A 144,179-nucleotide genomic window follows, 5' to 3' on the forward strand; every position below is an offset into this window, starting at 1 on the left:
TAGACTTCTTAGGTATTGCTGATTTCTTTTTAAATGCGAACCACTGAGTGTTCTGAGTTTCTACTTGCCTCCATTATATAGGTGGCAGGTCTCACTTCAAATCTCAAGCCACAAGAACAGCTCTAAATGTTCATCCTCGTCAAGCAGATGAAAATGTCAGGATTACACTTTGAGTCTGCATTGCCCTTGCTTGTAAGGCTTAATTGTATGACGTTCTCCCTATACAACATGTTTAGAAGATTTTTGGTTTACACATTAAGGGCCTGATTCATGATATGATATGATATGATGTGGCATTTACACAAGTGTTTCTAGGCGTGACAAGACAAGGAGGGGGAAACAAAGGGAGGACGAAATAATGATCTTACTAGGCCTTGAGTGCTTCAGATCGCACAAATGCGGGGTAGAGGGAAGGGGAGAAGTGCAGGGGGAGGAGAAGGGTGAAGTGCAGTCAACTCACAAGTACAGCCAGAGGGCAGCTCATAAGTGCAGAGAGAAGGGGCTGTAGGGTTGCAGATACAGACCTTAAGTTCTGGGGAGCCCAGAGGCAGTGCAAGTGCAACTGGACATGCAGGGGCCTGGGCCCATGTTCGGGGGGTGACCAGGTGACTACTGCATGGAACAGTCAGGTGCATCAGTAGGGGAGAGGAAGAGAGACAGTGGAAGTGAAAAGGAAGGTCTTGAGTTGCTTCCGGAACCAGAGGTGGTTCTGCTTAAGTTTAAGAGAAGCAGGGAGGCTGTTCCAGAGGGAGGCCCCAGCCAAGGAGATAGATCTGCCCCAACTTTGTGCTTGGAGAAGCATCTGACACTAAGAGAGTTGGAGGTGGATGAGCGGAGAGCTCGAGAAGGAAGATGTTTTGGAAGAGAAAGTTGGAGATAGAGCAGTCCGAGGCCCCAAGAAGCCTTGTGGATGATGCGGAGGGTCTTGAACTTGATCCTTGCTGCAACGGGGAGCAAGTGAAGATATTTCAGAGCTGGAGAGATATGATCCCTGGGCTTGAGGCCAAGGACAGGTCTTGCAGTCCTGTTCTGGTTAAGTTGTAAAGGTGGAAGAGCAGAGGCAGGAAGATTTAGAAAGAGACTGTTGATATAGTCCAGCCTAGAGAGCACCAGAGTTCTGGAGACAGTGAGCTTCTGGGGGAAAGTGAGAAAGGGAAGAATACCTCTGAGGAGGTGCAGCTGGTAGTTTGACTTCTTAGAGACATCAGAGATGTGAGGAGAGAAGGAGAAGGTGGAGTGGAAGATGATACAAAGGTTTTTAGCCTCACTTGAAGGAGCAGGAAGAGGGCCCAGAGTAGGCGGCCATAGATAGAGAGGAAAGGAGCGAGTGGGTGTCCCAGTAAGGAGGATCTCAGTCTTACTAGCATTAAGGCAGAGATCATTGGTGGCACAACATTCCTGAATTGCTGCCTGACAGTCTGGTATGAGAGAAGAAGCAGAGGTGGCTGAGGGGCCCCTGACAGAGAGCTGAGGGTCAGCTGCATAACATTGAAAATTGGAGCAAAATGTATCGATGCAGTGGAATTTATTGCATGGCAAATAGGGACTTTGTGCCCCAAACCGTCAACGAAACCTAGTTGTTTGATTCATGAAATCGACTCTGCGGCAAAAACAGTACTCTTTGGGGCTTTCACTCAGGTCCAGCACGTCCCTGCGTGCACTAGATCGCTTTGCGCGAGACACCTCACAGAGTGTGGGCATGGCCTGGGTATAGACCGGAGTATGGGGCGGAACATGCAGAATGAGGAAGAACAAGGAAAATTGTGGCCATTCCGAGGGATGACCGGCACAAGGCGATTGCACGTCCACAACTGTGCAGGTAAAATCATATTCATGGAACTGACCGTGCAACCTCACGTCATGGAAATGACCATGCAAAGCACTCAATGTAACTGTCACCTGGACGCAGGCGTACAGACACTTGCACATAGGAATCACCACGCAGAGGTAAGATCGCATGTTAGAGTTAGGGGTGCAGTGCAAGCAGTCGGGTTCCAATGGACGTTAGGGTTGCGTGCAAGCAGTGGGGTGCAGGCACGGTTTACGGGGGTTTGCATGCATATTTACCAAAAAATTGAAAAGTTTATGAAGCAATGTACACATGATGTGGGGGTGCTGGAGATAGTTACGAGGGACACTGCGCAATGTCACGAGAGTGCTGGCTTGGTTCTGGGAGACCCCATGCAGGATTACAGGGGTACATGAGTTTGTGCCCAAGGACCGCACACATGTAGATATTGGTGGTTGTTTGGGCTTTGTGGGGGGGCGTGTTGGGGGCATTCCGGACACGACTTGCATATAGGCTTACTTTGCGGGAACAACGAGAACAACTGCAGGAATATGCAGAGCATGCAGGGAAAGGTATGCGTGCAGGCTCACGTACAGTTCTGAGTGCACAGGCTTTGCGAGATGTATGCACACTTTTCCATGAATTGGACCCCAAGAAACTTAGTGTAACGATTGGGTCTGAATGATTAAAAACATGTTAGACATATTACATGAAAAAATCTTTCTATGTATGTCCATTGAACATGATAAGGCTCATTTCTTCTGCATCACAATATTAAAAATGATGCTTGTCGAGGAAACGGATAATTTGATTTTAGACTTGAAAACCATACTGTTCAATGTGCTCATGTACGAAGACAGGAGCGATAACCGTCTATAACATTTTTTTAAAAATTCCCTCTAGTTTGGAATTATTAGAAAAAACAGGGTTAACAGCCACAAGTGTCACTATATTTCTGTAAGAACAACCAGAATGAAATCATGGACATTTTTGTTGGGGTTGGGATATTATTATAATAGTAAGGGGGGGCTGAACCCCCCCCCAGAATAACAAAAAAACAAAAACAGGGTTTCTGGCGATGTAAAATCCGGCGATGAAAAGTACCACGACCAAAAATAGGTCGGTGAAATCACGTAGAACCCATGAATCAGGGTTTGTGCTGGCAGTGCAAAGGCACTTTTCAGCAGTGCAAATTTACTTTGAACCGGGCAATCACTGTGCTCTTCTGGTGATCTGCACATAGACCACCCCATTTCAAACTCTATTGCTTTGCTTCTGAGAGAAACATAAGATGGATTAGTTCAGTGTGTGTGCTTGGGAAGGTACTGCAGCTGGGCATTGCTCAAAATGTGCAAAGGGAAATGTGTATTTTATTTATTTATTTAACATTTCCGTAGACCGCGCCACATGCTCAAAAGCGCCTTCTAGAAGATTGCTCTGGTATGGTGATCATCAGAAAGAAATATCTCAGCTAGGAAATCCTTACCAGGAGAGATAGATCAGAAAATGATAATTTGCAGTGCACTGAAATAAATGCCCCTCCTTATCACCATCCTGCTCCATACTCACTGATCCCAAATGAGAGTACACAGTGCTACAAGCAGAGTGTTAATTGGTTTAATAAAAGTGTGACATTATTATAAGCAAATTATTTTAACTAAGACTGGGATCTTTTAATCGCGCCTTCCAGACAAAATTCCATTTCTAAGAATGGAATTTTAGGGAATAGAAAGATAAAAGAAAACACACAATTTAGGATGAAGATGAAAACCTTGTGCTCATTCACCTTGCAATCTATCTTCAATGTCGATATTTCATAGATTTTGCACATTGCTGTTCACACTTTAAAGAAAGTGGAAATGATAAGCTACGTAGGCTATTTCCCCTGTAATGTATCCTTAACTGCCCGGGCAACAGATTTCATAAAGGAAGGCAAAGTAACATCGTCCTCTCAGATTGCTGCGGAAATTGTTTTTGTTTTGCTGAGGTCTTCGGAGAAGCTGTGAGGAAATGCAATCTGAACATAGAAACGTCTGGGCATCAATGCCATAGCTAATCTTTTCATGCATACATCTTGCCAATATTGTTAACTAGTTTAACGTGCCCTTCATGCCTTTGATTTAGTTGTGTCTTTCTGGCTCTACCATGCATGTACTCTAGCTCGCCGAAATGTTGGTTGCAGTAGGTCATTTTGCGATTTTTCGCAGAATAACTTGCATTTCAAAATATATTTTCATTTTATTGTGTTCCTGTAGCCCTACTCTGCATGAGGGGGCATGGGGGAGAGGGAGAGAGAGAGAGAGAGTATGAGTATGTGTGTGTGTGTGTGTGTGTGTGTCTGTGCGCGCACTGCCAATACTTTTATGTCCTTTGCCAAACATGTTTTATTCTTTTTGTCCAACTGCACCTAGTGTGCATGTGCGGGGAAATTAATATTTTATTTGTTCTTAATAAGTGACTCTCTAGTTTGGCTCATGTGACTATCATGATTTTTACTTCTTGCCCTACTTCAGCATATGGCATAGGTCGTAACCAAAAGCCATGAAACCCAAAGGCGACAACATTAACAAAAAGTCATTGAAATACTGCATTTTTCAGCCTTTGTGAAAATACCCATATAATTCATGTTTTTTTTAGCAATAATTGTAGGCATGAACATGTTTATGAAACTTTGAACAAATTGACCAAATAGGTTGCCTGCAAAATTCAGTGCACTTTCCTGATGAGACTGAAGGTTTAAGAGTACAACTTTGTTGTAGTATATCTAAAATCGTTCACTCCCAATAGAGAAATATTCACCCAGAATAGGTTTTCAGTTACAATCATTTGTTTTCTGGGCTACACATTTTTGTTCAGATAATCCATACATTATTTTCTTTTTGAGGAATTGTAATGTATTTTCTGACTGTAAATATTAACACAGTATGCACAATAACATTTCAGATTCCTCATTTGACACTTGTATTCTGAAATTGTACTACATTCTGTAACTGTCCTTCTGTCTGCAACTGGAACCCTTCTGGGACTTCTGGGATTTTAAGCAAGGAATCAAGCACAACAAATAGGATTGCAAGCAGGGGCTTTCTTGCACTGATGGACTTAATGACATTAGAGTTGACAAAGTACTGTGGAAGATTCTGTTAGCCAAGAAGTATTATGCATGTCCCTCATCTGATTAGCCAAAAAGTGCCAACTTAGAAGTTACAGCCTATGGATTTGGCACTCCCGATGATGAGTTGCAAAGAGACTGGCCGCAAGAAGCGCCTCTAGTGGTTCATTTTTATACGAGAATGCTTGTTAATTTAACAGGGGCTTTTCTGCAAGCAATTTACATCTTGATTTAATGGCATGTGATTCTACCGAGCTGCAGGAACCTTACAGGATACAGTAATCTCCGTCAATGAAAGTCAATGGCTGGTCAAATGATTGCATCACCATTATGGAGTCCTGTGTTACCCCAAAATCTAATTTTGTTTCCTAAATTCTGTTTCTCAAAAAGGGTTCACATGACTCACCTGATCAAAATGTATTGGATTGATTTGAAGAACAGCACTTTCGTGATGGTCCCTTTTCATGCTTGCAGACAAAAGGAAGACAAAATGATTCCACTCTGCATTCCATTAGGCTCAGAACTGTAACAGAGGTTGGTGACTATTGATTTCAATGTCCTGCTGTTTTGAATTCCCAGAAACTTCTGACATCAGTCTTTTCAAACACCATCGCATATAAAATGCGGTACAGCGAGTTCCCAGTTAGCATCGTCCATGGCTCAGGTTTATTTACTGTATGCATTTCTTTACATTTTTCCTTTAAGTTTTTAGTAAAATCAATAGTTCCATGACCCTTACCTTACTTAAGGTGGTCTTTCTTATTTAAAACCCATGCTGTTTTATGATATAGAATTGACAAATCCTTCTGCTTGAATGCAAATCTATTGCATTGTTTATTATAAAGCTCTTGCCAGAAGCCAGCAAGGCCAACACGAAAAGACAATTCAAGGATGAGTGATGAGCATATTTTTCTGTATCCTATTTTATCCAAGTTTAAGGCAGTGCACAGGACACACACAACATGTGCTAATGCATGTAAACTACATTGTGTGAGATCAAATAAGAAAGATTGCTCATTTTGTTTCAAGTACACATGTTGTTCTCATAGGCATCATTTGGCAAACAATGTTAATATGTGTTCATTGTCTTTGTAGCTATAAGTTGAGTATTAAAACATGTTTGACTACAATATAAAGTCCAATAACTTACTAGATCGCTGACAAGTTGGTTTCATACGGCATTAATTTTCCTTTTGGGACGACCTCAAGTTCGTAATGGATGACAATAGCTCATTAGCACTCGTACTCCTCGATATCTCAGTGTCCTTGGACACTGTTGACTACATAACACTCTACAGTGGATTAGATCTTTCATAAGAGATAGACAAAAAACACCTGTCTACACACTTTCAGTTCAAATCCAAGATACATTACCTTTAGTGTTCTGCAATTAAGCTTCTCGTCACTCCTTTTCTACTTCTACATCTCCACTTTGATGAACGTCATCAAACCTTATGGGCTCCCTTGTTACAACTATTCAGATGATATACTATCATATACAAAATGACCACCAATGGAAACTCCAGCACCACCCTCAGAAATTGTCCTCCACGAATAAGCAAATGGATGTGTTCAGAGGCAGAAGAATACATCACCCATAGCTTCTGCCCCTACCCCCGCTCAATGCTGCACAGTTGAGAAACGTTACTCACTAAGACAACCATACTGCCTTATCCCAGGCAGGAACAGCAGTAGATGAACATATTCTAACGCTGAAGATGGCACGAGTAAGACCAAACCAACTTTGTAACAATACATGTGCATGTATTAGACACAAACCAAATGTGCACTCAACAGGAAGAATGTGAATATTAGGTAACACATGCATGTATCCATGAATAATATTAACCTGGCATCCATAAGACCTGAATAATACTTACATAAGCAATGTAGATGAATGAAACATGAATATAGCTCAGTAACATGGAAATCCAACAGTAAAGAGCAGCCATCTTTTCCAAAATGGATGCCACAACACACCTCTAAGTAAACGAAAGGCCTCAAGGGTTCAAGAGAACTCAAAATGCTGAAATAACAAAGAATATATCCAGGCAGAGTTCAGACAATAGCTAGCGACACAAGTCAAGGTTATTGCAAATTAAGGCATGGTCAGAACGTTGGAGATGAAAGCACAAGGTAGCAATTCCCAGGATGCAAGATTGAGACAACCAGCTTTTGCAAGCCACAGGTGCAGGACAATCATAAGCCAAAAAATCGCATGATAGAATAACTCAAGAGTGTCCCCAGTGGTAAAAGAAACCATAACACTCGCACCAATATTAGCTAAAATCCTAATAAATGCAGGGTGAAATAATTCCAAACATGGACTCGTCACATGTGACCCATAATTGGAGAACACTCTCTATTCATTAGCAACAAATGCAGATAAGACACCTGCCTAACTCCCCACACATATTCCTAGACATGAAACGCCACACACGTCCAAATACAAAGGGTCCACCCTGGCTCATGGCCTAGTAATAAGGTATGGTATCTTCATTTCTCCCACTGCTACTTCTTTCTGTCTCATGTCTTAATGACCTGTCAGTTGTGCAAGGTTAGTCAGTAGAGAGCCACTCAATCAAAACCTCTGATGTTAGGTCTTTGCATTTTATGGAAACCATTTACATACGGTAGAGAACATTTCTTTTTACTGTCATTAATTTAGAGGTTGTCTCATGTGGAGCCATCAGATTGTCATAACCCATTGGAATATTTTACACTTATTGAGTACATATGTAGCCAATCCCCTCACCCATACCTAGTCCCCGTAGGTTTTGTACTGAGCGATTATAGTATCATGTCAGCAATGATGACTTTTCAGTACTTAATCCATTGTTTGTATTGAATTAATCAAGAGCGCCAAGATGTTTTATGCGTTTATGCTGTCCCTGCTTTATTTGAATGTTAATAAAGCTTTGTTTTGCCTTTCACTTAATTTCCATTATTGAGTCAGGATTGATCTTGGTCCAGAACCTCTGTGTAATTGGGGACTTCCCAGGCTATTTTAACAGATAGTAGCAGAGGTGACAGTTCATTAGGAATTGCCAGACCATCAGAGGATCCCTCCCCCAGCTCTGAAGGCTGCAGAGGTGACCTGAGGAGAATGGGATTGTGGATAACAGAGAGAGAGGTTGACAGGCGCCCCTTTTGGAGAAAGTCCTGTCTGGTCACCACAGGCCACCCCGTAGGGCGTGAAGGGTCATAAGGCTGATACAGGACACATGTGTCGAAAACCCTCAACAGATCCAAAATGGGGGGATGGAATTGTTTGTATGTTGGGGATTGTGATGAAATAAAGAGATAAGAGATACATGAGATAACTGCTGACAAGGGTCAGGAAAGATCATGTGGTACACCTCTTTATTGGATAATAATAAAAGAGGAATAATTCAGCAGGAGTGGGGAAGATGGCCATAGTGCATTTGTTTGCATAGTACTTGCTGGTGCCAGCCTCATGTTTTAAGATAGCTTAGGCTTTGTGAAAAGTGGACTTTTGTGTATATTGATATAAAATGTGGGGTATGTGAAGTTGTGGTGTGGACAATAGAGTGTGGTCTGTGTGGGAGCAGTGAGGTGGGGCTGCTCAGAGCATGAATGATGGTTGTTACTCAGGAGGTTTGGAGGTAATAGAGAGGCAATAAAGAGGTGGGGCTGTTTGGAGCCTGAGTCGTGTTTGTGGTGCCTGTCTGAAACATTGGGTGACGCAGGAGGCAAGGTTACAGAGATGCATGCGTATTCAGTGCAAGAGAAGTATTTTTGGGAAAGGGTGTGAAAGGGAGGAAAAAAAAGGGTGAGTGAGAATTAAAATAAAATGTTGGCAAGTATTGGTAAGTTAAACTGTGACGTAGTATCATGGGGACATTCCCATTATACACCTGTGCAAAGTAATACCCCGGTATAAGGACAAAGTACTCAAATACCACACTCAGTGGGTAAAAGACAATGCAGGCAAAATGTTTATGCCCTGGCAAAAGGAAGTCTTGCAGTAGAAGGCAGTACTGCAACACATGTGCACATATTTACATGCCACATATAAGGTAAAACAGTTGCAGAATAGACTAGCCTTTCTTGATCTGTGGAAAATGTATGGGGACGAGATAGAGGAGCAATATGGGAAATAACTGATGCTTAATCCACATGAGCTTAGCACGCACATTCCTCCTTCTCCCCAGAGCAGTGAGAAGGAGCATATGGATTATATCCATTACGAGCATTGAAAGCAGCTGCAGGGTACACTAATCCCACATAGGCACCCCCAGCGTAAAGTAGTGAAGGCATTATAAGTGAAGAAATAATAATTAAACAAAGACCAGTGTCCACACATATAGAATATAACGAACACCACAATATACAGGCAAAATTAACACAAACCGAGAAGGAAGTCCAGAGAAAGAGAGAGGAGGCAGGGCAATAAGGATGGATTGGCAATCATACTGAATGAATGAATAAGGGAAAGGGAAGCTATAGGAAGCGAGGAGAAAGAAGAAGAGAAAAGGGAACAGGAGGTGACAGAAAGAGAGCAGCAAAGAAAGGAGAGAAAGAAAGAACGAATGATGAACGAGAGAGAGAGAAAAGTGAGAGGCAGATAGAAAAATGGAGAAGAGATGAGAAGAAAAAAGAGATCCTGAGGAATTTAGATTAGAGATGAAGAAAGATAAAGGCAAAGGTAGCAAGAGAGGGGCAGAGAGAGACAATCAGACGTGGAAAGAAGTAGGGAAAGGCAACAAAAAGAAGTTGATGATATTATTATGGGACATACACTCCTAGACATAGAGATTGACTGGAGACAAGAACAGAGGGAAAGGGAGATGAGTCCAGAAAGATTTTGCAAGGAAGTGGATGAGATTCGAAAAAAAGCATACTCTTCTGGAGGAAGGAAAACAAGGGGCTATACGAAGGAGCACTGGTAATTTGTACAGGGTCAGGAAGTATGGCACCAGCAGTATAAAAGGGCTTAGAGGGGGGTGTCCACAAGATGGATGAGTAATGTTTTGTAGGAGCTGATGAGTGGAAGATATTGAACAAGTCTCCCTGGGGGACTAGATTTTGAAGATAGAAAAGATGATGAAGGTGATGACAGTGATGACACTGTGTAAGAAGATGAAGAGAGAGAAATGAAAGCAGACAGGAGGAGGCCATACAAGCCCCTTCCATAAACATTGGGGCAGGGAAAGAAATAGCATGGTTAGATTCAGAAGAAACAGTGAGGAGGCCAGAACCTGTTAAATATCCCAGATACCCAAATATGTGATCAAACAGTTTAGTAGAGAGAACACAATATGTGAATAGAGTGAGGAATTTACCAGGACATAAGAGAATTTTTATGACAGATGTAGTGACAAGGACAAAGGCTACAGCTGCACTCGGACCCAAGCTCTGGGTTCACACAATTCCCCTTATTGCAGAAAGAGGGAGGACTGCCGCAACAGATCCCGTGGTCACAAATGGACAAACACTATTTCATTTTTAAATTGTCATTGCTTTCATCAGGTGAGGGCAAATGGATCTATGAATTAGAGCGAATAACAGCTCGAATGACATTATTTATTTATTTATTCATTGATGTATTAGATGCCAAGAGCCCACAGGCATTGGGGCGCCATAATATGAACACCAAAGAACAACGAGAAAGACAACAGGACACAAGAGCATCTAAATTAGGCTGGTAGAATTTGTTTGAACAGATGAGTCTTCAGAGATTTCCTGAATGTAGCAAGGAAGGCTTCAGACCGCAGGGCGATAGGATGTGAGTTCCAAAAAGTTACTGAGTTCACAGGGAAAGATCTTCCCAGTCTATTTGCGTGTTTATACTCTGGGCAGATAATCTGCCTTTTGTTAAGAGGACTGAAGGGTTCTAGTTGGACAGTACTGTGGATTAGATATCTTCAATTAGGTGGAAGATTGACCAAAATAGCGTCTGTGCATCAAGGTTTCATTCTTGAAGAGGAGTCTCTCCTTGATGGGGAGCCAGTGAAGATTCTGATGCTGTTTAGAGATATGGGTAATCCTGGAAACATTTTGAATAATGCATACTGCGTCATGTTCCAGAAAATGGCATATTTTGATACTGGTGTTAGCCGCACCAATCTGCAGGGCATTACAATAGTCAAACCAAGCAATGATGGTAGCTCGAGCTATGGTGACACTATTCTCTTCAGAGATGTAAGGGCGATTATTTCTCAGGAGACGAAGATGGTAATTACAGTTTTTGCTTGACATATTGACATGGGCCTCAGAGTTCAAACTGTCCTCCAACTGGACGACCAGAGTCTTTACTATAATTTGAACAGGAATGGTGTAATCACAGATTGAGAAACACTCGAAGGACAGACTTCACTTTGTTCTGGCCTGTCTGGAGCCAAAGATAAGAATCTCAGTTTTGTTGTTGTTCGAACATAGCCAGTTGGTCGACATCCAGAGTTCAATCAGTTGGTAAATATCAATAAGGAAAGTGCTGTCAATTAAATGATCCCCAAAAAACTTGAAAATGAGCTGGGTGTCATCAGCGTAGTTGGTAAAAAACACACCTAAGTCACCCAAAAGAGTACACAGTGACCTTATGTAAAGATTGAACAAAATGGGGGAAAGGCTAGCCCAATGGGGAACACCAGATCAGATAGGTATTGATGAAGAAGCACAGTTTCCCCACTGGATTTTACATTCACCTCCGGATAAGAAGGGGTGGAACCAAACAACCACCCAATCTGGACATAAACCTGGTTGATTTAGCCAGTCCAAGAGATGTTGGTGGTCCACCAAGTTGAATGCTGCAGATATGTCCAAAAGGACCAACAGACCTACTTTACCCCTTTCCATCAAACACAATATATGCAGGCTGCCTTGGTACTATACCGAGATTGAAAGCCTGATTGTCTATCTATCATGTAGAATGTTCTGTTTTTCCACAAATTCTTGAAACTGCACACAAGCCAGTTTGTCAAGGATCTTAAGGAGCAACTGGCAGTTCGTTATGGGTCTACGGTTGCCAGGGTCCTAGAACTAAGTTGTTTTTTTTTTGTTTTTTTTAACAGTGACCTAGGGATCAAGGCATCTCTAAAACAGGCATTGTCAAATCTGGTTAGGAAAGGGGCAAAAAAATCTCTATGTTCTAGAATCAGCTTTGGAGGAAGGATATTTTCAGAACATGAAGTGGGGTGCATAGAGGACAGTAGTTTCTGCATATCTGGAATAGCTGCAAGGGACATAGAAATCCTGCTTGCTGCCATATTAATCAGATGACATTTGGAAATGGGCGGGATATCCTGGGGTGATGGCACAGAATACTAACCATGATGCAGTGCTTTTTTAATAACTGCCAAGCTGACATATGGAGAGCACTTAGCGTTCAGTACCCAGATTCGTCAGACATGAGTGCAATTATGGCTCATAAAATGAGAGCAGAAGAAGATCTGATGGCTTATATTCGTGTATCCAGGAATACATGGCGGTTAGAAATGAGTTAATGACTTAACCATGGGACAAAAACTATTTTTAATCACACTCTATGTCAGGGACTTCCAGAGAAAGTGAAAAGACAATTGAAAAAAGATTGTGGGAATGTAAGTAAAGCCATTGGCAGAGATACAACTGAAGATTGTTCACCATTGTTGGTTAAAACAAGAGAAAGACAGAAAGAAAGTTGAGGACAGGAAGATTGATGAAGCAAGGTTAGTTCAGAAGAAAGTGTTCAAATTGTCAGTGGAATGAGTATTATTGACAAGTGGAGCTGAAGGTTTTAATGTACAAGGAACACAGCAGGTACAGCGAACAGAAATGTTGCAGGAAGGGGAGAGTATAATTATTGCCCACAAGGGCAAGGACTTGCACCCAGAGACACAGAGTTTGGGTTTCAGGCCCCACAAGGAGGAGGGCTTAATGGGGGCAACCTATATTTGGCAGACAGACACAGCAATGTTGGACATGTGCGAGAATTTCACATATGTGCAGAAACAGGGGAGGGATCCAACAGTCCTGGCAAGCAGCAGATCCAAGAGGGTGATATGATATGATATGGCATTTACAACGTGCCTATACACAAGTGTTTCAAGGCACAACGAGGCAAGGGAGAGGGAACAAAGGGAGGGCAGACACAATCCTACTAGGCCAGGTGTAATTCAGATCGTGCAAGTGCATGGGATGGGGGAATGGAAAGTACGGGGGAGGCGGAAGGGCCAGTGCAATACAAGGGAATAAATAATCACAAAGTAAAGTAATGGCCAGCATGTGGCAAGTGCAAGGGTAAGTGCAGAAATCAGGTTTTAAGTGGACAGCATGTCCCCCACAATATAGCGCAGAACCACCAGCTGAATATTATGCCCAAAACCAGACATAGTATCAGGCACAAGCTCCACAAATGCAGCCTATGCAACAAGGGATGTGACCTCCAGCACAACAAGCACTGATGCAAACACAGCAAGCTCTGATGCAGATATGACAAACACAGGCCCTAGCAAAACAGAATGCAGTAGCACAGTTGGACTTGAGCATATTGCCACAGGCAGCAACACCTAGAATAGGGGGTGTGAGTGTTTTGGGAGGGAATCCCTTTACTGACAAAGGACTGAACATGTACCCACAATAGGATAGCCAACAGTCAGACCTGATAGGTTGCATCCTAATGATTACACCAGACCCACAAGAAGAACAGAAGATCGGAGTGCCCATAGGTGACAAAACATTTTCCTTCTTAGTAGAAACGGGGGTAACTCAATCTTGTGATAAAGAGAGAAGATTCCCAATGTCAGGCATTGCCATGAACGCACAAGGATATTTTGGGTGTGACAGCTACTGTCCCTTTTACAGATGCTTTACCTATTGCCATAAGAGAACACACCCTGTCGATGCTGTTATTTTACTGTCGCAAGACACCAGTTAACATATTGGGGAGAGACTTGATGAAAAAATTAAACAAGATAATTTACTGACTAGGGGATAATAATCTTAAGATGATTCAAATTTGAAAGGAGGATACAATCTTTGAAAAACCTTACAAAGGAACATACAGAACATTCCATGCTGATCTACAAATATCTGTAGATTCAAGAAGTGTATTCTTATGAAAAGTGGACACACATTTGTATCCTCAGGCCACATCACCTTCACAGGTATAAGAAACCCAGTCCAAGTGCAGGGGCTAATCGCAAGGCTTCATAAAGCGCATGATGGTGTCACTTGGAATATATATGAAAAATATACAAAATAATTGTTGACTTTGGAGGGAAAAGGCTTGGAAGAAGCAGCCTGGACATTAACACATCATAATACATCAGAAAGTAACAGATTCAACAATTGCTGTCCAATATGCCAACTGGGCTGTCAAAAATGTGCAGAGATTATACTACACACCCTCTTCAATAGCTAACATTGGACTTGTGAGTTTATGAAGAACAAATGTGGAAAGCAGATTGTTCTACAATAGTGACTTTGTCCAGCAATCAATTTATTTTTGTGCTGTGAGCTGGAGAAGACATTTAATAAGTAAACAACAACCATTCATGCCAGAATGTTTTCTTCTGCAGTAATTGTGTGTGCTTGACATGGTTTGTTTGATGACTGAGCTCGTAATTATTACAGCTTGTTTAACGGTTGTCAATCTTATGTTGGCGTCCAAGTGGAATGCTACAACTTCATCATACTGCATTGAAAGGCTAACTGGTTTTAAACATGTGGATACTGTGACAAATCAACTGATTTGTCCCTTCTCCACAAGGGGGAGCCTCCCCTGTGAGGCAAGGGAGGTGAGCCCACTCTGCAAAACCCTCCCTAGGGGTCGAGGCAAGTGAATATAACCGAGAGATACTTCCCGTTTGAGGAAAAGGACTCTCATTCCTGTGAGGAACTCCCTTCACCAGTAGACCTAATGGCATACATGGGATAACCAAATCTTCTCCAATATAAGACTGCACTGAAGAAGATGCTCAAGCATACTGTTCTTCAGGAGAAAAAGAAAATATATCTGTAATGAAAACTGACCAATCTACTGATACAAGTAGACTGAGAGGAAAACACTTGTCATATAAGTGTGTCGGAGGTCGCCTCGTGACTCCCCAATAAAAATTACAAAAGTAGTCAAAAAAGAAGTGTGCGCAGGCAAGAAGTAACGCATGTTTATTCAGGGCCCATGGGCAGCTGGAACAGCTATAGTCGAATAGATTGCGGAACAGAACTGTTTGAAAAGGTGATGTCAAAGAAATGCCCCTAAATCTAAAACTTTTATACAAATCAAGCTAATTAACAATAGTAACTTTGCAACATGAAGAAATCTCCCCACACCACAACAAGGTGATAGGTGTTTGCACATTATACCCTTACAGAAAATAAATGCATTACGTTCTGTAAATGAGTCCACAAACCCACCCACACCACTCTTCATTATAATATGTAACATCACAATCCAACACCCACTTCCCACATTATAATGTCAATTCTTTGAAACATTTCAGAGGACCAATGGAACTTTATTCATCTGTCTGCGTCATCTCATTTAGTTCTCATGAGAAACACACTCTAACATGGCCCTGCCAGAGCCTTGAACCACAATACATACTGCTATACAAATGTTGCATATTAAGAACTCTGCAACCATCTTCCATGGAGAAACGTAATATGGGGCATTTTGAAATTGCTGTGTTTTTTTGATGCCATCTAAAAATCGCGTTTTGCAAATAATTTTTGCTGTCAACCGGACCCATGCGTTCTAAGCTGTGACCTCAAAAAAATAACAACTGTTTTATGCTTCTTACCATATCAGCCTAGGATCGTAGGACCTACGATGTGTTACCAGCTGTGGCTTCGTTGCAGATTAATAAAAAGCAAACAGACCTTTTCTGCAAAAGCATGCTATAAGATCTATTTACTGCATTTCAGCCTACCCCTAAGTTTGGTTATAGATACCTGTGTTCCTGCATTTCTTCTATAAGTGAGTTACTTTTATTTTCAGTTTTATTGAATTTTCATTGTATTATTAATATACTTATTTATTATTTATTAATTTATTTATCCTGCCATAGCCAACTTTTGACTTTTAACACTTCTAAAGACATATCATCAGAATAAAACCTCATACTTTACAAATAAACATACATACTGCACTTTCTACATTAATAACCTAACAATCAACACCAGCAAATCTATAATAATTTTTTTTTAAACTAACAACAGAAAAAGGACAGAAAAAAAGAAGCATCAAAAATCCACTTATTTCTGAAAGACTAAAAATCATTGGTCTCATCAAGACTACGGTCTGCAAGAATTACTTCATTTGAGACAACACTCGATAAACAAAAGTAGAGAACACAGATTCCTCCCACCATAGCTTCAATTAATCTACGCTTCTTTCTCTCCACTTTTGTACTCATTCACTGATCCCGATTAAGTTCCCTCAGAGCTCTAACAAGTTCCATGGAGAGAGTCGACTCTTGACATGAGTATAATCTGCCCTAGAGTTCATTGTATTTAACCATGAGGCATAATGGACAAACCTACCAAATCTTCTTGTCCTCATACACAAGGTACCTGAGCAATTTAATAGTAAGTGTTTAGATGTCTGAATATCTCTATTATCACACTTGACACACCTCAGAGATATTTTCCCTTCACTGTCTCTTGTTGCCAGAATCTCTAAAGTCGGAAGTAGAATTAGACAGAATCTTAAAATAGCTAATGCCAGTGCAAATCCTGTGACTTTTTTAGGTAGGTAGGGAGCATTGATAATCACTTATCAACCTTTGTGAAAGAAGCAGCTCTCTTTGCCCTCCTCATGCTATCTATGGTATCTATCCAATCACTCTGCTTCATCTTTTTTTTTCACCCTATCTGGATTCTTAAGAAGGAGTTCAACTTCACAGTCCGGTTTCGTTAATATTTCTGAGCATCCTTGCTGGAATTTGGACAAAAAAACATTTTTACCCACTTGAAGCGTTAATGCTATTTCCTCAAATAGAGGGTTCTTGGGAGTATCTAAAACCACTCTATGTAAGGATATCCATTTCCATTTCAAGCACTATCTAAGAGAGGCAACACCTAATTCATAACAAAGAGAGACTATAGGGACAGAGTAGAGTAGCCCCAGTGTATGTTTCCATAACTTGGCTTTATTTGTATCCCCTTCAATCTCCATGGCTAGACCATTATAGTCCAGACCAAAAAGAACTATTGGCACCCCCTTGCCTATATAGAATCTTACTAACGGGAGTAAGGAAAATTTGCAAAATTGAGTTTTCATGTTTTTCATTTGCGCTCCCAGCTTTACTATTTTTAAATCAATTCATCGCAACAGTTTGCATTTTGTTGGAAAAGAGCTGATTGATGCTCCCAAATAGGTTAATTCTGAAACTAATGCAATAGGTAATTGGGCCAAGTTCCAGACATAGTGCTCCACTATCCTCCTGGGTTTTTTAAACCTTATATTCTTGGTCTTTGATGGATTATTTTTTCTGGCATAATTTTCTACTGCAGACAAGAGACATTGCAGCCCTACTTGAGAATGATCCAGGACTACAACGTCATCTGCATAAGCCAACCAATTAATGTTTGAGTTTCCAATTACAGGAGATATTAAACCTGTGTCTTTTAACCACCCCCCAAGGTCTACCATAAACAGGATAAACAGAAACGGGGCTAACAGACACCCCTGACAGACCCCTCTCTCCATCCTGATCAGATTTGTCAATAGGCCTGCTCTAATCGGCCTTACCCGCATCGAATTGTTTGAATGCATCTCTCTCAGAATTGATAATAAATTGGGGGGAATACCCCAACCATCCATTTTTTTCCCAAGTAGGTTCCTTTCAACAGTATCAAAAGCTTGGGACACGTCTAGCCATGCCCCAAAAAACAGGGGAGTTCCCCCTTTTCTGAGAGACGACTCTGTCAAACAACTCAAAACCAGACCATTAAGTGAAGTGGAAAGACCCTTTCTAAAACCTGATTGCTGCCTTGATATGATTTCTGGCTTTTTTGCCCATGCTTCCAATTCCCCTAGGATGAGACCAGCAAAAATGTTGCTGTCTGCATCCAACAGGGAAATTGGCCGGTAGTTAGCTGCTAGCAATTTGTCTCCCTTTTTATATATCAGAATGACTATGCAATTTTTCCAAGAGTCCAAACAATTTTTTCCAAACCCTTGCCCACAATGGTGGATCCATTTTTAGGATTGAATTGCTCAGGCCATTCAGTCCCACGGCCCTGGATGCCGAAGATTTCCATATCAACACTTCCAGATCTGAGACAGAAAAGTCCAGAGACCAAATACCCAGATTATTTCTCTCCTTAAGAATATTATTTGGAGAATCATAGACCCCAGAAAAGTGTTCACACCACACCTGTTTTTGGATAACCCCATCCTGCTTTAGCAAGAAACTTAAATTATTCCTTCCTACCATTGTCCAGAAATTTCTTGAATTGCCCCGCGATAGAGCACACAGCATCCTCTCCCCATTTTGCTTGTACACAAGACACCTATGAGCTCTGAGCCAGTTTCTATAGCTGTTATCAAGAACTCTCAGCCACTCCTTGAGCTGTTCCCAATCTGGACAATGTCTCTTTGACCATACTCTTTGTGTTCTAAGTTGCTTCTTCTGAGCCGTTATTTCAGCATCAAAGCTATGTTTGTGAATCCGATGTACTTTTTGTATTTTTACTTCATATGGGGCCATATTCGATAGAAAATGAAAGAAATCACCTGGGTTACAGACATTTGATAATTGGTTGTCATAGAGTTTGTGAGTTAGACTCCTTAATTTAGAGTTTAATACTCCCCCCCCTTTGAAATCTTCCTACAGCATTACCTGCACCATTCATAGACAAGTCTTGGTCATAAAACATTGCTTCAGGGTCCCCCTCAAACCATAAACTTGCAGTTAGAATTACATGATCATCAATATTATCATCCCCCAACTGAAAATCAAAACATGTTTCAAAGATGGATTTTGAGACAAAAAGATAATCAATCGTCGAGAAAGCCTCCCCTCTCCTCCAAGATGGCGCGCTCGGGATAGCCCCCCTGATATTACCATTGAACATTTGTAGACCCCATTCTATTAGGAAATCTACCCAAGTTTCACCGTTCCTGGTCTTCTGACGGGATCTTCCCGATCTCGGGTCTACCGTCATAACACATTGAGTGTTAAGATTGCTTGCAAAGGTAAAGTCATCTTGCGGGAAGTGCTGAGCGCAATCCAATAGACCGTTGGAGAGGTTAAGCAAAAAATTAATTTAAGGGAATGATTTTAGGGTTCCAATATACATTTATAATGATTCAGTAGTATCCCCAATACTCTTTGAGGACTCAAAAATCTCATTACTACAAGCAACCAACAAACCCGCCCCTTGGTCTTCCCCCCTCTGAACGACACGCCAGTTGCTGAAAAATAGCAAAACCTTCAAACCCCACTTGGCATGTTAACTAAGTATCTTGGAACAGTATTAAATCAGTTGTCTTGAAAATTTGAGATTTCCTAGGTTCTTGGGAGGAAGATGTATACCCTCTTGAATTCCACAACAGTACTTTTAATTGAGTCTTCACTAGAGTCTCTGTTGCGACATGCCCATATTAAGGATGACCTGTGAGCTTATCTCCTGAACCATTTCCCACACATTTACTGGGATTGAAAGGCCTCCCTCTTTATTCTTGGGTAAGTTTTGTTGGATACCACTCTGCAGATGTCCTGGGTTGAGAGCTATTTGAGCAGGACAAAACTGAGAGATCCTAAAACCTCTTTGGTCCCACGCCAATGTCTCCCCCAAGATTAAATCCAAGGCCAATCTTGAGTTCAAAGTTTCTTCCACAGTTTGTATCCAGGACAAAAGGGAAACTCACCACCTCTATGTCAGCTGTAGTAAAGTATTTTAGGGCGGGGAGCATACTCATTTCCTGTAGAATTGTGGACCGATATAGTGGCATTTATTTTGCATTGATTAATGTTTTCTTGATAGGAACACTTTACAATCCTTTATTTGATGCTGCTGGTTATGCAGTCTCTGAGACCCTCTTGCCTCGTTGGTATTTACTGGCGTGGTTGCCAAAGGAGTACCTCCAATGACACTCGTTGACATTTCCACAGCCTGTTGCTCTTGGCGATGCCTGCCAGTGTTTATAGTCGTCGGCCCTTTGCTGTCCGAATTTTTCACCTCTCCCGCAGTTCCTGCCCCTAGTCTATTACTCAAATCCGATGCCACACAAACTTGCGACGGCATCGTTTTTTGCCTTTTTCAAAACAATTGGTGCAATTTTTACTGAGAAAATGACCGGTTTTGATTGTCATTTCGCAATCAGAAATATCAGAGCTATTTTCTTGGGGGGCTCAGGTATCTCTGTTTGACTTCCCACCATTAATTTATCCACAGTTTTTCCTTTTTCCACTGAATCATTAAGGACTTCTTTGCTTACTTTAATTGTCTTCATCAGCTTTTTCCCGGGGCCTTTTTAGACGCAATCTCTTTCTGTTTTTTTTCATCCCTTTTCATGCACTCCTTTAACTTTTTCAAGAATTGATTAGAGTCTGCAGACTTGCATTTCTTTTTTTTCTTTCCCTGAAAATTCAACTGGGGTGAAGTTTCACACGTTGCTATTTCCCTTCTTTTTCTCTTCGTTTACATTTTTCCATTCACTTTCTTTCTGCCCGAAACCGCCTGGACAGACTCACCTGAAGATATATTAATTGGACACTCTTTGTCGGCTTGCCAAAGATCATTATCCACCACTAGTGCCATCCTCAGGAATTCTTCCATTACGCAGGCTGATAGCAGAGTATCTTGTGAGAAAGATTCCTTGCTAGTTTTTTGAGGAGAAACTTTCTCTTGATTCTCCGATCTTCTATCATTGAGCTCAGGTTTCTCTGAGATGATAGCTGAACTTTTCACCAGGTCTCCACATAAAGTCGTCAACCGATCCATTTTACCTGATTGCTCCCTGACTTCTTTATGGAGATTTCTCACCGCTTCCCCTAAAGACTCATTGATTGCAGTTTTTAAAGTAACCATAGTTGATTAATGTATCTCCAATTCTTTTGTGACTTCCAGTAATATACCTGTCTGTTGTTGCACTTCCAGCTTTAAGTTCTCACACACTTTGACCAGCGATGTTAGGACAAAGTTTAAAGCCATTATCATGGGGGATACCAGTTCCTGCGATGAGTTTACTGGATAGGAACTTAAGAATGATTTCATCCCTGGAGCAAGATTACTGGATTTTTGTGGGCCCATAGCCTTGACTTCTGTTTACTCTGTTCCTTCAATACAAGAGTCATGCTGACTAGGTCCAGTAACTGGGATATCCATTTCTAATTCCAATAGATCTTCATCTCTCGGGTCACTAAGGTTGGGATGCACCTGACACTGGCGATCTTCATATTCAGTTGGATGCTCTCCTTGAGTGGGCAGACACTCCACACTCCTGTTCGTCTGAGGTTCTGATGCTGTCAGTAAGTGATTCGATTTTTGGGGTAGACTCACTTCCTTTGTGTCTAACACCTACTGAGTCTTGTGTTAAGCCAGATCCCATTGGTGACTGATTGTCCACTGGATAGACACTCTGGGGAGGTTCAAAGATACCCCCCCTGTTTGTAGGGCTTAAAGCAACTTGACGTTAACCCCCCTTTTTCAGTGCACTGTGACTTCTTGGCCATTTCGTAAGTCTTACTCTGTATACTGCCAGAATGTATAGCTCCTTGAGCCGAGTTTAGCAAATCATACATTAACAGAGAAGGATGTATCCGACCTCTACACTTGCATCCAAGACCAAAACTGGCCTGCAGTCACCAAAGATCAAGTACCAACAGAAACAGACACCAAAACCGCTTCTTATACTAGAAGTATTTAAATTTGAGGTGAATTGGGCAAGTCAAGTACCCCAACACTCGGGTCAAAGGCCTAAATGCCCACAGTCCCCCGAAGCTTTAGGGGGTACATTTGAATGAACTTTAAATGTGCTTTCACTTAAAGAGAACATACTGGACTGATTTCACTTCACTTAAGGTCAGTTTTCATACAAAGCTCAGGGCGAACTCTGTGTGTGAGAAATTAATATACTTATAGCCGCATGGCTTTGTATATACACACAACATAGTAAAAACATATCATGACCAAATCTAAAATCATTACATATTCACTCAAGCATCACAACAAAACATTAAAATCTATACAAGACATCTTAAAATCTCCACAATCTTTAGATGAAAAGATACTATAAAAGAAATTAAATTAATATCATCACCTAGCAAAAATGTCCACCATATATCAGCGATCTCTTTCAGATCAATCAAATTATTATACGACTTAAAACACTTATCACGCAGCTTGCTTAAGCTTTCACAGTCAATTATTAGGTGGCGGAGAGACTCAATCACCTCACATCCACACAATCTGCACTGCCCACATAGCTCCCTTTGTCTCTACTGCCTCTGAGTTATTAAATTTCATTAACAAATATGTACGTAATGTGCTGGCACTCGGGTATGCTGTAATATACTCGGGCACTGTGGTCCTTGTTTCCCTTAATTGGCAATATGGTCCACTATATGATTTAGTTGCAAGGTCAATCACATGTTGCTCGTAGCTGTAATATTACAATTTTACTTTTAACTGATACTTCAGTCCCACCTTGCCTATCAAATTGGTGTATCTATCTAACCATTTAACATGAAGTGCCTTACGAATTCCACTGTTCCAATGATTGAACCACCTTCTAGACTCAGAAAGACCTGAACACAGGGAGTGATTATCGTATCGAAAGTCTGGTTACATAGATTATCATAAAACATTACACACTGACTCATATATGTGGGCATTACCCCTTTCAGGTCAAACTCAAGGTACAGATATTGTACCAACACATTCTGACGCAACCCCATGATTCTCTTCAAAGGAGACTAATGTCTTACCATATTTATGTCCCCATATTACAACATAATGTAGCAATAACGCTCTTTTTTTCGCTGTGTATATTGTAAGAATGGCAATTGCAGAGTATCCCCCTTTTCTCCCAATATACACACTTAAGGCATTGACAGATATTAAGCATCGTGATTTTAGTGCCGACCAATGTGCTTCCCATTATAACTTCTCGCCAGTCACTATTCCCAAATATTTGTATGTCGAGACATGTTCTAAAGGCTGGTTGTTTAACTTCCACACACATTTCTTAAGTTTTGTTGTCACAGGGAACACCATTATTTTGCTCTTTTCAATATCTGTACTGGAATATGCAACTAATGTATCTAGCATTTGCTGTACACCTGTAGGTGTATACTCTACAATCAGCAAATCATCTGCATACGCCACCCAGTTTAGCATCAATGTGCTTATTTTTACTGGATTGGCATTAGTATTGGCAAAATCTTCTTGCATGTCGGCCAAATACAGATTGAATAGAATGACTGCCACTATGCATCCTTGTTTCACTCCACTACACTTGGATAACAATGCAGAGAGTTTTCCTGTTGCATTTAGATGCAGGTGGACATGTGTATCGGAATATAATAGCATAAGCATCCTTAATAGGCCTTGTGCTATGTTCCAGGCATTCAATTTCCGCCCCAAACGATTCCTTATCACTATATTGAATGCGGCAGAAAAATCAATGAAGGCACAATATACATTCCGTTTTCTCTTTTTCCAAGCATAGCTGATGTTACCATTATCAAGCTATGAGCAGCCTATTTGATTGGGATGTATGATTTTATTCTAAGCTATCCTGATGTTTAGTTCCTGCAGAAGCACACGTGCAAACATTTTGGACAGAATGTAGCCAACGTACAAACATTTATGGGGTTTTCCCATGAGCCTTTTTTATACACCGTCAATATATGACTTATCTTCCATGAGTTTTGGATGTTCCCTAGCTTTCCTATTTAAGAAAATAAAAGCTGGAGAGCCGCCGCCCATATTTCTGGTCTCATTTGCAGTAATAGATGACATGTGCCATTGGGGCCTGCGGCACGAGAGTTGTTTAAATGCTCTATTATCAAGATGATATCTAATATGGAGGCCTTACATTCCCAGGTATCACCAGGTAGTGGGAAGTAATCTTTGGTTTGCTCCACACGTCCCAGTGTTGCCTGCATGTGTTGACTCCATTTTGACTCTGTGATACAATTAATTGTTAATTTTCATTTTTTCTCACTTTGTAGTAGCTGCCATATTCCTACGGAATTATTGGAGAGTGCCATGTTCGCTATTTTTTTCCATCTATTTATCTCACACTCACTTTTGTGGGTTTTCAGCCAACATCTATAATTCTTTTTGACTGATTTACTAATGCTGTTACTGATTTCCCTATTTCAGCACTATATTATGTGTGGCAATTATTGTTATCTCCCTACGCATGTTCTTTTTTTGCTGCATTAATCATCTTATCATGGCCTTTTCGTAGGGGTATGCTTTTGTTAGATTTTTCTAAGGCAGATTTATAGGTTCTATTTGCTACTACACAAGATTGGATAGTTTGCATCATCGTTGTGAACTTATTCAACATCATTTGATTGGTATTCTCTCCAGTTATGCCTTCAGCTATAAAGCAAGGTACTAACTCAATTGCTGCCCTATTTGCCAAATCTAAATGCTGTGGGTGCCACTGAATTTGATTTTTACCTTCATTTAAATATTTGTTTCCATTACAATCGTGTTCCACCATTTCATGTGTAGTGTTGGGGAATACCAAAAGGGAGCATAGTGGGAGGTGATCACTTTCCTCTCGCCCAACAATACCCATATCTTTGATGTATTCTAGCCCACTTATATTAGAAAAGACATTATCGAGCATAGCTGCTGATTTGCCCTCAATTCTAGTATAGGCAGAGCTATTATCACCTGTTGTTGTAAAGCCATTCAATTTTATCATCTCATGGGCAGCTAGCAATTTATACCAAGCTTGACCTTGTCTATTAGTTCTAGTTCTAATGACCTCTGAGGATGAAATAGTTTGGGTACAATTATCATTTAGTGGCAGTGCTCCAATCTTAGCATTAAAGTCTCCCACCAACCATATGGGGTAACGATGGTTAAACAGCTTTAATGTATGCCCTAGTGCCTTCACATTCTCTTTTGTCTCTGCCGTGTTCGGAGGATCATAGATGTACAACAGTGTAATTACTATTTTTTGGTGCGTGATCTTTGATATAACGACAGTCTGGTTGGACTGGGTGAGCTTCTGTATATTCCATGGCGAATGCACTGTCAGTAACAGGTGTCCTTTTGGTCTACCATTTGGTCCTTGAGTCGCTGCTTGATGTACTGTGCAGCGACCATCAAATAGCACTTCAGCTGTAAGCCATGTTTCTTGTAATGCTACAAACGTCAAACCCTCCAGATACGCTAACAAACCTCTTAAAACAGGTGTGTGTGCCCTCTTGTATTCCATGAATACTTTATTGCGGGCTTACCATGCCATTGCCATACAGCAGAAAAATTGACTTTATAAGCCATGGGCAAGCACTCCCAATACCCATCTGGTGCCACACCTTTACCTTCACATGCTACTCCCGATGTGCCCTCTGCAACCTCTTTGGTTATTACCCTCCCCATGATGTTATCTCTCATAGGTGCATTCCTTACTTTTTTAACTTATACACACTGTTTTGACTGTACTCTGTCAGTCTCAAGATGTGGTATAGTTAATATGCCGATGGCCCTCTTATCTGGCCGACTTTTTATTAGCGGAATATGTACTATGGTAGCAGTGGACCCCAAACGCAGAATTTCTACTTCAAAGCTCATTATATAGTTTAGGGTTGACTCTGACTCAAAGCAAATATGTGTTATATACTGATTTGCAATTTCGACTTGGTCAACGGATCTGATGTATTTTTAAGTAACTGCTCTTAATAAATGATTGACTGCAGTGTACATATTACCGATTTTCGATTAAGAGGGAGTTGAATACACTTCTGGTGTGCCTGCTGTAATTGTAAGGCTTTCATCGCACTCCCAAATTCAAACTCTGTTTGTCTAGACTGGGATATTGTCCTGGTATTTTCTTTGCTGTTAGGACTGACCTATATATCTGCTAGGGTACATTGGGTTTGCTTAGTTGGTATAACATTAGGGGGTTTTCCCCAACCTTGGTGAACATATTGGAGGTTATCTGCTTGGCACTTTCTGCCAATGAAGCCCTTACAATTTGATCGTTGCACTCTGCAACCTGCTGAATTTTCTCTTCAACTTTGGGGGCCTCTGGTATGTATGTAGTAGCAAAACGATCCAATTTATATGGAAATAATTGTTCCAAAGTTTTTCCTGGTCAGTTTTCACACTCTTCAGAATCTGTCCTTTCAGGGCATGCATCACATCATTTATCAGTTTAGGAACATTGACATTATAGATTAGAGGTGTTTGGGCCATTTAGAGATGCAGCCAAAAGACTAGCTAGCCCCCAGTCCCAACAGTTCTGACATCAGCTTAGCCCCCGGGTCTTTTCCTCATCAATGGTGTTACGTACAGGTGTACTTCACTTGAGAAAACATGTTAGTTTCATACTCGAAGCTGACACGAGAGAAAGCTGCACAACACTTTCACAGACTAATGGGATTGGCGTGCTGGTGTGCTGCACTGCGAGCAGCCAACAGCCACTTCCCGAGGCACTTACTCAGAGCTAGTGCGCAGGAGCGCGCGCTCGGCTCTTTTTGATGGCTTCTGGGTAAAGGGGCGGGGCTTCTATTAAAAAATGAAATAGAAGGTTTTGTAAACTCCATAAATGTTAACTAAGCCAGGTAAATATATTAGAGAGCATACCTCTCAACCATTTGTCTCACAAAGGCAGGTGAAATCACCCGATTTTGTTTTTGGCGGGTGAGACGCCCACTGGAATGAATGGGCGTGCAGGAGGCTTGGCGGGTGAGTCAGCCCTTTGCAAGGCGGGTGACACCCGCCAAAAGCGGGTGAGTTGAGAGCTATGAGAGAGTCTATAACAGTACATAAGGTGATTCCAGAACGCGTAAGGCGTACCAAACAGACATTTTCCAGGGACACAAAGGTAGTTCCAGCAGGGTCCTCAGCTGAACAGCCAATTCCTGAGCCACTTACTTGGGCTTAACTTGTATAATGATTAAAATGAGCCCCCTCCCCTTTTACAGTGATACTCTGACAATTGAAACCATGCAGAACTTTCATTTTTATTACATTATCCCACCCTTTTATTGATCTATAAATTACTAACGATGTTTGTGCCTCCTGTTCCCTTTCTGCTACTTTATCTTTGTGATAGTTTTCAAAATCTGCTGGCTGTGTAAAGACCCACCCATCAGCATCTCCTTCTTAATTTTCCCCAATTACTTTATTACCACACTTCCTTTAGGTAGCCTTTCCATCAACACCTAAGGATACCATCAACTGTCCTTTTTTTCTTGTTAGAATATAATCTAAAAATGTTCTTAATGAGGCAGTGATTAGAATGAGCACCAACACGGGGACAGTCACTCGAAACAGTCCAGAAAGCCTGGTGGGAGCCCACGCGAAAATGCTCTCCAACCAGCTTTTTCATTGCACTCCATTAACTTTGATGGTTATCTTTTCATGGAGTGTCCATATCTCTTTTATGGCTGCTTTCAATGTTCCATTTGAAGCCTCTCCATTGGGTATTATTGTGCAACAGCTTCTCTCAAACTTTGCACATACCCATTCCTTGATAGTTGTTAACAGGTCCAGCACGTGTCCTGTTCTGGAGGGCCAGCAGGCCTAGCACACTCATCGCTTTCATAATTGCATTCAGACCCTTTGCTGTTGAATTTGCCAACTGTAGCAGCTCATATCATGTGAACTGCAGCCACGTTGTATTAGTGGCAGCCTAGACACTTGGGAACAATACTGAGGTACCAAAACAAAACATTTTAGCCGTGGAGAAGAGTCTGAATTCATCATGGATAACGGCCAATTATTTTACGCTTTTCTTACAAAAATAATGATTTGCCCGCTTCTTCCTTTTCATTCCTCCTTTTGCTGCACCATTTTCCCTGCCATGAAATCTTAATGGTAGTGCTTTTTCGAGGCACCAGCGGTGCAGGACTGTGCAAAGTGACAAGAGAACAAACACCACTCCAGTCAGGCAGAAGCTTGGCATAAGCCTTTGATCCACAGGCCCACCATACAACCATCACCACTGCAGTCCCCTGCATCAGCGCTGCATTCTGCATTACCTCACTGCATCCCGAGTTAGTGCCCATGAAGATATACCCACTTGACATGAAACACAACAGGAATGGTGTAAAGCTCTTGATATCAACTGGTTGATGTTTTTCAAGTAAGTTAATGCATGTACATATTTTCCCCAAATTGCCCTGCAACTATCATTTACCATGGCAGCCACATTTTGTTCAAAACCTACCAATCCCTCAGCACGCCATTGCATTATTTCCATCTCTGATGTGTCTCCATACCACAATGCTCCCGTTACCCTCATCAATGGCATTGGATGACACCAGTGTATGCTTGTTGATAGTGTCCCGATTGTCCGATTTTAGTTTTTGCCCTCGTCTGCAAGGATATGTATCGAAGGGCTTTTGTAAGTTCTTTGAGATAAGCTTCAAAATCCTCCCCCAGAATGCAAGAAGAAGAATTTGCATCAGAGATTGTACGAAATGGCGGAATAGGAGCATGCATTTTCCACTGTGTGACAATCTCATGAGGGGTCAAGTGATGATCTCCAGGCATATTGGGTAGTGCAAACAAAGCAAAAGGCAAGCAGTGCACCCCGGATTTTCCAAGCTTTTCCGTAAACTTTGCCAACCACATTTTAATCAGTTCATTCATCTTTTCTACCAAACTGGTGGCTTGTGGATTGTAAACTGTGCATAGTTTATGCTTTATACCCAGGAGTGTTGTGATTTCCTTATTTAAATCATTAGAAAAATGCTGACCATTGTCATAACAACTTTTATCTGGAGTACCCCACCTTGGAAACACCTCCCTCATAAGAAATGTGACTGCAGACCAGGAGTCATTATGGGCACAGGGACCAGCCTCATGCTAACATGAGAATGAACACACCACTACAAGCAAGTACCTATAAGAGGTACATCTCTCTTGCATATCAACATTGTCAATATGCAAGTGCCGGTAGGGGCCTTCTGGTCACGGCAATGTTCCCTGCACAACTCTCAATATTTGACATGGCAAGTACTTCTGGCATTTCATACAGTTATTCTCAAACTCTACAACATTCTCATGCAAATGTGGTAAAAAACAGTCTTCACTTATCCCTGCAGCCACATGCCCTTTCAATACGTGGGCAGGCTAGTAAAGCTGTTCCAATGCCATCCGCAACAATTTCATTGGCATGCCCACCTTTCCTGTGCTATCATGCCGTCATACCAAATTAGTTGGGGATACAAACATCCCCTCCTCTTCCACAACTCTTTCTCATCATCTGATGCTTCTCCCTGCAACTCAATTATCTGCATTAGTGGGTTTGCATTAAAGGTTTCTGTTAATGCATCTTTTTCTTTTCTCACTTTTAGCACTGCTAGTAGGGGTATTGTTTCTTTTTCGCCAGGGAACAGCATGTGTTCATTCTTGGAGATATGCTGCTTCTTTTGCTGCTCTGTCTGATCTTTCGTTTGCTAATGAAATAAAATCTTGCCCTCCTTTGTTTGTCTTGCACTTTATTAAAGCTAGTTCTACTGGGAGTGGTAACATTTGTAATAATTTACTCAGTAATCCTGCATGCTGAACAGGTGTACCATCACTTCTTTTAAACCATCTCCTTTCCCATCTTGATAGTCCTGAGTGCACTCTGGAAGTAACATCGGCTGAATCAGAGAAAATATTCACTAACTGCCCCTTTGACATGCTCGGTGCCTCTATCAAGGCCACCAGTTCTGCTGCATGTGCAGAGTAGTGGTCTGGTAGCCGTGTCTGTGAGTACACTATCAACTCCTACCCTTTGCGTTCTCCATGTCTTCACTTATCCCCTGCAGAACCTGAATGCCTCTGTCCTATTGTCTGATCAATACTGGAGCTTCTGTCAATGAAAATCATGCCCCCCCCATCAATCATCTTTTCCTTAACCAGGGGATTACATTTGATCCTCTGTCTGTATGCATACTATGCAGGCATGTATGTAATCTCTGTCCTCTTTTTTTTCTTAAATTAACTCTGATGGAATAATACTCCTGCATCGAACCATTTCTATTGCTGGGTTTGTCTGTATTACATCATACCTTGAATATATCTGTGTTGTCAATGTGTATTTTGTTTTTTTCAGAGAGAATACAACCCGCTAAGGAAGAAAGGCCTGAGTCAATCTTGTAAGGATAACAAGTGTTAATCTCACATGCAAATGAGAGCAACAGCTAAGAACGTTCTGCGAAAAAAAGGTACAAGCAGAACATTTTAAAGATACACAGCATCATAATGACGCAAAAACATACAGTAAAAACCTGCGCAGCTGATTGGATGGACCCTATACATGTTCCACTTCTACCCATAAGGGGTGCCGGTCTATTGGGCCCAACCCAGTCTATCTGTCTTCCATCACGTGGGTGCAGCAGGGTTCATCTTCTTCTTACGTCGAAGGTCAAAAAACAAATTAAAGACAGACACAAAGGAGGTTCTGGGGCACTCTAACCTTCACACACACATTTCACCCACTCCCCTCATTGCCATCCGGCTCCAAGGTCTCCAGCATTGTTTTGAGCTATAATATATCCCTATCAGCACCTCACAATACAAATCACACGATTGTCGCTTCAAAGATATGCCCTGTCCTTCCTCTTTGAACATTTCAGGCCTTGTTACTTTGGGGTTGGTGGTCAAAGGGCACTTGGTGCCATGGAATCCGGGGATCTTAAGTTTTTGTCAGTTATATGGGCTATAACTCGTGGTCACCTGGGAATGCGCCGGGTCATGCTTTGGCCAGTGCGAGATAACATGCACAGCAAGCACATCGCGGCCTTGTAGGGCACATTTCTCTTGCATAAAAAACACATCTTTTCAACACATAGAACAATAAAATAGGCATTGTGGCAGTTGGGGGTGTAGGCTGTCCTCATGGGAGCTCGGGCATTGCTGGGGACTTTTATCGTCTCGCAAATTTGGGCCTAGTGCATACAACGCCAAATTTACTGTGCAGGCCTTCTCGTCTCCCTATGATTACTAATGATTACTAATATCTACGCAAAATAAAATGAGACTATATTTGGTTATATTAAAATAAGGTCCTGTTAGAAGGAAAGGTGGCACTCTCACTATCTCCCCAGGCTCCTGGCCCATCATAGTGCCTCAAATACATCTCGACTCACTTTACAGCACCTGGGGTGTGTGGAACAGGGCTAACCTCTTCCCAACATTCAACCCTTTTGATACTTCTACAGTAACAAACTCTGGGATTCCTTTGCACTCCCCCGTCTCTCCTTCCAAATATGGCTGAATTCCATTCTTTGGCACTTAGGCCCTACACACTGACCGCAAACTCTCCACTCTTCATGCATACTCTTCAGGTGAGTCATATAGATGCATCACCACTCCCCCGCCAGGTCCACCCAAACATCTGTGTAATTCTCTGGCTAAGAGGTAGAGAAATGATAGTGTGGTATAGAGGATCAACTTCTCCATATGGCATGGGGAGTATTTCATACTTAGTGCCACACTGTGGGACATCAATTTGTACTTCAATATTTTTTGTTTCATGAAGTGCTTTTTCAACCCCAATTGATACCATCATGCTTGCGCTATCAGGTGCCACAGTGGCACAGCATTGAAGGACCAGCTGACGAGTGCAGAAAATAACCACGATAAACACAATGGTAAGAATTAACATCTTCTCGGTCGCTCTGAGCCACAACAAGGACCAGTTAAATGCCACAGTCAGCCAATCACTGTCCTGTATCCCTCCCTTCTTCTTCATGCAAACACTTAGGCCATGGACAGCTGCGATGATGTGGGACAATGAGGCATTCTCTGCATTCTCTGGAGGCACAAATGAACAGCAAGAATCGCCAAATTGTTTGCAAACCCCACCTTCCATTGCTGTTAACATGTACAGCAGGTAATAATTTTGCATTGTCATAAGTCGCAATGCACGTAACTCAACCTTCAGCATGTTGAACCCATTCTCTGTGTCGTTCATGAGCTGGACCAATTCCCATCTCACTATTTGCAACCATTTGGCATTTGCTGCGGCCTGCACTCCTTGCAAGAGTAAAGATGTAAAAAAGATTCTGCTGAGTTGAAAAGCCTGTATTCTTCTGGTATTTTGGCAAGTAATGTGGAAGAGTTTTTGGATATGCAATTCGATCTTGTCATCCTTGGCAGTTGTTGTGGCTGTCCTTTTTCTGGCCGGATATCGGGCTCTTCTACCAAGCTCTTATCTTCATTTTTGACTGTGGGGAAATTCGCTGATCTGTCTGCAGGCTAGTGCCCCCCCTCAGGTGTTCTTCTGGGATTACAAATAGCACTGTGTGCAATGTGGCCAGAGAACAACAGCCCCTCCATTATGGTGGGAGGTGCAAGTAAGGATGTCAGCCGCACACCCTGTAGCAATCCATCAGTGCTGTCATTCCTTTCTTCATGTCTGTGATCAAGACAATGTTATTGCAGTGTTTGTTTGAGCCAACAAAGACTGTGCCTTTGCTGCGGAAACAGTGTCGATATTGTTCTGCCTTATGCACTCGCACCAGTTTTTCCATTGCTGCAATCCACGTCAGCTTTGTGATATGCTCTGTCTAGATTTACACACAGAAAGTGTCCACTCATGCTTTCCTTTCCATGCTATATATTACCAGTCCCTCTGCCAAGCAAGGTAGTATGATATCCTGCCAGTTGTTATTGACATGTATCTGCTCTTTCAACCTCAGATAGGGTAACTCCATACAATTGATGTTTTTTGGGTTGTCACTGCACTGTATTTATTTAATTTGTTTATTGCTTATTCCTATAGCGCTTTTACACAGGTGATGTTCTTCAAAGCACATCAAGGCGGGAAGGTAACAAGGGAATACAGTAATCATTCTTAGGCCTTGAAGATTCCAAATGATCTAAACAGAAAGATTTAGCATACTAGGCCTGACAACATTTCGCCCAGTGCAAGTGCATGAAGTTATACAGTTGAGACCAAGCTTGGAATGAGGGGATGGAAAAAATGGTGGGGGGGACAGGACAGACAAACTAACTGGCCCCAGTACAATCAGGTCTTGTATATGTACAGACAGAGGTGCAGAGATGGGGGACGGTGGGGGAACAAAGAGTCAGGTCCAGCAGGACCCTGGGTTAAGTGCAGAGGGTTTGCCCTGCTCAAGGAGCATGAGCTGAAAGTGCAGTATTGTTGAACAAAGTGCAGCAGCCCGGATCCAAGTGAAATAGACTGGCGAGGGGAGCATGGGACCTGTACGCTATGGAGGTGAACCAGCAAAAACTGAACAGAGTTAGGGAGAAGAAGGAGGATGGGGTAAAAAAGAAAGGAGGTTAGCAGGGGATACAGAGAGAGAGAAGGCGGTGAGAAAAGGAAGGTCTTCAGGAGGAAAGGAGAAAAGGGAGGCTGTTCCAGAGTGAAGCACCTGCAGAGGATAAAGATCTACCCCCACATCTCTGTTTGTGAAAGCGGCTCACATGCAGAGAGTTGGAAGAGGACGAGCTGAGGACTCTAAAGGGTAAGTATTTAGGAAGAGAGTGTTGTATATAGTGTGGTCCCTGGCCCCTGAACGCTTTGTGGATAATACAGAGGTCTTGAACTTGATCCTTGCAGCCACGGATAGCCAGTGGAGGATTTCAGCACCAGAGAGATGCGGTCACAAGGCTTGAGGCCAAGGATAAGTCTTGTGGTTCTGTTCTGGATGAGTTGTAGAGAACGGAGAGTAGAAGTAGGAAGACTGAGAAAGAGGCTGTTGCAATAGTCCAGCCTAGAGAGAACCAGAGCTCTTGTGGTTATGAGACTCTGGGGGAAGTGAGAAAAGGTAGAATACCTCTGAGGAGTTGCAGTTGGTAGTTGGGCTTTTTTTGAGATGTCTGAGATATGAGAAGAGAAGGAGAGAGTGTGTTCAAAGGTGACCCCAAGATGTGTTGCCTCATTGGTAGTTAGGGCACAGGGTCAAGGGAGGCAGGCCAGTGAGAAAGTGGGAAAGCTGGAGCAGGGGGTCCCAGTTAGGACGATCTCTGTCTTTACTGGCATTCAAGCAAACAACTTTAGCAGCACACCAAGCCTGAATTGTGGATAGTCAGTGATGAGCGTGGAGGAGGCCGGGTGTAGCCTGAAACAGAGCTGTGTGTCATCCGAATAACACTGCAAGTTAGAGTTAAACATAGAGATCCTGTGTGCCAAGGGGCTCACGTAGATATTTGAGAACCAGGGAGAAAGTTTAGATCCCTGGGGGACACCACAAATAGAGAGTGTGGTAGAGGAGAGAAATTGCCCGAGATCCACCTGGGAGGGTTGTCAGAGAGAAATGCGGCGAGCTAAGCCAGGGTCTGATATGTGATGCCCAGGGTATCATGGAGATGGGTAATTAGGATGTTGTGGTTTACCGTATAGAAAGCAGAAGAGAGGTCGAGGAGAATGAGGACAGAGGGAGTGTTGCAGTCAAGATTTTAGAGCAGGTCTTCACGGGTGTTCAGAAGAGCAGTTTCCATGCCTCTGGATGCTCTAAAGCCAGACTAATGGTCATGGAGACAACCAACAGATTTGGTATGGGGGTAAGTTGAGTGATAGCCAGCTTCTCATGCAGTTTTCCCAGGAAGGGGGTGATGGAGATCGGGCAATAGTTTGCCGGAATGGACGGGTCGGCAAAGGGTTTTTTGAGCAGAGGGTGCACATGAGAGTGCTTAGGAGGAGAGGGGAAAACTCCAATGGTGAAAGAGGTGGTTGCAGAGATCAGCCAAGGCTCCGGCAAGAGTGTCAATATTGTCTTTGATGGTTTTGAAGGGGCAGGTGTCTACCTGTTTGGAGGAGGCATTCATAGACCGGACTTGTCTAGAGACCTCATTGGGTATGACAGGGAAGAGAGACGAGAGAAGAGGGGTCGGGTGGGGATGGCTCAGGGGGGCCCAAGAGATATTGGTGCAGGGGGGAGCAAAAGAGAGAGAGGACAGGATGTCATGTGTTCTGGTGGTGATGTGTGCGGCCAGGGGCGAGCAAAGGGCCTGGGTAGGTGTAGTAGAGGATGCGGCTGCAGTAGGGTTTCAGTTCCTTACAGACTTTAAAGCGTTCTGCTGTATTGTTAGATGCTGTGGAGATGCAGGCTTGAATGTAGTCTCATTTCTTGGAGCGGATGCAGCATCTATATTGCCTTTGGAGAAGGTGACAGGCCAGTTTGTCTGAGGGTACATCTGAAGATGACTGTGATGCTGGAAACGCATCGGAGGGACAGGGCCTCCATATCCTTGTCCTTTACCTCTTTTTATCGTGTGTTCTGTCGTGTTTTCCACGAAGGAGTTCATGTGGGACTCTTGGCGTGCAGCTCTCTCTCTTGGTTTTGGTGAACAGACCCATGGGATACCCTTATGGCACCCATGGGTAGGGGTGCAACTCTTTGCCCCTAGTGTAAGTTTTTGGGCACCTGTGTGTGACCCACAGAGCAGGGTACGGGCTGGTGGCAGCTATGTGCTGAATTGACTGGTCCCCTGAGCGACCTCCATTTTGGGATGCCCAGGCCCTGTCATTGGAATCGGTAGATTCCTGATGGGGACAAAATGGCCTCCATGGCCTCTTGCCTTCCATTGCCTGTTACCTTGATCTTCCCGAAGTCCCGGGAAGCCCTGACTCTGTCCCTTCCCCCTGACTTGCTGTTGGGTGGAAGTTCCATATATGGTAGTGTCAGGAACTGCCGACCAGACTGGCTGGAGCCTTCTCAACGACCGTATGTTGTGGGTACCCCAGTGGGTGGGACCTGGGTGAATGGAGTGTGTGACGAATATGCATTCTATTTTGTGGGTGTCTAGTATCTGGTGGTTGACACAATGACTGAGACAACCCTGCCCGAAACCGGTATGAATGAAGTGTCCCAATACACATAACTTGTTGGGAGTGTCTGGAGAGAAGTGAATGGCCTGAATGCACCGTGTGCCTGATTGGCTGCCTGCCTGCCTGAATGCCCTTCGCCGTGATTGGATGCTTGAGTATGACCCAGCGGAATGAATGGGAGATCAACAGTATATCTGGGGACCTCTCACTGCTAGGAATCGTGTTCAGAAGCTGAAGTCCTCTACGACGAGTAACTGGAGTAACTGAAGCTTGACCTTGAAGCCCTGCTGGACGAGAAGAATTGCTGTTGCTCTCCTTTACAATCTGAAAGCTGCTGTGCCTCCAAGGACTGCCCCAGAGAAGACCTGGTAAGGCACCCTCTTTCCGAGCTATGAGGGACCATCATGCACCAGCAGATCTTTGCCAAAGCTCCCTGGTAGACAGACCTTCGACAGGCTGCTGACCCGAGAAGGGGACAGCAGCGGAATCAAAAGGAGAAGCACTCGGACTGTTGTCCGCCACTGTCGACGACCGCCGTCATCGACTGGAGCTGCCGTGCTCCCGTTTGCCTAAGAACTTCATTTGATCCAAGGACGCTCTGGTCCGCCTCGTCGCCGCTGCATTCTGCTGGAGAAGGCCTGACCGTTGACGCGCTGAGGAGCATCCGCCGGTGGGTTTCCCGCCACCCAAGGACCACAGAGACACCAACGACTTGATGCCCTTGCTGGGCCACAGTTCTTCAAGCTATTTGCGGTCCAGAACTATCGACACCGAGGTGCCCCGCACACCTCTTCCTTGCAGGACATTTACACTTCACCTTCAAAGAGCACCGCTACGAACGACGCTGCCACTTCACCGTCGTAGCTCGACCTGTTCTCCGTCAGATGTTCAATGACCCGTGACTCCCGCCTTAAAGGGAGGGCACTCAAGAAGGGCCGTCGATTCCCCGACGAGGAATGCTACAATGCCAGGTACTTTGGGTTTGCAGAACTATTGGGAACAATATATGGACTGGGCTTGTGATACATCTTTGCTTTACAGGTTGCCCAGGTGGGGGTATCTCCACACAGAACTGTGTCTAGGTATTGGGCTAGTATTCTGCCAATTGTTCCAACCAACTGCTTTCCTCCTATTTTCTATTGTTGGTTTCCTTATTAATTTGATCTGTGTGATATTTAACCTGAGTACGGTTGATGCACTTTAATGAGATCTGCTAATAATTGTGGTACCACTTAGAACTGTATATATTTACCATTGTTGATTTTCGGAGCACAAATTGAGTTATTGTGATAGTGTACATAACCTTGAATATTAATTATATAAAGACTGTGTTTTAACCAATACAGTGTGTGGACATTCCTTCGTGGGGGCTTTGGGACTACACTGTACTTAAGAACCAGCCTGCATCACCTCCTGAGAAGCTAGGCCTTGATTGCTCGACCACGTACCAATAATAGAGAATCTTGGCTGGAGTCCTCTGAGCCCCTCCTCTACCATATAGAAAGCGGAAGTACAGACACCCCCCTCCAGTCTTTACAATCCCCATTTCTGTTCCACTGCTCTGCACTTGAATTTAAGGGCAGCCAGATCAGAGACATACCAAGAGGTTCACTTTTTGGCAGGCTTCAGTCGGACACCCATGACGAGGGCAAGAATGTCAAGAGTGTTGGAGATGGAATGATGAAAGTTGGAGAGGGCTGTGTCAGGGTGGGAGTCAGCCGCAGGAGTAGAACGAGGAGAGTAGGTGGAGGCAAATGCAGCCACCAACTCTCTTTTCATGGGTCAGATGACCTTGAAGGCAAGAGGTGGTGTAGGGTGTGCCATTACTAAAGTGGAAGAGAGTTTCAAGTGAGAAGAGAGAAGAGAATGATCAGTCCATGCGAGTGAGGTAGTGAGAGGAATAGAGAGTGGGATTTCTGTGGAGATGAGAGCATGCAAGTTGTTGCCAGCAGAGAGCATTGAACAAGAGGGTAGAATGGAAAGAGAAAGGAAGTTACATAGGTTGTGGAAAGGTCCTGAGGAGTCTGAAGAGTTGAGATGGATGTTTAGATCCCCCAGCAGGTGGAGTTGTGAAAGAGAGGAGAGAAGAGGCCAGGTCAGACCATTCTGAGATGAAGGGGGTGGACTGGCCAGGCAGCCAATAGAAGATGGCCAGAGTAAGAGAGGTGACAGGGGAGAGAGAGAGCCTGCAAACCAGGCTTTCAAAGGAGGAGTAGATCTAAGTTTGAATAACAGAAACAGGGTTCAACTGTAAGAAATATCAAGGCTACTCCACATCCTGGTCTGTTGGGTCTGGACATGGAGAGGATCTAAACATGTGACAGTGCTGTCCATAAACCATGTCTTAGTAAGAGCAAGAACATCAAGGTGCAATAATTCAAGGAGGTGGCAGATGTCATAGAGTGCTTGACAGCAAAGCAAGAGTATAATGTGGCAACATGGAGCAGGTTGCCACTTTTGAAAGACTTACGGGGGGTGCTGGCGACAGATTCCCCCCTTTAAGCGGTAAAAGTGCCTGAGAGATAGAAGTAGGAGGAGGCAGTGGGTGGCTAGGGAAGCAGGGTGAGAGTAGGCAAGGGAGCCTGTATACCTGAAAGTATCACAGGGGTAGTTGTGAGGGAGTTGCACACTATGTGCCTGGATTGTTCCATTTATTCTGCATATGATATGATATGATATGATATGGCATATGTAACGCGCCTATACAGAGGTGTTTCAAGGCGCGACGAGGGGGGGAGGGGGGAACAAGGGGAAGACAGACAACGATCCTACTAGGCCAGGTGTCATTTAGATCGGCCAAGTGCAGGGGTAGGGGGAAGGGAAAAGTGCAAGGGGAATGGGAGGGGGGAAGTGCAGAACAGGGTAAGTAGAATAAAAAATAAATAAATAGGGCCAGCTGGTGGCAAGTGCAAGGTAAGTGCAGACAAGTGCAGGGGGGGGGGCTGTAGGGATACAGAGACAGTCCCTCAGTGCAGGGGTTGCCAGGGAGGCAGTGCAAGTGGAGAGTGTCTGGGCCAAGGACCGAGGTCGGTGAGAGTGACCCAGGTGCAGGTTCAGTGCAGTTTCAGTGAAGAATTTAGCAGGGGAGAGGGAGAGAGAAAGCAGAAGCAAAGAGGAAGCTTTTGAGGTGCTTCCGGAACCGGAGATGGTTCTCCTCAAGTTTCAGGGAGGCAGGAAGGCTGTCCCAGAGGGAGGCCCCTGCCGCAGAGAGAGATCGACCCCCAGCTCGTTGCTTCGAGAAGTGGCTGACCCTGAGGGAGTTGGAGACAGATCAGCGAAGGGCTCGGGAAGGAAGATATTTAGGAAGAGAGAGTTGAAGGTATTTAGGCCCCAGACCCCAGAAAGCCTTGTGGACAATGCAGAGGGTTTTGAACTTAATCCTCGCAGCCACTGGGAGCCAGTGTAGAGATTTCAGTCCTGGAGAGATACGGTCCCTGGGCTTGAGGCCAAGGACAAGTCTCGCAGTGCTGTTCTGGATGAGTTGCGCAGGGCGGGAGAGTGGAGGCAGGGAGATTAAGATAGAGGCTGTTACAGTAGTCCAGCTTCGAGAGAACCAGGACTCTGGAGACCGTGAGCTTCTGGGGGAAGGAGAGGAAGGGACGAATACCTCTGAGGAGGTGCAGCTGGTAGTGTGACTTCTTAGAGATGTCAGATATATGAGGAGAGAATGAGAGTGTGGAGTTGAAGATGACCCTGAGGTTTTTTGCCTTGCAAGTAGGAGCAGGAAGTGGGCCAAGAGAGGCTGGCCAGAGAGCTGCAGGGAAGGAGCGAGTGGGTGTGCCGATGAGTAGAATCTCAGTCTTACTGGCATTAAGGCAGAGGTCATTGGCGGCACACCATTCCTGGATAGCAGACAGACAGTCGGAGATGAGGGAAGGAGAGGAGGAGGCCGAGGGTAGCCTGAAAATGAGCTGGGTATCGTCCGCATAGCACTGAAAGTTGGGGCAGAGAGTGCCGATGCGGTGGGCAAGGAGTGCCAGATACTAGTTGAACAGCCAGGGAGAGAGATTAGATCCCTGGGGGACACCCCAGGTAGAGAAAAAGATGTCAGAGAGGAAGGACCCCAGCTGGAACTGGGAGGGTCGATTGGAAAGGAAAGAGGTCAGCCACGCCAGAGCCTGACCAGGGATACCCAGGTTATCACGGAGATGGTTGAGCAGCATGGCATGGTTGACAGTGTCAAAGGCAGAAGAGAGATCGAGCAGAATGAGAACACACGGAGTGTTGGAGTCGAGGTTTGAGAGCAGGTCCTCACGGATGTTCACAAGATGAAATAGGTATCAGCCTCTATAATTGGGACTGCTTGTGGTACTAGCACCTTGGGAGCCCCTGACGCATGTGGAATGAGTGAACACACATAACGGCTCCCATTCACAGTGTTTATACCCACACTGCTCATATCAGAGTACCATGAGTTAGTGAACTTGTGATGATGAATATCCTCAATTACATCGAAACACAACCTGTGATACGTGTCACACTTTTGTCATACTTCTCTTCTCATTCATTTATACACATTCTCAAGGATGGCTGCTTTAGTAGTACTATCGGAAATAGCATTATATTGTGTCATAGTGGTAGACAATCCCCTACTTACCAATCCTCTGTTTCCCCCATTGACGTATTGCGCACATTTATTTATGTATTTATTAAATTTGTATAAGGCACAGCAGCCCGCTGTTACTTGCAAAGATCTTAGTTGCAGGGTGGGAGCAGCAGAAGTGGCTATACAATTATACATTAGGGTACATATTTGCATACAATTGTACATTGGTTTGCATACATACATGGTACATTTGTGAGGTTTATCGGATATCTGGTGGTCGTGGTGTCCGTCAAGTGAAGAGCACTGTTTTTATGGCTTTGCGGAAAGCCATCAGAGATGTCTCGCCTCAGAGGGTGGGAGATAGGGCATCCCAGTGTGAGGGTGCGAGGTAAGGGAAGCTGGTGCCACCTGCTTTGGCTCTCCTTACCATGGGCACATTAGAGTCATTACATTAATTTCAATTATTATTGTTAGTGTTCACATTATTGGTAATATATGTAAATCAACTGGCATTATTAACATTTGTATGTATCGTTCCATTTGGATGATATAATATCCTATTTCCCCCATTATTCCCTTTATAGGAACTACCCTTTATTACACCCTCCCCAATACACTCCCAAAAGTACTAGAAATATCAGACTGAGACATGCAGCAATAACTGATCCACAATAATAAAAATAGGTCCACATTCTCTCATTCATGCACCTTCACCTCGAACCCTAATTAACAAGTTATTTATATTGGTCACGTCCATTTTCTTCTTTCCTGAAATAGAAGCACAGACAAGACAACAAAAAGACAGAAACGTACAATACGTACTTTGTACACAAGAGAAGGAGGAATAAGAGAGAGAGAGATAAAGTGAGAGAGAGAGAGAGAGAGAGAGAGAAAAAAAGAGAAGTGCCCCCTAAAAAAAGGAATATACCGAGCTAGCAGCTAAGTTTTGGCCTTCCACTGGAGCGTGCTACCATACAGGTATATCCCCTGGACAGGCCAGTGAGGTAATATGGATACAAGTATTGCTGCCCATCGATTTAAGACAAATGATGCACCAGCGTGTTCTCTGGAGGTGCCCTACGAACCTCAGAGAGTTGTACCCAATAGCGCAATTCCTTGACCTTTACAGAGAGCGGAGTACAAAACACCACCTCATAGGGCCCTTGAAACTGAGGTGTTTTTCCTATTTGTGTATGAAATTGTGGACATTAATGAAGTCCCCAGGCAGCAGTGGTCATGTAGTCATATGCTATGGATCTGTCACAGTAATGGTCTCAGCTTCTGGCATCTCTGTCGTCACAATCCTGGGAGGTGCAATCTGACAGGAGACATATTTAATGGCCCTAGTTAGTGTAGTCAAATACTCCTTGAACTCTTCACCTAGCACTGCTGCAGCCCCATGCACATCTGAAGCCCTTCTTACAGTGGATATGACAGTATGCATAGGCCGGCCAGTGACCACTTTGTGAGGTGACAAATGATGGTCTTTGCTGGGCTACATGCATAAACTGAAGACGGACAGGGGCATCTCTCAGCCACATTCGATCTGGTCGACCATAAAGTCCTCTGTGGACACCTTGATTCTGCTGCCCACTTCTCCCCGGAAGCTATTAACTGGATTACATCCTTCTTGAGCAAGAGAACTATGAGAGTCTTCTGTCCCTCGGCAGCAGCAGACCCCACCCCCATTCTGTGTGGTGTTCCTCAAGGCTCTTGCGTCTCTCCAACTCTATACAATATCTTCACCAAACCCTTGTTTGATGATCTGGACCGTCTGGGTTTTACCTACACTAATTACGCAGAGGATCACAACAAGGACATGGGGCTGGTGAACAAAGTATACCTTATCATCCAAGCATGGATGGTCAATCATGGCCTATGCTTAAACGATGATAAGACAGAGTTGATAATTTTGGGCTCTCAGGCTAACATCAAAAAACTAGGTCAGGATTTTTCCTCATTCAATATTGATGGGAACTCTATCAAATTATCCAAGGAGGTAAAAACCATTGGCTTCTACTTGGACTCCACATTGTCGTTTGATAAACAGATGAAATCTGTGACATCCACCAGAGCCTACACATGCAAGCTACTCAGAGCTGGCAAGCCTTTCCTCTCTGACGACAGCTGCCTGATCCTGGCTAGAGCTCTAATACTCTCCAGAATTGATTACTGTAATGCTCTTTACAGTGGTGCTGATAAAACGACTATCCATAAACTCCAAACCCTACAAAATAATGCCTTAAGGGCAGCCTTAGGCTTAAACAAAAGAACCCACATTTCCCCTATCAGACGCCATCATAAATGGTTATCCACGAACAATAAAATACAATTCAAGACACTTTCATTGACCCACAAAGCTCTTAATAACGTTGCCCCTAGCTATCTTACAGCTGAGTTTCAGATAAAAATCATCCACAGACTAACCAGAGCCGGCAATGCTAATTGTCTGACCATACCTAAACACAAGCTTACCACTATTGGTGGCAATAGCTTCCCTGTAAAGGCCGCTAAATGCTGGAACTCTCTGCCTCAAGATTTGAGAGCTGACCAACCCTACCTACACTTCAGAAAAAAGGTGATAAAACAGATCATCGCTACAGACCCTTAGCCTCTGACCTGATAGATCATGCCCATTGTCCCTGTTCACCTGCGTGCCTTAGTGATACACAGAGGCTCTGACTAAGCATGGCGCATTTCTGCACACTGCTCATGTTTATTCTTGTAACCACAATGGCCACATTATCTCTGTATATATTTGCACATTCTGTATACTCTGTACTTATGTAATTTTTGTGTATATTTTTGTATATTCAATGTATATTTGTAACTATGTAAGCTTCGTATCTTCATACTGCTGCACCCTCTTACCTACGGGTCTGGTGTGCATAACAAATGAATAAACAAACAAACAAACAAACAAACAAACAGTGCACCCAGTGTTTCTTCAACATGGTACACAGTTTAGATAATTTACTCTTGAGGAACCCATTTATTCTCTCCACAATGCCATTTGTCTGTGGGTGATAAATCAAACACATCCGATGCTTGATGCCAAGTAGTGCTGTAACGTGTTGAAATAACACATTGAAGAATTGTGTGCCATTATCTGACCTTTTAACCTCATACACACCCCATCGTGGGAAGACTTCACACACTAAAATCCTTGCAGCACACTTGAATTCCAGGTGCGCACACCGTCCTGCTTACACCTACCTTGAGAAAGGACAGAACAGCACAATGTGGTACCTAGATCCATTACAATGCTCACACATATCAGCGGAATCTATGCGTAATTCACGGAACAAATCAGGAGGGTGGGGCAAAGTGCCCCATAACATCCGTAGTGTCATCAATGTACTGAAACTTTGACACATGGTGCAATCTATGACAATTTCTGTAATGCTTTCCAGGATGTTTGGCATAAACCAATCCTCCCTTATATCTTCTACTATGTGTTGCTTCGAGCTATGAGATGGGTAATGTAACTGTTGAAATGTTACTGCCAATAATTCCTGGTGCTTCACTACCTTCACAGAGATCTCTTGCCTGCATAACAGATCTGTCAGAGATTGCTTACATCCTCTCCGCAACCAGAACTCTTTCTCCCTTTCAGGTGCCCTTCCTTGTAGTTCGATAATATGGGAGATATGCAATGCTGTGTAAGGCACTGGATTCTCACTCTAGGTGAGGCAGTTGCAATGTACTCAGCGGGCATTTCGTTTGGCAGGTCTGCCACCATTTTGGCTGCCATGTCGGCGGCTGCATTCCCCATTGATATTTCATTGGTCCTGTTAGTGTGGGAGGAACACAGGACCACCGCCACAACAGATGGATGTGATAATGGTTCTATCTGCATTTCTAACAGTGCCACATGCTGCAATGGGGATCCATCCACCCACCAAAACCCTCTCTTCTTCCAGTGGGGTAGACCGGCGTGTACCATTGTTGTAACAGAGGCAAAGTGAGAATATATTTTGACATGGCACCCTTGAGACGCTCTTAGTGCTTCGATGATCACCACGAGTTCTGCCGCCAGTGCAGAATAATGCGTAGGCAACCTTTTCATGACCATTGTCTAATACTCACCTTCCTCATGTTGTTCCACTGCTGCCCCCGTCCTTTTCTACCCATCCTCCTGATCAATTACAGAAGACCCATCAACAAAAAGTACCCTACCTTCTATCAATGCACAGTTCCCTGCTTTGTGGATATCGTCCTCCTCTCTCTCGTATGTGGCACAGTCATGCACCACCAAATCTTCTGTAGTAGGCATGTCTGATAAAAAGGTAGCAGGGTTCACTGATCTACACCTAACCACATGTATATGAAGTTTAGAAATAATTATCTTATAGGCCGATGACCTTTGCGTGGTCAGGGTAGACTTTGACCTTTGTAGAATGGCCCACATACAACGTTACTGAATACCCCATTACAATTGTAGAACTTTTTTTCCATTGCAAAGGTAGTAGCTGCCAAAGCTTGTTCGCACGCAAACTTCCCTTGCATCACTGCATCTAAAACACTGCTATAATAGGTCAATGTCGTATGGCCCATAGTGCTTTTCTGCATCAACACCGCTGTCATAAACTGACCATCAGAGTGTGAAAACAAATACAATTCCTGTGTGTAATCTGGGGTAGCCAGTATGGGTGACGAAATAATGACTTCTTTCAAGTGATCAAACTGTCTGTCCATATCAGCCGTCCACTGTGACTTATGATACTTTGTCTTTTGTGCTTCCCTAATGGCCTGTAGAAGTGGTCTTGTGTACGCTGCATAATCTAGGATCCAGGCCCTAAAGTAGTTACACAGGTCTAGAAATGTCTGCATCTCTTTAACTGAGGCGGGTCTGGAGGTGGCACATACTGACACTGCACCCTCTGGTAGTATTCTTTTACCATTCACTGATATGAACTGACGCAAATAGAGCACTTCCTAATGGTAATATTGTAACTTATCCTTGTCAACCTTGTACCCCTTACGGGTCAACAAGTCCTGAATCATTCTACCCTGTCAATGTTTTGACAGGGTAAATTGGTGAATTACATAGGGACATAGATGACACAATGATTCCCTGGTCCAGTAGGACCTGTATTGTCTCACTAATACCTTCCTCTGCCTCCCTCAATAATGGATATTGCCTTACTCTGGACAACAACACACCTGGCTTTAGTGTTACATGCACAGGGGTCACATCTTTCAGTATTCCTACATCATGTGAATTTGTAGTTCACAACTGCGACGGCACATGTTGTAAGTCCTCATCTAAATAGGGGGTGGAGTTAATACTGCCATTAAGGGACACTGCACTCTTTGGTATTGTATCACTATGTCAAAGAAGATACAAATCTCTAGAATTGTTTCCTCCTCTTAGTCATTATCTTTAAGCAATTTACCATCCGTCATTTCCTTCAGCTTTACCGTTGGATCTACACAGAGCACTGTGCACCACTCACATCCATCCCTGTCGATTCCCAAAAAGACAACCCTCTCGTCCGAAACCAACAAACCCTGTATATCCAGCAATAATATCGTTCCTGCCACCACCTCAGGTAACACTGCCGGACAAAAGATAAAGTCAGTGGGCACTCGCCAATACTGTTTGGTAATCTGGGACACCACCTCTCCAAGCACCCTTATAGCATAAATGAACATGTCCGTGTCTACGGGTATCCCATGCACCACCACCTCTCTTGTCATTTATTATAAACATCATCCTTACAGTGCATAACCCAGGTGTGGTAAAAACTACACCATGATCCATAAAGGACATAGTAAAGTTTAACTTGCTGATCAGATCCCTGCCCAGTAAGTTGACAGGAGAACTTTTGGAATATATTAAGGGCGCCCGTACCACCTGCCCAACCACCTTTATGTCTAAGTCCTCAGTGTATGCAACCTTGGAAATAGCCCCAGAGAATCCCTGTGTGTTAACATATTTTCCTGATAGTGGAAAGATTCCTTCCATGTAACATGATTTAGTTGCACCAGAGTCTACCGTGAATATAAACTGTTTATTTCCTATCTCTGCCACCACCAAAGGTAGGTAGTCATCGACAAGTCCGGACACACGACTGCCCTCTGTGGGCTGTCCTAATCAGGATATGTGTTTGTTCCAGGTAAAGAGAAGGGGCTACCTCCTATGACTGCTGCTCTGCTAAAGGGAGTGGTGGCCCCACCTGGCACCCTTTTCACAGGGGCAGCACTGCCCTGCTGCTGTTGTGGCAGGTGCTGCACTTGTGTGTGTGGTGCTTGGGGCTGCTGATTATAAGCTTGGAATTGCCCCAATGGATACTTTTGATTCTGATACCCTTGACCATGTTGCGGGTACCCCAGTCCTTGGTGCCCTTGGCCCTGTTGCTGTGGCCCATAATTATACCCCACTGCAGATCTGCTCCTGCATTCCCTTGCAAAATGTCCCCACCTTATACACTTCCAACATTGAGATGGTCTGAACCCACCCCTTTGGGTGCAAAACCTCCTCCTCTTGCTCCTCGAAATCCCCCTCTTCCTCGCTGAGCGCCCTCCTTGTTACCACTACACCTGTCCTTGACCCCCTTCAGCCATGGTGTCTAGACAGGCACCTGGATAGCAACTTTTGCCATTTTTGTCTCCACCAACTTCGCTTCTTCTCCCTGGCTTCTTTTGGGCTGTTTCCTTTTCCCGCTCCTTTATCCTATTACAGTGATGCACTATTAAATTCTGTATTTCCAGCCACCCCTTCACCTCAATATGTGCAATCTTACCCAACGCCTTCTGCACTTCCTTCAGCATGCACCTCTAAAATAGAAGAATGGTATTGATTGATCTCACGGCCCTCCCGTCTCAGCTCGCCATTTCTCTTGTATTTTAAGAATAAATTTAGCCGGGTCCTCATCATCACCCATAGTATATGGCATCAAGGACTGTAAATCAGGCGTATCTGGGAAGGGCCTCCGTAGTGCACCCATACCAATGCTCTAACTTCATTGAATTTCCATTCTCTTTAGCCTTCTCTCGATACCCCGATACCCCTTACTGATCTTGGGGATGTCTACATCCTTCTCTGTTCTGTTAGTAATCCTGTCAACCTATTCTCAAACTCCATTGAACTATAACCCGCTGATGACGGTGCTTCAGGCAGCTGAGTATACGGAGGTGAAGGAGAGGTAGGCTCTGGTGTTGCTAGCACTGGGGGATCCATACTAAAGCAGAAAGGGTCCCTATCACAGCAGGTACATAGTTTTTGATTAGTGTAACTTTCTGTAGGATGTGTTGTCAAGGGATATAATCCACTACCCTCCTCTGGCAGCCCCCCTTCTCTTTCCCCCTTTCTACACCTCACATCTCTATCTCTCTGCACCTCTACTTCATTCCCTTGATCTTCTGCATCTTCGAACATACGTCAGGGATCTAGAATTTCTTTTCTCTTCTGCAGCTGCTTCCCCTTATATTTTGCCACTAGAAATGTAGACATTTGTTCCAAGATGTTGTGTAAGCCCTGCCCTGGCCTTGGAGTATTCCCCCATCCTCCTGTCTCTGCAATCCACTGCTTATGATGTATTTCCACTCTGTCATCATACAGTGGCAGGGCCTTATGAATATGTTCTATTGGTGTTCCACCCGCTAAACTAGTGATATCTATCTCTTACTAACCCTGCAACGTCCCCCTTCCTTGCGCACACACACACCTCTTCACAGAATAGTCCAACACCACACCGTGGCGCACTCAACTACCATCCCTTCTAGGGACTATTCAGTACCCAAAAAGCGCAAACACAATAGATTAAAATGACACGCTAAACTACCAACCACTACCTGTTCCAGGCCTACTACTTGTATGAGACCACTATTCTTATTTGTATGTTCCTCCTTTAAATAATAATTCTGGTCTTATATATTTTATTTTCATCAAAAAAGTTTGCAATACAATCAGAAATAAACAAGCTTCATAAAAGTACAGACATTGTCACAATATTGAGTCCAAAAGAGAAGAAAAAAAAGAAAAAACCATCTCATGATGCATAACACAACATAAATAAGAAGAAAAGGTAGAACAAGAAAGAAAATTGAAAAGAGACCTGAAAAGGAGATGAGAAAGAAACAGAAGAATATCTAACTGTATAATTTGGTAGTACAATGTATACATAATTACAAAACACATCACCACATAACATGGCATGGTCTTGGCTAACGTACGAGTAAATGAAAATAAATTTCAAGGTAATAGTGAATTTGGACAAAACACACCAGCATATTGAGTCACCATGAGACTTTAACCATACACCTAGAGAAAGACCCCCCATATGTCCATACATTTTCCAGTCTCTCCTTTCAGTTTGCAAATTGCCTTTTCATAGGTAGAGATCGTAAGCAACTCATCCACCCACTCATTGATGCAAAAAAAGAGCTGGACGACTTCCATGCTCTAAGAATCATCTTTTTTTCGCAATCATACAAGCCCTGAGGAACCACATTTTCTTTCTAAAGTCAACATCCTTTAATAATAATTGTGAGGAGGGGCTCCTTGCCTTGCCCTTGCCTTACCTTGAAATGCCTTACCAAAATACCCTATTCAGGGTACAAATGTTAACAACAAATAACCCTGATCTCATCCACGTCACATCAATGACTTTGCTCTCCACATACTCACCCCTTTCACACGTCCCCATGCATCTGTCCCCTACTTCTTATTTCTTACAAGAGTCTACTCACATGTGCATGCTCACCCAAACCCCTCCATCACAGGGTATCAACACCGGCCTGCTCTCTCCTCAGAGCTGTGCCCCAATTCAAAGAGCAGAGACCGGTCACAGAAGGAGAAGTTACCTGTAAGCCTCCGTAGGTACGGGGTGCACTGGGATCACATCAGGGCCCCAATTGAAGGCAAGTCCCTGAACACTCACACCAGAGAGAAGACAACCCACTAAGGAAGAAAGGCCAGAGTCGATCTTGTACGAATAGCAAGTTTTAATCTCACATGCAGATGAAAGAAACAACAAAGAACTCTGCTGCTGAGAAATTTCTGCCAAAAAAAGGTACAAGCATAAACCTTTAAAGATACACAGTGTCATAATGACGAAACAATGTACAGTAAAAATCTGCACAGCTGATTGGATGGACCCTAGACATGTTCCGCCTTTACCCATAAGGTGTGCCGGTCTATTGGTCCCAGTCCAGTCCGTCCATATTCCATCACGTGGGTGCTGTGGGGTTCATCTTCTTCTCACGTCGAAGGTCAGAAAACACATTAATTATACTCCTAATAACAGATATTTTATCACTCATACTGTGCACTTGGCAGGCCTTAAGATGGACACAAAGGAGGTTCTGGGAACTCTAACCTTCACACACACATTCACTCACTCCCCTCTGTGCCATCCAGCTTCATGGTGTCCACCCTTATTTTGAACTTATCCCTCCCTGCTCCTCGCAATACAAATCACATGATTGTTGCTTCAACAATATGCTCTTTCTGTCCTCCTTGAACATTTCAGGACTTGTTACTTTGGGGTTGGTGAGGGCACCTGGTGCCATGGCATTGGGGATCTTAAGGTTTAGTCATTTACATGGGCAATAACTCGTGGTGACCCAGGAATGGTTTGGGTCTTGCTTTGGCCAATGCGAGATAACATGCACACCAGTCGCCGGTCTCTGATCACGGCCTTGTAGAGCACATTCCTCTTGGGTAAAAAACACATCTTTGCAACACTGTTAGAATAATAAAATAGGCATCATGGTGGCAGTGGTTGTGGGCTGTCCTCATGGGACCTCAAGAATGGCCGTGGATTTCTATGGTCTCGCAAATGTTGTTCTAGTGCATGCAATGCCACATTTACTGCACAGGTGTTCCCTTCTCCCTATGATTACTAATATCTATGCAAAATATAATTAGACTATATTTGGTTACATTAAAATAACATCCTGTTAGATGGGCGGGCGTCCCTCTCACTGTCCCCCCTGACCCCTGGCCCATCATTGTGCCTCAAATGCATCTCGCCTCACTTACAAGAGCCTAGGGGGGGTAAGATGGGGCTGACCATTCCCAACAATAGTTATTGTGGAAGCCTAATCAATTGTAAATGGAGCAGCAGTAAGTGCTTGCTCACATTGGAATTGTCCGGGCATCACTGCATCTAGGGATCTGTAATGTATAAGTGGTTTGTGTCCCTGTGCCTTCTTCTGTGTCAGCACAACTGTCATTACCTTTCCATCTGAATGGGAAAACAGGTGAAACTTCTCTTTGTAATTATGTGTAGCCAGAAATTGTGTATGTGCTAACTCATATTTTAGTTCATCAAAGCTCTCACCCCTTTCAGCTGTCCATTTTATGTTTGTTTTGTGTTTCTGAGCTTCTTTTAATGCTTGCAGCAATGGCCTGGTATAAGTGGAGTAATACAAAACCCATGCCCTGCAGTAGTTGCATAGGCCTACGAACTGCTCCATCTCTTTCATTGTTATTGGTCGTAGAGTGTTTTTAATGGCCTCTACTCTTTCTGGTGTTTTTCCCATTGCTGACACAATCTGACCCGGGTACACCACTTCTTTTTGAAAGTACTGCAATTTCTCTTTGTCCACTTTGTATCCTTTGTCAGCTAGCAATGTCAGTAGTGTCACTGAGTCTTCTACACTCCTCTTCTGTTGGGCTGCACACCAATAAGTTGTCAATGTATTGGATCACTGTGCTTGCATCCTGGAAGTTGCTCAAATTCATTTGTGCAACTCTGTTAAAGATGCTACGTCCCTCACATTACCCTTAGTGCATTCTAGCATGTTCAAACCTGTCCTGGGATACATAAACACGGCGAGATACCTGGTCTGGGTGTAGTGCAAATCTACCACAGTGAAATAGTTTGCCTCTGCTGAAACGCTGAAAACATTGATCATAGGATTTGGGACTAATGTTTACTCTGCCTCATTAATATTGTTAAGAGGGTCTAAATACTGTATACAATGCTACACCCCGCGTTTTGCTTTCTTGATCGATAGATAATCGTGTTACAAGGTGATGTGCTCTCCTGTATTATGCCTTGCTGCCATAGGGCATGAAGTGTCTCATAAATGCCTTCATCTGCTTCTCGAGAAGGGGGTACTGCTTTATTCATGGCAATAGTGCTCCTTTTAATTTGATGTGTACTTCCCTGGTCCCTTTTAGTATCCCTACATCATGGGGTCCTGTTGTCCATAAGCTTGTTGGCACTTTTCCCAACCTTCCTGCAAATGTTTTGCATTCTTTTTTGTTATCGGAGTCATCTGGGGAACTGCCCTTTCTTTTATGTGTACTGGACAAGATATGCACAATTCAAACACTATGCCTTCTTCCTCATTGTCTTTTGTTGCAAACAACTCTATGTCACTATTTTTAATGTTAGTGGGGACTCAATACATAATATTGAACGCCATTCCATGTGTTCTTTTTCTGTAACACAACTTCCTCTAGGTACAGCAGTGTGTATGTGCCTCAACTAACAGAGGACGAACAACATTGCCTGAACAAAAATGTGTTGGACAGCCTCAACACCCTTCCTTCAATTCCTATTAACCACCCCAACAACACGTGCATACCTGTACAAAAACACCTCCATGTGTGTGGGTATCCCTCTCATAGTGTTGTGCGCATATTATGACTGAATCAATACTGCCACGCTAGCTGGAAACATTCCAGGTGTGGAGAACACAATCCCTTTATCCTTTAAAATTAGATTGTGGCATTCCATTTGTGAGTAAGACCCTTACCAAAATGTTGATGGGAGTATCTTTGGAATACAATAATGCAATAATGCTGCTATTGTCAAGGGTAAATCTTTTATCAGAGGAACTTTCCAAATTGGCCCCGAAAAGCCTTGTGTGTCAAAACCTTTGCTAGATAATGATATGATATGATATAGAAATCCTTCTTCATTTATGCATGATCTGGTTGCTCCAGTATCTATAAGAAAGGAAACCCCCTCTGTCCTATCTGAACTGCTACCTCTGGTTCCTCCTCGGTGTCCTCAGTTACTGCTTGAACAGGACACACTTTCACTCCCCGTGGGCACCACTATAGAGAAAATGTATTGGCAGAGCATGTAAACGGATTGCCACCCACCATTGCCACTTCGGTGTATTGGGGCATAGTGTTCTGTCCCAGTAATGTTACCCCTTTTTGTACTTGTGTCTGTACTGGTACCTGGCATATGCTTACTGTACCTGGCGTTCCTGCCATCTCCCCACCCTGCATTTGCATTTGTCCCTCAGTGGATATGCCCTGTCATTGTGTGGGCTGTATCTGTAGTTGCTGCTGTGGTATCACCTGTCTTTGTTGGTATTGCCATGTGTGTGTTATTGAAGGACATGCCTATGCAGAGTGACCAAAATGAACACATGCAACGCACTGTCCCCCAAACTATGGCCCCTGTAACTGATTTATCCACCTCTATGCACAACCCCTGGCTGTTGCTGCAGGTTTATAACTGTAGATTGTTGCTGCATCTACAACGTTCCCCACTGCTGATTGGGTGGTACATGCATGCACTCTCCTGGTTGCATTACCATTGCCACATGGATCCCCTCGGCTGTGCTTGTGGAACCACAACTGGCCCTGTGAGCACTGTTCCTTCCATGTTTATTTTAGCAGGTTTTCTCTGAACTAATTTGTTTTCAGCTCTTGTTGCATTGTTATGTGTCTCCTTATCCTTTTCCTGCTTTTGTTTGCAATAATGTACGATGGTTGCCTGTATCTCTGGCCACCCTTTTGCCTGAATTCCTACTATCTTCTTGAGGGATGTCTGCATATCTGTGGGGAGCCCACTCACTAAGATATGGTAAAACAAAGGTATTTTGTTGTCCCAATACTGTTTGTTTTCCTGTGCTTCATTTCTTGTATGGGCCATATATATTCTGCGGGGTCCTCACCAGGTTTCATTTTATGAGCCAATGTTGAACCCATATCTGACATGTCTGGATACAGCTCCCTTAGAGCCTTCCAAACATGTGCAAGATAGTTATTAAAGGGTGCTCATTCATTTATGTTAGAGCTTAATTTTAATCTGGCATATCCAGCTTGCAGCCATAGTTTGTCACGTCTTTCCCCAACCAGCACTTCCAATAAACTCTTTATAACTCCTATGGCTAGTTGTATTCCCACTGTCTCTTTCTCAAAAACATAAATCCATTTTCTCACCCCTGCCATTAATGAAGGTAAACCTTAAAATAAATTGGCCCTAAGCATTCTGCCATTTTATGTAGTGAACCTCACTGCTCGCCTTCTGCAAAAGGGACATCTGTGTGCAAGCTCTGCATTTGTTATCATGGTGTGGTCTTGTTGCAACTCTTAACCTCAATTTTCTACCCTGAAGCCTATTTCCCCAATCACCCAATGACTCATCTCTTTCCTCCACTTCTCTTTCATTTCATCTTCTTCCCCTGCTCATGTCCGTCAAATTGCATGTGTCTAATACGTCATCCCCTTGATCGCTGTCACCACTGTCCTTCCGATCTGATGCGGTGCACACACCGTCTGTTGTGTCATCTTCACTATTATCCAAGTCCTGTCCCCAGTCATCAATTTTAAATTGTATTTGTCCTGCTGTCTTTATTTTTTTATTTAAAGAAAACAATATTTGGCATTTAATTTATTACAAACATGTTAACCAAAATCATACATTTCCTTCTACAAACATGTAAAATACATTGTTTATTACCCAAAGACCTTCCTCTTATTACAATCCTTTTCTCTTGTGGTGATTTCTTGGCACCATGCTTCTTTTAGCTTACGTTTCCCAAAAAACACCTTAAGGAACTTCACCAGGGCATATATTATTCTGGGGCTTTTTCCCCCATATAGGGCCTACCACCACCATTCAGCATTGAATACAAATTTCTCATTCATGAGGTTCCATAAGTGCATTAATCTCAAATTGCTCAATTCTACACAGAACAGAGTAAGATGTTTCAGCGACTCTGAGTGTAAACCACAAAAACAGCACTTGTTGTCGCCTAATTTATCCCCGAATCTCTTTAGGACAAGTGTTGTATGGTGAACATTCAATCGAAATCTTAGGAAAAAGTCCTTCTGTCTGTTTCTTGGGAATCTTCTCCGATACTCTGGGGTGACATTGGAAAGTGCAAATACATTTTTCGAAAGAGTATGTAAGGCGGAGTTTGAACTTTGCTGTTCTGTTTCAGACCAATCATCTGCCCAGAGGATTGTTTTTCATGTACATTGGATTTTTACATAGGGTGTCGATTGGGGTGCCTAGGTTCTGTAGGATAGCTCTACATTGGTTCAGCCACAAGTTCAATACAGGCATTCATGCCTGTGTCTTTTGCCTTGATCACGTCGAACTGCGGTGGGTAGTTTGCCAAATTTACCTTCCTGAAAAGTAGCAGCGCATTCCAATCAACTCTTGCATATAGTGATGACAGGCCGACCTCATGTTGGATGATTGCCATTGGAAGTGATTTGGGTAGGTGCAGTACTCTTTTCCAGAACCATCCTTTGAGGTACTACCAGATCTCCCAACTCAGACCCAGGCAAACCTCTGCCCCGTATGAAAGGAATGGTATCACTTTTTGGGTATAGTAGTTTATGACAGGTATGAGTGAGCATTTGTCAAATCTGCACTCAATCATAAACCCTTGAGTTGTTAATTGTTTTACTTTCCTCTTTAGGCAGTCCATCGATGATGTTTCACCTTTATTTATGTTTATTGTGCAACCAAGATATTTTATCTCGGAAGTCAGCCACAAACGGTTTCCATTCAGTTTTTCTTATGGCCATTTGGTTTCCAAATACCATTATTTCCGGTTTTACTGCATTTATTTTTTCAGAGTTTTGGTCTACATACATTTGCAAAGTGTTTAGTTTCCTTTGCAGACCGATAGGTGTCTGATCCAGGAGCACCAAATCATCTGCGTATAGGAGCCAGCCTATTTCTGTTCCATTTATTTTTGGTGGGAAAGTAGAACCATCAGCAAGCACTTTTTTAATGTCCTCAATGAAGAAGTTCAAAAGGACAGGAGCAAGCGGGCATCCTTGTTTGAGTCAAATAGCCCAAGTGATCAAGTTTTATTTGAATTGAAGTTCCTGAGTATAGATCCCTAATAGCTAGGGGTAAATCCTTTGGACATGATTGATTTTTCATGTTCTGCCAAAGTTGCTCTCGATCAATGCTATCAAAAGCTTGCTCCAGATCTATACATCTATACATGTGAGGTAGATGTTTCTGTCTCCCCTTGATGTTTGCGTTTTTAGGAGACTGATCAGTAATGAATTCATGCTGCATCCTATCTCCTTGACAAAACCAGTTTGGTGGCGATCATAACTCTCTGAACTTAACACCCGTTCATTCGGGTGCATTAGGAGGACCATGGCAAATATTTTCGCCAGGACGTCCAGAAGGGTGAATGCTTCCACATCCCGGTCTTGCCATTCTAATAAGGACTTTGTTAGTTAACGGACTTGATTAAGTAGTAGGCAAAGTCTATTTCTTCCTCCTTCTATCGCTAATGATTCCTTCCAAGTGTCTTTATTTTCTGTTATCATTCTCAGTGCTGCCTTAAAAAAAACATGAAAAAGGCACCTGTAATAGGGCCTTTTCAGAGGTTGTAGTTTTTTTAATGTTGTTTTTAAGGCAATATGGAACACATGTCTTGAGATTGCTTGGGCCCCCCTGGGTGTGGGCCACAGGGCCCCCTGCATTGTGGGGGCTGCGGGTGCCATGGCTATTCCAAAGCCTGGAACAAGAAAGGAGACATCATGGGTCCAGCTCTGCAGGTAATCTGCAGGTAATGTTGTTACTAAAATATGGTCAGGAACCAAGCCTATTTCTTCTTAAAGCACCCTGGATATTAGCTTATGTCTCAATGCCCATATAACCCATAAGCATTTAGCATTAACCTTGCTTGACGGTTCTCTTCACTTGCTCATTCATACGCACACCCAGACACTCGCTCATTCATTTGTGCCACTTATGTTCACCCCACGGTGAGATCCTCTTGCGCTGACCCATATGAATGTTATTGTGTAGCGGGCTCCCCTCACTAGTCCTAAAGGGATTCCTCCCTCTTGGGAAGAAGAGACTGTAACAGTATACCACAGGATGGGGGGTGTTCATACCAACAATGTCACAAGTTAGCAGAGTATTTGGGGCCTATCCAAACCCTTCCCCCTGGCAATAATGGAGTGCTCAGCCATCGGGCAAATAAACCATCTTTATTCTCCAAAAGACCGGGATCAAAGCTCATGAGCCCGCATCACTTAGTTTTGTTTCTTAGTGACATCACAACCACCAACTCATCCCAAAAACCTAAGGGCTGTATGCATTGGGTAGCTTGAGTGATACGACCTATGGAAATCCTATATGCGAGTTATTCAATTGGTCTTCCCATGTCATTAGGGTTCACCTGGGACTCCCCAAAAACTATCTATTACTTTGTTTCAGGGTTGCACAATGACCATTGGCCCCTGCAACATTATACACCACCCCCGGGTTGAAGCATCTGGATTGGCCTGGAGCGGGTCTCCCCAGGCCTGGGACCCTGTTCTGTTCACAGCGTTCGGCATATCTTTTCAAGGTAATGGGAAACACTGTGTGTCCCCATTTTTGCCACTGATAAAGCCACCAAGCCTGGGAGAGAGCCCGCAGGTTGCAATGTTCTGTGGACAACGCATGTATCACTCTTGTCTGCTAAACTGGGAACAGCTCCTCTTCCCACCATGTGTATATGGCCATTGTGTGGCTCGATTGGTTTACGTGGGCAAGGACTACAAAACAAAGTCGTTGGGTCTGAAATCATTGAGGATTTTTTCTACAAATTCCTGCCTTGGAAATCAGGAATTTTCCACCCACCCTTGTCCTTGGCTGTGAACACTGACTCTGTGCTTCGTGCTGCAGAGTCTGCATCACTTCTGCATATTTTGAGACCTATGGCTTCATGTCAATTCACTACAGTCCTTCTATGGTTTCCCTATATGTTCTAGTACTTGCTTTTTAGAGATGAATATTAATTGGGAGTTTTACAAAGGTAGCGGGCGCCCCTCTCTCGCAAGAACAGACATGATAACCTGTTCAGTGGTTATTAACCACTTGAGAGTTCGCAGCCACTGCTTTTACTCACTGTGCCTTTCACAGATGGGAAATATCCATTTGCATATCAGTCTTTGTCCTGCCCAGGGGCAGTCCAGCACCGAAATACAATGGCAATTCCAATCTGAACGAGAGTACCACCAGCAACCCCATACACGTGTTTCACCCTTGTTGGGGATCATCAGTGAGGTGAAGCTGATGCCTCTCTAAGCACAGTGAGAGGGAGACCACGTCTGGTTGCCCCCAGGAGACCTAGGGTTACCAATCCCAGGTTCCTTAAAAAATAGTTTTACAAAGGTAGCGGGCGCCCCTCTCTCGCAAGAACAGACATGATAACCTGTTCAGTGGTTATTAACCACTTGAGAGTTCGCAGCCACTGCTTTTACTCACTGTGTCTTTCACAGATGGGAAATATCCATTTGCATATCAGTCTTTGTCCTGCCCAGGGGCAGTCCAGCACCGAAATACAATGGCAATTCCAATCTGAACGAGAGTACCACCAGCAACCCCATACACGTGTTTCACCCTTGTTGGGGATCATCAGTGAGGTGAAGCTGATGCCTCTCTAAGCACAGTGAGAGGGAGACCACGTCTGGTTGCCCCCAGGAGACCTAGGGTTACCAATCCCAGGTTCCTTAAAAAATAGTTTTACAAAGGTAGCGGGCGCCCCTCTCTCGCAAGAACAGACATGATAACCTGTTCAGTGGTTATTAACCACTTGAGAGTTCGCAGCCACTGCTTTTACTCACTGTGCCTTTCACAGATGGGAAATATCCATTTGCATATCAGTCTTTGTCCTGCCCAGGGGCAGTCCAGCACCGAAATACAATGGCAATTCCAATCTGAACGAGAGTACCACCAGCAACCCCATACACGTGTTTCACCCTTGTTGGGGATCATCAGTGAGGTGATATGCAAATGGATATTTCCCATCTGTGAAGGTACAGTGAGCAAAAAGCAATGGCTGCGAACTCTCAATGTGGTTAATAACCACTGAACAGGTTATCATGCCTTGTTCTTTCGAGAGAGGGGCGCCTGCTACCTTTTTTGTATTTATGAAAGGAACTTGGGGTTGGTCACCCTAGGTTACCTGGGGGCAACCAGACGTGGACTCCCTGCTCACTGTGCTTAGAGAGGCTCAGCTTCACCTCACTGATGATGCCCAACAAGGCTGAAACACGTGTATGGGGTTGCTGATGGTACTCTTGTTCAGAGAGGAATTGCCATAGCATTTCGGTGCTGGACTGCCCTTGTGGGCGGGACAAAGACCGATATGCAAATGGATATTTCCCATCTGTGAAGGTACAGTGAGCAAAAAGCAATGGCTGCGAACTCTCAATGTGGTTAATAACCACTGAACAGGTTATCATGCCTTGTTCTTTCGAGAGAGGGGCGCCTGCTACCTTTTTTGTATTTATGAAAGGAACTTGGGGTTGGTCACCCTAGGTTACCTGGGGGCAACCAGACGTGGACTCCCTGCTCACTGTGCTTAGAGAGGCTCAGCTTCACCTCACTGATGATGCCCAACAAGGCTGAAACACGTGTATGGGGTTGCTGATGGTACTCTTGTTCAGAGAGGAATTGCCATAGCATTTCGGTGCTGGACTGCCCTTGTGGGCGGGACAAAGACCGATATGCAAATGGATATTTCCCATCTGTGAAGGTACAGTGAGCAAAAAGCAATGGCTGCGAACTCTCAATGTGGTTAATAACCACTGAACAGGTTATCATGCCTTGTTCTTTCGAGAGAGGGGCGCCTGCTACCTTTTTTGTATTTATGAAAGGAACTTGGGGTTGGTCACCCTAGGTTACCTGGGGGCAACCAGACGTGGACTCCCTGCTCACTGTGCTTAGAGAGGCTCAGCTTCACCTCACTGATGATGCCCAACAAGGCTGAAACACGTGTATGGGGTTGCTGATGGTACTCTTGTTCAGAGAGGAATTGCCATAGCATTTCGGTGCTGGACTGCCCTTGTGGGCGGGACAAAGACCGATATGCAAATGGATATTTCCCATCTGTGAAGGTACAGTGAGCAAAAAGCAATGGCTGCGAACTCTCAATGTGGTTAATAACCACTGAACAGGTTATCATGCCTTGTTCTTTCGAGAGAGGGGCGCCTGCTACCTTTTTTGTATTTATGAAAGGAACTTGGGGTTGGTCACCCTAGGTTACCTGGGGGCAACCAGACGTGGACTCCCTGCTCACTGTGCTTAGAGAGGCTCAGCTTCACCTCACTGATGATGCCCAACAAGGCTGAAACACGTGTATGGGGTTGCTGATGGTACTCTTGTTCAGAGAGGAATTGCCATAGCATTTCGGTGCTGGACTGCCCTTGTGGGCGGGACAAAGACCGATATGCAAATGGATATTTCCCATCTGTGAAGGTACAGTGAGCAAAAAGCAATGGCTGCGAACTCTCAATGTGGTTAATAACCACTGAACAGGTTATCATGCCTTGTTCTTTCGAGAGAGGGGCGCCTGCTACCTTTTTTGTATTTATGAAAGGAACTTGGGGTTGGTCACCCTAGGTTACCTGGGGACAACCAGACGTGGACTCCCTGCTCACTGTGCTTAGAGAGGCTCAGCTTCACCTCACTGATGATGCCCAACAAGGCTGAAACACGTGTATGGGGTTGCTGATGGTACTCTTGTTCAGAGAGGAATTGCCATAGCATTTCGGTGCTGGACTGCCCTTGTGGGCGGGACAAAGACCGATATGCAAATGGATATTTCCCATCTGTGAAGGTACAGTGAGCAAAAAGCAATGGCTGCGAACTCTCAATGTGGTTAATAACCACTGAACAGGTTATCATGCCTTGTTCTTTCGAGAGAGGGGCGCCTGCTACCTTTTTTGTATTTATGAAAGGAACTTGGGGTTGGTCACCCTAGGTTACCTGGGGGCAACCAGACGTGGACTCCCTGCTCACTGTGCTTAGAGAGGCTCAGCTTCACCTCACTGATGATGCCCAACAAGGCTGAAACACGTGTATGGGGTTGCTGATGGTACTCTTGTTCAGAGAGGAATTGCCATAGCATTTCGGTGCTGGACTGCCCTTGTGGGCGGGACAAAGACCGATATGCAAATGGATATTTCCCATCTGTGAAGGTACAGTGAGCAAAAAGCAATGGCTGCGAACTCTCAATGTGGTTAATAACCACTGAACAGGTTATCATGCCTTGTTCTTTCGAGAGAGGGGCGCCTGCTACCTTTTTTGTATTTATGAAAGGAACTTGGGGTTGGTCACCCTAGGTTACCTGGGGGCAACCAGACGTGGACTCCCTGCTCACTGTGCTTAGAGAGGCTCAGCTTCACCTCACTGATGATGCCCAACAAGGCTGAAACACGTGTATGGGGTTGCTGATGGTACTCTTGTTCAGAGAGGAATTGCCATAGCATTTCGGTGCTGGACTGCCCTTGTGGGCGGGACAAAGACCGATATGCAAATGGATATTTCCCATCTGTGAAGGTACAGTGAGCAAAAAGCAATGGCTGCGAACTCTCAATGTGGTTAATAACCACTGAACAGGTTATCATGCCTTGTTCTTTCGAGAGAGGGGCGCCTGCTACCTTTTTTGTATTTATGAAAGGAACTTGGGGTTGGTCACCCTAGGTTACCTGGGGGCAACCAGACGTGGACTCACTGCTCACTGTGCTTAGAGAGGCTCAGCTTCACCTCACTGATGATGCCCAACAAGGCTGAAACACGTGTATGGGGTTGCTGATGGTACTCTTGTTCAGAGAGGAATTGCCATAGCATTTCGGTGCTGGACTGCCCTTGTGGGCGGGACAAAGACCGATATGCAAATGGATATTTCCCATCTGTGAAGGTACAGTGAGCAAAAAGCAATGGCTGCGAACTCTCAATGTGGTTAATAACCACTGAACAGGTTATCATGCCTTGTTCTTTCGAGAGAGGGGCGCCTGCTACCTTTTTTGTATTTATGAAAGGAACTTGGGGTTGGTCACCCTAGGTTACCTGGGGGCAACCAGACGTGGACTCCCTGCTCACTGTGCTTAGAGAGGCTCAGCTTCACCTCACTGATGATGCCCAACAAGGCTGAAACACGTGTATGGGGTTGCTGATGGTACTCTTGTTCAGAGAGGAATTGCCATAGCATTTCGGTGCTGGACTGCCCTTGTGGGCGGGACAAAGACCGATATGCAAATGGATATTTCCCATCTGTGAAGGTACAGTGAGCAAAAAGCAATGGCTGCGAACTCTCAATGTGGTTAATAACCACTGAACAGGTTATCATGCCTTGTTCTTTCGAGAGAGGGGCGCCTGCTACCTTTTTTGTATTTATGAAAGGAACTTGGGGTTGGTCACCCTAGGTTACCTGGGGGCAACCAGACGTGGACTCCCTGCTCACTGTGCTTAGAGAGGCTCAGCTTCACCTCACTGATGATGCCCAACAAGGCTGAAACACGTGTATGGGGTTGCTGATGGTACTCTTGTTCAGAGAGGAATTGCCATAGCATTTCGGTGCTGGACTGCCCTTGTGGGCGGGACAAAGACCGATATGCAAATGGATATTTCCCATCTGTGAAGGTACAGTGAGCAAAAAGCAATGGCTGCGAACTCTCAATGTGGTTAATAACCACTGAACAGGTTATCATGCCTTGTTCTTTCGAGAGAGGGGCGCCTGCTACCTTTTTTGTATTTATGAAAGGAACTTGGGGTTGGTCACCCTAGGTTACCTGGGGGCAACCAGACGTGGACTCCCTGCTCACTGTGCTTAGAGAGGCTCAGCTTCACCTCACTGATGATGCCCAACAAGGCTGAAACACGTGTATGGGGTTGCTGATGGTACTCTTGTTCAGAGAGGAATTGCCATAGCATTTCGGTGCTGGACTGCCCTTGTGGGCGGGACAAAGACCGATATGCAAATGGATATTTCCCATCTGTGAAGGTACAGTGAGCAAAAAGCAATGGCTGCGAACTCTCAATGTGGTTAATAACCACTGAACAGGTTATCATGCCTTGTTCTTTCGAGAGAGGGGCGCCTGCTACCTTTTTTGTGAATATTAATTGGGCCCTTATGGTTCCTTATATGTCCCTGTAGCTCGTATGGTTAGTTGCGATGAAGCGATTGCAAGGTAGCTCCATGTATGCTTTGCTGTCATGCATTTCTGTATTTGGCTAGTGAAAAGGAAAAGCTTTTGACAGTATGTATAAGTGTCTCCCCTCTATTTATAGAATGACGTAAGCATGCTCTTTGTGTGCGCATGTGTGTCTGCGTAACTTTGTGCAGGCATGCAAATTTACTTTGTAACTAACATTGCACTGTCGGCACAGCTGGTTATTATCAGTGAACATGATCCTGTGATGATTCACCTTTCTCTGTGAAGACATCAGCTGGATAGGGTTTGAATTGTTGTCTAAGAGAATATCTGTTCCCATACGTGCGTAACATTGGTTTACCCAGTGGTAGGCAAACATCGAGTGGCATCTCTCGTTTCTTATCTTTCGTATTGACATGCACATAGGTTTGTCACATTTATTTATCATGTTCCTAAAATGTCCATTGAATCTACTGAGGTTGCATTTATCCGCAGTAGAGTGATACATCTCGATTTATTTCAGAACTATTGTTTATTGTGCTCTTTTCTTTATTTCTTTATTATCTAGGAGTACTTTTATGGGAAAATGGAGATCAAGCGCCATGTTAATCCAGGCTCTAAAACTAAATTCCTTTTTTGAAGGGACCCTAGCATTTTACAGATTTTCAGTAAACTGTGTTTTAGGGCCCGATTCTCATCTTGGCGCAGTGAGCGTGCTAAATAGCACAACTCACTGAGCCATTTCTTGACGCCCAGGCACCACTGCTATTCTCATGTGGGCCTGGGCGTCTTTGCAAAGCACGACAGTGCTTAAGCTGTAATCTGCCTGTTTCTAATGGAAACAGGCGGATTGCAGAAACTCTGCAGCGTTTTTGAAAATGCTGCCGATCCACCAAAGTGAGCAGCTTCAACATTGCAGGATGTTGAAGCTGCTTACTTTGGTGTATAGGAAAGTGTTCATATACACCTGTGTGGTGTATATGAACACTTTCATTTAAAGCGAGAAGCTTCAACTTTGCATCCTGCAACGTTTAAGCTGCTTGCATTGGTTTAAATAAAGGTGTTCCTATACACCCATGCGGTGTATATGAACACTTTCATTAAAAGCTAGAAGCTTCAACGTTGCATCCTGCAACGTTGAAGCTTCTCGCTTTGGTGTAAATGAAAGCGTTCATATACACCCGTGTTGTGTATATGAAGGATGCAGGATGCAACGTTGAAGCAGCTCGCTTTGGTGTAAATGAAAGTGTTTATATACACCCGTGTGTTATATATGAACACTTTCATGTACACCAAAGCAAGCAGCTTCAACGTTGCATCCTGCATCCTTCATATACACAACACGGGTGTATATGGACACTTCCATTTACACCAAACAAGGCTTCTTGTGGCACTCCTCCAGTTTAACAGCACCAAAAGGGTACTGTATATGTGCGCTAGTTTAGCGTACATATTAAACTGGAGGAGTGCCACAAGAATAGGCTTCCAAAAAGCCAGTTTACAAATGTGGTGGTTGCTAGGTTGGTTTCCAACCCATCCTAGCAACCGCCACATGTATTCCCAAAGTGGCGCATTCCTTCCGACTTCGGAAGAATGCACCACCTTCAGAATAGGTCTGAAGTACCGAAAAGGTTGTTAACCCTTTTAACGTCCTTTTCGGTACTTAACACATTGATGAGAATCAGGGCCTTAGTCACAGATGGTGGCGCTGATGGAAAGAGGTGATGGTCAACATCAAGATCAATCAGATCTAACGTCAGCCAAACCAGTAAGGGGACACCGGAATTGTCTGAACATTTCAGGGAACTATAATGTTCTACCATTAGAAATTTGGAGATGACAAACATTAAGTGTAAGACATGTTTTGTAATGTTTATGTAGGACCAGGAGTAAGCTAAGTTAAATGTGAGGGCTGTAGTACAGCTTGTAATATGATCATGTTATTGATGGTCTTCAAAATGAATATTGAATTAACACAGCATTACTGTACTCATTAAACCCAAAGACAACAAAGCTACAAGATCTGCCAGAATCTCCCCTCTCACTGTCTGATTTGAATGTATATGCAGTGAGCATGCCAAACAGCATTCTTCACTGCGCCTTTTCCTGGCGTAGAGGCACTATGCTTATTCTGAAGTGGGCCTGGGCATGAGCACAGAGCACGAAAGTGTGCTGTCTGAAATCCGCCTGTTTTGGGAATGAATGAGCAGATTGCAAGTATCAGCAGCATGTTAGTTAAACTGCATAATAATCAGAATTTAACGAAAATGCTGCAAGAACTCCTCCTTGATGTGGCTCATTAAGTGATCCCAGGTAACATGTAGTCTGCTGTAAAAACTGCATGAGTATTCAGGTTTCTCATTGTTGGAGTTTGATCAAACACCTTTAACAGTCAAAATGGACAGCGCATTTAAATCTCACATGAAGTAGGTTTTATTTTCCATTGAAAATGAACAATATGCAATAAGCTCTCTTCAGAAGCAGTATCAGACTTTTTTTCTCATATTCTTGCACTGTTAAATGAAGCATACATACGTGTGGTCTCATGCATGATGTTGTGGGAATGTCTCAATTTACCAATGCAATCATCTGGTGTCACTCCTCTACAATAGCGATATATATCGGCACCAAAGAGGTACCGTATACGCGTGCCAATTTCAGCCTGTCGCTATTGTGGTGGAGTGTCTTCAGAATTGACATGAAAAGAAATGTTTTCCAAAAATCTCAGTTGCAAGAATGCTTTCCAGCCAATCCTAGCAACCGATGCACAGGTTTCAAAAGAGGCGCTTACTGTTAACTCTCAATAAAATGCGCCTTCTTCAGAATAGGTGTAAATTACCAACAAAATGTTTGAAAGTCTTTCTACCGCATTTTCTGTAATTAACACCTTGTTGAGAATCGGGCCCTAAGTTGCTAATTGATAACAGACACAGTAGTCAGTCAGACTAGGGGGAGCGAAGACAATAAAAGCAAAGATTCACATTAAGAAAAAGGTGTTAAATTCTATAGAGTTAATTATCAGTGCACCAGAGAATATATCTGATAGGACTCTATCCATCTACAGCATAATTAGCTTCAATAATGTATGTTCCATGGAAACCATGTCAACTGTCTTGGAGTGATAGGCCACATTAGCATATTTTTCTGTGAAAATTAACATGGATATATTGTGATTTTAAATTCGGTCCAAAACTGTATTGAAATGCTTTTTAACAGATATTCCAATGTCTAGTGTATTGTAAGGAACCTGATTGGTTGAATAAAGAGTGAGAATAATATTTAATTTAGAAATCATTAAGCTTCATGAGAATTTTCAAAGTGGTCCACACCTCTAGATTTGCATACATCTGGATTGCAGAGGGTAATGATTTTTATTGGTGTGTTGAAATCCTTTGATTCAGAAAGTTGCAACTTCTGATTTCACACCCGCTGGTACACAATCCAACCCCACAAATCTAAGCCAAGAAACATTGTATTAAATCAAAATCAATTCAAAGGTGGTCCTCTCACTTTATGTTGGGGAAATCACCAAAGTATGTTATATAAACATATGTTGCTTGTTTACAGAAGGAAAAGTGGGCCTGCCTGTGAAGATCTCACTAATTCTAGAACACACGCACACATTCATTCACATAAATACAATATACATTTTCCTAAATCTCTAATTTGAATAATGCAATGCAATTTAATCTTATCAATTCTGCTTGTCACACAACATATACATAAGCATGACTTTCTTTTAATGACTGTAAGAAGGTTCAGAATACTTTAGTTTCTCCAATATTACTGACAAGCATTGTTATGAGAGATACGTTGCATAGAAAATCAGCCTTAATATGAATTGCATTTGAATTAATTCCCCTTTGTTTTTATGTGGTGCCGTAGGTTCATGGCATGTGCAAGTAAATGAAATACAAGAGATGGTGTGTTGCATCAAAAAGTACAAACCTGGCATCAGGAAAACTTTGCTATAAATTTGGAACACACAGAATATTGATTTATCTACAAAAGAAAGCTAGGAACATGGTTTTGTGCTTGTTTTGTGATTGTCTAAAAGTATCCTTCCCACTTTACTTTGCATTAGTGTTATAAGTACAGGGTCCTCCTCTTTCTGTGATATGCCATGAGTGATGCTTGAATGCTGATGTACATGTTCATAGTTTTGTAATGGAATTGGAATTTGCCCAGCCAAGCTTCCTTTCTATGGCTTCCAAAGGTCACAATTCATCAATCCATTCTGGAATTGTGAATACATTGTACACCAGTCCACAAATCCAGTATCAGATGAAACCTGTGAAAACATATAGGGTTTCATTTTTTTTCTATAATCTAGAAAATGCTGCCCTCTAAGCACAAGAAAAAATGTTCTGTTCTGCACTGTGGACACCTCACAAATATTCTACTAATTCTAAATAAAATAAAATGCCACTTAGCTTTGAACACAGTAAGAAGGCAAGATACATTTCCCATTTAAATTTGAAAACATTCTATTTGCAGTCAAAACACCTAGTGTTCCTATCAGCTCATCCCACTTCAATGACCTAGCCGGGGAATCGTTGTAGAAGATTTATATCTAATTGCATTGGGGGCTTTTCATACTCACGTTTGGATTAAACTTTACAGCACAGAGCTGGCATCGACCATTTTAGCGTTAGTCATTTGCTGGACAGCTACGCCCCTTTGGACTCTGTTTAGCCATCTCTGGAATTCAGGTCTGGCTCAGCACAAATCTGCTTCTGGCTTCCTTGTGGATACTTCCCATGGTCTCTCTGGATAATATCCCAGCTCACCACCAATTAATTTGGGCAGATATGTCAATTTTTACTTCCTTTAAAATCCTCAAACTCCTTTCCCTTTCATGTGGGGTTCAACTTAAACCTCTTCCTTTCCCCCACAATGTCATGTCGGCCTTACCATTTCCGACTGATGAAATCTTTCCATTGGCATGCTTAGGAGGTTGCCACTCCCAAAGAATGGACCCCTTAATTTCATAGGTCAGAAATATTTTAGCATGTGAAGGGGGTGTATTCTAAACAATGTGGACACATAATCATATTTTCTTCCAGCTTTGTTTAACATGGATGAAATGCAAAATGAGTTTGTGAGATTAATTTTCACAAACATATTAAAATGTTTATAACCTATCAATTATTAATAATATAAATAATATATAACATGCTTAGCTGGATGGAATGTCTAGCGAGTCCACAGTGTGTGACTAGGTGGGCTCTAATTATTGTTCTTGATTGGCTACTGGTTTTTTCAGAGGCTATTATTCAGTTTCCCATCCTAAAGATACAGGTGGGCAAACCCATCCTACACAGTTTGTGCTCTCTGTAGGTACAAAACTTCCAAGGAAATCAGAAGAAAATGCAATGCTGTCAAAAGAAAAAATGTTCCCAGTTGGATTAGCTGCAATGGCTATAAAAGATGGTACTGCAATTCTTACCTTCTTAATTTCCGGTTCATCGTCTGGAGCTGCTAGGTCAAGATAATCTTTTCCTCATCAAACACGTTTTTCAGAGCACATTCTGCAAAACATGTTACCATTTCTGCTATTTTTTCCATGGGACTGTTGGGGGTTTAGGAACAATTCAATATCTTGTATTAACTGGCAAAAGCAACGTTTAATGATAGCTATGGGATCACCTTGAACCTATTCTGATCATTGGTAAATATTGGTAAATATCGTAACAAAATTGGTTAGCTTTGCTTTTTTACTGATGCTGCATATTCCATAAATATGGATTTTTAAAAAATATAGCTACACATAGCACATGGCAAGAATCACATTATCCGTTAATGTACGACAAATCCAAGGTGTTGTGTCAGAATCTGTGAAATATAATGGGCCTGATTTACAAAGTGTTTTTCAATTGGGAAATCCCATTGAAAAATGCTTTGAAATTAGACTCAATACGCATTGTAAAGAGTAACATGGCAACATTCCTGTTTAATTGCTACTCAAACTTGATGACATTGCCCACTCTGTTGATCAAGGGTGTTTGTATCAAATGTAAAATAAAATCCAATCAACAGAGGACTGACAATATGTTAATTTGATGAACGAGAAGAACCAAGTGTACATTTCACAATTTCCTGCCTTTGCTCTAGTTCTTACCATTTGGGGGCATGATTTGGGAATGGTTTGCTATTGGGCTTATCTTCTGAACCCTATGACACAGCATTGTGCTGATTTAGGAGCTCCAAAACCCTATTTTGCATTTCACTTTGTTCTGGATCTATTTCAGGTTCTTGGCAGCCATTCTGTTCTTTTAATCAAAATACTATTCTTTCCAGTGTCCTTTGCCTACTGCCTTATCTCCATCCTCACAGGAAATGGTTGGGTGGTTGATAAGGAACATCTGTGGCTGCAGGTGCTAGGAAACATCACACCTGAGGTGTGTCATCATTAGCTAGCTTTAAAAGCCTCAGTATGCTTCAGTTCAGCGCTGCCCATTTATGCAGTGTTCATGTGTGTGGTCAGCCCTTTCTTCCAGGTTCTTAGGCTTAGTTTATAGTTCTTAACGTGTTGTCCCTGAATCCATGGATTTCAAATTTAAATTTAGTGTGTCTATTAGTATGTTCTGCTTCCAGGAGGTCCCATCTTCCTCTGCATTGCAGTTAGCATTTCCAGTACTTTCCTTTTCATGTGCAGTCCAGTTTGTCTGTGTTCTATATTTTTTTACCTTCCCCTGTTCTGCAGTGTAACCTTGATCCTTTAGACATCCCTCATTCCTAATGCTGTACCCTTTTTACCTTTCCTTCATTTGTTTGGGAGGGTGGAGGTTTTGGGCTTGTAAATTCGTTTTCCCTGCTCCTGTTCCATGACTTCCTCTCGGAGTGTGTTGCTGGTTTTCCCTTGAACTTTTCTCTTGGTTGTCTATGGATTGTTTGGTATGGTGTGCTGCAGTGCCCAGCTCCTGTGTGAATGCCTATGTTTTCTTCATTATCCTGTAAACCCTAGTCCTACTTGTACCTTGTCAGGATCATTATGTATTAAGTTATCCTTCCTTTGCTGTTATAGACTTTCTGGGCCCCTGTTTGATCCAGAGGTTTCTGAACTGCCCTGATATTCCAGGTGGTGTTTCTCGTGTGTGAGTATGTTAAGCTATCGTATATAATACTTACAGGGGTTTCAGCTCACAGATAGTGATGACAGGATGTAACACCAATTGCGGGTTAGGAGCTTCAAGACTTTACTTGTACTTATAAGGAACTTCTAAGTGCTTACAACAGATCCCATTAAGTATATTTGTGGCATGCTCAACTTGCACATCCTCTGTGTTAATCATTCATGTCACTTGGTTCCTGAGAGCATGTTGTTTTACACACATTACTTGTTGTGTGATCTTTTGCACATTACTATAGCAATATCCACTGCCCTTTGTCCTCTCGTGATAGCTAATTATTTTATGATAAATGTAAGAACATTATACAGTCCAATGTAAATGAAATGTATGTTTTGAGGTGTTACATCACGTAATTAAATGTCCCCAAAATTGAATGTATTTGCTTCACGTATTAAATATCCATCATCCTGGTTAGAAGAAAGTAATTGGAAGTGATTTTTGTTTACTTTTAAATTCTTCTTTGCAAGTATAAATAGATCTTAATTTAAATTAATAAAGACATTTCAATAGAGGAAAAAAGCCACACTCTTTCCACTCACCTACACACATTAGGAGAGTTACATGTTTCCAGAGAAACAATCCTGCTCCTTGGATTTATTGTCGGAACCATTTTCGGGAATGAGATAACAGTTGAGCATTTGTTTTTCTACACTATTTTTGAATTTTCGAGCAATAACCAACTTGCTATTTGGTTGATACTAACGTAGAGATAGGAGATTCTGGGTTTGAACTGTGGCTCCTCATCTTGGGTATTTTGGTTGAGTGGCTTTGCCTGGCCTACTTGTGCCAGCATTTTTCATCAAGATTGCCTCTAGCGGGATATGCCAGGGTGATGGTAGAGAAGGTCATGGCCAATGAAAGTTTCTGTCTTAAGAATGCAAAGTATTGCTTTTGTGCTTTAGATTTTCTTGAGGCAGTAGTGGTCTCAGAATTGGAAAGTGTCCATATGCCCATACAACTCAGCTATAAAATGATCCTATAGAATTCTGGATTAAAGCTGTCAGGAGGAAAGAAAAACAGCAATTACCTGCTAGAAAGATGGTAATACGCAAACTTCATTGTTCCTTACAAGCTCAGGGAAAACGCTTTATTGTCTACACAATGCTGCATCCAGCAGAGAATACTGGCCCATGTGGTTGGTAATATCACTTTAAGTGATATCACATCACAGGGTTCATTAAATGGTGCGGGGAAAATTGACAGCTAACATGACTACAACATGAACTACGACCACAATCTGACAGTATTTCTGACTGTCCTTTGGTGGGCTTGTCAGTTTAAAATAGAACACCAGCCACAAATCTTTACTGCAGAGAACATGTACCGCTCAGCAAAGAGCACTGCTGCAGCGACGATTTTACATGGAGTGGAAATGAATCCATGAGAAGTGACAGGATTTGCAGAACCCTTGGAGTCAGAAAACTCTCTGTGATATCCGAAAAGAACTACATTATTTGGAAGAGAGTTTTGCGATGGCAAGGAGAGAAGTACCCACGCCACATCCAGCTTCCCCTCCTCCCTAAATGAAATCACACATACTCAATTACCAGAGAAACAAAGTAATAAACTCAGAGGCAATGCACATGCTACGCAGTGGGCCTCATTACATTATTGATATTGATATCGACATTGATATTTTATTTCTATCGCGCTCATACACAAGTGTTTCAGAGCGCGACAAGGTAAGGGGAGGGGAACAGAGGAGAAACCAAAAACAACAAACTTACTAGGCCCAGTGACACTGAGAATGCGCAAGTGCATGGTAGAGGGGGAGAGGGAGAAGCCATTGAAGGGGGATCAAAAGGAGAGTGCAGAAAGCAAGGAGGAATAAAAAACATAAATAATAATAATTAAATTAATAAATAAAAAGGCAACAAACAGAGGGAGTGCAGCCAGCAAGTGGCAGTGCTGGGTTTAAGCAGCAGGCTGGTTAGGTCTGATAAGTGCAAGAAGAACAAAACAAAGGGGTGGGGGCTGTATGGGTACAGATACAGACCCCAGTACAATGGGTGGCCCGGAGGCAGTACGTGCGGGTGGCAAGAGGAGCAGGTACCTGGGCCCGGAGGAAAGAGGGTGGCCAGGTGCATGGTGCCGATGGAGAGTAGAATCAGCAGGGGAGAGGGGGGGCAAAGGCAGGAGCAAAGAGGAAGGTCTTGAGGTGCTTCCGGAACCAGAGATGCTTCTCCTCAAGTTTTAGAGTGGCAGGGAGGCTGTTCCAGAGGGAGGCCCCAGCCGAAGACAGAGATCTACCCCCAGCTCATTTCTGAGAAACGACTGACCCTGAGCGAGTTAGAGGTAGAGGAGCGGAGTGCTCGAGCTGGGAGGTATTTGCGGAATGATAGCTGAAGGTATGTTGGACCCAGGCCCCAGAAAGCCTTGTGGACAATGCGGAGGGTTTTAAATTTAATCCTTGCATCCACTGGGAGCCAATGGAGAGATTTCAGAGCTGGAGAGATACGATCCCAGGGCTTGAGGCCAAGGAAAATTCTCGCAGTCCTGGATAAGTTGCAAAGGGCAGAGAGTAGAGGTAGGTAGATTAAGAAATAGGCTGTTGCAATAGTCCATCTTAGAGAGAACCAGAGCTTGGGAGACAGTGAGGGTCTGGGGGAATGAGAGGAAAGGAAGAGTACTTCTGAGGAGGTACAATAGGAAGTTTGACTTTTTTGATACATCAGCGATGTGGGCGGAGAAGGAGAGTGTGGACTCAAAGGTGACACCAAGGTTCTTGGCTTCGCAGATGGGGATAGGAGGAGGGCTAGGGAGTCTGGCCAGAGAGCGAGGGGAAAGAAAGGTGATGGTGTGCCGATGAGGAGGATCTCAGTCTTGCTGGCATTCAGAGATTGTTGGCGGCACACAAATCTTGAATGGCAGTTAGGCAATAAGTGATGAGAGAGGTGGAGGAGGTGGCCGAGGGCAGCCTGAAAATGAGCTGAGTGTCATCTGCGTAGCACTGGAAGTTTGAGCAGAAAAAGGCAATACAGCAGGCGAGAGTTCCCAGGTATTGATTGAAAAGCCACGGCGAGCGGTTATACCCCTGGGGAGAACCACAGGTGGAGAGGAAGATAGATGATAGGAATGACCCAAGTTGGACCTGGGAGGGTCGATTAGAGAGAAAAGAGGTCAGCCAGGCCAGGGCCTGATCGGTGATGCCGAGGTTATCACAGAGACGGTTGAGCAGGATGGTATGTTTGACCGTGTCAAAGGCAGAGGAGAGATCTAGTAGGATGAGGACAGAGGGAATGCTAGAGTCAAGGTTGGAAAGTAGATGTTCACGGTTGTTCAGGAGAGCCATTTCTGTGCTTCTGCCGGATCTAAAGCCAGACTGATGGTCATGGAGACAGCCAACAGAGTCAGAATGAAGGATTAGCTGAGAGATGGCCAACTTTTCAAGGAGTTTGCCCAAGAAGGGGGTAATGGAAAGTGGGCGATAGTTGGCCGGACAAGAGGGATCAGCTGTGGGTTTCTTGAGGAGAGGAAGCACAAGGGAGTGCTTAAGAGGGGAGGGGAAGGATCCTGAGGCAAAGAAGTGGTTGCAGAAATCGGCAAAGGCCGGAGCGAGGGTATCAATATGGTCCTTAATAGTTTTAGAGGAACAGGGATGAACCTGTTTTGACAAAGCTTTCATAGATCGAACTTGTCTAGCGACCTCATCATGGGAGAAAAGAGGAAAGGAAGAGAAGGAGGGAGGGGAGATGGCTGGAGGAGGGTCAGTGAGTACAGACAGAGAGGGGAGAGGAGAGGGAGTGGAGGAGAGGGTTTTTGAGATAAAGTGAGAGGCCAGGGCATTGCAAAGAGCCTGAGAGGCAAGTGGAGGGGTAGAGACTGCAGAAGGGATGGCCAGCTCCTTGCATATTTTAAAGAGTTCGGCCAAGCTGTTAGAAGCCGGAGAGACACAGGCTTGAATGTGGACTCTCTTCTTGGTGCAGACAGAGAGACGGTATTGCCTTTGGAGTAGGCGACAGGCCAGTTTGTCAGAGGATGAACAAGAATCCCTCCATTTTCTCTCAGCCGCCCTACACTTACGTTTAAGTGTAGCTATGTCGGAGTCATACCAGGAATTGCACTTGGCTTTGGACCTCAGGCGAATCCTCATGACAGGGGCAGGAACATCAAGAGTATCAGAAATAAAAGAATAGAGAAAAGACAGGGCTGTGTCACGGTGTGAGTCAGCCAGAGGATGTGGGGTGGGAGAGTAGGTGGCAGCAAAAGCCTTGACTGACACACGCTTCATTGGCCAGATATCTAGGAAGGTAGGTGGCAATGTTGGGAAAGGCTTGGCTTGGGGGGAAGAGAGAGAGATAAGAGGAGAGGCGGTAGTGGTCACTCCAAGAGAGGGGAGTGGAGAGAGGGATAGAGAAGGGGAGGCTAGAGGAGATCAAGACATCAAGTGTGTGCCCTGCAGAGTGCATTGGGTCAGAGGGGAGGATTGAGAGGGAGAGGGAATCGCAGAGGTTGCAAAAGAGCAACGTTGAGGGACAGGGAGAATCAAGGTGAATGTTAAGGTCACCAAGGAGGAGGAGTTGAGTGGTTGAGGCCAGAAGAGAGGAAGAGAGGTCAGCCCACTCGGAGAGAAAAGAGGTGATCTGACCAGAGGGGTGGTAGAGAGTAGTAACAGTAAGAGAGTGGCTGAGAGAGATTAAGAGCCTGAAGACGAGGTATTCGAAAGAGGAGTAGCTCTGAGTGGGAATGATAGTGGTAGGAATCCACTCTCGAACGATCAAGGCTACACCCCCTCCGGGCCGAGTGGACCTGGGTGCGGAGAGGATCTTGTAGCCATCAGGGAGGAGAGTGTCAAAGCTTGTGACAGATCTGGCTGTGAACCATGTCTCTGTAAGAGCAAGGACATCAAGTTCAAGTTCTTCAAGGAGGTGGCAGATGTCAGAGGGGTGTTTGACAGCAGAACGAGAGTTGAGAGTGGCAAGATGGAGAAGGTTGCCGGCCTTGAAGACCTTCCAGGGAGGGGTACAAATCAGAGGTACTCCCTGCAGAGTTCTGGAGGTAGCCAGAAGAGGGGCAGAGGAGGGAAGAGTGGGCAAGGAAGCCAAGGAGTGAGAGGAGGGGACAGCCGGAGAAGAAAGGAAGTTGATGAGGCGAGGGAACCGCCTATCAAAGAAGAGGAGATTGGCCTGGGGACCTTGACCATGACAGTGCCATTTACGGAGACGTTAAGGATGACTCTAGAGGAGTCGAAAGAAGCCATGAGGACTTCCCAGCACGTGCCACCATTTATGGGAGAGGAGGAGACAGGACAAAGCACAGAGATCATATGGGGGGTCCATAGATCCGGCGATGGAACAACAAAGAGGATGTCGGTGAGGGTCTGTCTGGAAGAGGCACTGGTATAGGTATCAGCAATAGGGTGACCAGGGTTGGCGGCCAAGATATCCTTTTTAAACTTCTTCTTTCCAGACTTAGGGCCTGATCACGACCTCGGCGGTAACCCTTAAATCTGGCGGTAGCACTATTACCACCGGATTTAAGGGTCTGCCGAATCAGGGCTTTGGCGGATTTTGCCCCAGCTCTTGGCTGGGGGGAAATCTGCCGAACATTCACGCTATTACCGCCGGCGGGAAATCCGCCAGCAGTAAGAGCGCACATTTTCCCCATTGAGCCCAATGGGGAATGGGGCATTCCCGAATGGGCTCAATGGGGAATGGGGACTTCCAAGTCCGCCCAAACTCGTGATCCCGCGCTATTAGCACCAGGGGCTATGGCAGTTGCGCTAATAGCCCCCGCGCTAATAGCATTAGCGTTACCGCCGAGGTCTTGATCAGGCCCTTAGTGAGAAGGGATGGATAGTTGATAGAGAAGCAGTTGGAATAGAGTGGAGAACAGACAGCGCCATGAGTGTGAAGAGAGGAGGTAGAGGGAGGAGTAAGCAAGCACAGTGGTAAAGAACAGTCACTGGGCTAGCAAGTTACAATCACTGGTCAAAAATACACTCAAGTTTGACTTTCAAGCTAAGTGCAAAATACACCCAAGTTTGACTTTCAAATTAAATGCAAAATACACCAAAGCTAAATGCAGTAAACAATTAAGTTTGACTTTCAAGTTAAATGCAAAATGCACCCAAGTTTGACTTTCAAGCTAAATGCAAAATACACCCAGGTTAGACTTTCAAGTTAAATGCAAAATGCACTCAAGTTTGACTTTCAAGCTAAATGCAAAAATACACCCAAGTTTGACTTTCAAGCTAAATGCAAATGTACCGGCACCGTTCATACGGGGTCGCCACATTATGAATTCTGGTCGCGGGTGCCGCTATGCACACCTGGTCACAACAGGCGTGCAGAGCGGCACCCGCGAGCAGAACAGGATGGTAGCAACGGTACCGTTATGAACGGTACTGCTGATACCATCCTCCCCATTCCCATTGAGCCCTATGGGGGCTCAAATGGGAATAGGGATGTACCGGCTCTCGGAGCCGGACATGAGTTGGGGCGTAGTGATGCCAGTATAAACGGCATCGCTACTTCCTACCTCGTAATGAACCCAGTCTTGGATTAAATAAGGCTGCAACCTCATTTATTAGAAACATGGGAGGAATCAGAGGAGAACGTTCCTTTAATAGATTTCCTGGTTACGCCGATGGTGGCCACTTCCAGTGCTGAACGGAATGTGATTTCCAATTGGAGAATCCCCTCCTTAACTCAGCCGACTGTGCGCCAGGCCCTCCTTCAACACAAATGAGTCACACACAGGTGATGATAATTAATGATCTGTCATTTATATAGCACCTACATCTAATAGAACACATATAAATACAATATCACCCAACTGCAGTTGATACTCAGGGTAAACCTCAGGGAAGAGTGGCCTTCTAGACTCTCCCAAGACTGAACTGTAGGGTTCACACTGTGGCCAGATAAGTTGGTGTCACAAGTTGACTCAGCAGGTACATACCCTACTCTACTGGTTCGCGACACTCTGTAGTGATGCAGATTAGGAAAAAGCCACTCTGCTCATGTCTCTCACATGGGGGCAAAAAATCAATGATGGAGCACCCTAATGCAAATACATAATTCCACTGGAACCAGAATCTGCATGGCAGCCCCAGCGCAAGGAAGCATCAGCTGTCTGTCATTCCTCTTTCTACCTCGTTCGAGTCTTACCAACTCCTCCAAGACAAACGTGTTAAAATCTTAACAATATAAAACAGCGCACTGCATTCTGCAAGGCAGCTATAAAACACAATAATGATCCGAGGTCTGGGCAAAGGAAACTACAAGCAACATGCGACCACAGCAAAAGGAAGCTGCCATTGTAGGAGCTCTACCCATGATGGAATATCAGTGGTCAGAGACTCCCACCTAGGAACAGCGGCCCCTGACGTGGACTTGTCCATTGACACATTGTTTGGCTTCTGTGGAAAGGTTAATGCCATCAATGACGATTTGTGTTGCTATATAAGATTGTTTTTTTTTGTAATGCATTGAGAGGATTTGCGCGGAGACGTCTGTTGGTGTCTGTTGTACTCACTGTTTTAGATAATTGATAATAAAACAGTTATTCTTTTTGCAAACTACCCGAGTCGTTTTGACTATTGATGTATGAATAAGGTCTGCATCCCCATCCATCTCCAGGTTATTGCTCCTCATCTTAAAGGGCTGGAGAGCACTCAGTTCACGATGTGTGGTTTGTTTTGTCGTTGCAGTGTAGTGCAGTGCGTGCAGTTTTTTGTGCTGTATAGGTATGGTTGTGCTTTGATTAGAGCTTGAGAGGTGTGAACAGAGGGTGAGTTTTTTAGTGGGTTTTAGTGGGTTGGTTAGTGGTGGAGTTCCATCATACCGCCTCTCCTTTGGCCACCTGTGGAACGTGTCCCTGACAGTGTTGTGCATTGTGGTGTGCCTGGGAGGGAGGGTTTCTTCCTGTTTTGTGTGCAAAGTTGTGAGTTGTCTGCAGGGTTGTTTAGTGGTGATTCTTCCTCCACCCCTCCCCCGTGTTCAGAATACTGCGTTGTCCCCTGGATGAGGATCAAAGAGTTTCTGAAATGAGAGATACAGTGCCACTGCTTACAAGACTGCTTGTGGAATCAGAAAATACAATATTAAGGCTTTTACACCATGCAAAGAGAAATACACCGACACGGGCTTGTAAATATTCCCAGAATCTTTATTGCAATTCTGTACAGTTTACAAAGTACACAAATAGCTATTGGTCGTCAATACATCACAGAGACCACCAGCAGGGTTCAATGTGAACAGTGAACAGGATTTGCTAGCTGGACATCAGCGTATTTATACAGTTTTGTTATAACGATGTCCAGCCTCTTACAAGTTAATCATGTACTGGGCTAGGGTCGTGCCAGGTTCGTTCCTAATTTACATATCTCGTGCATGCGGTTTACTTTTTAATACATTCACTAACAAACACTATTATTCTCTAGGTTTAACTTTACACTCTTTACACATTGCTTTAATACAGGTCAAACAGATGCTTCACATGTCGTGTTTAGTTAGCGTTATTGTTCTTGTATACTTGTAGGTTAACATCACCAATTCAAGTAATCCCCTGATCCCGAGGTCAACAAAGGACAAGGTCTACATGACCCTAACATGTGGCCTGAAGGCAGGTTGGACATTAACTCTCCTACCGAGGTTGAAGAGGTTAAAGCAAGAACAAGAGAACACAGGTCGGCCATTTTAGGTCACAGGGTGACTTTGCACGATAAACTAAAATGGCGGCTTTAACCTAAAATGGAGGCTGATTCACTTAAGGTCACGACCTTGCAATACGGATTTCTTTGCAAAGCGACTGGGCATAGGCCAACATATACAATGAGGACGAAACAATATTATATCAGTTCTAACATGCTGAGCTGAGTTGGGGTCATTATTAACGTTAGACAAAAAAACTGGCTTTATCGCTTTTACAACCTCTTTAGCTCTTGCCCAAACCCCCCCGCGAGGGTCTTGCTTAGTTGGCTCACCTCCGTTATCTCAGTTGGGGTGGCTCCCCCTTGAATAGCCTGGAATTATCATACTGCACGTAACATTAGCAGATGCTATCTGATATAGATGTCCTTGCACAAGCACCTGTAGCGAATTTCTGGTCATTTGTGAATGCCTTTCTTCTCAGTTTGAGCACCGAACGTTACTTAATATAGTGTTCACTGAAATATACACTGTTTAATAAATGCCCCAAGAACTAAATTAGCGTAATCAGCAGAAATGCCTGACATTCCTTTCCACACATTGAAAAGAAGACACGTCTTGATTTTCCAATTGCTGGGACTCATTACGAGGAGGGCGTAAGGGGTTAACGGTTGCGGGTCCCACGAGGGGACAAGCATGCTAACAACGGGCCCGGCATCATCCCCATTTCTATTGAGCCCTATGGGGCTCAAATGGGAATGGGTATACATTTTTACAAGGTCCACGAAATGGGCAATTAACGGGTCTGCCAAGGTCGGCATGACCCGGTAATTGCCCATTCCATGGACCCGGTAAAAATTCATTACTGGCAGCAGCCGTGCCCTTAATAAGGGCACGCCTACCGCCAGGGTCCTAATGAGGCCCTCTGACTTCTCTCTGTGCTATCTGGCTAATACAAGGATACAGGCAGTTTGGATCATGGGATCTGAGGAGCTAATTCCTATGTACAGCATTTAGATGTGTACTAAACAGCTATTGGACACTTTCGGGATATCACTGAGTATTCACTTTCGGGATATCACTGCGTGTGCCATATCAGCTCTGCTTACCACAATGCATATCATCGGTCCATCGGTATCGCACACATAGACGAATAATTGACTTCTGCATACATCACACCAATAGGAAAAGGTCCATATTTAGAAAGCACTTGCAGGAAATGGCAGCTTGCTGTGTAGCTCCTGTTTTCTTGTGAAGAGCTCTTGTGTGTGTTTATGTGGGATGAGACATTGTGGAATGTGGTGTAACACAGATTCTCAAGCAGTGGTGCATGAGTGCAAATCATCCCTGAAGGTAAAGGTAACGAGGATAATGAGGCCGCTGCGTCCATGGGAGCCTTTTCTCCCTCCCAAATACTTTGAACTGGTACGATTTCCAGTAAATGAGCACCACTTTATAACAGTGTTCGCCATTTATACTATCATTAACAAGTGCATTTAACAAGAACGTCCCTGTTCCTTTTGAATGTAAGTGGGTTTGATGGATGTAAGATGTATTTATTTATTTATTTATTTATTTATTTTATCTGAATAGGTTAGATTTTCATCACACACTGCACTGATAGCGATGCACTGTCCCTTTACCTTATGCCTATACCCTTCAATATGGGCGTGGTGAGTCCATGGTCTCTGATCTGGACCGTATATGATCCAGTTTGATACAGTCAGAGACGGCATTCTTCCCTCAAAGGAAGTGAGGAGTGCTGGCAAACACGAATGACACAGTAGGAATGACCTTTGCTCATACAGTGTCAGTTCCCTAGCCTACATCAGTGACATTGCACTCTGAATGACATCACAGGAAGTATCACTATCCCGATTACAGGACAGGAGATGGTGTCACATGGCCATCATTCTTGATGACATGAGAAAGGTAAAACATACTTTAATAATCTTTAACGTTGATACAGTAAAACATAGATAGGCAGGACTCTACACAGAAAAGACCCAACATAGGCCAGGGCGCTATCTGCATACACAAGTAGAGCTGCATACTGTCAGGTCTTGCTATTATATTAGGTATTGACATGCACGTCACATATAGTCACTATGTGCTACATAAGGTCCAGCTCGATATTTACCGGTACAGCCATAGCATGTAAAGTATATCTCAGGCATGTGGGTACTGTCATCTTATGCATGTTGTACAATAATATCTCACGTATAGTCATAACAAGCAAGACACTACATGAGGTATCCAGATGCTGTCATAGTTAGGGGCGGGCCAAGCAGCCGCATTTTTCTCCACTTAAAAAATGATAAACTCTTAGAAACATGTCCCCACTTTTCCCTTTTTGAACAACAAAGTGAAATTGCCAAGTTCAGTAATTGTTCTGTCTGAAATTAATTTTATGAGGCGATTGACATCGCACACGTCAATATTAATGCCAAGTGGGCGTTCACACAATATTATGTTCCCCCTAATTGGCTGAAACATTTGCACTCCTGAAACAAAACTGCCGACAAATTGAAATGTGCCCACAAAGTATTAAAATGTTTACCAAATGTGCCCCGCAGCTGTACAATAACTAAAGGTGAATTTTGCTCATGTTGCTTCTTTGGCAGACATTTTGTGCACCACTGTTCGTCATATACCAAGGCAGGCTCACATATACCACTACTGCCATTTTCCTAACAGTTAATTATTCATGTTCCAGGTGTAATCAGCATATGCAAAGTGTACCCTCACTTGTAGGGGCTATTCTCCCAGACCATATGCAGCTTAAAATGGTCCGATTTGTCATATTACCCCAATTAATTCCAAGTAATGCCGCATAAACCTTGACTGTGTTGTATGAGATAAAGCCTAGCATGCCCAGATGACCACTTCAATTTCTTAAGTAGTGCAATCTAACACCTACCAGTGCTGCTGAGCTTATCCAGGCAGAGGCATTGGGTGGTGTGATGAGACAAATGGGCCGCAGCCAGGGGAGTTGCTAGGTCTGGAAAAGACCCGGGGCTACGCTGATGCCGGAACTGTTGGGACTGGGGGCTAGCTAGCCTTTTGGCTGTAGCTCCTGAGATTCTATCCGGGGCTACAACCAAAAGATCAGGGGCTATAGCCCCCTTAGCCACCCCCTAGCAACGACCCTGGCCGCAGCAATGTGAGTCTCAAGTGTTGGTAGGGAAAAACTTGTAGGAACAAGTGATGCATATTTTAACCAGGCCAACATTTTTAGAGGCTACTCAGACCCCTATTGAAAGTTGCCAGTGTGCACATGATGATGTGTTGCAGCTGGTGTGTCTGGCTTAGCTCTGCTGTGAGAACCCAGTTAAAATCATACAAACCAAAGAAAGTTGCAAGCACAGTATATCTTGAATTGATTGAATAGAGTAGCATAGCATAGTGTGGCATAGCACAGCATTGCAGTGCAGTGTAAAAGGAGCATAGGGAATAACAAAAGTAACAGTACTAATCTCCTATAATACTAATAGTGAATCCCTAATTTACTTAAAATAATTAGAGATCAGAATGGGATTAGCCTAGGGCATAGCCCATGGTGCAAACTGTAGCTGCAAACTGCAATTGCAGACTGTAGATAATGGCTTAGAAAATAAAATGCACAGAATTCAGACCGACCCACAGTGTGGACATGGCGCTCCAAACGCGATGAATTTGCAGAATCATTCTGCTTAAAGCAGCCATTGTTTACAGTTTCCAGTGCAGGAAATTAGATTTAAAGTGTTTCAAATATTTTTCCGGGGCTACCAAGCCCAACCATGTATAAAGTTCATTGTGAAGCAGCAGAGGGTTTTTCTGGAAATGTACTGGGCTGGCTTAGGAGGGGAGATTTGATTGATGCATGACATCACAAAAGGAGAAGTGAACTTGCTGATGAGAACATATGTTTTCTTTATGCAGATATAAGTAAAGGCGAGGGATGCAAAACGGGGTTCAAAAGGCTGAGAAGGAGAAGTGTCAGGGGCGGCTGGCGAGGGAAAGATGGAGAGAGAGGGGGGAAACCAAGAGAAAAGAAATCTGAGGCCATGGGACTGATTGGAGGGTTGGCAGTGTGCACTCTGTCCCTATGTGTTTCTGGAGCTGAACAGTGGAGGAAGGTGGGATGCTGCTGCAGCTGGGTAGACCACTGCAGGTCAGAGTGAGAAGGAGACAGCTTCTGTCATTGAAGGCACTTCCCATGAAAGCTGAGTTTCCTCACTGAATTAGGTGAGCATGTGTTTCAAAGTAATTATAGTAGCAAAGCAATTGACCAGGTTTTCCCTGGCCAAGCCTTGGAGGTTTGAAATTGGGATAAAAATAAACAGGGGGCACACACATATTCATTTTCAATATGTTTTCTCTTCCATGCGAAGGGGCAGATATTGCAGAAAAGCTAAGGTCTGCCAAGTTGTCTGCCAAGGTTATAGATATTCTCCTGCCAGAATTCTGATGTGTAAGTACCTTCGCTGAGAGAGAAAATAAACTTTGTGGGAGTGGGGCTTTAAAGTATGTTTGCACCACTGTTTTCTTTCCAGTGTAAAATGTGAAATGACAACTTGTGGTTTTCTTTTTGCAAGGATTGCAAATGTCACATCCATCTTGATACATTGTGTTTATTCTGTTGCTTGCGAACACTGTACTGATATTAGATTTTCAAACTGTATATAAAAATATATGATAACATAAGCATGTGTGCTGGTACATAATACATTTGGTCTGGTAGATCTACTCTGTTTATTAATCAACCCAATATACCATTTGTAGTAAACTTATTGTGCACTGCCCTGCACTGAGTCTGGTAATTGTATCCATGGAGGACTCGCATAAAGGAGTATGCCAGTGAGCTAATTCCCCATGCATGCTCTAGCAAACAAAAGATAGGCACATTGTTACATGCTGTTTCAAGGGGTAAAGGTAATCAGAGGTATACAATCCTACAGACTCCTCTATCATGTCAAGTACTGGTGCGGATGCCATTAAGCTCATAGAAATTTCCGAGTGTGATGTTCATCCATGATAATTGGAGGCCTTGGTGTGACAAATTGGATTCTGCCTCGCAGGAGTACAAGGATGAGTAGGGATAACATGGCCCACTCAGCCCTCCTGCTTCCTCAAACCAAAACACAATGCAATCATAAAGGTAAAACAGGGACAAACAAGAGATATACCTCCCCTGACCTTCTGTGGTGATGAGGGATGAGGGAAGACTATACTCTTAAGAGGGTGTGAAGGTGAACCAGTAGTGGTCCAACAACACAGTATCACAGTCCAAAATAAGGGAATGCCCATATAAGATGCTCTTAAACAAAATAAACACTTGAATAAAACACCACATGCACGTAGAACGAAAAGAGATTACCATACACACACCCACCCCAAAGGAAAGAACAGAGAAGATGCAACAGACTGGAGAAAGTAGCACTATGAGTGTGGTTCCAGGGGTGGTAGGCAAGGTACTACTACTAGTTGAAATCAGGAGTGATCGTAACTTAACCTAACCAGTCTCTAGGGTCCAACTGGACTGTGGGGGCAATTCATTGTCAACAGTACCTGGATTGAGTTCTTGGTGGGCTGATGCATCAGACCAAGTGTTGAAAGATGATGCAAGGTGATCTCGCTCAGTTCATCCATGTAGGAATGTGGAGGCCTTGGTAGCAAAAGGGCACAACACTGCCACCAGCATGGGGTGCTCATGATCATGCAGTTTAGGTACAGGGGGCATATCTTAAATGTTGCCCCTATGCTGCAGTGACTTTGCTGTCACTGCAGTGATCAAGTAGGTATCTTGTAAACTTTGAACCTGTTCTCGACCACGAGCAGAGCGTGTGCTGGGATTTGGCTACTGATGCAGCAGAGCACAAATGCACTATGCTTTTGGCATTGAGTCACGACAGGAGGGGTATGGCTAGAAGATTACCCCTTTGGAGAAGAAACCACCCGCATCATTTTATGTACTAATAGAAAGCAAATAAAGCCAGGGCTTTGCACCTTTGCCAGGTGACAATTCTTCACAATCAGATTGACATCTAGACACAAGTTATGTCATCAAAGTGAGCACTGAACAAGTCGTATTGATCTGTGTATGATCTTCTGGTTGCAGGTTCGAATCCTGGCAAGGCCAACTCAGCCTTTCATCTTTCCGAGCTCAATAAATGAGTGCCAACTCTGGTTGGGTGATATTGTATTTAAATATGTCAATGTAAGGTGCTTTGGTATAAGCCCTATATAAATAACAGATCATTGACATTAACAAGCACACTAATGATTCTTAATGTGGACCACTTTTCTTGGTTCATGCTAAACTTTGCTTCAGACAAAGCATGAACCCCACCATTCCATTCTGTGTGCAACATTGTTGCTTCCGACACAATCAGGCAGGTCATCCAAAGGGACTGTATACCATGCAATATTCGCCCCTATCTGTATCCTGTATCCCCCCTGTGAGGAAAAGTTACCTTTAGAAGGGTAGCTGAACACCTAAGAACCTGAGAAAGCTGATATCTCTAATTGGAGGCTATAGGCAAGGATTGGTGCAAGTGCTGCACTTGGCCACAAAAAAGGAATAAGCATGTCTGCTGGCCCCGTAGTAAGAGACACACTTCTTATATTCACATACCTGAAAATAAGTTTAGAGGCAGCAGCTTGGATTGTGTTCTACAAGCCACAATTCTGAACCTCCAAAGATTTAGGTAATATAAAATTTGAAGTGTTCTTTGATAACAATGACTTACAGAATCTACTACTCCAGTAGTTGTTGAAAAAATAGTATCAGAGAAGACATATCAACATCATCATTCATCATCATCACCACCATCAATGTATTCAGAAATTATACATTTGTTTACACAATAACAATAAGACAATGTGGCACCAGGGAGTTTGGGTGGTCTAGTGTTGGACCGGGGTGGGAGCGGGGAGCGGCTCAGAAGGGGAAATGACATGGAGAAGGGAAGTTAGTTGTGGAAGGGACGTAAGGACATAAAATGGATAGTGCCACGGCACCTCACGTCTGCGTCTTCCCTGGGGGATGCTGTGTGGGCATAAACACTACCCGGTTGGTCTCCAGGTAGCAGAACGTGGCATTGGCAACACAGTGGCCGAGCACGCATACAGATGGTCTCAGCACAGCCCATGTCGGACTGCTGAGATGAAGTTGGTTCACACCACAGGTGTGGCAGTGACACCACGTTCGTTGCGCTCAGGCAGAAAACTGCAGGCTGCTCAGTGGCCTCAGAGTGTTGGCCTCCGAGAGTTGGCTCTGCGGCAGCAGCTAAAGATCCCTCACCAGCGCATTGCAGCACAGCTGTGCTCGTGCCTGTTTAGGTGGGTCAATTTTGGAGAGGATGGTAGTGAGCAGGTGGCAAGGCCTGATACCTGTGGGCAGGGCTCTATAGCATGTGGGTGGCCTAAGGCCCTGTAGAAGCCCTGAAATTGGCCCAATCTGTCCGCCACTATGATACCCATAGCCACTCATTTAAACTACTTATTCAAGCTACCTACCGGCACAGCTAGGCTTGTTCATCGCCATGTCTGACCAGGACATTCCCGCCAAAATCCCTCTTATGCCCCCAGTGCAGGCACAGCTGAGGGCCCAGTAGTCCCTTGAATTGCAGCTATGGGGGGATATTTGATGTTACAGACCCCAGCAACAATGGACCCAGATGGGCAAGGTGGGCCAGAGGCTTTGACCTATATGTGGGTGCCACGGGGCCAATGATGATCATAGGCAACAATGTCTGCTGAATCTGGCGATTGGACCCGCAACCAGAGACATCTTCGATGTATTGCCCGCTGACTCCATTGATATCATTCCGTGGTTGATGGTTGCTATTGCCACTTATTTCACACCACACACAAATGTGGACTATGAGCGCCATGTATTTCATTCCACCTAACAGCTAAAGGATGATAGTATGGGCACATTGTAATGAGTCTGAAGATCAAGCACATACATTGTGACTTTAATAATTATTCAAACAATGAGGCTTTGCGCTCTCAGATACTGACTGGATGTGAATCACAAAACTTCAGGAGGTAGCTACTACAAATACCCAGGACACTGGAAGAGATCTTAATGCTGGCAAGAGCAGAATTGGCAGTGGAGTCACAGGTAGAGGCCTTGGAAACCTGAAGAGTTCAACACCACACCTGGAGATGGTGCAGAGGTTAGTGGGGGTGTCACCCAAGGGGATCTGTTTTTCTACATATGTTGGTACAAATTTCCACATGAAGGAACGTGCCCGGCCCTAGGGCAGCGGTGGTAGGCATGCAGGGGTACAAATCACTTTACGTCTGTCTCCAGGATGTCCAGTAACCCAGGGAAAGGGGACAGTGAAGAAGGTAGCAGAGCTACGAACAAAGATCATACACCAACTACCACCTCAGCAGCACAGCCACATGGGAAATGCAGAAACGGGAATGGTATGGGAGGACAACTAGGGACAAGAGAAGAAGGTACAGAATTGCAGAGGCTATTGCATCTCAACATCATGGCCAGTAAGAAGTTCAAGACGCCATGTTAGGTACTTGGATGAGCAGTTGCCTTCAGAAACAGAACTCATCTCCTTGGAAAGCGAACAGCGTTGAAAAGAATATCTGTATGTCCTGGGTAACAAACAGGCATCAGAACATAGGCCCACATGGCTCATGCACCTAAATGCACCTAAATTAGAGGCAGCTCTAATTTCTGGAGGACACAGGTGCCAGGGTAAATGCCATCAGTGAAAACATTTACTAAACCCTGAGTTTGTGGAAACAAACACTCAGATTTCACCTGTCAGAGGTTGATATCTACCCGTATGGGTCCAAGTCCCTGCTACCCTGCGTAGGTCAGTTTGAGGCGAGATGTTGGTACAACACTAAAGAAAGGAGAATTCCAGTGCACATGATATCGGCGGCAACCAAGTGTGGTTGCATTCTGACTTTTAAAACTCCAGTCAACATGGGTCTAATACATGTACCATATATATTAATTGTCAACAAGTATATATACAAAGTAGACAAGATAGACCTACTGTTGCCAACACTTTTCAAAGGCATTGGGAAATTGAAAAATAGAGCTGAAGCTCCACATTGACATAGAAGTCCTACCAGTAGCGCAGCATTACAGAGGAGTCTCCGTCAACATACAGCGACAAGTAGAGGAAGAGCTTCACAAATTGTTGAAGCAGGACATAATAGAGCGAATACTAGGACCCGCTCCATTGGTGTTGGCCATCGTGCTGGTGCCACAGAATGGTTCAGATGCCATCCATCTGTGCGTGGACATGAGGTGAACAAACCAAGCCATCAAGAGGAAACGTCATTTGGCCCCCTGCATCACTGACATGATACCCTTATTGAATGGTGCCATGGTATTCTCTATGCTGGACCTCAACAATGGCTATCATCAGCTGGCCTTAAGCCCACAAAGCCGCTACATCAAAACATTTGTGATGCACTTTAGCCTGTACAAGTAAAAATAAATGACTTTTGGTTTCTATTCAGCAGCGGATATATTTCAGGCAGAGTTACATAATGTGATAAAACACATTCCTTGCATCAATTATAGCAATGACATTCTGGTATTTGGCACTATCGTAGAGAGACATGATGATACATTCTTGAGCATATGCATGGAGCTGGAGGCAGCAAACCTCACCCTCAACAGGGAAAAGTGTGAATTTAGAAAGGACACACTACGTTTCCTTGGAAACATCTTCTCAGAAAGGGGAATGACACCAGATCCTGAGAAGGTGGCAGCACTCAATGAGACACCTCCTCCGACAAATGTATCAGAGCTTTGGTCATTCTTGGGGCTGGGAAGTTATTGCACAAGATACATCAATGATTTACCCACCATTAGTGAGCTGTTGAGGCCACTGAGAAAGCAACATGTGCCATTTCACTGGTAACACTGTGCAGGACTGCATTCACTTCCATTCATGATCAAATTGCTGAGGCCGAAAATATGGCTATTTTGATGTCATGAGAGATATGGAACTGACCGGGGACACAAGTCCATCGGGCCTCAGGGCCATCTTGGCACAAAAGGCAAAAGTCAAATTTCAGCACACACCGACACATCTCCTATGCCAGTAGAAGCCAGTTGAAGAGAGAACAAGCATACTTGAAGGCTGAGAAATAGAGCCTAGCAGTTGCCTGGGCATGTGAGCATTTTAATTTGTTTCTGTACTGGAAGCCCTTTACAATCATCACAGACCACCAGGCATTACTGTTCCTCTGTGGCAACCCCCAAGTGAAAAATGCCATCTAGCGTAGCTCATTGGGGCCTGTGGTTGCAGGACTATGCATTCAACATCATACATTGGCCAGGGAAAGAGGAAAATCTGAGTGATTTTCTGTCACGTCACCCGAAGAAAGATGATTCACCAGAAACTCAGTGGCTAATAGGTACATCAGATACATTGTGCAGCAAGTGTTACTGAAAGGGGTGGATCCTGGGAACATTGTACAAGAAGCTGAAATGCATTTGGCCATACAAATCATCATTGATTGCTGCAGTCAGGGAGGTGAGGGAGAGCGAAAGAGAGAGGTTGTCCCGAGTCAAAGGAGGTGAAGCAGGATGTGGACAACCTCCTACTGGTAAAGGATGAGCTGGCCATGTAGGATAAGATTCTTCTTCTCAAAGGAAAGACACTGTTTGTTCTGCATCCTTGAGGCGGCAGATGATGGTGCTGGCACATGAGGGACTCTGAGGAACTGTGTCAACCTGACATAAGGTGTGGTTTCCGAGACTAGACATGTTGGTTGAGGAACTACTTAAGAAGGTTCCCACATGCTGACTTATCGCCCCAGTGAGACATCCAGAACGAGTCAAAATGACAGAACTGCCAGAAGAGGTGTGGGATGAAGTGACTGTTTACTTCTTTGGACCCATTTCCTGGACCCATCAAAGGGGGAAAATATGTATTAGCCGCAATGGACGAATAGTCACAGTTCCCGGAAGCACAGATGGTGGCTTCCACAGATGCGCATTATGTGATACCGGTTTTGGACAGGCTATTCACCACATACAGCATTCCCAAAATGGTGAAGTCTGACAATGGGTCTCCATTTACAAGCCAAGACATCAAGACATTTCCGGAGTACATGGGATTCAGTCACAGAAAGGTAACCTTCTTATGGCCACAGGCGAATGGGACAATTGAACTATTCATGGCCCACTTGAATGCCACCCCCCCCCCCAGGTATCTCATTTGATGGGACAAGAGTATGAGCAGGTGCTGCATCAGTTGTTTCAGGACTTCAGCAGCACCCTCCCATAGCTCCACAGGAATATGTCCTGCAAAAGTGATGCTTGGTAGAAGCATTTGCACGTGGTTACTACACCACCCTAGAGAGTGAGAGAGATACGCGGATGATGACACCATGAGGGCTTCTGCTGGGGCTGTGAAAGAGAAAATGAAATGGAACGCCCATATCATGTGGGGTGCAAAAGAGTTGTTGTTGGTCCTAGGAGATGTGGTGGTAGTGAAGCAACCTCGAAACAGCAAGCACAATGCTACCTTTCATGAGGATCCTTTTGTTATAACTGGGAAGTAAGGTTCCATGATCACTGCAGAAGGGTATCAACATCAAGTGACTAGAAACTCCTCACATTTCAAGAGAGTGCCGACTGCTGGCTGGAAACACAGGAGCACCAGTCGTGAAAAGGAGACCCTGTATTCAACTGAGTTTTTTCAAGGTGATGGAGAAGACTGGGATTGAGGCGACCAAGCTGCTCCTGAACCCATGCCCAGGTCTGAGCAGTCAGGGGTGAGGCATGAACGACCTAAAAGGGCCAAGGAGACCTGTTGTAAAAATGGGGTGAAGTGAAAAACTTAGTATTTAAATGGGGGGGTGGCATCAGGGAGCTTGGGTTGTCTAGTAGTGTTGAGCAGGGGCAGGAAAGAGAGGCAACGTGGGGAAGGGAAATTATTTTCGGGGGAGACTCGAGGAAATAAAGTGGCTATTGTCAGAGCACCTTGAGTCTGCATCTTCCTTGGGGAACACAGTGCGGCCTCAACACTACCCCAGGTGATCCCAGAAAGCAGAACACGGCAGCCACTATCATGATGGTAAAAATAATGATAAATACAATCGTCAATATCAACATATCATTTACTGAACCTAGCTAGATGCCTCCCCCACTTTCATTTTGAACAACCTGCAGGACCAAGTAGTTTGAACGTCTGCATTGAGCAATATACAAAGATCATGCACTGCTCTTCATCACCCCCTTTACTTTCCTATTGTCATGGTGACACTTGAGTAAAGCGCAGATTCAATCATAGCTGCATTGCATGATTTAAAATGTAAACAATGCCTCCTACTGCTCCGGCACACTAACTTTGAAATTCGTACCTGGAGTCAGTAATTAACAGCTAGCCCTAACAGATGAGGTAGATGGAATTAGTCATTGACAGCTATCCTGGCCAGATGAGCTACCTTTAGTCGGTTATGGATAGCTAGTATTGAAGGATAAGATACCCGGAGTCAGTAATGCTAGCATTGTCAGATGATGTTACTGGAGTCAGTAATGTATATCTAACTATATAACTATTGCTTATCTCAGCAATTGAACTTCCAACATTACCCTACTGTACACTTCTGTATTTTAAGCTTGTATACTTATCTTTACTATGTATTTGTGCTACGCAACTGATTCTGTACATACCTATAAAATGAATGACTGTAACTTGTAACTTTGTATTTTCTGTTAGTCTACTGCCTATGTACATACTTGTATATAAATGGCGGTAACTTGTAACCATAAGTAACCTGCAATGCGGCAAGATACCTGCGGGTTTGGAGCGCTATACAAATAAATAGGGGCCTGGAACCACTGGAAGATGAGGAAATTGTGTAAGTGTAGCACAATTGTAGCTTACAACCCCTGCCCAATCCTACCTTTGAAATGGAATAGAAAAACCGAAGTAAACATGCATTGGCGAAGCAAATACTTGTGGCCTTTGCCTAAAGAAACTCTGGACTATGTTTACATTTTAGGGAAAGAGACAGAGGAGCTGATGCATTCTTCCAACATCAACAGGTTAAATTACTCACATGTCTAAACATGCACACACAATAGAGATTAGCCCCATGACATTTGCACATCACACGACGTTGCTGCATAGTAGAACTGCATTTGATCACCCAGGCGCAATAGCAGTGCGTCTGGCGAAGCCAAAGATGGCAGAGTCAAGAACAACCTTCGCACGAGCAAAGGGGTTCAGATTGCTCTTCACGCTTCAGACGCCCTGCTTCCTCTTCAAATATTCACTGTTATTTATTCTAAATCATCCCGCTGCCATTATTTTCAAGACCTGCCTTTAGAGGAGAAAAGGCAATAACACAGAGCAGTCACCGAGCATTAGCAAGGTGCACGATCTACCGTTTGAATTATTAGCCTCTCAGAAGAATTTCCATTCAGCAATAATTCTCGCCTAAGTGAACAGAACTCGGTTCAGAAAGAAATTACCAGATGCAGCATACACCATTTACAATGATAGAGAGTGCATTGAGATACACATATTATCTGAGCCCAAGCCCTGCTCTGCCCATGGGGATTCCTGTTTTATGAATACACATAGCATTGCTCGCAAAGCAGACAAGGCTTGCATTCAGCACACGTCTGAACAGATGTGATTTTATAACCTGTTCTCATGACAACGCTGCTACGCTTAGGAGTACATGCACTTTAGTCGCATACTTGCTTATGTTACTTGTACAGAACTTTATGGACATGCCCGAGATTGAAAATCCCTTAAAACGGGCACGTCATGAATAGAGTTAGGCAGCCATATAAGAAATCGTGATCTCTATGTAATCTGAGGTGAAAGCAACTGTGGGAGTTCCTTTGTCAATAGTGCCACAAGACATGGACACGCGAAGAAGGAACATGTGGAGTTACTGGGAGTATACAGAACTTCAAAGGAAATATCTGAGATGGATCTATCCATGATTGCCAATTATCCATTTAATGTTTGCGACCAATCCTCGGATTTGTCACTTCTCCCATAGGGGGAGCGCCTTCCCATGAGGCCAGCGAGGTGGGGCTGCTACCGATCGGCCCCCTGAGGTGGTAATCAGTGGATCGATCTAATGGGGAGGGAAGCCACATATGGGATTAGTGATGACCTGGGGAGAATGCAGTATGCCCCTGGCCCAACTTACCTTAACCCACCTTCCTCACCAACCCCCTACAACACCATCCCTAGGGTTCCTATCTGTTTCTTTAAAACCAGTAAAGAAAGAAGTACTACAATGAGGAAGAGTGTGGACTACTGAAAGGGACCTATATCCCTTATGTACTGAGACGAGGGAGAGAACAACTGACTCACTGGGAGTCCTCAAGATCAGTACTGGGACGAGGAAGAATTGCAGAAGTATAGAGCACACTAATGACAATCTGAGTGAATGGTCTAGTCTAGTCTTTTCCAACCTCTTAGAAGAGGGAAACGATGGCTGTGTGAGAGATCCTCCTTCGAGGAATCAGGCAATTCGGAGTCAGTCGAAGAGCGAGAGTTGGTCAGAAAGCAGCAAGGAAGGGTCCACCAAGCAGGGACCAACAGAGCCACAGAAGAAGAAGGAATCTGGCTGAGCAAGAGAGGTGGTACGCACAGCCTGATGGACTGCAAGCTGCAGAAAGAGAAACACTGTGGAGATGCTGCAACAAGATGATAAGCCACAGGAGAAGTGGATGAAAAGAAAGGAAAGTATGCAACCGACCAGAGATTACCAGCAAGCCTCTAACATGTATCTGGGCAGCCAGGGTGGTTGCTGAGTTCCACGATGATCCGAGAAGCCAGAGTCAGTGGGTCAGAGACCCATACACAATAACGAGCAGCATCCCCAGGCATCTTCACAGTCACAGTACCTGGTGGGTTGCTCAGTTGGGTCTATCCAAGTACACAGTGAAGGAACTACGGTTCTGGGATGCTAGAGAAAGAATCAAATACCTAGGGGTTTGGGACCCACGAGAAAGAAACAAATACCATGTGACCTGGGGCCCGAGAGAAAAGAAACTAATACAAAGGGGTCCAGGACCCGACAACGAGAATACCTGGCAGTATAGTGAACCAGTTATATACATTTGGAACCGTGAAGAGTCAAGAGGGTCGGGTGTCCACACCCAATAATGATCTGCTTCTAAAATCACTTTCATAGTCACAGTACCTGGCGGGGTAGTGAACCAGGTGAGCTGTGAACACTGTGAACATTGTGAGCACTGTGAGCATTGTGACAAAGGTCAGGCAATGGGAGAGAAACATGAGAAAGGTTATGGAAAGGGAGTCACCCCCCTAACACTAGGAAGCTATGAGACTTTCTTTATATGTTCCTTGCTGGAACACGAATCCAAGGAACCTTTTGAGACTTTTGATTTGTACCCTTTGAGAAGAATTATTTGTTTGCATCATCCAGAAGTGTTCTTTGGGCTGTCATCTAGCAGGAGGGAACCATTCTTCTGGACCCCAAGAAGACCACCCCCTTGCCCTTAGTCTAATTTATAGTGTAAGGGTGGAAAATAGTTTTGGACATAGGACAGTGGACTCTTTTGCTTTCGACCGACATCCGGACAGACTCCTGGCATTTACTTGAGACAGAGAAACCCCTCTTAGAATTAGTGTCAGATAGTGGTTTCTCTTTCATCTTCTCACTAATAAAAGTCTATAGCCAAAAGCATGCCACATGTGCGTCGGTCTCCTACGTCTACACCATTACAGGTTACATGATATCATCAATTTATCACCGAAAAGTAAAGGTTTCATTGTGTCCTTAATCTCCATTATTATTATTTGTTTATTTGTTTATGGTTATAGACATACCCTTTACAAAAAGATAAAAAACATAATACAAAAAGAAAAATAGATAAAATAAAATCATTAAATAAATTAGATGAATAACTTATACATAGTTCCCAAATCTAAACAAACACAGACGAGAACCAGAAGGCAATAAAACAAAATACAGTGAACACACAATTTAACATGCTTATTCACTTATCTCATATTCATTACTGAACCTAACTACCTTAACTATCGCAAGCTGTAATGATTTACTTTTTCCATGAAGCATTTTCCACCAAAGTAAGTCTAAGTTGACGACCCCTGTACCGCTAACAAATTTCCCAAAATACTGTATTCTTGCATTCCTAAGAGTGACACAGTCCACCATTAGATGTTCTAGATTTTCAATTGCATCCAGATAATTACAAAATCTACAAATCAGTGGAAACTCATCCCCCACATGACGCATATGTAAAATTTCACAAGTTGGAAGGACATTAAATTTGAAGCGCATATATTTCTGTCGAGCGCCCTTATCAGGGAACAGAATTAAGTTGGATTCAATTGTGCCCAGTTGTTTAAAATAACACACAAGATGTTTGTATAAGACTGCTGCAGATACATTTCTGACAGTGACACTCCAATCCCACCATTAGAATCTCTTTTTCACTTACTGGGGGTTAAATATAAGAAGATCTAAGGAGATGCCAAGATGGATAAAATATTCTACGCAATCCATTTTCAATCTTGACAAATAATCAGATGCAGTTTTATCAAATCGAAAACCTCAACCCAAAAGATCATACAAAGTGTCCTTAGGAGAAGTCATTAGTTTCCTAAACAACATCATCTTTCTCCATATAATCACATTTACAATGGAGGTGAGCCCCAATTCATAACGAATGGGTTCCACAGGTACACATTTCGGTAGACAGTTGACAGATGCTCCTAGTAAGCGAGCTTCAAATTTGGGAAATTCAGCGAGCATCCATTTTGGGAACACCTCGAGGCCATAGCACAGATGGGGTAAAATCTTCAATTTATAGTAGCGAAGCGCAGGCACAATAGAGAACCTTCTGAATTTACTGTCCACTTTTTGTAGTTCTATAATCAGAGGCGTTACCTTAATCTCCAAGAAGTCCCTATATTGAGATTTCTGAAGACACCCAAAATTGGGTAACCCAGGTATCTCAAACGAGGACGCACCACTAGCTTTATGTGATCCAGAAACCACGAAAACTGTTTAATATAAGGTCTAGGATGCAGCCGTATGATTACTGTCTTTTTTTCCATTTATAGTGAGACTGCTGGCCACAGTGTAATCCCTAAATCTACAGAGTAAGCGCTGTAAGCCAATTGGGGTGTGGTTCACGAGTTAAAAGTTGCCGCATAAGCAGTCCAACTAATTTTGACTCCTTCCACAGTGGGAGGGACAAAAGATTTTTCTTCCAATTTATTTTTGGCATCAGAAACATAGAGGTTGAAAATGGTGGGAGCAAAAATGCACCCTTTCCGGAGGCCGTTGGAGGCAATTATACAGGAGGTTAAGTGACGCAGATTGTTCAGCCGGACCTGGAGCTTTGATCCCTCATGGAGATGTATTAATATAGAAAGGAGATCCAAAGGCATCGCTAATCGATGTAACTTTCCCCAAAGCACTGACCTATTGTTTGTGCCCTCCCCGTCTTACACATGCAAAGAATAAAACAGACACACCCCGGACGGGGAATGAGGCAAAGAGAGCAGGCTGCGAGAGTTCAAGGCAAGGTTTATATAAGTAAATGGCATTCAAAGATCTCTGTTGCCTCTGAGAACGCTCTGACAAAAATTAACATTACAATACATTTTATAGGGCAAATGATGCAACTAACATAGGATACTACGTTGGTCCCAGATTGGTCAGTCCATGCGGTGCCTTAGGTGTGGGTGGCATCTCTTCCTCCGGGTTGGTTGCTTGATTGGCGGGAGGATGGACGTCAGACATCTGTGCTCCGAATGGGTGAAGGTCAGGTCGCTGTTAAGCATGATGGTCACTAACTAAGCTAACATAATATAATCTCAAGAATGTATGCACTAAATAACAATTGTTCGAAGTCTTTCAGTAACTTATCATGTCTCTATAAAAGTCAAACGCATATCTATACTATCAATTACATTGGATTATACAGGCCTTAGGTTAAGGGTCTTGAGCCACTCAGTATCTCGCACAGCAACCGGAAGTAAACATTTTACCTGGGAAGATTTATACAGCTCACCAAAACGGCCAACCCATTGTGCTTCTGATATAGAGCAAGAGAGGGCCTCACTATTCCTAGCTATTTGATTATTCATCAAAGCACAGAGTGTTTTTGCAGTGTTATCTTTCATAGAAGCAAGAATAGTTTCCCCATCTTCCTGATAAAACGCGAGCCTTGATCTTGTATTTCCATTTGTTATTAATATTTTTCCTTAGTTGCATTTTTTTGGAAGATGGAAAGCTAGTTTTAGATAGGGTACGCAATTCCCTAGCTCCATTATTCTTAAGGGTTCTAACCACCAGATCATATGTGTGCAAGTGAATTTTCCGAGGACTACATTTTGCATTTTGGCCCATAGTTTGGCTAATTACATTCCCCACATAGTCACCAAAAGACTCATTAGTATACAATAAATGTTTTTCCCATAGCTAAAGCTGTTAAAGTCAGACAGGAAAAAGGCATTCAATTTTACAACATTAACTTTATGCCAAATAACTCTTGTTTTAGTAACATTGACCTGTGGATTGGCACCACAAAAATAGTTGCAAACACTGTCCCCCTCCACCGCAAATTTAAACTTCAGAATCTTATGATCACTACAAGTGGTAGTAAGTAGCTTGAAGTCTGTTACCAAATTCATCATTGAAGCAGAAAAAAAGACATGATCAATTACCGTGGAGAATACACCTCTAAACCAAGTAGAATGGTTTAAATCATTCTTCAGAAAATCTCTAGCATTCTGAAGTCCCCATGCTTCTAAGAAAAGTCCCCATAAGAGACCCTGTTGTGTTTTGTCCGTCCTCTGGGATGGGCTTATTCCCCCTCCATTGTGCACAAAAGTATTAAATCTGTGAATTTCCACATTAAAATCTCCTACAATCAGAATCATCATATTAGGACACATTTCCAGACCCTCCATCATGATATGTTCCAGCTGTTTTAGGGCTGATTGAATTTCCAACTTCAGGCTCCAGTAGATATTGATCAACAAAAGATCACACTACCACAAAAGAGTCTACTGTTAGACTGAATCAGTAGCGCCATACACCAGTCATGGATCCTATGGATCTCAATGATGCTAGGCCCAATATTCACATTGACAGCCATGAGCAAACCTCCCGACGGGCGCCCGACCGTTCCTTTATGGGCCAATGTAGCATGCACAATGAATCCATCTAACACACACTGCTCGGTAAACCAGGTCTCCTGTAGACAGACAAATGAGCACTCCTTCAGTTGGGAGCAGATCTCAGCACAATTTCTGAGAAAACAATTGCCCCTGGAGTTCCAACTAACCAGGGTCAATGTAATCATATTGTTAACTGTTAGGCTTCAAGCCTTGGAGATGTGAGATGGAGTCCCGCAATGTGAGAGCCAGCCATCTAAGGCTGGAATCTCCATCAGTCCTCTCCACACGGTACTTATTATTCATACTTGCAACATTCTTTATGTGGGGGTCCCTAGACGCCCCCGAATTATGCCCCCTCTCTATTGCTGCTTTCTCCAAATTATAGCCAAATTTGTGGATAGCATCCTGTTCTTTTAATACCATATCCATCACTGTCTCTGAATAAAAAAAACACTCAAACAAAGTCGTACCTAAAAGGATGGACAAAGTCGAATAGCTTTATGTCTCCAGAGGTTATTAGTGACAGACTAGGAATTTCCCCAAACATAGCCAAAATCTTCGGGTGGTTTAATGAAGCCCGTCCATCATGAGAGAATAAGTACTGAATAATAATGCTGGGATTTTCAGGGTTGCATGGGGGACGTAAAGCGACAGTGTCTGCCATATTTGTGTGGGGGGCAATAGCATTACTCTTCCATGGATGATCGTCCATTTGAGATACCAATTGCACAGAGCTCCCCCCTACATGCGTACTGGGGGGTCCACCAGCAGGGGGTTCTGAATGTTCAGCCAGCACCACAGTATCAACAGCAAGAGTACCCCAGGGTAACCTTGTGTCCTTTAAGGGCTCTTTCACAACAGCCCTAGAGGAAAAGCTATCATTAGGGCATTGGAGGGGTTCAGGTACAGATTGCGCATTCACATGTTCATATAACATCAGCTTGATAACTTTTCTAACAACACGTTCCATTACCAAGCCTCCCCCCACATCTTTTTCCAATCTGGCCTCCATAGGCCCTACCCTAATTAGTGAATCAAACCCTAAAATCTCTTTGCACCCCCCAGAGGCTGGATTATTCAGATGCTATTTTCGCCCCGGCCATTAAATTGCATAAAGTCTCCTTTACCTGTATTACCAGACGTTTGCTCGTCTAAAGGGTTCATCCAAGGCAGTTGGTTAATGGTATGTTCCGGTCCTCCCGACCCTATTGCTACTACAGTAGCCTGAGACAGCCCCCCCTCTCTTCATTCAATTTTCGAGGCAGTGGGGGGATATTCTGTATATTTGGTGTAGTTGATTCTTTGTGACTGTCTCTCTCCTAGGACAACCTTAGCCAGAGAGGAGTCCCCAGTGAAAGACACTTTTTTGTTAAGCCCTTTGGGGAAAAAAATCTAATAAGCTTCCCTTGACCTGAGGCATGGGACCAGCTATTTTGATGCCCTTGTTATGCCGCCGGACCTTATTTTTCAGATATTCCTGGATAGTGTCAGGGGCCACAGAATAGCGTCATCCCTTTCTCTCACCTTCTTCTCACCTGATTGCGCCAGTTATTCTTGGCTGCCTTCCTATGTGTATGCTTTTTCCCCAAAACATTTTGTTTCAGCCCAGACCTCTTTTTTTTTTCTTTTTTTATTGGTTTTATCAGTCAATATCATCTGATTCTGTGGTTCCCCTGAAACCATTTCTTTCAATATCAAAGTTCAGTTTCCGGAATTCGCTGTGCCCGATTTATCACCTGCAGATGCTGTGAGCAGAACCTACTCCAGACCACCACCCTCCTCTGATTGGTTCACAGGGGTCCCATGATAAGCCTTCAAACAATTATTATTTTCCACAGCACTAATAAGATTCCTCAAAAGAAGCGTGCGCAAAGAAAGTGTGTCTAAGATTTTTACAATGAAGTTATCATCTTGGGAGCATTCCCCAAGATTTCCTAAAGGAATTGGCTGAGCCGAGGACAGTTCCCATTCAGCTTCTTTGCCCAGTGGATATTGCGACAATGCTAAAAGGGAACTGTCTATGTCTGTTGGCAGTGGGAGTCCTCAAGAACCACAGGCTGCTGCAAGCTTAACGCCCCCCCCACACCTTCAGCAATATTATCACCTTCACCGGATTCAATCAATAAGATCAAATCATCCCCCATTCCCTCTCCGTCATTCAGATTCTGCATGACTAGATTCATTGAAGACGGAGGGGAAGGGGGCAAGGGCATATCCATAGCCATTCTCATAGTTCCCTTAAGGGGGTAAAGAGCAATGGAGCAGACAAAATATCATCAAAAGACCGTACCTCGGCCATTGTCTCTCGCCTAGTTAGGGGAACTGTCCTCTGATATGTATATGGTTCACGCTTTCCTTTCTTCATTGCACGAACCATTAACTTACAGGATAATGTGTTGACAGTCCTAAATCTAAGATTTAGGGTAATACCGGCCAAACACAATATGTAACATATGCTTAATACAGACTTCTGATAATTTCGTTAGCACACAGTGTAAACATTTTTTCAAAGAAAGCAATCTGTTTAACACAGAATAAGGAAAATCTTGACAACCATATTTATGTACCTAACCAGCCTCCTGCTGCTCCGTGCGACCACTCTGAATGGCTCAAAGGCAGAATGCCCGCAGTCGCCATCCAGCAATGCCCTCACACAGAAGTTTGTTTGGTTCAAATAAGAGAGATGTCCATGTCTCACAGGATATCAGTTCAATAGCAATTCAAGCTGTACCTGCATCAGTCGCTTCACTACTGCATCCAAAGAACAAGACAATGTAAAGAAAATGTAACTTTTGCTAGTTCAAGAAGACAGTGAGGCTCAAAGGCTCTAGTCCGCAGTCCCCTCACGTCAAAATAAGAAAGACTTTGCAAACCACTCTATCAGAATCCACTGTTTTTGCCAGGATGGCTCAAAGGCACAATGCGCAATGACCGCAGACACCACCCAGCAGTACCCTCACACAGAGGTGGATTAGTTCAAAGAGGAAAAATGACAAGTTCACACAGAATCACAGTTTGCGCGATGACTGCAGAAGTCACTTCACTACAGGTTCCACAATGCAATGCAAGTGCAGATTTCACTACATCAAAAAAAGAAAAAAAAACTATGAGGCTCAAAGGCTCTAGGCCAGCAGTTACCTCACGTTAGGATATGAAGCTTCAGAAAACCAGCCACAAGTAAGTTTACTAAAGCCCCCACTGCATAGGGAAGTGTTCAGTCTCTAGTAATCAGTAGTCAGATACACATCGAATGATGTCTCCAACCCAAGGGTCCACAATCGACGTAACGTTAATAGACAATAAATCCAGGCAAATGGAAACACCCCACAGCCACAGTAAGCACTGCGTACACCGTGCTCCATATGCACCTCTATGCCCCTGCCTCTCACAAGAGTTCCGTACAGGAGAGTCAGATAAGTATGAAAGTAGGTGGAATATTTGCCCTCGAGGCAGTCCTGCTCCCGCGAGGAGGTGAAGAGTTTACCTTAAAGGGTACCAACGACAGGCAGCCCCTTCACAGTTTTTTTCCATTTCCACCGCTGCTCAGTACAATGAATCTTCCTCCTCAGTTCAGTTCCAAAAAAAACACATAGTGTGCCACAGAGTGCACTCGCTCACCGCACTCCCCGTAATGAGCTTTGCACTGTGTAAAGCTTACGAAGCAGTGTTGCAGTGTAAGTGTTGCAATGAAAGCTGTCCTCAGTACAACCGTTATATGCAATAGAGGGAACAAAATCAGTGAAATCACCAGGCGGGGATATGTTAGTGGAGCGCTTACGATCCAAATGGTTCAGAGCTCAAACAGAATCTTTTCTGCTACTACTGACTCGCGAGCCCCCAAACACCGAACACAATGCAGTGCACCGCTGCGCTCCGCTTCCAGTGGAGTTTTTGTAGCTAGTGCTGTCTCTGCCTCCACTAGCAGAGACAGAAAGAGGACTTCCAGGGAGTTTGCAGCAAAAACGAAAATGCTCCACAGCAAAACGACAGGAATGGCAGAAAGAAACACACAGCAGCACTTCCAGTGGAGTTTTTTAGCTGGTGCTGTCTCTGCCTCCACTAGCAGAGACATAAAGAGGACTTCCAGGGAGTTTGCAACAAAAACGAAAATGTTCCACAGCAAAACAAAAGGAAAGGCAGAAAGAAACACACAGCAGCACTTCCAGTGGAGTTTTTTTAGCTGGTGCTGTCTCTGCCTCCACTAGCAGAGACAGAAAGTGGACTTCCAGGGAGTTTGCAGCAAAAACGAAAATGTTCCACAGCAAAACGACAGGAATGGCAGAAAGAAACACCTTAATCTCCAGTAGTTTTGCACCAGTTCAGTTTGCTGTATTCTTTTCACTTACCATGAAAACAAGTTGTTCTCAAATTCCCTTCATACTCTATTCATCCCTGCATCATTGTTGTTTTGCGGGGTACTCAGAACATATGGCCTGATTCACATACGTTTTTTATAATGGTGCAATCCCATAGGATAACACTCTCTGAATCAGGCCCATAGTGTTCAATTAACTGGTAGCAAGGTTAGGTCTGCTGTGATATTATGTTTTGTTAGTAGACTTTTATAATGTGCCAAATCACTGCTGTAGTAGTTTCAGAGTGGCTAGGCTTGTCCGTGGAGTGCCATACTTTGCCCCTGCCTGGGGTGTACAGACCGTAGTCTTCTATAGGAAAGAAAATGAAGAGGACAGGATTCTTAAAAAAAATACTGATTGATTATAAAAAAGGCTCCGTGTTTTCCGTTTTTAATGGTTTTTACACATACATACAGAAAGGAATAAATATGCTTTCTGTGTTTGTTTATAAAAATGGAGAAAAAACCCCAGAAAGGCCAGCCTTTCTGTTTGGTTGTCTATGGTGTGATTCATGAATTGCAGGCAAATTACATTGCAGACTAGCTGCATGGAGAGGAACGGTTGCATGAAAAATAGTACTAAAGCGCTTCAAATTGCTGGCAACATATATCTTAGATTAACAGAAAACACAGGAGCATCATTGCGGTATTGTGGGAAAAATGCATCTGACATTGTTGCAATATAACCCAGTTGCATGAGGGTCCTTAGTGGTTGCGTGTGTGTTTTGATCAATGCATTTTTTCATTTGAATACATGCAGAAATATAATAACTGCATGCTATATTTTTATATGGTAAATAATAAATGGGAATACATACAGAAAAAAGGGCCAACAAAACAATATGGATAAATACAGATGGAAATGATGGAAAAATAGATACCATAAACCCAGAAGCCTTAATTATAAATTACGCATGGCCAAACTTATTAGGTCACACTCCTTTCTGTATATGCCAACAATGTGTTTTTTTTTGGTAACCTTCCTTTCAGTATATGCCAAGGTCACCCTACTTTCAGTATGTGCCAAGGGGGTGGGGATATTTGGTAACCTTCATGTTGAGTTGACTACTTAAAATTAGCAAAGCCACATTGCAATCGAGATATTTGGCCATTGGTTGTATTCTGCAGAGACACCTCTCTCCTGGCTGTGCAGGGGGTATTTAATTATTTCCATGGGAAATCAGTGATTGCTGCATAACACCTCCAAGAAAGATTGGTACAGCTGCATTTTACCGACTGTGACACCAGACAAACATGCAGCTGAATATATGTTTTTTAGTACTCCCTAAGTTCTGATTTGCACCCTCACCAACATTTGTGTAATTGATGGATCCATGTTCCTCTTTACGTAAGTAACATGGTCCTGGTAAAAGCATTTTTCAGGACAATGCAATGCAAAACTTTACCACACTGCACATGTGACAATTTGAGAAGAAAAAAAACATACGTTTTCCGGTAGCTATTTTTCAGTTCTATGCTACACCAGCACATTTTGTTTTGCTTGAAAGTACAAAGGTCGACTTTTTTTATGTTACTGAATTTTTTACTGCAAAATGTGGGAGTAGACCCCTTGCAGAGTGCTAAATAAAACCCTTAAAACATACTTAAACCCAACTTACTGTATACTTTTTTGCAGTAAAAAAAAGTGGTAAAACATTTAGTAAGTATAAATTCGACCATTTTAATGTCAAACAAAAAGGTGAATACATATCTTCCTCAGTGCTGATAATGAGTTAAATGAAAAAGTCATTTTGATGATTGACAGACTTGGGCATATTATTTTTTGTACATGCTTAAACTGCATGGATGTGGGCATATTTACAGTAGGTATTACCCACATTGTTCATTTACAATTGTTCGAATGAACAATTGACCGAATTTAAAGGGTCACAATTGACCTTTTCACAATTGACCGTATATATATATATATATATATATATATATATATATATATATATATATATATATATATATATATATATATATATATATCGCTTTGGTAATATAATATATATCGCTTTGGTTTTATATATATATATATATGGGTTTTGGGTGGGTTTGGGTTGGGTGGGGTTTGCGGGGGGTTTCCCCCCGCTGACCTGCACAATTCGGTCAATTGTGAAAAGGTCAATTGTCATTCGAACAGTTGTAATACGAACAATTCGTATACAACCTTATAGTATGCACTATGCTGATTCGAAATTCTGTTTGTTTGTCCACATTGACCTCTCCAAGCTGCATGTACAGAGTACCTACCCACGGCACTAACTGTTTCTCAATTTCTCTGCTTCAATATATTGTTGAGCAGTTGGTGTTGCAGTATAGAACAAAGACCTCATGAGGAGAGCAAAAGAGAACAATCTAAAACATGTTTCACCAGCAGACATTAAACAGGATATTAACATCAAAAACAGCATCATACGGTTCCATCTGACTCCTGCTTGTTTTCTCTATTAGTACCCGGCAGAGGGAACTGGGGTAGTCGGTGGCCTCCCAGTCAATAAGGAGGCTCAGAACGGGGGCATTACCACATGATAAAGTCCCCACTGTGAGATTGCTCAGAAGCGGGAGGCTGCCATCTTCCCAGCCAGTACTTAAGTAACTGTACCTCCTGTGCCCCCTTCCCCTTCTTCCCCCAACACCAACCCCAATTTCCACACTTTCAACCCACCCTCACGCCCTCCCCACTTACCTCGTACTCCTTCATCCCTTGGTAGTACCAACACTCTATGTTCCCGGCGTAGCTCCGTTGCAGCAATAACTGTAATGGAAAGGGAGAAGGGACTGCATGTAGTTCTCTTCTCCCTGATCCATGTCAGCGATCTTGTTTTATAGTTTTTTCCAAGTTGAGAAAACGAAAATCCAACCATTTCTCAAATTGAAAAATAAACTATTTTATATCTCACATCTGATATATGATATGATATGATAATTTATTTATATCACGCTCGCACACAAAGTGTTTCAGAGCGCGACAAGGCAAGGGAGGGAAATAGGGGAGAACAAAACAATCTTACCAGGCCCAGTGACATTGAGAACGTGCAAGTGCATGGGAAAGGGAAAGGGGAAAAGTGCATCTACCCTTTGATGTTACTACTTTCTCTATGATTGTAATACTCATTCCTCCAACCTACTACTGCCCCTTCACCCTCATCCTCCCACCACCACACTCAAACTCCCTCCTCCACTCTGACTCTCTTCTCCCCACTACTACTCCGTCTTTTGCACTACAATTTCCTCTTCCCCTCTATGACTCCACCTTCCCTCACTACTCAAACAAACTCCTTTCGCTCAGACAAACAGTTCACGTTCACTCACTACACTTCCTCTCCAAAACTCAAATGACCCATTTTCACACACACTTGCATTGCTGTACCACTTCTAGTCACTAATCAATGCCTCACCGGATCATAAAATTGCCTCTACAATACACTCCACCATCATTCCTCTGTGAGCCTTGTGGTCTGCCACCTCCAGCTCCTCTGACCTCACCCAAACAACCCACAACTTCCTGTTTCTTACTGCCTGTCTTAACCCGCTCCTTACCCACGGATTTGTTCACTGACACTAGCCAATATCGTCGTCCCCTTCCAGCAGGGACCAGAGCTGCAGAATGATTTAAATACCTATCTGGACTTTGTGATCTTTCTTTCTCCACTTACCTTTACCTAAACAGCTTTGAACCAAGATTGTGTCCATGCTAGTCTGTCTTCTCTGCCGTACTTAATCCTCCATACAAGCATTTCTGTGCCTCTTGTGCAAATTCAATTCTCTGTGAGATTTTTTTAACATCTCTGCACCCCTGTTTGCACTGCATTCTGTGTTTCGGATGTAATTTGAATCCTGGTTTATTTTCTAACATCTATGCAAAATGTTCTGCTCTGCATTCTGTGTTTGTGGTGTAATTTGAATCGTGTTGTGTTTTTTAACATCTCTGCACCCATCTGTGGTACTAAAGTGTTGTCAGTGGAACTGTTGTCCTGCTTCCCTTGGCTACTAGACTGCCTGGTAAGCGTGTGCTCGTATTGTGCTGTGCAGCCCCTTCTCTTTCTTCCTCCTATCTTCCACCACCCATATGACACTCACCATCTGCCCTCTCTCTTTTCTAATTGCTATAATATCAACTATCCTACTTCTCTCACTAAGTCTTAAAAAAGGCAACCTGACCACTATCCATAGCCTACCTATTGCAGACACCAATGTCAGAGCAACCTCCAGACATATCTTCACAGATATCCCCTTGTCTGTCCCCTGTCCAGATCTATAGACTCCCCTCTCACATATTCACCCATTAATGGTGGCACACTGCCATTATCTTGGTTCAGGATCCTCAACCCAACCTCCTCCACTGTGACCGGCGCCTGATCATCAACTTCCTTCCCACACCTGCTACTCCCTCTCTGTGCCCCCCTCTGAATGGTGTGCCACTGCCCTATACCCACCCTCGGAAAACCTTCAACAGTGGTGACCTCTTGCACCTAGTTACGCTTAATGCTCTTTCTGGCATTAAACACTCTGCCGACATCTGTCTCCTCCTTGAAGATCTTGACCTCGATATTCTTGCTCTTATTGGGACAAGGTTCAAGGCCAGCTCAGTCACTGCTTTTGACTGCCTTCTCCCTGATGGCTATAAGATCATCTCCAAGCCTCGCCCTAAGTGGGTCCCTTCTTCCCTCATACCCACCAAGCCTTAGTGTTCCTTCGAGAGGCTGGTTCACAAGCTGTTCATCTCTCCCACCTCCTCTCTGCCCACTGTCACTATCTACATGCCACATGGCTCTACCACACTGTTCCTCTCAGAATGGTCTAATTTCTCCTCCTCTCTCCTCACAACCACCTCTAAACATCTTCTCCTGGGTGACATCAACATTCACCTTGATTTCTCAATCACGGAATCCACCCTCTTCCCAAACCTCTTGTCACAGTTGATGGGCAAATTCACTGCTCCCTACGCAAGCAGTGCTTTCCCATGCTTTCTGGCCGATGCTCCTGCCGGTTGCCATGGCGCCTCCACCGACGGCATGAGCTCACGTCCAAAAACAAGAGGGGTTCTGGGAGTTTCTCTACTACTGGCCTATATCCCGGGTTAGAGTCTCAACCAGAGACTTTAGCTCACCATCCTTTTACAGAGAGAAATTTCCACTACATATCAGTCTTTGTCCTGCCCAAGGGAAGCCCAGCACCGAAATGCCTGGCAATTCTCTTCTGAACAAGAGTACCAACAGCAACCCCAGACACGTGTTTTGGCCTGGTTGGGCCTCTTCAGTGAGGTGGACCTGTGCCTCTTTAAGAACAGTGAGAAAGGGTTTCACGTCCTGCATCAAGAGTCAGCGCCGGAAGTCAACCCCTGTTGCCATGATTACTTGGTGCACAGCAGTAAGTCAGAACGTACTGTTAACATCACGGAAGTATAAAGAAACAAACCTCCATGAGGCCGGTGGCACGTCCAGGTAAGTCCCCCTCGTGTTCCTTTTTTTGTAGTTTTCTGATCACTGTTGTTGACCACTGATTCTGCTTACCTCACGACTCTTTGAACTGTGTTTTTTTGGAACTTCATTTCTGGCTTGCTTGAACAAATATTTCTTCTGTTTAAATGATTACATTTTGGTATCCCCTGAACTGTTTCAGGCTATTGATTACTTGATGTGGGGTACTTGGGATTGTGGAGGATTGCCATTATCCTTGCCAACATTGTGAACAGAACTTTGGACGCTATGCAGCATTACTCGTGTGCACTCTGTTTGCCATTAGTGCGTCCTGGTCCTGCCTAGTAGGTAGGTCCATACTAACATTACTAATTTCCCTTCCTGAGGCATCTAGTCCTTTCCCAGATCCTTTCCCTTGCTATTTTGATTCTCCTTAGTCTGGAATCACTGGGCCCGAATGTATTTTGCCACCAGCTGAAATTTGTTCTTACTCTTTGGGTCAACGTCTAGAGCTATTCCGGTTAGTGTCATCTCGAAATCTGTTGAATTTAATCCTATATACTCAGATACTAAAACACACTCCTATTTCCTCATGGCCTGGCATATACCTGGTGGTATTTTTTGCTCTTTCATCTGAACCACAGCCCTATCTTTATAGTTTAACAAACAGGGCAGTGCTTCATAAGAAAGGTTACTCTCTCTGAGGAGGTTGGGCCAGCCGGAAGCAACTTTGACAGCTTCTTCTCCTCTCATGGCCAACTCACTGTTATTCAGATTGCCTACGCATTGCACACGTGAATACTGACACCTCTGCACCTCACTCTCCCTCTCCATTCTCCCTTCTGGTCCTATCCACTCGGCTGGACACATTCTTGATGCCTTCATCCACACTGATCTTTCACTCTCCCCCCCACTGATCACCCCAATCTCCTGGTCAGACCATTCTCTCTTCTCCTCTAACCTGAGTCCTCTCTGTCCTCTGACCACACCTCCCCCAGCGCTGCCAACCTCATTCACAAACATTTGTCCGATTAAACTATTGTCATCTGCTGCCTTCATATCTACCTTCATCCCCCCTCTCTCACGACTACATACTCGACCGCTGACTCTGCTCTCAGCAACCTCCATCTTTCCATCACCAATACCCTTGACATGCCTGCCCCAGTCATGAGTTCTGCCTGAAACCTGCCTCCAAGTGCAACACCTGGTAAGACTTTGAACTTGCAGCCCTGAAACTCAAGTGCAGAGCTGCAGAATGGTGACCTCAAGCTCACCCTCTGACAAACTGGCCTTTCGTCTGCTCGAAAGGCAATACCAACTCTCCATTCGCTCTGAGAAAAGGGCCCACATCCAGGCTTGCATCTCTGGTGCATCCAACAACAGCGCTGAACTCTAAAATCTGCAAGGAAGTAGCCAACACTTCTGCAGTCTCCTTCTCACCTCTTCCTTCCCAGGCCCTCTGCAAAGCACTGGCCACACACTTCACTGCAAAAACTCAGCACATCTTGAGCACCCTTGTGTTCCCCCTGATCCCCTGTGCCTTTCTCTCCTCCTTCTCTCCTATCAGACCTGATGAGGTCACCAGAGTTATCTGCTCCATGAAAGTCTCCTCCAAACAGGTCTCCCCCTATTCCTCCAAAACCATGAAAGACAATATTGGTTCTCTTGCTCCTGTACTTGCAGATTTCTGCAACCCTTCCTGTGCTTCTGAATATATCCACTCCTCCGTCAAACACTCCCTGGTGAGCCCCTCTTGAAAAAAAACCCTGCAGACCCATCTTGTCCAGCCAACTACCATCCCATATCTATCACCTGGTTCCTTCGGAAACTCTTGGAGAAGCTGGTCTTCCCCCAACTGACACAGCACGCTGAACTTGTTGGCCGTCTGCAGGACCATCAACCTGGATTCTGAGCATCCAGAGGCATGGAAACTGCTCTTATGAACACCTGTGAGGAACTGCTTGCATCTCTTCACTCCAACTCTCCAGCTGTCCTCATTCTACATGATCTCGCCTCTGCATTTGATACAGTCAACCACTCCATCCTCATAAAACGGCTCCACGACACCTTCGGTATCTCAAAGCCAGCACTGGGCTCTTTCTCCTCACCCATCTCTATCTTCACCTGCGGTGTCCCCTAAGGCTCCAACATTTCTCCCTGGCTCTTTAACACCTATCTTGTTCTGCTTGCACTCCTCATTTCCACCTTCTCCCAAACGTCCTTTGTTATGCAGATGACACACAACTCTTCTTCAAAATTCCCTCTGGTCCTCTCCTTACATCCCCCATCATTCATGTCTGCCTATCTGCTATCCAGACCTGGTGTACTTCCGATGATCTCTACCTCAATGCCAGCAAGACTGAGATCCTTCCTATTGGGACTCCTGCTCCCTCTTTCTTCCCCTCCCTCTAGCCAGCTTCTATGGACTGTGCCCCTTCTCCTTCATCTGAAGCCAGAAACCTTGGAGTGATCTTTGACTCCTCTCTTTCCTTCCTCCTTCACATTCAGGATCTTGCCAAGAAGGCCCACTTTCAACTCCACGTCTTTAAAGGAATTCTTCCTTTCCTCACTTTCACCCAGAAGCTCAATGTCTCTAGAGCTCTGGTTCTCTCTAGGCTAGATTACTGCATTAGCTTTTTCTTAATCTACCCTCTTCCTCTCTACGCTCCCTCCAGCTAATCCAGAATAGGACTGTGAGACTTATCCTAAGTCTCAAGCCCAGGGACCTCATCTCTCCAGCCCTATAATCTCTCCAATGGCTCCCGGTTGCTGCAAGGATCACATTCAAATCCCTCTGCATCATCCATAAGGCTGTCTGGGGCTGAGGGCCACACTATCTACAAAAGGCTCTCACTAAATACTCTCCTTCCAGATCTTTGAGTTCCTCCGGTATCAACTCTCTGTGTGTCAAGTGCTTTGTGAAACAGTGAGCTTGTGGCTGATCTCTTTCCTTGGCAGGCTCCCTCCTATGGAACAGCATCCCCCTTCCTCTTTGTCTTGAGCCTGATCACCTCAAATTCCAAAGATCCTCAAGACGTTCCTTTTCTCCTCCTCCTCCACTTCCTCCCTCCTCTGCTAAACCCCACAGTTGCTGAGTTTAGTGACCATGGCCCAGGTGTGTCCTCCTGGCTCCTGGCCTACCACACCCTATCGCATTCAGCCTCCACCCACTCCCAGCACTTGCCTTGGCACCCACTGTCCTATGCCACCATGGGCCTGCACTTAATTATTCATTGACAGCTGACCACTCCCACCAAGTCACTTAACAGCTGTCTACTCCCTAGCACTGCCCTCTTTGGTACACTTAGCACTTGCCCAAACTCCCTCATCCCTTCTCTGTCTCTGCACTTACACGTTTTGAATGCTCAAAAGGCCTAGTAGCCTCTATCTTTCATTTTCATATTTGCTTTCTTTCCGATGTTTGCTCCCTGTTGCCTTGTGGGTGCTTTGAAACACAATTTACTAGATGTATAAGCGCCTTACAAATGCACAATAAATAAATAAATTGCCTTCCAAAGCACTGTTCTCATACCGCTCATGTGGGATTCTTGATTGGGAAACCGTGTCTCTAACTCTATACAAATTGGCCTTCTTTCTGTGCCAGCTTGTTGAGGGGTTTCCGTGTTGGGGCTGGCTGAATTTATTGCCTCATTGGAGTTCTCCTTCCGGATTTGTTGTTTGTCTGAAATGAGAAGAGAAAACTCATCCAGCATTTAGGTCCATAGGCATGGGGTGTTCCAATTTGGTATTACACATGAACACGTTGGCACATGGAGAGGAGACAGGGATTGTGGCCCTCCCAATGGCCCCTCTACACCTATGGAGTAGGACTGGCTCTGGATTCCTCCCAGATAAGCCTTGCACCCCAGACTCAGAGTGTGGTCCTTGACAAGATTAGGGTAGCATAAGACAGAGTGAAGATGACCTGAATTGTCACAACAAAACCCAGGAAATTCGACAGTTGTGGAAAACAGGAAATTCGGTGGGTGTGGGAAGTGATGAACATCTTCACTCCGAATCTCCAGTGGATGTCCACCATGATATCATTTTTTCTATCATTGTTAATCACTGCTGTAATCTCTTGCATGTGCTTGTGCTAATGGGCTGAGCAACAAGAGGGGGACTCTGAGTTAAGATGTTTTGGGTGTTGTTGCGATGAATCACCTTACACTGCCTACTGCTGACCACACTACTTGTTTTTGATCCTGTGTCCAGCACTTGCCCTTCCTCTCCTTCCCCTGGCACTTTTCCCCTCTCCTCCCCCTGCATTTGCGCAATCTCAATGTCACTAGGCCTAGTAAGATTGTTGTCTTTGTCCTCCTTTTGGATCCTCTCCCTTACCTCATCGCGCCTTGAAACACTTGTGCATAGGTGCGTTATTAATGTCATATCATATCAATCAGATAATATTAACTTGTCGCAACTTAGTTTTTTCACTGAATCTCAAACACCATATATGTCATTGAAAAAAAAACATTTGTAAGGGGATAATGAGTAGACAGCAGCAGTTCTTTGTTTTTCAAGTTATTCCCACAAGAACCCTATCTCAAATCTAGTCCTCTGCTAAATGGGTTAAGTCTTATTTTGTGCATGAGGGAACAAGAATAGCAGAGCACTGGCTTGATATATCCAGGAGCTATCAAAAAAAAGACAAAGGTTCAACACTTCCTATAACTCAAACTCTTTATGCCATTCCATGCGCATGGAATACCAACGAAATTGTGTGTGTTGTGTAAATAGCTTCTACAGGTCCAGGCAAGAAACCATTAAGAAGTGGAATAACATGTCTGCATTACTCTTAAAAAAAAATGTTCGGCTTCAGCCTGACACAGACATAAAACTGTCAAAACAATACCAAACATGTGAACACCTTTCTCCTTCATGTTCACTCCTTTCCTTCTTTCAACTGTAGAACGAATGCAACTGTTTTAAAAAATAAAGTGCTGTTGCTATAAAGCATATATTGTTTACGAGTGATGTTAAATTTAGTGAAGGGTGCTACAAAATAAATTGAAAGGCTGAGACTTTAAAGGTGTTTTGATGCTATAAAACGTAGCCTGTCTAAAACTGGTAGGAAATACAAAATCTTACAAGCAAGAGCTGCTTTGCTATTTTAAGTATCATGGGTGATTTGTGGTTAGAATTGTTCAACACTGGAATTGTCTTTTTTTTGGTGCACAAGGTTTTTCAAATCTTTTCTATGGTGAACATGGGGAATGTTCTCCATCTTTTCCACTGATTTGCTGTATAGGATGGGTTGATTGTTCTATTCATAATTGGGAAGGACCCTGTTTGTCGAAAGTTGGTATAATATAATAGTCAAGTCACTCATGAGTTTACACGCAATACTGTGCGATGCTTTAGAGCACTGTTATCATTTTGACTCCAATGTAAGGTTCTTTGTGTTAATTGGTACTTAACTAATGTCAAACACATGACATTCGTTTTCCAATAGCAACACTTTCACCCTCTCCAGGTAGAATAATCGTCAATATATCTTGCACTACATAAATGGCAGCGACAAACAAAACCCATTCTGACCTGCCAGAGAAAGATAATAACAGAAGGGTTCATCAAAACACATGATGCCAAGACATCTCCAGGCCTGGAATCAACACAGCTCTCCAGATGTTTTGGACTGTAACTCCCACTCTCCCAACCAGCATAGTCAATGGTGTGGGATCATGGATGTTGCAGCCTGCAGGCCTCTGCCATACCAACTTATATTACGAAGGGCCCATCTCTTGACAATTCAGCAAGGTCTGAAAGTGGTGTTCTTTGAGCAGATCCATGTCAATTCCTGACCTACATCTCCCTTATTGAAATCCACACATCATTCCTCCCCTCATGCATAGGTAGTGACCCTTCCATCTTGTTCATTATCCAGCTATTTATCCTCTGAAAGTACCTTCCTCCTAATCTTATCAGTGCCTCTTTCTAGCCAGCTTGCTTTGTGATACATAACTCCACATGCATTCATTTAGATTATAAACATAGTCACCATAAATAAAAATATATATACATATATTTCTGAGGCTTGTGGATTCTGCTTAGATCACATGCTGTGCAAAGGCTGACATCTAGTGGAAGCTGCAGAGTATTACAGTTGTTCTTTTTTTTCAAAACTCGAAAAAGGACGTTGTCAGGGAGTGCCAGTGATACTATCCCTAGTGTGACATCCACTGTACCTATGATCCCTCACGCGTCAAGGTCCCTCAGATTGTTTTTTTCTGCCATTCTAAATGGACGCATATAGCGGAGCTCATTTCGGCGTAAAGCCATCGATTATTTCCATTATTAATAGTATTTCTTTCTTTTCTCACACTGACCTCCGAAACATCACGCTGGTAAAGACAAGATAACTGTCCGTCGAAGGACAACTGCGACAGATTGTTTGGCCTTGGAAGGCCGCCCCGGGCCTCGGCCCAAACAGTAGGGAGAGAGGGCGGAGGTCATTTTAGGATGTAAATACCCCCCTTCCTACACTTTTTCTGCCCAACTGCCATAACCTGTAATTATGGAAAATACCCCTTTTAAATCCTGCCCCAAGTGTAATCGTAAAATTCCTGAGGGTAGACAAACATTTAGTTTGTAATTTGTGTCTCCCAAGAGACCACGTCGAAACATCTTGTCGAGCGTGCAGGCTCTTCAAGACAAAGACGTTAAAGAACCGCTCCACAAAGCGCTGGGTCCACTCCGCCAGACAGCTCGAGGCCATGGAGGTAGAAGGCGCCTTTAGCGATGGCAGCGACGCCGACCTTTCGGAAGGCGAGGGCGACGGAGTAGCTCCAGATACTTAAGAGCAGGCCCCCGACCCTGTAGGACAGGCTGGCGGCCATGTTGGGGGACTACACCTGGCGGCGGAAGTGCTACAAAAACACACGCCACTAAGCACATAAGCCAAAGTCGAGACTCGACACATGGGTCGAGTGATCGCCAATGTTCTACACCTAGGGAAAGGTCCGCTGATGCCCGGTCCTCTGGGCAATCTCGCTCGCGATTGCCACACGAAAGGGCCCACCTCTGAACGTCGATCGTCCGCGGATGATGCCTCGGCCCTACCCTCATCTAAAATTCGACACTCAGCATCAGATAAGGTAGGGTAGCAGGCCCCAAAAAGTCAGTTACACACTCCTCTGGGCAACAGGGAGGGGGGACACATCACAAGAAAACCTCAAAAACTCCTCATAGGGACAAAAAGCCCTCTTAGGGATAAGACCCTTCGGAAGGAAAAACCTAGTGAATCCAGGCCCATAGAAAAACATAGAGAATCTAGGCCTATATCTCACAAGGAAAAACCTAAAGTAGTACCTCCTACAGATGAGGACATAGGGCTTTCCCCTCATCCTGTGGTTATGCCAAGTTCCAAAGAATGGTCTTCTCAAGACATGGACAGAGTGATGAGAAGAATGACCTTTATGGCCAATTTTTACGAGGAAAAACCCAGATTACTTTTTGAGTTTCCACTCCACTCCCCCCACCTCAGCTCCCTCTGGTTCACAAGCCTCTGCTCTACCTACTCAACCCCCTTCTAAAAGGTCTTGTACTAATGCTCCTTTAAAGAGTACAGTCATAGATCTCTATGACCCAGTCAGACCATGAAGATCTCTCTTTTATTAGAGACAGCTGACCCTCAATTTGATGATGAGGATACAGCAGATCCTTATTATGCGGATGATGAGGACCAAGAGCCGGACCAGGAAGCCAATATGTACTCTATAGACTCCCCATTTAACCAAGACACTCTGGTTGTCGATTCTCCTATTGATAATCAACCCCTCCTCAATGAGTTACTAGCCAAGGTGGCTGAGCACTTTCAGATTGACACCCAGGAGGTACAGGAGGATAAGGACTTTGCAGAACAAATCCATGGGGACAAAAAGACAGAGGCCCAGTTTATCCCGCTACTGAAGACAGTGCAGCGCAGAATACAACCATCTTTACAGGCCCCTAATCTCACACGGGCTGTAAACCCATGTGTACAGACATTTTTTAAACCTGCACCTTCAGACCCATTATATATTAGAGGGCAACTGAAGCCAGACACCTTAGTTGTGACTACAACAAGAAAAAGAGCGGGAACACCCCTTGCTTCCTCTGAGGCTCCACCAGATAAGGAGAGCAAAAGATTTATGCAATGGGTAGAAAGGTCGCCTCCTCTGTGGCTTATCAAACCAGAATAGCGAACAATGCAACACTTTTGGCCAGTTACAACTGCCACAAGTGGGAAGAAATGTCGGCTTTACTTTCCTCTGCCCCAGAGCCACTAAAGTCCCAGCTAACACAGGTGGCTGCAGATGGGAGGGCAGTGTCTAGCTGTTTCTGAAGACCAACTTTGAAGCCGAAGGAGTCATTGTGCACGGGAGGGTTATTAAAAGGTAGGTATGGCTGCGCCAGTCAGGTTTTAGACCAGAAACGCAGGCCACCCTAATAAACATGCCTGTTGAACCTAACATGCTCTTTGTAAAGGCCGTCGAAGATGCCCTTACGACATCAAAGGTTGAGTATGACACTCTTAAATCTTTAGGTCAACTCACCAACAAGCCTGCTGGACCAAGGGTAATGTCAATTTTCACTGTTTTTGAGGCCATAACTCTCGACGAGGATCCAGCTAAAGCCAAGGTCAGGGTTCCTCCTGGGGAAATAACCAAGGCCAATCCTCCCAGGGCTATCCGAGAGGACAACAGATAGGTCATGGTCAGGGCAGAGGCCCTGCTCGAGGTGGCACACCACCTCAAAGGCAGTGACATTCCGCATCAGGTGCCCTCCCAGGCTTCCCCAGTAGGAAGATGCATTTCCAGCTTCACCCACGCATGGGAGGGAATCACCTCAGACAGATGGGTGCTGTCCACAGTAGCATGCAGAAACTGTATAGAACTACTCCAACGTCTCCACGACCACCCCCCAAAACAGAAGATCCACTCAGAAGAACACCAGCATATCCTTCTCGAAGAGATAGCCACACTTCTATTAAAGTACTGCATCGAAGTCATCCCGGCCAACCATGTAAACATGGGTATTTATTCAACATACTTCATTGTGCCAAAGAAAGATCTAACAATGCGCCCAGTATTAGATTTGCACCCTGCAAACAAGTATGTCAAGCCACAAATGTTCTGCATGACTACGCTACAAGAGGTAATCCCTCTACTAAAAAGGGGGGATTACATGGCAACACTGGATATGAAAGATGTCCATTTTCATATTTCAATGTTCGCAGCGCACAGAAGATTCTAGTGTTTCAAGATAGCGAACCAGAACTACCAATTCAAAGTGCTGCTCTTCAGAATAGCCTCGGCTCCAAGGGTATTCACAAAGGTACTGGCGGTGGTGGCAGCGCACCTGCACAGGGAGGCAATCCCAGTGTACCCTTACCTGGAGGACTGGCTCATTACAGGGGAATCACCCATGATTTGCAGGCAAAACATTCAGAGAACAATCAACCTCCTCTTTCAATTGGGCTTCTCCATCAACGAGAAAAAAGTCAAACCTAGTGCCAAGCACTTCAAAACAGTTTGTAAGAGCTCTCTTAAACACAGAGGAGTGGTTTGTCTTTAAATCAGAGGAACGAGTACAATATTTGTTACTGCAAATACCACATTATCAGGCCGGCCGCCAGATAAGGGTGTGCAAAGTTATGCGTTTAATATGCATTATGGCATGTTGCATTTACCTGGTTCCTCACGCACGCCTTTGCATGCAACCCATGCAGGAGTGGTTGGCGAAACAGTGGTCTCAGGCAAGTGGTCAGTGGGACGATCTAGTGGTCGATTCGCAAACACTTGTACAAAATCTTTGCTGGTGGACAAGAGAAAATCTAACAAAAGGGAAAGCCTTCTTAAATCCAGAGGTACAGGCGGTTGTCATGATGGACGCCTCACTGGCGGGGTGGGGGCCTCACTACCTTCACGACACAGCTCAGGGTCTGTGGTTTCGCACTGTAGCTCAGAACAACATCAATCTGCTGGAGCTTCTGGCAGTATTCAAAGCCCTCCAGGCATTTGAACCCCATTTAATAAACCTATCTGTGCAGATCCTAACAGACAGCACTACAGCAATGTTTTATATCTACAAACAGAGGGGTACACGTCCTCCAAATCTGTCCAGACTTGCGCAGCAAATTTGGAAATGGGCACTCAAACGGAAGATGTTCCTGTCATCACAACATGTTCCAGGGGAACTCAACTCTCTAGCAGACCCATTTAGTAGCGATCTCCTACTGGAGGAACACGAGCAGCGTCTACATGAAGGAGTCGTAGAACACCTCTTCTCTCAATGGGGTTTCCCCACTATAGACTTATTCACCACAAGCGAAAACAGTCAATGCCCAGACTTGGCGTCCAGGATCCCCCAGCCAGGCCCCAATGGGAACGCCCTATGGATGAACTGGGAAGGGACATTTTCTTACGCTTTTCCCCTAACACCTCTCATGAGGAAGGTGGGGAACAAGATACACAAGGAACCAATGACGCTTATCCTAGGTGCTCCTATGTGGGCAAGACAACCATGGTATCCACATCTGCACAAACTGGCGATGTGCGATCCCATCAAACTCCTGTGCCAGTACAACCTACTCACCCAGCACGAGGAACTAACTATGCACCCGCAGCCGAACTCAATGAACTTGGCAGCATGGTTCCAGAAGTCTCAGAGTTTGGAAATCTCAACCTGCCGCAGAGATGCATGGATATCTTGAAAGAATCAAGAAAACCAAACACTAGGCACTGTTACTTTGACAAATGAAGAAGATTTGTAATTTGGTGCCAGAGTTAACAGATCAACCCCATAAAATGTACTCCATCCCACATTCTAATTTATATGCTCCATTTGCTAGATGCGGGGTTAGTATTTAACTCCCTAAAGGTTCACCTTGCGGCTTTGTCAGCCTACACAACCTCTCATAATAAGTTCTCATGGTGGAAGGTACCAGTCATCAAAGCATTTATGGAAGGAGTAAAGAGACTCTACCCTGAAATTTCTACTCCGCTGGTTGGAACCTCTAGACTTTCGAGCCTATGCACAAGTCTAGTCTCAAGCACCTGACTTATAAAACTGCCTTCTTAGTGGCTATTACTTCCATAAGAAGGGTTAGTGAAATCCAAGTATTGTCAGTGCAGGATCCTTTCTTTATTGTACACAAAGACAAGCTGGTTTTACGTACTCAACCTAGGTTCTCACCTAAATTCACCTCCAAATTTCAGGTAAACCAGTCAATTGAGCTACCGGCTTTCTTCCAGGAACTCAACGGCTTAGCTGAGGTAAAACTCCACACAGTAGTTGTGAGGAGAGCGGTCCTCTACTACGTAGACAAGACCAGACCACTAAGATAAACAGATCAATAGTTTGTCTCCATAGCGCCAGGCAGAGAAGGTGACCGCATGTCTAAGAATGCCATCTCTAAGTGGATAGTCAGATGTATCCAACTGTGCTATTCCCTATCAGATAAAACACTGCCTTTTACGCCCAGGGCTCACTCCACAAGAGGTACAGGAGCCACTCTGCCTTTCATTGCAAATGTCCCCTTAGAGCAGTGGTCTTCAAACTTTTTTGGCCTGGGCCCCCCTGAGCAAAGTTTGGGCAGGCCGGATCCCTCCCAAAAGTGCCAGATGGACAGCATGTAGAAATTGCTATGAACCTTTGCGTGCCGTCACCACACACTACTCGCAGTACAGACCCTGGGCTTTACCCACCCTACTCCCACCACTATCCCAGTGCTGCTGCCCATCCTGCTCCCAACACAGTCCCATAACACACGTATACACACATCCATACACATTTAAATGAGAAATAAATCGCCATATACATACCTTCTGCAGGGGCCTGCTCCGGTTGCTAAAATGCCCTGCTCCAGGTTGCTCTGCCTGCATGTGCGAGGAGGCACAGGAGCACCCCCTCGCACATACATACGTGAGGTGACCCAGCCAGCATTTCCAATGAGCTATGCAAGGATGGCAAAGCAAAACACCACCAGCGTTGCATGGCTCAGTGATCATGTGCAGCTGGGGAAATGAACTGTCAAAGGCAAACAGTGTTTCCCTTTGACAGTTCAGCCAGCCCAGGAGCACTCCATCAGCTGGAAAATGCAGCTGAGGGAGTGCACAGTGTTTCACTGGGCTGGCTCCTCGGCTCCTCCATAATGGGTGAGGTGGCCAGTGGGTGGACGCCCCCTCACCCATTATGGATGAGCCGGCAGGCTTGTACTGGCCTATAGGCAATAGGGCGATGACCGTACCAAAAATGCAAAATGTTAGTGTAGGCCAGTCAAAATGGGCCACTTTTTTGGCCAATGTGGGCCAGTTTGATGAGTTACCTCACTATGCAGCTAGTAGTTTTGACCATTGTTGCTGAATAAATATTCTTTAAATATCACAATTTGTTTACATTTGAACAAAAAACAACCACATAAGTACTATTCAAACAGTCTGTGACTAAAGGACTGAATATCCATTTGCAACTGCTGGCCATTGTTTCATTGGTGCCTAAGACCGTTTTATGGTCCAGTCTAACCATGTGAGCTGCCCCTTCCCATTTTCTCCAATCTAAAAAAAAGAAGAAAAAATATATATATATTTATTTTTTTTCATTTGATGCTGGGCTCTGGCGCCCCGCCTCGGATGCGGCCGTGGCCCCCTGTGGGGGCGTGCCCCACAGTTTGAAGACCTCTGCCCTAGACAGTATTTGCAAGGCAGCTACTTGGAGCTCTGTACATACTTTCACTCAGCACTACTGCATTGACACTCATTCCAAGACAGATACACAAGTGGGACAAGCGGTTCTGAGACATTTATTCACTCATGAACCTTCTCAAATCCCACCTCCTTCTTCTTGCTCGCTAATCTATGCACAACATGTGATCTAAGCAGATTCCACAAGCCTCAGAAGGGATACATTACTCACCGTAATCGTATTTCTGATGCTTGTATCTGCTTAGATTCACATGCGACCCACCCTTCCTCCCCTCGGAGAGAAGGCTCATGGATGCTTATGAGCTTGTCTGAGACGTATCTGCTTGGATACAACTGTACTCACGCTACACCTAATGCTACCTCATGTCAGAAAAATAACAATCTGAGGGACCTCGATGCTTGAGGGATCATGGGTACAGTGGACGTCACACTAGGGATAGTATTACTGGCATGCCCTGTCGACGTCCCTTTTCGAGTTTCGAAAACAACAACTGTAATGCTCTGCAGCTTCCACTAGATGTCGGCCTATGCACAGCATGTGAATCTAAGCAGATACAAGCATCAGAAATACAATTACAGTGAGTAATGTATCCCATATATATTCTAGTGCAGCATTCACCACACTATAGTTAAATTGAGTGTTGAGTTCCATAGAAAACCTGAAAAGTGATTTGCTGATAACTTTTGACATGTATGACAGATTTGGATGAAATTTTGCAAACACATTTCTGCTCACACGCCTGACTGGAATTTCTGTGAAAGATCTGTTAAAAAATAAAAAAGTTATTAAGAAAGTGAAAAAAAGCTGTTTTAGCTTAGTCCCCATCACATTTTTACTTAAGGACACAGCCAAAGCAGTGGATAGAATTGGGCCAGGTAAACTTGTGCACAGAGTGTTGACTCAATATCCAGGAGGGTTCTGGGTTTGTATGAGTAGCTGGGGGCTCTGAATTCCGGGGGCTCTGAATTACAGGGGCTCTGAATTGCAGAGGCTCTGAATGGTGGGGGCTTATCATTGTAGTGTGGTAGTGCACATGTAGCTTATGTAGCTGTAGTGTGAGTCTCAGAGAGAAATGCAGAAATGTGCAGGGCACATGGTTGCCAAGGCATAAGGCGCATGATGGAAAATGCACAGAGCACAGAAATGCAGAGCACATGCTTAAAGGTGCATTTTATTTCAGGATGATATTTCAATTGACTGACCTGCGTTTGAACTAATACTAATATATTAAGATATTAATCCAACCCCAGTAACATGTCCCCTTAATAACATATAGTGGACATAACCTGCAAACAATTTTGGAAAATGCATGGTGCTTTGTAAAATTGAGTTTTGTGCAGACTGAGTTTTGTGCAGTAAGTTAAACAAATAGGAAGTTTGCTCTGCTCAGGCGAAGCATTGTGGAATCAGGAAGCAGACAAATAAATGAAACATTTATTTTTCAGAAATGCAGTTAGTACAATGGGGAAAATACAAAGAGCTGATCGGGTGAGGTGGGTGGATCTAGATGGGTAGGCGTTGCATTGACTGACAGAAGAATCTATTTAAAAGGTTGTGAGTGGGTGTAGCGAGGTCAGACATCTTCAGACACTGCACTGAGAGAGACGGTGGAACAGGGGGCTGGCTGGAGAACAGAGTTCAGTGCTGGCAAGCTACCTGGTGCCATAGCAGTCCTTATATGAGTGGCTGACCCCGAGGGAGATAGGCAAAAAAGACTGATGGGGATTCCCATGCCAAGCTGAGCCAGAAATATCACCAGCATATCTGGGTAAATACAAGTCTAAAGTGAGGGGTTGTTGGATTGTCTGTCGGTCAGTTAGTCAGGAAGATAGGTCATTTCATTGTAGGTGCTGTCGATGTTAAACGTGCATGTAATTTAGCAATTATATGAATGCCATTGCTGTTTTGTTTTCTCTTTCCTCAAAGTGTATTTCTTGCCAAGTTCCTTGCTTTCAAGGACGGATGGTAAGACTAGGCACAGCTTATTCTATTTTGAAATGTGCCATTGCTCATTGCAATACATTTGCACTGTAAAACCTGATGTATGCATAACTGTTGGCGTGTGTAAATTGTATATTTATCTGTTGCGATAAAAATAACACATTATAAAGTCACTTGTAGTTCTAGTGTATTTTTGTGGCAGTCAGTCCTTTTATTTGACCTACACAAAGAGACGGGTGCGCAACCAGAAATATCCCAAAGTGAAGTAACTGCTGTGAACTATCTAGCTAGAAAGTGAATGAATGTGCGGTATTTCAATTTGTTTGTTTTATAAATTTGAAACTCAGCCACGAGTGCATATTGCAGTATTGTCCATAAAATACTGCGACAAGGGGGTATACGTTATCTACCCAGAGTGTACCAAGTCCAGTATTCTGTTATGGTGAGTGACCCTAGTAAAAACAAATGTTAGGCACTCTTCTGGAATTACTCTTACTACTGTAGAAATACCCCAACAAATTACCACAATATACTACCACCATAAAATATCACTCTTTATCACCATAATAAAAATACCAGGAAGTAATAAACACAATCCCTCCAAAAATATATCTTACGGGCTATTGTGTCCAGTATTTTTTTTAAATGTACGCAGAAGGTGTTGCCCCCTTCTCATAAAATGATGGTTATATCTCAGATGGTGTTTTACAGCAGAGAGGCTGACAGGCTTTTCAGAAAGTGTGCTGCAGTGTTGGGCTGTTGGGTCTGAAAACGCTGCTGCCGTGCCTAAATACTGCCCATTTGAAGGCTCTGTCGGCAATAGGATGACTAATTGCCATGGAAACATTGACTCGTTTCATCCGCATCATTACTCCAACTCCTCCCTTTTGTCCTGCCTACCAACCTCCAGCCTATCCATATAACTCTTGTGCACGCGCAATTTGCGCATGCATCTGGAAGTGTGCTGAAGTGTTGGGCTGTTGGGGCTGAAAGCACTGCTGCCGCACCTAAATACTGCCCATTTGTACGCTTCATCGGCAAGAGGAAGACTAATTGCCGTGGAATCATTGACTTGTTTAATCTGCGCCATTACTCCAACTCCTCCCTTTTGTCCCGCCTACCATGGTCCATCCTATCCATATAACTCTGGTGCACGCGCATCTCGTGCGCGAATCCAGAAGTGTGCTGAGGTGTTGAGCTGTTGGGGCTGAAAATGCTCCTGCCGCGCCTAAATACTGCCCATTTGAATGCTCCATTGGCAAGAGGAAGACTAATTGCTGTGGAAACATTGACTTGTTTCATTCGCGCCATTACTCCAAGTAATTTATGGGACATTGTGCTTTATGCTCTTTGGGACTTGTGCTGGCTCAGTTGTGCTGGGACTTGTGCTGGCACCCTTGTGCTGGCGACTGTGTGGTGGGCGCCACCTCTGTGAAACAACACCTGACACAGTTTCTTTTTTCATTGCAGCTCCTCCCTTTTGTGTCACCTACAATCATCCAGCCTATCCATATAACTCTGGTGCATGCGCATCTCGCACGTGCATCCGGAAGTGTGCCAAAGTGTTGTGTTGTTTGGCTGTTTGGCAAGGTGGCGAAGGGGCATGGGGGTCTGTAATTGTAAGTTAATCGCAGCCACATTATATTTGGCTTCCTACAGCAACTATACGTTTATTTCGTAGGAATTATGACCTTTGAAGCTGTTTGAGCCAATTAAGCACATTTCTATTGTTTGACTTGTATGAGATTGCCTATCAATGCTCTTTTTTTGGATTATGGTTGGGGTCTCAAACACGTTGTAAGACTGTGTACTTTGTGAGCAGCCCACCTGTCCTATGGTGTATCCAGCAAAACAATACTTAATTGCTAGCAGTTTTCTCGTGCTATAAAAAATGGTTGGTAGTCTACAGAGAGGGAAGAGTCTCTCCCAGTCAAAAATGTTTACTGCACTAAATCTCTCTGTGCCTATTCAATCACATGATTCTAGTGTGGAGAAGTTGCCACCTATTTTTCAATTCAATTTGCATGAAGATCGTGCCATGGACACGAATTCCGTTCCATACAGTCAGCAATCGATTGCTGTTGAACCTAATGACAGTTTGAATGTGCACATTTTTACTACACCTGCACGAAAACCCCCCCTATGGGTGATGGCCGAAGAACGTGTCACTGTTAATTCTGCTTGTGTAAAAGCAACTTCAACACGTGTAACCGCAACTGATTTAGTAAATTTGAGCGTTACGGGCACATTTACGAATTGTATCTCTGACGTTTCGATTCTTGCCTTTTGCGCTTTTAGACAAATGGGGAAAAAGATGCAGAATCTCTTTGGATCCTGCCTCTCGCGCTGTGTTCTTGCCCTCGGAGTTTGAAAGCATTTGCTTACACAACCTCCAGGGCAACAACTCGATGGATCCCTCATTGGGGCAGTCTGATTAGTAACTTGTAAAACCATTTCTGCCATCAACCAGCTCTCCTACACATTCCCAAAATGGAGGTCATTCTGCAGCCGACTTAATATCAAAACATTATTCAGATGGCATGGATCCCTATTGTGATGTCACGTGCCCAGGAAAAGCCCGGTCACGTGTCAGGGGGCGGGATGAGGAAAATAAAGGAATCACCGGAACTGATGTCTTGGCGCCAGTCCGGGTTTATGCAGCCTACTGCGCAGTCCTGTCTTTCTTGCCGCGCTGCGCTGCCAGGCCTAGGTGAGCTTCATCACTTTGCTGGGCCTCTGCCGTGATGGAGCGCCCACCATCACACTGGCGATGAAGCGGCGCCGTCCCCATGCACCTATAAACACCCGACCTGCAAATTGGTGTGCACCACAGATCAACCACACCGGCAATCCCAAACGTTCCGAGCACTGGCCGGCACCAACACTCAGCCCCTCACCGTTTAAGCACCTCCGGCATCACACGTGGAAGAGAGAGCCTCACTCTCACACCCCCAGCATTCTAAAAGGGTGTTCGTACAAATACATCTGTTTTTGAAAATTATAATGCTGCACAGTCCAATAAAGTAGATAGTGATTCTTCCTCATTTCCAGTGATTTCCAATATTCTCAACTTATTGGACAAAGGTCATGATTTGGCGTATCTTTACCTTGACAACCTTAAATCTATGATTGCCGTCTTGTCTGGGAAAGTTTGCAAACTAGAAGGTTTTATGCTAGCCCATGTCACTTCTCAGTCAGAGAACCTGAGGCTTTTGGACCTGAATGTTTCTAAACCATTAACGCCCGTTATCTCTCAGCTGTAGAATAAATCCTCCCAAACAACCAAAGAGGATGATGCCGTTGTTACCTCGCAGCGTTCTTATGTTCAAGCAGGGCCATTTTAAGCACTTTTGGGGCCCTGGGCACGGACTTCCTTGGGGCCCCCCTCCACCAAACCAAACAAATTAAGGGATCAAGAATATTGATCGCACCCTCCACCCCCACCCATTGCGCTCACAACCTATAGGTTGATATGCTGTCTTGCAGCATAATAAGCAAGTTTACTCCCTTTAAGTCCCCTTACCTTCTTCATTCTTGCTCTAATCAGAATGATAAACAAGTAGCCTTTGAAGACCAACATTAGCAGTCTACTAATAGGTTACAGCTCTAGTGCATACAGGATAATTGTTATCAATAACATCCAGGAAGGTAAGCAGACTGTAGTATTAATGCAGGACCATATGTAAAAGTTACATGTCACCCATAATACACAGAGAACCATAGCATTGGTAGTGGATGAAGATTAGAAGCTACCAGAAAGGTGTCTTTATCCAGACAGATTTAGATTAGAAGTGGGATGTGGTTTTCAAATAGTGTTGCCATTAGATATCAAAGGAACAAATGCCTGTGGTGTGCGATATAAATATGCTCACTATTAAAGTGGAATCAACCCTATAGCCAGTAAAACCATAAATAAGTCTTTTATGAAGATCATACCATGAGAAGGCAATCACTCTGAAGGGCTGAGAATTTTGAAAGATTTAGGGACTGGCAATATAAGATTACATGAGATGCCCAGGATCACACATTGGTTAAGGGCTGAAGGGGTGACGATGGGATTTGTGCCAACACTGCAATTTCTGCATTTGAACACTTTCTTTTCCAGTTCTTACCATTAACTAAAACAATCTCATTTTATAAAAACGGACTTGGAATGTACACAAATCACATTACCAAACATGACCATTTTTAACAAAATATTATAGAAGGGTTCTATGCAAAATGGGAATGGTTCTAGCTTCATTCTCTCCATCATCAAGGGAAGTATATAAGTACCAGCATACCAATCGATGTGATTTAACAAATGTAATCTGGGTTTGTCTTTTGTATTTTAAAGCTTTAAATACTTCCAAAACAATGGGTTGTGACATTTTCATTTATAAACGTGCATAAAAACCTTTGACTTTTACCAAAAAGCTACCCGTTTTTTGTGTCAAACAAGCAGACCTTGAAATATGCTTGCCTAAGGCCTGCAACATCTGGTCCGCTCTCTTCTGTCTAAGATCAAGTAATGGGCTAAACGATGCCAGAAGCATGCAAGAAGGCAAACCTCTCTGAAGACAGCAAAATAATGAAGATATATTAGATGATTTGACCAGGATCACTGTATCGTCTGCTGGCAAAGCCAGGATACAAGCATGAACACATTTGTTCCATAGTCTTGAATTTGGATACTCATTCACCTCTTGGACTAACAGTTTATGCCATCGTTGGAGGCGATTGTCTAGGTTTTACAACACCTCATCTGAACAAACCAATTTCTAGACCTTCACCATACGGATGACAAGTTCGTTTTTATAGCATTCCCTAACTGGTACAGGTACATTGCTGATACCAGAAGATGTTGTTCTGCAAAACCAAGTACATATGCAGGCAGTTTTATAAACTTTATAAACTTCAGACATAGGAAAAGCTCACCCAGCCTTGCTGGAATATGATATTCTAATTTTGCATATGAACACATATCTCTGCAATGGGTGCTTCACACAATGAGCTAACTTCTGAACCATTGTCGCACTCAATTTATCAATATGCATTTCACTGTTGCCTATTGCACATGATCAACATAATTCCCACAGGATGAAAAGAATGCTACAGAGTTGAGCCGTAAGGAACACACAAACTATGTATACCACAGTGAACACAGAAAGCAATACATGATGAATAGTTCAAGGCATAATGGGCCTCATTACAACTCAGGCGGTAAGGGGTTTACGGCGGCGTAAACAGCGCCGACCCTTACCGCCTGAGTACGAGGTCCCTTAGCGCCATGGAGGTTTTAACACCTGCTTTTAGCAGGTGTTAAAATCCATGGCGCTAAGGGACCATGGAGTTAATTACGCCACCGTAATTTACGGTGGCGTAATTAACGCCTTCCCCACTCCCATTATGCCCTATGGGGCAAAATGGGAATGGGGAAGGGAAAATGGGAAAATGGGGATTTACCGCCCCGCCAAGGTTGGAATGGGGCGGTAAATCCACCAACCACCATGGCGTAAACGTAGTTTACGCCATGGTGGTAAAGTCACGGCCCAGGCGGTAACTTACCGCCTGGGTCGTAATGAGGCCCAATGTACTTGTCAAAACAGAAAGGCAATGGTTTTAAGGACTCAGCAGCACCCCATAAAATATCTTGATGTGTGCTATTTAAGATTGATCAACAATGTAATCTTACTTATTCAGATCAGGCAGCCTTTTTGGGGCCCCCCTCCAAGGTGGGGGCCCTGGGCAAGTGCCCCTTTTGCCCTCCCATAAAGACATCTCTGTGTTCAAGCAGTCTCTGTGGATGTGGCACCAGCAGTCTGTATTGGGGATGATATATCTTCCCCACTGCTAGATGCAGTATGTTTAAATTCACTAAAATTGAATGACGTTTTGCGTTATCTGATATCATGTCCTACGAGATCATATGCTGGTTTAGAAGTTAAATCCTCTATGTTTAACACTGGGATACCTGATACGGGCACCCAAGAGGAATCACCAAATAGACCTGCACCGCTGCTTGAAATAATCGAACAAACGCCTACTATGCAAGCAAACTTTGAAGTTGATATTGAGACACATGACATTGTCACAGAGAAAACCATTGGGCAAAAGTCTGACACTTGTCATGGGGACGCTTCAAACGAGGGTAAAGCATTTGCATTCTCCTGGAAAAATGAGGCGCGCCCATGCGAGGGCGCTCAAATGCAATAATGACATGGAAAAAAATCTCATAAAACACCCAAAACATTTTATTTAAAAAATAATTCAATACCAGCTGGTTAATAAGAAGGGTGGCCAAAAATCAGATGCAAAAAAACACCATAACTCTTTTCAAAACGAGGTCCAAATTGATTTGACTAAATTAAATGATCAATCAAAAAGAGTCCTTGATTTGGAAATGCAAGGCAAGCTGCGTGGCTCAAGGAAAGAAAAAGTTTCTTTGGAAATCGCTAAATTGGCTGCTTGCGACGAACGATCAAGACCAACATTAGTGTCCCCTCTTTGCCATCAAGGTATACTGTCTAGTTATTATCCATTGGGAGCCAATACGAGAACTGGGTCTGGCTCTACCTCCTACGCGAAACTGTCAGCTTCATTGCAGTGCCACCCCAAGTTCCTTCTCTTTCTGTAGCAACCACCTCTAACTTTCCTCCTTCGGTGCCGATTTCTAGTATTTCTTTGGCAGGTACATCATCTGTCATGAGTTCATGCGCTATAGACCAGAGCAAAAGTATGTCAAATTTGCGGCATGAAGCTATTAGTGATAAAATAGAAATCGATAAGGCTGTCCTGCAATTATCAACAGAGGCTGCCTCTAACAGTAAATTGAGTATGAGTGAATTGGCTTTGGCAAGACCATCTGCTCAATCATCAAATGTCCCCGGGACAGGGAAAGAGGAAGGTAGTTTCTTAAAGGACACTTCATAAATCATGGTATGGAGTAGTGATCCTAAAGAAATGGGCAGCAAAGTTTAAATCACTCTTTTCTGTTTAATATCTTTAAAGGCAGTCGACAATTGCGTACCCTCCACTCTGATGATATAAAATGGATCAAGCTCGCAAATCACAGCAATCATCGTATGATTTGTGCTGCTCATTCAATGATTATATTAAAGTTGTTGTGGGAACATCGAGAGGACTTCGAACTGTGTGGGCTCTCACTCTGCCTATTTCGAACTATCGATGAGGCCACTGAGTTCCTGGAGGCACGACTATCCTCTATGGAGATAAATATTCAGAGTGCATCTTCTAATCAAGGTTCTAATGGTCAGCCTGCTGATATTATCATGCAAATATAATCCTTGGTGAGGGCAGCCTCTAACATCTCACGGCTAGCTCCCCATCTGATTTTCATTCTAGAACCTTCTAGAAAAAATAAACAATTCTGGCCAGTGTGCCTGTAATATAGTCTCATGGAACTGCTGTGGTCTTAATAATTTAAGGGCTAGGCTGATACGATATGGTGGAGTAGGGTTACCTGAGGTCCTGCTACTGCAAATAACCTTGTGTGCAAAACATTTTGTTATTGATGGTTTTACTTCCTTTTGAGTACCTGCCGTGCAAGACAATTCTGGCCGTCCTGCAGGAGGGGTAGCAATCTGTATAAACATCATGTTTAAGTATGCTTCTTGTGTGCTATTCTCATAAAATGGTATTTTCCCACATGTGAATTTGTTTGTTTCTTTCTATTGATCTGTTTATTTTTTGACCCTGCTGTTACTGGGCTAGACGACTTCTTTGCTCTCCTAGATGGAGTCTTTGAAGAAGCATTCTGGAAGCATCCGAATCATAGGATAACAGTAGGTGGTGACCTAAACTCATTGTGTAATTGGGCCATTTCAAACTATAATCACAGCCTAAGCCACAATCTTCAAGCATCTTCCGTAAAAAGGGGTGTACGTAGGAGCCGTTGTTTCCTGGAATGGAATATCGTAATGGTCAAATTTGCACATGGCCCACATTTAGGAACTTGGCCCATGGGCTCTGCCTTGTCATTTATTGACTACTTTTTTGTATCAAATCATCTATTGGAATTGGTCGGGAATGTGGCCATTATGGATTGTGCTTATAGTGATCATGCTCCAATTATGCTTAACATACGACAGAGAATTGCATCTCTCGCCTCTGACCCCATTTTAGGATTGGTGCTCTTGGATCGTGTGAAGACTTCGGTAAAATGGCATCCCCGGCTATGCATGGAATTAACTTTTTTGGTAAATAGCAAGGCATGGCGCATGCAAGATATGGACTTAATGCAATGGAATGCTTCTTTTTGGGAGGAATGGAACACCTGGGTTATAAAAAAAGCACCTTAATACACTGATGCATCGTTCCTTCCCTTCATCTATTCCACACCTGTTCCCCTATTATCCGAAATTAGCTGCACTTAAGCGGGACAAAAATCATAACATTAGGTCTGTAAGTGACTTCAATCCAGCACTCCAACTAAGTCAATGCCTAGTCTGGGATGCCCAATGGAAGCCCTTGTTTATATATTTTTATGTCAAAGTTCTTTAAATCTGGATTATGAACCCTTATATAATGCCCCTCTCTTTGAATCTCCCCGACCTCACTGAGCCAAGAAGTAGGTTTGTTTTGCAAATTAAAAGGTTTATTTGAAGAATTGAACAATATATGTATATCACACTTTTAGGAATAGAACAATATCTGAATAGGACACGTATGAATATGAACGGTGATCAGCAATGGGTAATATTACAATATCAACAATCTCTTTAATCAGTTAGGAGTAGGAATAGAAAGGATAAGGTAGCAGAAATACTTTATATGATTCAAGGAAATGCAAGATGGGAAAATGCAACACAGAAATAAACTTGATATGGTTTCAATCAAAAGACAATATGATTACTCCTTCTCCTGTGACTACTCACTCCCCCCACTATGCAGTATGAAGAGATGGAAATGAGGGCACACAGGTATCAGGAATACACTCAATACACTCAATAATGCAGTTTAATCCCAGTTCCCCCAGCAAGCGTAGAGAAACAGGTATGATTTAAACACGGGTCAAAAATGCTTTGGGATGTGATTGCAATGAAAGGGAAATATGCTAAAATGATTTTAATTCACTAAAGGAGATTCAGCACTAGTGAGAATTACTTTGGATTGGTTCAAGTCAACACTAGCAATGATTCATGAATGATTATCAGATTGAAAACAAATGTCAGCAGTTGGAAACAAGAAACAGCTATTTTGACAAGTGTTGAAATGGAGCTAAATTGCAATTTGCGGCAACTTTTCCGTGTGCGTGAAACGCGATTACGGAAAAACTATAATGAATTAGAATGTCATTTTAGGTTCATTGGAAAGCTTAGAATCTTAGCTTCAAAATGACAGTTTTCGGTTCTAGGACATGTGGTTCAAAAGTTACAGAGGTTTTTGTGAAGGTAGATTTTTCAGAAATAAAGTCAAGATTTCAAAAATGAAAGATTGCGCCTTAAAGAGTAGAAATCAATATGGAATTATACTAAGGAGCTATGAAAAAGCAAGACACTCAACGGGCAGCCACCAGAACAGGGTGCCTCCGCTCTGATCTCTGTCCATCAAAACACTTGTCCCTCTTCAGAAAATATCACACGCGAAGATGATTATTGCTACAATTATCACATACAATATAATGAGAAGAATTCAGGATGGACACAGGATTTTATAATGCAGTTCTAGATAAGTGGAAATGGTTGGAATAAGATTACTTTAAACTAAGAGATGACTATGGACAGTTCTAGACTAAATACTCACTCCTAGGCTTTGGACTGGAATGAGACTCGTCAAAGATCTGGTCAAGGGTTTGGCTTCACTCGCCACCGGACAGGTCTCAGGCACTCTGGATTCTACTCTCAGCACTGCAATGCACTCTGGGTGGCCTCTTGAACTGGATCTGATGGTTTCTGGATACAGCTCTGCTCTCTGTTTCTGGATCTGGGTACTAGCACAGGATTCTTGGCTAGAACAGCAAAACAGCTCAGCCAGGCTGTTGGATTTTGAGAGGCCCCTTGGAGGTTTAGGGGTTAGAATCAGGTTGCAAATGATTCTGAGGCCTGCTGCAAAGAGTTCAGTTTTTGGGTTAGGCCTCTGCTTCAGGGTTCTAGAGTTTGGTTCTAGAGTCTCTGTCTGAATATTGTCTGGATCTGGTCTGGAGTCTGGAGTCTTCCTGCAGAGTGCTGCACCAAGAATCAGTTGAGTAGTGGAAAAGTGTATGTGTCTTATCTGTTCCCACAGTCCCTATATATGTATTTCCAAAGTGGATGGGGAGGCTGATTCTACGATGCCCAACCCTCTAAGGATCTGATAGGTTAGAGGATTTCCTATCCCCTGATTGTAGAAAGGATCAGTGTGTCAGAATGAGTCAGAGTGATGCTGTGTTTATGGTCCAAAAGAAATCCCTCCCTTTTGCTTTTACATAGAAAATCTATTTTTCCCAAAAAACATATTTCCCAGATACACAAGTTGTTGAGAATACGTAATTACACGGCAGATTGCTTAAGGTACATTTCTGTTCAAGTCCCATGTTTCTACGAGCTTGGGTTCAGAAATGACAACATTTTCGTGCTTTTGGAGGGTTTCTGAATATTAATTCTGCACCAAATTTGATACATGCATGCATATCCTCTCTGGGCATATTACTGTAAGTTTTCATGTTTCTAGCAGAAATACAGTATCTACCATATGAATAAATTCCGGGGTTTAGTCTCAGAACATCGCACAGAGTCCAGCTTAGTCTTAAAATGTGAGTGATTTTTTTTCATTTTCACAATCTCAAAGTTTCACATTTTTGTCAGTTCAGTACACTTTGTTATAAGCATTTTTATAAAACATACATTTACTCCAATGTTAAATCCACATTTCATTCTGGTCCGCCCCCAGAGCTGGGGTGACTCAGAGGGTCATATGTCTTGTTTTCCTGCCAGCAGTTGTTGCCAGTTACACCCAAATTAGCATTCACCATTCAGTCCAAGGAATCTATTGTTCCTTTCTCCGGGCTGCAGAGAAAATCTCCTCCCCTCTTGATTAGCATGCCAATGCGACATCCTCCTTCTGGTGGGAATGACAAGGTGTGAAGGGTTCTCAGGGGAAGCAAGCCTTTTGGAGTTTTAACTGCATCAGGTTACTTTCTGATCAATTGTAACATAGTTCCTTGTGAAAAAAATAACATTTATAAACTTAAAATAAGCAACATATCTTTAAATCAAATCTTTTTCAACATGAAATCACTGTGTGGCACTCTTATATGGCATTTTGATGGAATTCTCTTCTTTGGCATATTTAACTTCTGAAACACCAGTTCTCCTGTTAGAGTTATAAATCGCCAGCACCTGACAGAGGCGAGTAACGGTACTACACCCAATTTGACAGCTGTCTTTCCATCAAGTATCTTTAAAATAGGATTTTGTTCTGAGAACACATGATTTTTGCTGACATTGTATTGATGTGGATTCCTGCAGTAAATGAAGTGGAACACCCAACAAAGAGGTTGGATCTTTTAGGTGATTTGTGAGCCATGATTTTAGCAAATTTTGACAATCAAGAAAACGGATCTTCAAAGAAGCTCTGTGTTTCTTTTTCAATCAGCATTGCTATTTCCAAGTGGTTTCAGTCTACTTTGTGGGTAGCCCAATGGTGGTTTATGGCCAGTGATCTCCTGTGCTCACTACTGACATAGGCACAAACTAGATGGTGGCCTATTTTTCAGGTTTTCACTGCGCAATTTCGGGTGATTTCTAGCAAGCAGCATGCTTTCCGGTGGCCATTATGATGTTTCTGCTGCCGCCAATGCACAGTGATGTTGCAGGGCTTGGATGAGTGGGTTGATATATCCCACAGGTCTCTCAGTAAAATGCACCTAGCTATTAATAACTATATTATAGAAAAACAGCACATTCTTCAGCAATATAGAAATGCGTTGAAATGTATCATTAAGATAATCAACGGATGTTGGGTCTCATTATTAAGAACAACACTCATAACATCTGGACGATTTTAAATGGAAAACATTTAGCCGAGCAACGTGACCTAGGTGCATCGATATCTGCTGATACTTGCCAGCATTATATTGAAGCAAAGTGTAAACTACCTCTGACTTTTCAGGCCTAAGATTGGGGAATCCTTCTATCTAGATGTTTTAAAACAGAGGCTATCATACTTGCCATCCAGAAGCTAAAACCCTCTAAAGCAGCATGCCCTGATGGCATTCCAGCATGTATTTTTAAATCAGATCCCCATTTCTGGGCTGCCATCCTATTCACTAAATTTACCAATATTGTATCTACACATGTATTGCCGGTGTCATGGCTAAACGCTATAATGATTCCTATTTTTAAGAAGGGGGATCCAAATGAACCTTCTAACTTGCGTCCGATAGCTTTAATGGATGCTGCGGCGAAAGTATTCGCCATTCTTCTGCTTAAAGATCTTGAAGCGTACATAATTGAGCTTGACATCTTTTCCAAGTACCAAATGGATTTAAAGGATATGGGGACTTCCTTGAATGCCATCATAATAGGCCACCTTTTTTCAAAATCTAAAGTTACCAATTCAGGGCCCATCTACATTGCAGCATTAGATCTGACTAGTGCATATGACACTGTCATTAGATAAGTGCTTTGGGGGAATCTACAGAGGTTGGGGCAACTCATTGCAATGCTCCATAAGATAATACCTTTCAAGTTAGGATCACGCAGTCTGGTTCACTCACCCCTCCAATCTCTACTATGACAGGTGTCAACCAGCAACATGGTGGCTACTATGTTTAATTTGTATATACCTGACATGGACAAGTTGTGGCAAGATTCGTCCATGTTTCCAGTTAGACTTGGTGGTCTTTAGCTAAATTGGCTATGTTTTGATCTTAAGATCAGAGCTACAATCAGAATATATGTTCCCAGCTGTGCATGCAATGCTGCATTTTACCTTAGTTAACATTCACCCACAGAACCATGGATATGATATATCTGATACTATCCAAACTATACTATATGAAGAGTGTTAAACATATCATACCAGCATGATATATTCTGCATTAGCTGTCCAAGAAAAAGGGCTAATTTCAAAATATTTCCATCACCTATAGCTCATAACATCAAGAATACCCTCTCTCCTTCAGAAATAGGTTTCAACACTGCACTTTTCCCAGAACACTTTGGTCCAGCAATGCTGGACTATCACTTCTCAATAACTTCAATACGAAATGACAAGGAGGACCCTCTTTTTTAGTTCTGGATGAAAAACTCTGAAACAAGTACCCAAACACCTCCATCTGGAAATGAACAAAGTGCCATTCAGGAGGCACATCAAGACGTGGCTCTTCAAACAACCAATTTCTGAGAAATGAAAGCTAATTGCAACTGACTAAAAAATGTGCACTAGAAACTTGGGCTACCTCCACACTACAATGGTCCATACATGAATGTATCAGTTAAATGTACAACCTAGAGACAGGAAGCAACACCAACCTAATGCCCCCCAATACACCTACCCCACTCATCCCTCACAAAAATCCTCCGTAGTAAAATCGTGCTATCCCCTGTAGGATATTTTGTGTGAATTTGGGGTGTGACGGTATTTTCTTACCACTAAAAGATTAGTGGTAGTTTGGTAATAACTTATCCTTACATTTAGATTGGGTTTGGCCTCATATCATTCTAGTGACCATACCTTGTTCTATTATATTGGCGAATCTAGTAATATGCACTACTGGTGGTATTTTGTGGTGATAGGCCATTTAGTGGTGAACATAGTTTCCTTCCCTACATTATAACCCCATCATAAACAAAACCTTCCTTTCTATTGGAATACCTCCTAGTGATCTATAGAGGGCCTTGGACCTATACACACAAGGGGACCCAACACTTGTATATAGAGTGCCAGTATCATGGGTTTATCTATACCAGCGATCTATGTGCCCATAGGCATCATTACTGGCTCATAGACCTCCAGTAATCTATGTATTATATCAGAATCCCACACACACACACACACTTATTTTATCACTACTTATTCTGTTTGTTATTCTATCTGTATGGGCAAATTGACAAATGTACTACCAAAGAAAATGAATCCCCCCCGTGTCCACACACACAATCCCCAATGCAATTGAAATCTCTGAACAAGCTGCTTTTATATATTGGTTGTATTGCAAACAAATACAATTCACAATAAAAATCTTACCATTTACATTTCACCATTATCTGTAATAAAAGAGGAAGAGATAAAAAAAACAATAGGTACAGAGCTTTTTAAAAATAGACATTACTATTTAGCATTATGAACATGACAAATTAAAATATTGTATTTGCTACTCTGCCTACATGACATTTTTAGATCGCATTTTTAGATCGCTCCTTCATACAACGGCACACCGACTTAAACTGTGTCTGCTTACCAGAAACATGTGTGGCTCTCTCCCACACAACCTTGTCCTTGCTCCCCTCAGGAGAACAGGCCTTGTCAGCATGATCAGTCCCTGTAATCTTGGTGTCTGGGATGTACAGCGAAACTTCCATGCCAGTGCTTAGTGACACCAAGAACTTCTGTCTTTGGAGCCCAGCCAACATGAACTAACTCCTCTCTGTCAGTTTTCCCCTAAGCAGAGCTCTGCACCTACCCACTTTGCCCACGTGATATATATGCAGACACTATCCTCCAATCAGGTTAAAAGGCAGCATCACCCTTCACTTTTACACAATGGGATCTTTGCTCACTGAGCAACTGTTTCAATTATTATTTCCTTTCGCACATATTTTCTGCTTTCTGCAAACACAGAAAGAGAAAGAAGAAAAAAAATGCAAGTGCACATTTGAAAAATGAATTTCAAAATATGCATTTTCACCTCATTTTGTTTATGGCACTACATTATAATTTTAAAATGTTAAGGAGTAGCATTAGTGAATAATAATTGTTAATTAGTCAGTTATATAAATAATGTAGCCCTATGCATGAGGTATTCAAGAGAATTAATGTGTGCACTTTACTCTCTGTAGTTTCACATTGTGCTTTGGCTGCATTATGAATTCCACACCTTGCATGCCACCAGCCACATATTCCCATGTTATACTGGCAACATAAAAATGGCAATGTGTGTGTGCCACATTATTGCTGGCACTAAAATATTTGCCATCACATTTAGTAAAGGGCTATATACTCTAAAGCGCTATGCATATTACTACATAACCCTCCTTTTCCGACAATTTGGCAACCCACAACGCTGCAGGTTCACTTCACCATTGTTCCATTATTGATGTCCACCTCTGAGATGTCCCGACCATCAACTTCTCATTATCTGGTTTATTCAGTGAATTCTTTCATTCTGGCACTCTTGGATGGTTTTCCAGCGAAGTCATCTCTTTTGTTGTCCCGGTTACTTTTGTCTTCACCTCCATATTTCGGTCCGGAGGCATTACTTGATCTTCATCCCGTGGACTCCATGACTCCATTATCTCCCGTGTCCTCCGTTCCTGTGACCTCCGACCTCAAAACATACGTTAATTGTTCTAGATCAAAATAGAAAAGAGACAGATTAAGTACATAGCACAAAACCAACTTCACCCTTTTTACCAAAAATAAAATATATAGTCCAAAACATTTCATCCTTCTTCTTTTGGTTTCTGAAATTAAGCACTTGTTAAGGAGAAAACAAACATATACACAAAATATAATTATTCATTAAATATATTTCAACTTTGTAATAAAATAATACCATCTGCCTCAGCCCCCTTTTGTCAATGTTTACCACCTATGGTATTTTTATTTACATCTATTTCACAACAAGAATCACATCTGTTTTTATTTCTCTGGTTTTGGAAAATATGAAGGGTACTACATGTTTTTCTTTCATGTATTCAGGGCACTTGAGCTGTTTCTACTTGCTCAAGCCTCCTGACTTCATGTTTGGGATGGCAGGGCATAATTTGGTTAACATGAACAAATTGCTCTGTTACCGTTTCACCCTCTGTTCTTAATACTTTATATACCACTGGAGACACCTTATCTATAATTTGAAAAGGCCCCTGCCAGGCCGCCAGAAATGTAGAATTTTTCTGTTTACCCTTTCCAAAATGAAATGTATACACCTGATCCCCTACACTATATTCTTTCACAGATGTCTTTGTTATCATAATATGAATTTGCACGGTCAGCAGCCCTTTCCAAATTCTGCTGCACAAAAGCAAATGCATGTTGTAAATGCTTCCTCAGTTCTTCCATATATTTGTGAACTGTAGATGCGCTTAAAGGTGTCTGTTCATGTGTCCGGTATGACAAATGTTGTGGTAACACCATTTCCCTACCTGTCAATACCTCATGAGGGCTGATACCTGTTGCTTTGGCAGGAGTTGATCTGATTGCCATCAAAACCAGAGGTAAACGTAAATCCCAGCTGGAATCTGCCTCTGCTACAAACTTCTTTAATATATCCACAACAGACCTGTTGCAATGTCCAATACCCCCAGAAGAGATGGGTCTGTATGCAATATGCAGTTTTCTATTCACCCCCAGTATCTGCCACACTTTACTCATTAAAGTGCTTGTAAAATGAGTTCCTCTATCTGATTCTATTCTTTGTGGTAACCCAAATCTTGAAAATATATGATTTACCAGTAATGTAGCTGCTGTTTGCGGACTACCATCTGGTGCAGGAAAACACTATCCATTTTGCCATCAAACAAACCACACTCAAAATATAACGGTTCCCCCTGTTCGACCTTTTTACAGGCCCTACATAGTCTTTTTGCAAATCTGACCATGGAAGGGTTAAGCCTCTATTCATCAGTGGAGCTCTATGCATTGGTGAAGCAGGTTTAAATTGGGCACATACTAGACATCCCCTAGTATATCTCTACATCTTGGGACATATGTGGCCAGTAAGCATAATCTTTCAGTATCCCTAATGTTTTTTGTGAACCACTGTGTCCTGCAGTTATTGCATCATGTGCATGGTGTAGCATTAGCCCTCTGAATGAAAGGAGTACTACCCACTGTATTTGTCCTGTTATGGATTCCCTAATTATGAGTCCATCCTGTAGTCTGATTCGTTTTTTTTATTCTTTAATAGCATCCTCAACTCTTCTTTTCCCGCACAATCATTTTCAGTTAAAGGATTTTGTTCTGGGTCTACCAGATGATTATAATAGATTCCCAAAATTGGATCATCTTTTTGTGCCTTAGCCAGGTCTTGATCTGGTGTATCATAACTCCATTGCACTAATGTGTTTTTCTGTGTCTGTTTCAGGAGTAGTATCCTGTTTGCATTTCTTCTCTTTTAAATAGAAGCGCAATGTATGTTCATCTATTTCAGTTTGCCATCTTTTCCTAAGATCTAAATAAATCTGCACATATTGTTTTTCATTTTCACTTTGTATTTTATCTTGACACATCAAAATGACGGTAATGCTAGGTACACAGCTATTCTGGAGGTATCCCTCCACTGCATCATTTGTTTTGGCAACGGTGTGGTATTCATTGATAGTGCTGTTTGAGAGGAGACAATCTTTTCAGGCAATCTGTCCCCATCAGAAATGGAATTTCACAAATAGATGTGATCAACACTTCCTGTTTCATTCTGTGTTTTCCTATCTTTATGTCAACTTCAGTAACACCTATAGTAGGCACATCCTCACCGTTAAAATTATACACTGGACCTTCACTTTGCCTCACTGTGATCTGATTCTGTGGAGATCTCCCTTTATTGATACTGTTTACCGATTCTTTGGACATAATTGTGGCCTGTGTGCCGGTGTCAATCATCGCAAATGTATTGCATTTCTCTTCCACAGTGATGGGAGGATAGTGCCTGTCTTCAACTTCCTCTAATACACATAAAAAGTGTGAATTCGTACTGATTTCAGGACTCACCTTCCTCAGACCTTTTTCACTTTAGGCTAAGCACATCGGTAAATAGAAATACATTTTTCCCTCCTTTCTGTTCATTTCTGTGTGAGAGACTTTATTAATTTCCCCATATACAGAGGTCTTTTGGAGTGTGGCCACTGTTCGCCCATCCATCCGGGAATCATCAGAGGTCACACTACAATCCTCCAACTGAACATGCGTAAAAACATCACTTGGTAATTTGCCATTTTCTAATTCTGTGCATTTGTGGTTATTTGGTATGGTACCAGTCTTTTTAACTTCTTCAAAAATCTGTGGCTCAAAGAGCTATTCAGGTGATTGATTTGTACCCTCCTTTTGAGTATCTATTCTTTCTGCCTGTGTTTGGTTAGTGTTTTGATTGCCAAGGGAAGGAGTTCTAGCATCCCCACTTACTCCCTGTTCACTTGTATTCCCCATGCGTGAGTTATTTTTCTTAAATCTGTCTCTTTGTTCTTTTGGAATTTCAGGTTTTCCTTTTTCATTTGTACAAATCTCCAATGTTTGATTTAGCTCTAGGTTAAACCGAACTTCTTTTTTTATGTATTTGCAATTTCTGTCACATGTTCATTTGCCAGTATTTTCATTTTTAAATCATTAGGCATCTCAGAATCATTTTGCAAAACCAAATCATGACAATCTGTTTTATTAGTATTTCAGGTATCAATAACATTTAGTCACTTATCAGAAACCACCTGTTCATCGCCATCTGCCCCCTCCTTTGATGACTGTTTTTGTGCTCTACAGAGCTTTCCTATTTGCTCAGCCAACATTTTCACTTGGGCCTTGAGACACTGGAATCTTTCCATCTCCCTAGAATCTTCTCTCTGTGGCCTAAGTCGATATTGGCTGTTTTTCCCCTGATTGAATCTATTCTGATATATTTCAGGGGAATGATTTCTATTGGGATTGCTTCTGAACTCTTGATCCATATGTGGAGGGGAGCGGGGTGCACCCATCCTTTGGTTATAGTACCCTGGTGGTTGTGATTCATTGTATTGACGTGGAGCATAATTCATATTCTGCCTCATGTCCTGTCTCTCATTTTGTGAGTATTGTCACCTATGCTGATTCCCATTTTCAGTAAATCGATCCACATACTGGGGTCTATCCTGATTACCATATATCATGGTGTTAGGGTCAAATCTGCTTTGTGTCCCCAATGTCTGGTAGGGACCATTATTTCTTTGATCCTGACTTTGTCTCTGATCATTATTTATACCTGACATATCAGGGTGATATCCTGCCCGTGGCCTGTCTCCTAAGTACCTAGGGCTAATGTAGCTCCCCCTATTACTAGGATCATGTGATTGAAACATTGGTGCAGGGAGTGATGACCTTTGTTGATTACCCCTTTGTTCAGGTGCCCAATTATTTTTACCTGGACTTTGAGCAGACTCAAGGCACATTTTGACTGACCTGATCTCTATCACTGTTGCTGAGGGTTCTTTAGATTTTGGTCTAGTGTCTTTCATTTTATCATTTTCTCTACCCGGACAATAAAGTTCTTCATATAGTTTTGTACAATCCATTCAAGGGACTTGTCACGGTCAAGTTCATGGACTAACTGTGATATGATGTCTTTCTGTAGCCCATAGAAGTAGGCAGTTTTAAACTCATTGGAATTGGGGTCAAAAGATACATCAAAGCAAGAAAAAGCTCTTTTTAAGTCTTGCAAAAACTGGCGAGGTGACATGTTAGGCCCAGCCGTAATTGTGTATGCAACCTTTTTTGCCTCTTGCAATGATTGGAAAGGAGGAAAATGACACCTAATCTCTTTTTCAAACTGTGCCCATGTCATATTCTGCTGTTCATTTAACTCTCTAATGATACTGGCTCTCGGAGCATCTAGAGTTAAGTGAAAATATTGCCTGTATTGTTCCTTAGGTATCTGGAGGGCTTTAAATATATCATGCACTGCTTCTAAGTTGTCATCTATACAGCACTCCCCTCCTTTTTTAAATGGTTTGATCAGAGCTTTGATTGATTTCATTATTTTTATCAGGCTACTTGTTGCTATGCATGGAATTGCACTACTTTGTGATCCCAACCCTGGTTTCCGGTGTATGGGATTAGTGGCGGCCCCCTATGGGTGAATCAAATCCCCCAAGAGCGCTACAACCAAGTTCAGACACCGGCCCAATCACTGGGGCACTAATTCTTTGCATAGAAATAGGATTCAGCTCAACTCAATTGAATGTGGTGTTCTGCCGTTTATCCTGGGACCTGGAAATGCATATTTGCTGTTCCAAATCCTTGCACTTTCTAAGGAGCCTATCTGTCTCCTTTTGCAAATAGTTGTTTTCATCACTCATCTTATAAATTACCTCCTGCATACCGCCCATTTGCATTTGGCATTCATTGAATTCTTTGTTTCTCTTATCTCTTTCTTGAAACATTTTAACCATTTCCTGTTCAGCCTTTTGGAGATCACTTTCTTTCTCAAAATGTTCTTTGTACAAAACGTGCATTTCCAAAACAACCTCATTTTTATCTTGTCTAATATGATCTACCAACGCTTTCAAGTGTTTCAATTCTTGTTCACTATCCTCAAACTGCTTCTTGCTTTGAGATCTCTAAATTTTGACTGCATGTCTTTTTGACATACCTCCAATTCTGCTCTTAACATTTCCTCTTTTTCACTTGTTCCATCCATATCAGCTTTTAACCTGATAATCAGCTTGGCATCATTTTCTTGCATTCGCAGGGATCTATTTAGGATGAACCATGTCTTGGCACATAGCTGCACAAGACAATCTTTCTCTGTATGTTTGTCAGCTGCATTCAGTAGTTTCAAAAGGCAAACTTGAAGTATGCTGCCTTCTGCAAAAATGCTGTCTAGTGGTTCTTTCTGTACTTCACCGTAGATGCGGTCATGCCATTCTGTGGCATTATTTGATGACCATGCCCCATGTGCATATAGCTTTGCCTCTAGATATTGCACTAGCTCTGGGAATGTGGCCTCCATTTGAGGCATTCTAAAATTCACTTTTAGTGTCACACTGTTATCATGAAATGGCTTCCCTCTAATGCATGTATGGTAGTGTGAGACACACTTGCCACGCCCAGTAGGATCTCTATCGCCACTTTCCCAGCCAACGCACCATGTTTGTAGGATATTTTGTGTAAATTTGGGGTCTGGTGGTATTTTCTTACCACCAAAAGATGAGTGGTAGTTTGGTAATAACTTATCCGTGCATTTAGATTGGGTTTGGCCTCATATCATTCTAGTGAAAATCCCTTGTTATATTATATTGGTGAATCTAGTAATATGCACTACTGGTGGAATTTTGTGGTGATAGGTCATTTAGTGGTGAGCATAGTTTCCTTCCCTACATTATAACCCCATCATAAACAAAATCTTGCTTTCTATTAGAATACCTCCTAGTGATTTATAGAGCGCCTTGGACCTACACACACAAGGGGACCCAACACTTTTATATGCCACCTACAGCCTGTGGCCGGTATCACAGGTATATCTACACCAGTGACCTATGCACCCCTAGGCATAATTACTGGCTCATAGACCTCCAGTAATCTATGTATTATATCAGAATCCCCCAAACAACATGCAAGGAGGAGACGCACACACACACACACACACACACACACACACACACAAAAATTGATGAATGTACTACCAGAGAAAATGAATCTCCCCCGTGTCCACATACGCAATCCCCCATGCAATACAAAACTTTGAACAAGCTGCTTTTATATATTGGTTGTATTGCAAACAAATACAATTCACAATAAAAATCTTACCATTTACATTTCACCATTATCTGTAATAAAAGAGGAAGAGAGAAAAAAACAACAGGTACAGAGCAAATAAGCCTTTTTAAAAATAGACATTACTATTTAGCATTATGAACATGACAAATTAAAATGCAGGGGATTTTATTTACTACTCTGCCTACATGACATTTTTAGATCACTCCTTCATACAACAGCACGCAGTGACCTCCCTTAAACTGTGTCTGCTTACCAGAAACATGTGTGGCTCTCTCCCAAACAACCTTGTCCTTGGAGTCTGGGATGCACGGCAAAACATCCAAGCCAGTGCTTAGTGACAGCAAGAACTTCTGTCTTCGGAGCCCAGCCAACACAAACTAACTCCTCTCTGTCAGTTTTCCCCTTAGCAGAGCTCTGCACCTGCCCACTTTGCCTACATGATATATCTGTAGACACTTTCCTCCAATCAGGTTAAAAGGCAGCATCACCCTTCACTTTTACACAATGGGATCTTTGCTCACTGAGCAACTGTTTCAATTATTATTTCCTTTCGTGCATATTTTCTGCTTTCTGCAAACACAGAAAGAGAAAGAAGAAAAAAATGCCAGTGCCCATTTGAAAAACGAATTTCAAAATATGTATTTTCACCTCATTTTGTATATGGGACTACATTATAATGTTAAGGAGTTAGCATTACTCATTAGTAATTGTTAATTAGTCAGTCAGTTATATAAATAATGTAGTCCTATGCATGAGGTAGTCAAGAGAAAGAAATGTGTGCACTTTACTCTCTGTAGTTTCACATTGGGCTTTGGCTGCATTATGAATTCCATACCTTGCATGCCACCAGCCACATATTCCCATGTT

The sequence above is a fragment of the Ambystoma mexicanum genome, chromosome 11 (assembly GCF_040938575.1).
Source record: "Ambystoma mexicanum isolate Mex_15411 chromosome 11, UKY_AmexF1_1, whole genome shotgun sequence".
NCBI lineage: Eukaryota > Metazoa > Chordata > Amphibia > Caudata > Ambystomatidae > Ambystoma > Ambystoma mexicanum.